Consider the following 142,696-nt stretch of genomic DNA (forward strand, 5'->3'; position numbering starts at 1 on the left):
AGCAGCCTAGCCTCATAAATCATCTGCACGGGGGCTCTGAGACCTTTATACCTCCCTGCTCTGTCCAACCTCACAGTAGGATCATAGCTGATGCTGACCATGGGAGCAGTCCCTCACTGCCATTGCTTTAGATCTGATTTTTGCCTCTTAGGTAAGCTAAAAGAAAACAAACAAAAAACAAGCAAACAAACAAACAAAAAAAGAACCCCAGTCTACAAATTCAAATTATTGGGCATTTATGTGAGTGGTTGGTCAGCGGTACATCGGAGCCAGCCTCATGTATGAGCATGTAGAGCTCTTAGAGGACCTTAGACATGAGTCTATGGCATCCTGTAACAGCTCACCCTGCTGACCAGGGGTTTGTTCTGGAGCCATTAAAAAGACTGTCCAGCATGAATAGGGCTGATCCCTGTTCAAGACCCAACTGAACACTTTCTTGTGTGACCTACTGTAGGGAACCTGTTTTAGCAGGGGGGTTGAACTTGATTTCCAGAGGTCCCTTCCAACCCCTCCAATTCTGTGATTCCGTATTTCTCCTGCACAGTGATCAGTACTAATAATGGTAGCTACCTTGCTCCAAACTTGTAGCGTATTTTATGAAGCAAAAGAAAGCTGGGAACCATTGAACAGCGTGGTGCGTGATGTCCCTCGGAACCTCGTGGGACAAGTGCTGGGAGTGGGCAGGATCAGCAAAGACAGAGACCTTCAGCAGAGGGAAAAGCAGTGGAGAGGCTGCACAGAGGGAGGCGTGACTTCACGGCTGTCACAAGAGCAGTGATGCAAAAGGCAGTTATATTTTCGCGGGTTGGGCAGTCAGCACCCAGGATACTTTCTGTTTATGTCCATCACAGACCTCAGAAAAATCACTGTGCTGTCATTTTCTGAGTAGGTAGGAGTGGTATCTAGGGCTGTAATGCCCCTTTCTTTAAATGGAAGCTATTAAGGTTTCCATTTAAGGCAGCAAGGTTCTCTTTATTATCACAGAGCTCTACTTGATGTACTTTAGCGGTCTTTTTTTTTGAAGAAGTTACCATTTATACTGCTTGGCATCAATGTTTTAGGTAGCAAAGCACCTTCATTTGCATTTTTTACTGTTTTGAGTTGGTGTGCTTTCAAATCATTTCTAAATAATACTTTTGCCTGACTGATCATAAGAAATGTTTCTGTCGTACTCAAGCAATGACATTTTGAGTAAAAAATTAATTACATGATAAGAAGTGAAATGTTCTCTGGTTTCAACGATGTTTCTCCGTTACTGCTGTTTTGTTTCACTGTAAAGTAAAGTTAAATATACATGTGATGGCTCCCAGTGATCGTTTTGTCAGAACTACATCTCTCTGGGCCCTTTTCTTCTCACCTATGGAATCAGGTTTTATAAGGCCTACATTTTGGATTTTTGTGCATGAGTGTATAGGTGTAAAAATTTCCTCAGGACATTGATTTCTGATCCTGGTAAGAATCCTTCTTAGGCTAATCCTTCAGGAGTCTTAGCATTTTCCACCTATAAAGACTTTTCTTTTGTATTAATTCTCATTGATACCAATTCCCAAGAGCAATCAGGAATTCCCCCTCCGCCCTCTCATCAGCTATCAGCCAGCTGAAGGCTGCCCATCAACTTTTCACTGCTTAGTGCAAGGGACCACGCTGCCACTTGGTCAGTTTGGCACTGTACCATACCGTTGTGGCTGAACTGAAGTCCACGTTCATTCATTTCTTGACACTTGCCTGGGGCACACAAGTGCCCTTTGCTCCCAAAAGCCTTGCGTGTGACAGATGACAGTGTCTCTGGGTACCCACACCGTGTGCTCTGTTATCGTGGCAGGGGATGCTCACTGGCAGTGCACGCAGCGGTCAGACATTGCCTGTTGGCACTTCTCCTAAGGAGGGACGCTGATGCTAGATCTCCATCCATATGCAAAAGGCAAGCACACGGTCAGGCTGTTGTCTGTTAGAATGATTTAGCAGTACATGGAGAGACATGGAACAGGGCTTACAGATATGGGCTGGCACGAGGTGCTGGATATGAAAAGGTTGTTTACTGCTTCATAATGCATGAAATAGGAGTATCAAATGATGCTAGCAGGTGCCAGGTTTAAGAGAGTATCTTCTCACGCAGGACTCGAGGCTCGTGGCCACAGGTCCTCCTGGATGCCATATGGCTGTGCGGTTCATGGGAAATTCATGGGAAGACAATCTATCAGGAGCTATTAAACATACAGATAGTATCCCTTGTTCCAGCCTTGTCCCGAGCAGACATAGCTTCCAGCTGCCTGCAGGGTTATAAGGAAACCTCCACCGTGGTCTTACTTGGATCTCCTACTCTGTGTCTGAGGACCCACGTGAAGTTTTTCATCATCACAGTGCGTAGTGTCTTCTGTGGGACTTCAGAAGTGATGTCTATCTCGAAGGTAACAGTATTCCTCTCCCACTGGATCTGATCTGCTCAGCTCTTGAGCGGTCCTGTCTGCCCATCCCCTAGGATCTGCCAAAAGCAAGCAGGAATGGCTCATACATCTATCTGGCTCTCAGACCTCTGCAGATAGACACATAGTTCAGGTGCTTCTGTTGGCAACACTGCCAGGATTGAAGAAGACCTGGGATTTGTTCGGTTAAACTACTAACTCTCCTTGGTGGTTGGAAGGAATCATACCTAGGTAGGAAGAGGATGCACTACAGTCAGTTAAGGTGAGCTGAATTTAACTTCTGCAAGACCCATCTTCACAGGAGCTGAAGCTACAACTCAGTTGACTGAGAAATGTTGTTTGAAAGTTCTGCTGTATGTCTCCAGATTGTTTGTCATTTAGACAGTCTGAGTCACTGCTAGGAGGAAAAAAAGCCACAACAACAAATCAACAACAGCAAAAATCAAACCCAACCTCTATAGTTCCAGTGAAGCAAGGTAGCTGGAAAAAGAGAAAAGGGTGAAGTCTGCTGCTGGTAGCAAAATGTCCAGTGCTACAAAGGTGCACGTAGGAGCAAGGCTCTTTGTAAATCAGTTGAAAAATAGGAGAGCTAAGTTGGTTAGCCCTGGTAGTCAACCGGAGTTATGAATTTCTTCTTCTCCCCTGAAGGTGTTCTGTTGCTCTTCAGGAATAAACACTGCTGAATAACTATGGCTTTACATAAATAATACACTCCTTCCTACAAGCTGCATGAAATGTTAAAACTCCAGAATGGACTGTAAATGGATGCATAAATCTTTATCATCTGTGCCTTTCAATCCTTCTATTTAAAACTGAAGGTAAAAGGACCTCAGCATTTATTCATATTTTCCATGCCCTTTGTGCAATTTTTTCTGACATCAATTTCATCTGTGGAGCAGCACGAAATGCTATTCCAGTACACATTGTGATACTTTGTTCTTTTTCTTGGCGTGTGCCAGAACGCTGAGATAAAAGTAAAGCAGAACACAAGACAGCTTTTTTGGCATAACAGGTCACCAAAGCAGTGGAATGTTTCAGTCAAAAATCAAAGTGTGAGACGCATTGCTGAAAGGCAAGTCATCTTTCAAGGAAAGCTGAGACCTCTCTTCATCTTTATACATGAGGAGTCTTCCTCTGAAGCGGTTAATTACAATGAAAAATACAGCACGCTTTTCTCATAGCTGGCCATGAATTGTTCTTGGATTACACACTAGATCAAGTGAAGTGTGAGAGCCATGTTTCTTTCACAAGTAGGGAGGAAAGCAGTCTTGACAGCATGTAGATGAGTGTAATCTACTTCTTGTTTATAGACCCAAAGGATCCCTCAGAGCATTAAAAATCCATGCGATATCCAAGACTGGTAGACTTCACTTTAAGAGATGGGATTTAGCGGAGAGCTGTGTAAAATCTGTTAGATAGCATATAGGCGTAGAGTACCTTACCGACTGCGTGGCTGAGTGCACCCATGTGCACTTTTCCTGCACACGTGAAAAATAGATGATCAAAAAATCTACTTGAGATTCTGACAGCAACACATGTGAAGGCTAAGTCTGCCAATTTTTGGTCAAGCCAAACCTGAAAATACACAGACCTGAAACAAATGTTCTTCCAAGAGGGGAAAGCTCTCGTTGCATACACGTAAGTCCATATAGGTTGTGCGTCCTTTGTTGTTCCTCTGCTGGAGCAGGTGACATCCGTCACACACCTTTTCTTCTGGGTTGCTTCTTCTGAGAATTGGGCCCCCAAGCCATTTCAGGTGGGATTTCTGCGTAATGGAATCAGGCCTCATCTTTTGCTGAGAAAGACTGCCAATGAAAATAGGTGATGCCTATGTCCCCTTCTTGTTGGTGCTGGCTAGGATGTTGCTTGGTCAGTTCTCTTTCTGACTTAGTAAATTTTTCTCACTGTTTCTAGGTATCTTGCAGTAGTTTGTTCATGCAGAGTACCTTTTATCCTCTCAAGAACCGTGCAGAGGGGATTTTTTTAAGTTCTGTATTTGCATGTTTCACAAACATATGGTAACACAGCGTGAGTGGTGAAGAGGCTAACTTGAATGTCCCTTGGAGGGATTCATTCTTAGCTGCTATGGAACCCAAGTCCTGTACTCTTAGCACCTGAAGAAAATGTTGACGAACATAAGCTGTATTGTAAAAATAAGCCTTTTTTGTTAATATTCTTGATGAAAGTACTGTCCTAGGGCCTTGGGAGACCTCAGACATGCAGTGCTTTAAAGACAAGGGCTCGGCTTTACAGCCTTGGGTAGACAGAGCGTAAGGAGAACAGGTCTCGCACACCCATAGCTTGTACTGCCGAGGAGGTTTTGCTACACTCTTCTGCACCAGTTGGCTGCTCCCAAGTTCTGGGAAACTTCTGGGAGACTGCAGGCTTCCAGGAGCAGCACAGCCAAGATGCAATGCAAGTGTGAATAACTGAGGTTACATAACTCGTCAGTAACACGTCGTCTCCCTGCCAAGCACAGCAACAGAAGGCAGAGCTTGCAGATGTGCGACGTGGGACTGGCAGTGGGCGCAGCCTGGTCCGGGCCCAGACCACGAGGGGCTGGAGGAGCACGCTGCAGGCTGGCACAGATCTCCCTGCCCTTCAGGGCACTTGAAACATCTCAACCAGCTGCTTTCCATCTGGGAGCCATGTCCCGCAAGCACTGTACGTCTGGTGTGACGACGTGTGTTGGATGACGCTGTATCAGTGCTGCCTCTGAGGCCTTTCATCTGCCCATTTTCTGTGGTAAAGGCAACTAAAAGCTGCACAGGTCCCAAAACAGCTCCAAGGGTAATACGTTTAACACTCAGGGTGTCATTTGCCCTTGTTACATACTCACTATCTTGCACTGGAGACACGTGTTTGGAGCTAGAAGGAACCACACCGACGGCTGTTGCTCTGTGGCACTTAGTTCTGAGTTGGAGAACAGGGAGCCAGGGCACAGATGCCATGACCCCGACATATCTTGGAGGCCATGGTAGCTGCAACCTGTCCATCATGCTAGCAGTAAGCTGCCTGCTTGGCAGCAAATGGGCTGCATGGCTTACGAGGAGTAGTTTCTGTGTGGTGGGGAGATGTGATGGGAGCACCAGGCATCAGCTAATCACAGCACTGGGGCACAGCTGGGAATAACACATGACCAAGTGATTGTGTGTGCAGCACCGGATTAGAAGGGTAAAGGGATGCCTGATTTGGGGCTGCGAAAGGTAATTGAGTTGCAGTCTCTTTAATTCAGGAGAAATTGCTGGAGAGGGTGATGGAGAAATGGGGCTCGTGGGTCTGGCAGATGTATTTTTATCATTAAAATGTTTTACGAGTAAAGCCTTTATATCAACAAGGAAAATCTTTTCGAGGAAAATAGCAGTTAGTCACAGCAAAACCCCTAGCACCGTGCCCTAAACAGGCTGCCCTTCAGGCAGGGCCAGGTCTGCAGTTCAAGCTCGGCGCTGTGACAATGACAGGACCTCTGGTGGAGCTCCCATTTTCCAAAGTCAGCAAACAAGCACAAAAATAGAGGGGCTCCTTTGTCTCAGCAGACAGAGCCTGTTGTCTGAGCGGCTGGAAATAAAGCAGGGCAAATGTAAGTCAGAGCTGTGTGCGAGGGAGCCGGGCAGCGCCGTGCTATACGGCACTCTGGGGAGAAGGCGGGCTGCAGCTGGGCTGCTGCTGTGCTTAACGGTGCTCCTTGTGTGGCAGCTGTGGTGGCAGGAGAGGAAGGACCTGATAGTCTCGCTGCCTTCTTAGGCTGGGTAAACTGGTCTATAAACAAGGGCCAGGCAGGGAGACGGCACACACCCGGCTGGGATGGAGGTCTTCATGCACAAGGCAGAGAGAGCTTTGGTGAGCAACAGATGATGGATGTGAGAAAGAATCAGCAAGTTAAATACAAAAGGGGAAGGTGAGAGGGAAATAGAATACGATAGTAAAGGGAATAATGACATGGCAAAAAAAAAAAAAAAAAAAGTGAAATAAAGTGCTGAAGGGAAAGACAAAAAAAAAATCAACTGGCAGATTTCTGTGAAACCGCGGAAGATGAAGGAGCAGATTCCGTCCAGCCGCTAGCAGGCAGTAAAAAGGAGTATTCCGTGCGTGCGAGGTGCTTCTTAAGGCTTGGTCAGTTGGTAGGAAACGGGAGGCTCAGGGGCGTGCGTGCATCTTCAGCAGCACTGCAGCACATGCAGGAGCACGCAGACCGATGTGCGCTTCAGTGTAGCAAAGGCTTTTGGAGTACGGACACGCAGAGGGGCCGATGCAGGCAGCTGCAGGTGGCCTAACGGGGAGCAGGTGTGGCTGTACAGGACGGGACGGGGATGCAGGAATTCTGCGGCGCCTTTGGAATAGATGGGAATTCTGCCAAGCCGGAACGCTCCCTGTCACAGCGTGCGGAGCTGCTGTTGGGATGCCGAGCAGCAGCACTGCTGTACGCACCGACAGCACTGCCGTGTGCACACACACAGCGGTTCTGCACACACGTATAGCAGCACCGTGCGCACACCTTTAGCACCGCTGTACGCACACCTAGAGCAGCGCTGGACGCACAGCTGCAGCCCCGTCCCAGCCGCAGCACTTCGGTCGGGGCGGAGGTGCGGTGCGCTGCGGGCTCCGCTGCCGTCTGCGCAGAGTGGTCCGATGGGGATTCGTTCCCCGTAAGGTCTAACGAGTGCTTCCTCGCGAGCCGCCGGCACCGCGGGGCGCGGGACGGCCGACGGGACGTTGAGACGCCCCGCTCGCCGCCCGCCGCGCCCCGAGGTGTGCCCGCCGCCGTGATGGTGCAGTTTTCCAGCGGGGCGTGCCGCCGCGGCCCGGCCGAGCACCCCCCGCGCTCCCCATCGCTCCGCTTCCGTCCCCGCTCTGCGCGGCCGTCCCGCATCCCGCGCCCCGCGGCCGCCCCCGGCGACGGCAAGACCGGCGGGCGGGCGCGCGCGCGCACGCGGGCGCGCGAGGCGCGCTCCCGCTCCCCCCCCGACCCTGCCCCGGGCGCCGCCTCGGGGCTCCGCCGCCCCGCCCGCCGCTCCCCGCTCGCCGCTCGGCCAATGGGGGCGCGGCGGCGGCGGCACGTGACGCGGCGGGCCGGGACCCGCTGCTTCCCCCGCGCAGAGGGATGCGGGCGGCAGAGCGGGGCAGGCGGCGGCGGCGGCGGCTGCGCGGCGGCGGCCCCTCCGCGCCCAACCCCCGCTCCCCGCCGCCCGGCCCCTATGGCAGCCGCTCCCCGCCCCGCCGCCGCCCCCCGCAGCCCCGCGCCGCCCCGCCGGGCTCCGCCGCTCGCCGCTCGCTGAGCCGCGCCGCCGCCGGCCGGGGCCCCGGGATGCCCAGCGGTCCCCGGCGCCCCGGGGGCTCGGCGGAGAGTTGAGGGAGGGAGTCATGGTGCCCTGGGAGCCCTCCGCGCCCCGGCAGTGCGGCGGCTGGACGCTGTGCGACTGCTGCTGCTGGCTGCTGCTGCCCGCCGCGCTGCTGCTGCTCGCCCGCCCCGACAAGCTGGCGGCCTTCCCTACCTCCCTGAGCGACTGCCAGACGCCCACCGGCTGGAACTGCTCCGGTGAGAGCGCCGGGGAGCCAGCGGGGCCGGGCGCGGGCGGCCGCGGCGTCGGACAGAGCCGCGGGCTGCCCCGAGTCGGGCGGGAGCTCCGAGCTGCGCCCGACGTGTCCCGGCCGCTGCGCGGGGGTCGGGGGTCCGAGAGCCGCGGGGCTCCTCCCGGGAACGGCGCGGGGCTGCGGAGCTGCGGAGCGCGGCTCGCTCGGTCGCGGCTGCAGGAATCGGGACTCGTGTTCGCGGCGGTGCGAGAAAAGGGAGATAGGGGAAAAAGTGCGCGGGAAACGAGGGCTGACGGGGGGACCGAGGGGGAAACGGGCGAAGGAGTGGGGTACCGAAGGCGGAGAGGGACGCCAGGAAATCATCCGTCGCTCCCCGATGCTGACATGTTCCTCCGCTTTGCATTCGAGGTTACGATGACAGAGAAAACGATCTCTTTCTCTGCGACACCAACACCTGTAAATTCGATGGGGAGTGTTTGAGGATCGGAGACAGCGTGACTTGCGTCTGTCAGTTCAAGGTAAGGAGATTGATATTTCCTCCCCTAATTCGTTAATGAGAGCACGAGGCGCGGCGCTCCCGCTGTCACCTGTCACTCGGCAGTGCGGGGAAGTTGGAGGCGCAGCCTGGCAGCGTGCGGCGGGCAGCCGGGGAGCCAACTGGTGGCACGGGGACACGAGCTCTGCTGGGGAAGGCAGATGCTGCGGCTTTACGCGTCCCCTCGGTCCGCAGCTCCCGCCGTGCGTTTCTGACCGTTCTTCTGTCCTGTGAAGGAGGGATTGAAAATGAATTTAGGGAGGGCTCTGATACAGATCGCGGCTTATTGTATTCGGAGTTCTGATCTCGTTAAAGAAATGGATCCGTAATGTGCTTATGCAATGTTTTGAGGAAGGGCTGCGCGGTGACAGGCGCTTCTGACCGTGTGTCTGCCCAGCTGATCAGATTAGGGAGAAATCCCTGTTCCAAACCGGGAGCTCCCTTTGGGTTAATGGAGCTGGAGCGGACGCTGGTAGCTGCCCCCGCTCCTTCTCCTCCCCGCAGCATCCCAGGCATCCTCAGGGTCGGGCGGCTTCCTTAGGAAGGATTCGTGCGGTGCTGGGCCGACCCGCAAGCAGCTGTGCTTTCCGCACTGACCTGAATAGAGCCCGGGCGTTCGAGGGGCTGTGCGTGTCTGTGCCTGTGTGTCTCTGGCTGTATTTCCTGTCGTCTGTGGTGTTCTAACGTCGACTTGTGCAACTTGTGGTGCTGCCGGGAGCGCTTGCAGCCGGGCAGGCCAGTGACACAGCTCGGGATGGTGTGTGCCCGCAGTGACTGATGCACTACTGGGCTCTGATAGGCTGTTCGCTTGGAAGCCCCGTGAGTACCGTGCTGTTCCTAGAGCTAAATCTGTCTCTGGAGAAAAATCCCAGGCGATCAACTCCTGCCTTAACAGCAAAGGAATTCTCAGCAATGACAGCAAGGCAGGTGTTTGCTAAGGTGCTGTGGTTCCTTGCTCGCCGTGTGGCTTTTAAATCCAGCTCTGGTTTGCCTGCATCACAAACCCCGCGCTGGAGCCCCGCTGTGAGCGGCGTGCCGAGGGGCGTTGTGCTGCGGCTCGGCGTGTGCGGGGATTTCGGGGCTCTCTTTCGAAGAATGAGCTGTAACGCGGCGTGGCGCTGCCCGGTCCCGTTGCGGGGGCTGGCATGCTGCTGCCCTCGGTCCTGCAGGGGACATAGGAACACATGGAAGGGAACTGGGTAATGGCTGTAGGGCCGTGTCTGTGAGATGGGCTCTGCGAGAGGGATGTGCCTCCCCACGCAGCGGCAGGTGATGGGCAGGGAGCTGCGTGCTGGTGCGAGATGAGTCCCCAGGGAGGTGCCTGCGGCTGGGTGAGGCGGGCAGAGCCGTAGGGTTGGGTGTCCGGGGCGAGGGGTCCTTCATCAGAACTCAGTGCCCCATTTCGGTGACAGCTCGCTGGGTGATAGTGAGCAAATCAATAGCAGACGCCTCATCACTATAATTACTTGTTATGTTTTCTCCAGAATTTGCCAGGGGCTTTCACTGCAGCTTGAGAAAACAGGGACTGAAAGCTAATTCTGCCTCCTCGCTGTCTGAAAGGCCTGGACTGGCCAGCGTGGGGCTTGGGGGGCTGTAGAGGCAAATTGGGACTGCTGCAAAGGCTAACTGCTGCAGCTTTGGTTTGGTTTGTTTCTTTGGTGTGGTTTTTTTTTTTTGTTTTGTTTTTTTGGGTTTTTTTTTTTTTTGCTTTTTTTTGTTTTGTGTGTGTTTGTGTTTCTTTTTTGTTTTAGTTAATCAAATCAGAATTGCAGATACTAGCTCCGTTTGGGTGGACACGATTGATAAAATTCATCTCATATTGTTTCAGAGGGCATACCCAGTCAGACTGATGTAGAAGGTGTGAGTGGGGCTCTCTCTCCATAGAGCAGCAGGCACGCGCTGAGACAGGGGTTCCTGTTTCTTGGCTCCCTCTTGCTCCTTCACAAAGCCATGCCCTGTTCCCTGTCTCCCCCTGGTGAGCTGCTCTGTGGGGCACAGTACCACATCTCGCTCTGTCCAGGGGATGTGCTGTCCAGCTGTGGGTCTGAGTGTGGCAGCCACCTCCCTCTTACCTTGCACAGCAAGCCCTGCAGGGTCCTCCAAAGCCGTCAGCAGCCCGGCATCTCTTCTTCTTCAGATCTTGTCTGAACGTGTCCAAAAGGCGTTTCCACCAAGGTTGCACCTCATGACCAAGAGGGCAAATGTTAACTGCTTTGTGTGTGGGGAGCCCTCCTACTGCGTCTTGAGTCCCTTGCATCCTTCAGTACTGGTGGAGCTGTAGCTCACCTGCCAGCTTGCTGCCTGCTATTTCACTTCTGGAATATAGTGTCATGCTGCATGGCTCCTAACATAGTCAGTATTTGGGGAGTGAAGCCTGAGAGTAGGAGGAGGTCAAACATGCAACAGCGCATGGGTTCACCAGTCTCTTCAGAAAACAAACCTTATTCTTCCAGCACTGATCCCAGCACTTGCAGGATTGCCTTGTCTCCAGCTGTGGTTGTGACTGCACAAGGCTGCTCATGCTGAGAATGTAGGTGACTTGGATGCACTTACTTCCCTTCTTTACAGGTATATTTTAAGAACCCACATATGAGAGAATCTGACAGTATGCTCCTGGGTTTATTGAAATTTGACATGGATTTCACTGTGCGTTCCAACAAGCCTTTAGGGATGGAGAATTGTGATCGTGTCCAGAGCCTGATCTATCGAGTCTTAAACCAATACCAAAAACATGTTGTTAGACTGAGGAAGCCATGCCAAGAAAGCCAAGTCAAGGTCTGGTATCCTCTATTGTGAGGAAGAAGCTCGCCAGCTACCTGAGCACTGATGCTGTGACCTTCCCTTCAGCGGTCTTGTTTTTTTTCTACTGGGTGACTTCCAGAATGGTTTCATCATGGCCTTTAGAGTCAGCCCAGCTCAGAGCAAGGCAGCACTTACCTGGAAGCTCTCACCTGTTGCACTCCCACCAGCAGCTCCCCACTTCTGCCTTCTCCATCCAAGCAGCAGCTGTATGGAATGAGAGATGGGCAGTGATGAAGAAATGCATGAGGGACCATTCCAGCTTGAGAAGAGAAAGGGTGGATCACCTGTCGTCACTGTGATGGGCCAGTTACCTCTGCTCTCCACAGAGCCAAACTTGGGTGAGTCAGGAGCTACAGGAGAGATGGAAGAACCTCTGTGAAAAGAATGGCACCTTCCCAGGGCCCTGCCTGATGTCTCTCAGATACATTCTAAAGCTGCTGAGCTGTGGAAGAAGTTGTGGCCCAGCTGCCAGAAGCAACCAGGACCCGTGGCTCAGGATTTCATTTCTGACATCTCACATTGCTAACGTACGGCTGCTTGGCCTTTCAGATTTGAAGCTAAGTCAGTGTAAAAGATCATCTTAGTCTCTGGGCAAAACCAGCAGAGTTCCCACTGTGTTTCTTGGGAATGGGGTCCAGCATTGTTTCTGTGTGTATCAAAACCTTAGAGATGCTTTGGGTTGGATTCTGCACCGATTGCTCTGCCAAGAAGTCCCATGGGCGTCAAGGAGAGAGGGTGTGTAAAAGAAGACTGACTTCATGCTTCATGCTTTAGAAAATTTGCATGATTGTGTTAATTGTCCTGGTTAAGTATTCCAGATGACCCTCCAGCATTTGTTGTCGAGCTGCTGGATGAGGTTGGTGGTTTTTGCTTGCAACATTCCTCGAGTTCAGAGCACAGCTGTGACGATAGCAGAAACACGTTTTAATGCGCTGTTGAAAATTTCTGCGTGGGGAAACACCTCATCAGGAGAGGAAGGGAAAGATTTTCACTACTGCTATGCTGTCCCACTCTGAAGGAAGAGGATGCTGGAGGTGGGACGCAGCTCTGGAAGATCTGAGAAAATACAACACGTGGGGAAAATGTCATTTGATTTAGCCCAATCAAAATGTCACTCTGACCAACTATGAATAATTCGTTGGCAGCTGCTGTGTGTGGAGGCCTGCAATGAATGCAATCTATGCAACTGTTTGTGATGCTGGTTTCTGTAGTCGCTCACCTCGAGGCCTATTTGGTCTGTGTGGCTCAGTTCTGTGCGTTAGGCTGTGAGCACACCTCAGCTGCTTTGTGGCACGAGGTAGCCAAATAGGTGGTATGGCTTCTTTAATTTTCGTTTGGATTTAGGCAGAGGTGAGCATTTGTAAATAATAATTGTGATCATTCCATTTGTTATAATTAAACAATGAGGCATACCAGGAGTACGGTAATCATGAGATAATCATATCCCTGGCGTAATTACCACGTACAGGGCACATCCAAGAATCTTTAAGCCTCGGAGTGTGATTGTCTGATGATAACTGCACCCCGTAGGTTGCCCAATTTTCTCTACTAAATGGAATTATTTTTATTAAAACGAGCAGAAGAGGGCAAAGCTGCCCTGCAGTGTTGGAGGGGGAAGGCAGACGGTGTGGACAGCAGGGCAGGGCTCGTGGCTGGTGGGAGCACAGCCGTGGTGTGGGGACCGGGTGCTCCCAGCATCCTGGGTGCAGCATCCGGCCCACAGCAAAAGGGATGGATGCCTTTTTGTCCAAGATCTCTCGGAAATGATTGCCCTCTGTCCCATCAGTTCTCATTATGGCTAAGTGCGTAAATAGAGAGTTATGTGCGCGTAGACAGACGCCTCTCCGCATGCAAAGGACCGGTGCTGTAGTGGGGAGGAGGATGGGAAGAGTCTGCTGGCTGCAATTTGCCTGTTGCCATCCAATAGAAACGCATGAGCTGCTGCTGGGAAGCTGCTTTCCTTGCCGGGTGTTCCCTGCCTGGAAGTGCTCATCTTCATGGGGAGGCAGTTCTGTGGGTACTTGCCCGGGGTTGTCTCACAATTCTCTCTCTTCATTGTTTTGCACATCCCTGATCTCTAGCAAAGGGCAGAGCCACTGCCTCCTTCCCGCTGTTCTCCTGGTGGTTTCATGCTGGGGGGTGGGAGCACGCAAACCTCGGGCTGCCCCGTCCCTCTGCACGGCTAACGCTGCCCCTCTGTGTCCTTCCAGTGCAACAATGACTACGTGCCCGTCTGCGGCTCCAACGGTGACACCTACCAGAACGAGTGCTACCTGAAGCAGGCTGCCTGCAAGCAACAGAGCGAGATACTGCTCGTCTCCGAAGGATCGTGCGCGACCGGTGCGTAGCAGAGAGCTGCCTCTGCTCAGGGCTGGAGCCCTGTGAATCCTTCCTTCGAGTTCATTGGGGGTTAATTCATTGCAGTCTTGATTGTGAGAAGATGCTGCTGCTTCCAAATAGACTTAGGTTGACGGAGTGCAACGCAGAAGTTGGTGACTCTTGTTTGTTTGTTTGTTTGTTTGTTTAAATTCTGTATCTTGTGTTGCTGGCCAGTCAGTCTATGCTTAGGGGGCAGGAGGACGAGTCACTGGGAGCAGATAACCATAGCAAGCAGGTGCCAGATAAATGGATGGGCGTCTGGCTCATAGCAACCGCCTCTGCAGTCTGCAGAGAGTGGGGCTGGAGCAGCGCTGCCCCTAAGGCAGCCTTTTCAGTTGTTCCTTGCAGGGCCAGGTTCCCAGCTGATATAGCTCAGCAGAGCTCTGCTGTTAGTGAGCCACACCAGCTCCCACCAGCTGAGGATTTAACCCCACCACACTTAATGAACAGGTCTGTGCAATCACTTATTTCCCAGGATTTGTTGGAAGTGCTCATTCAAGAGCACATGTGACAACTGACCGGTGTTTGAAACTCCCTTGCTGAACTCTGAGCATCAAGAGCTATTTGTGTCTCTGCTTTCATGGAGCAGCAAGGAAAGCAAATGAGCAAAATCCATTAGAAAAACAGAGTTGGATAGGTGCAAGAGTTCTTGATGTTTTTCTTCTGTGCTCAGTGTCTGTTAGAGCTGGGCAGTGAAGTTCACTTGAAAAGAATAGAAGGAGTAAGGCTTTGTTCTTGAGAGAGCCTTTTAAACTTAAGGCAGTTTTTTTTTTTCTCAGGTGAGGACAGAGGAGTCGATAAAAAGTACATCAGACAAACTTTGTGCAGTGCCATGATTTTTGTGTTTAGTGCATCAGAGAGAAAAAGCTTTTTCCTGGAAATTTTCTTTTTCTCTGAAGCTGTTACCTGGCAATTTTCAATAGGGGTGGAAAAAAAAAAAAAAAAAACAACACACAGAGCTCAATTTTTTTTTCTCCCTCTATAAAGTGATACTAAGTTGGGCTCAGACTGACAAAGCCTATTGTGGCAAAGGATTCCTTTCACCCAGTAAATTTTTTCAGCACAGCAACTCTTTCTTTTCTTATTTGTTTGAAAACAAACAAACAAACAAAAACTGGCCTAACTTTTTGATTCAAGGGATTTGATCAAGTTTGAGTGCATTGCTTCATCTTTTCCTAATCTGGCTCGCTACTGGCAGTGGGATGGTGCAGAGTGACACACAGGGCTGCCAGCCTCCACAGAGACCTGTGCTGCTGGGGGGCTTGGTGGAGATGTGGGCTTCATAATGTAGGGGCAGGAGGAAAACATGAGATCCCTCCCTGCGAAGAGAGAGAGAATACAGGGAAATACTATCATTATCTGTTTGCTTTTCCAAAGCCCTTTGGCTTTTTTCCCCACTGAGAATCATCAGTTTGCACTGCAAGACTGAGCCACTTTTATGACAGATTTATTGAAACGGAGCTGGCACGTGCAAGCCAGTTCAGATCCACCAGGCCCTACTGCCAGTGAACTTGACATAACAGTTCATGGGGTGACTGGATCCCCAAGCAGCCATCCCAAACTCTTTCTTTTCCTCTTGATGTTGATGAATGGATTAGCATCTGCTAAGGAGGGCATCCTTTCTCTTCGGGAGCATTTTGTAGCCCTTTCCAAGTGTGGACGTTACTGTACTTGGCCTTGGTTAGAAAGCATGATAACGAAGTCTGGGCTTGGAGATTTCGAGGCATGGCACTTGGGTGTGCACTTGGGTTTGTGAATCTGGTTGTTCCATCCTAACAAACAGTGAGCAGGAGTAAAATAAAGCACTTGGCTTTGAAACTGAGCAACCACCTGGAGAGAAATGGCGCTTTAATTGTTGATCTGAAGAGCTTTGGATGAGAGTTTCAGTGGTTGATTCTAACTGGTTATGATCTGCTGAGGCGTTCTGTGCAGACGATGGCACGCATTTCCAGTCAGTCTGGGCTCAGATAGATGTGTTTAAAAGGCCTGTTTGATGCTGGCTGTTTCCTAGTGGCCATGTGAAGCGACTCTGCACAACTGTTGGGAACAAAGCTCCTGGAGCTGCTTTATCAGTCTCAGTACAACAAAATGAGGCAGAGGCTTCTGAGAACATCACAGCACTCAAGGGCTTAAGTTATTTTAGTCTTATATAGAGACTATAAAGTAAGGGAGTTCAGACATGAGTAAGGCAGCTTGAGTGAACTGTGTTCAGATTAGATCTCTGTAATTTACCCAGGGATGACATCAAACATAAGATACGATGTAATGCATTTAACTGAACAGTCTTGCCTTACATGCTTACAGGACATACAGCAGCACATGAATATAAATTTCATTCTGTTCTCTTCTCAGATGCTGGCTCAGGATCTGGGGACGGAGGTAAGAGCCCTCTTCGAATATTGCTCTGCTTATATCTACACCAGTTGTCTTTTGCAATTTCAGCTTCTAAGTGGATGTGCTTTGCAGTTTAGTTGTTACACTACATATTGTCTGTTGTTTGGCTTTTTTTCTGAAAAAGTGACATTTTGCATTTTAGTCAAGCTGCAACCCAGTAATGACATGCTGTTTTCTAGGGTAATTCAGAAAGCTGTGTTCCTTCTAATAGGACTTGGAATTATTCATAGGTTGTGGTAGGAGCTCTATCTCCATCTACTGTTACTGTTGCACTTGTTTGTTCTGTTCTTAGAGAGCTATTTCTTCTCGTTTTTAACACGTGAGCCAAACCCTTCGTTTCTCCTTGCTGGAGGATTCAAAGCAAATATTTTGTGGCAGTGGAGAGCATTCTTTTGAAGTTACGAAGCAATGTCATGGGAGAAGAATGGTGTGTTTTTGTAAGAACAACAACAGCAAAAGCAAACAGAGAAATAGAAATAGTCCGAACCCTTTGATGCATTTGGAGCCTATTGTAAAACAGCAGCAAACTTGCATTTAAACTGGAGGGTAAATTTGTGGGTTTCCTTGTTTTTATTTCTTAGATGGAGTGATTTATGGATTTGCTGGTTTGCCACGTGTGACTAGTGCTTCTTGCGAGTATACGTGGTGGCTTTGGGTAGAGCCCTACCTCAGGGTAGGCAATGTGCCCTCTGGGAGCTGCTGCTTCCTGGAGGCTGTGAAGCATGAGGGCTAGTTGGGGCAGCCAGTCCTGTAGTTTTGCTCACCAGTGCACTAGAGTGTGCAGCGTGCAAGTAGGATTTTCACCTGTGAAGTGGTATTTGCAGGAGATCTAATTGTCACATACTGGACTTCAAGTGTCACAATTGAAAGTATTACCTCTCGTATTCAGAAACTTGGGCTGACTATTCCTGTCTTACTCTCGTGTCCTTCTACATTGTCCTTCTGACTGGACCAGTTCATAGACATTCAAAGACTAAAAGAAATCTACACTTCATTTTATACTTAAGATGGGGCCTTCAAGCACATGGTTAATAAACCTATTTTCAAATGACAAATTTTGTATGGCTTTTCTCAGGTATGTACCAAGGAGCATGAGTAAGACTTCCAGTTTGTTTTGTAACTGGTGGGTGGCGCAGAGTGGGGAAACAAACTTGGCCACTATGGAATCCATACTTAGAAAGCATAGGATTTTAAAAGCTTAGGATTTCCAAGCAATTTCATTTTAAGAGCTGAGGTTGGCAGAAGACAAGTAGAAAAGGGCTGTGGGACTGACGAGGCAGATAGTTAAGGAAGCCAATTTGTGAAGTAGACAGAGTCAAGTTGGTGTGTGTTTAAAGGTCTACAAAGCTGCCTTGTGTTATACAAGATTTAGTAGGCAGCCACTGCTGTTCTCGAAGTACAAAAGTATATTTATGTGCCCTAAGAAGCTAAATCCAGCCAAGTAAATATTGTCACTACATCATTCTTTACTACACACAGTCTTGTTGTAAAAGCTGTAATAAATTTTGGATGTCACTACAATAAGTCTTTTAAAATCCACTCTAACAGTCATGAGTGGAAAGTTGTTCTATGAGAAGTCTGAGGACTTAGGTTATCTTGTTTATTTGCTGTTGTTGGTTTTTTTTTTTAACCGAAAATTGCCCTTTCTGATGCATCTCCAAGCAGTCTTGGTTAACAGCCCTAGGGACTGTGGTGGGCATGGGAGGGCAGCGCGTTCTCCTTGGCGCAGTGGATTAGGAGGCTCTCATTGAGTGCCTTTTCCAAAAAAATCCAGGCAAGTGACATTGGGGCTGGGATATCAAAGAGATCTCTTCCTTGGTGCAGGTTTTGGGACAAGAGGATCTGTACTTGGTGTACAAGAAGAGCATCTGGGTAGGGCTCACTCTCCCTGGGCCAAGGGTAGATGGACTTCAAGCTGAAGGCACCTGCAAGAAGTGATCCTTCAGTGTGAATTGTTGAGGACTTTCCTGCACACTTCGGTGTGTCACTCACAAGCTGTGAGATGAACAGCCCAGCTTTCCGGTGGACTTGTATCTTGTGATTGGAATGACGTAGTCTGATAACGTACACACCTAACAGGGAATTAACTCAAATTTGCCAGCTAGCGTAGGTCGTAGTGTTTTCCAGTTCTTGGAGCGTAGCAAGCTTTTTGCTTTGAGGTGGTTTTCTCCGTAGCTGAAAACAGTTGAGCTCTCAATACTACCTCACCCTCTGTGAGTCTCTGTCCTGTGAAATTATAATCAGTTGATTCAGAAATGACTGGGAAAGGGGTTGGTGCAATGGACAGATATACAACTACACAGTGTGGTCACAAAAACCTCATGTTCTCAGGAACCAGGCTAGAGCAGGGATGGTATAACCAGGGGAAGTGTTCTGCTAGCCACATATCCTTCTGCTCATTCCCACCTGAGTTTGCAGTGAGTTTGTCCCGATATGATATTTGGAATTTGGAGTTTTTTGTTTTTACTTCCAGGCTTGCTGGCGGGGGGGGGGTCCAGCTTCCTGTGTTTTAACATCCTGGGGGCTTTCCAGAGGTGATTGAATACTCCGTTAGGCAGCAATAGCATATTCAGTACAGCAACACAAAAGTCCCCTTATTTGCGGAGCGGTGGGAGGATTTTAAGGTCATTAGCTTCCTGAGCTATCAGCATGCACTCACTTTTGGGATATCCAGGAAATGTGTAAGAACAGTAGGTGTTCAAGTTTTGCACTGCAGAAGATGCTTTTTCCTGTAAATGGAGACTAAAAATGAAGAAGCAAGAGTTGCTTCTTTGTTTTGATTGCAGAAGCTGGGAGCGTGGTGTGGAATAACTTAAAAACCCGTATCATAGAAGGAGGCTAATCAGTGGCAGAAAGAATGAATGTGAAGGAGTTGATACAGAGAGTAATTTAAAGAGATTCCATTCATTTTCATCCATGCTGTTCTCTAGACAGCATAGGATTTTTTTAGAACCCAATGATTCATGGTTTAGTCTTGAGCAGCTTCATAATGAATTCTTGCTTGTTTCCTAGCTTCCTTCAAACAGCGACCAACTTGAGATGCAGTATTTTATTACTATTCTCAGCGGGCTAAGAGCATCTCTCCTTGGTTTCTTGGTGTTTTGTTTTTGTTTTTTTTTTTTTTTTTTGGCGCTGAATTCCTTTCCCCTTCCCCACATGATGCGTTTCCAGTTCTGTCGATGGCCTTGCATTCAGTCTGATGGACGTGCAGTGGGTGGTGGTGGTGCTCGCTGCCGCTGTGGTCCCAGTGCTGCAGTGTGCAGGTGCTTCCATTGAGTTAGTTCCAGAGCCTGATTCCATTTCCACTGAAGTCTTACTTTAATGGGAAACGTACGGGGCCCGTGGGTACGTGCATCTTAGCCAAGATTGATTTTTATGTTAATTCTTTATGATCGAGACTAAAGCAGAATGGAAAAAATATCGTAATTCATCAATATCATCGTCACTATTTAATTCACAGCAGCAGCTAGAGGCACTAATTGTAAGATGAGGGCTCCAGGGTGGTACACACTGGTATTGTAAGGCACTTCCTCACCTTGAGGCAGAGGAAGAAATCCTTCAAGCAGAACCTGAATGTGTGTGAGTTAAGCAGAGGCTGAGAGGGGCAGGCCTGGGGATAACAACCGCTGCTCACAGCCAAACCAGCACCGTGTCCTTTGAACCATGCACAATCCAAAAACAATGGCAGACTGCACTGTTCTTACAGTTGTTCCTAATTTGCCGCTCTTAGGCACACCTGAGAATCAGCAGCCTTTTGGGCCATGCTTTTTTTCTGTTGTTTTCTATGCGTGTTTTATGGGTGAGAGCGGCTTCTTTGTTTGTTCTCTTCTGTTTAGCCCTTAAATCTTAGCCAGAAAATTGAAGTCCTGCGGCTCTTTGTAGGTACCAACATGTTGATCTAATGATACATTTGGAATTCTGATCTGCCTTTCCACTCAGCTTGGAGGTATGTGAGTAAACACATGCACCTCATGAATCTGTGTGGAACAAGTCATCTTGAAACCCAGTCAAAAGAGAGAAGAAAAGCTTAACACTTAAAAGTCTGAGTTTTTTCTTTTGAGGCAAGCTCTAATGCCACGCATACGTGTTCCTGTACAATCAACAACCCAACAGCTGCTTTGACCCAGTCGTATTTGCACTTGTCTCCATGCTGGTTTTGCTTGACTAGCTTGGATTCAGCAGCTCTGCTGCTTTTCCCCAGACTTCCCTTTGTGCTTTATTACAATGCTGATTGATAGGCAGGGCTTTGCAGAACACAATGGATATTGCTGTAAACACCATCCTAGCAATAGTATTGGAGCCAAAATACTCCATAAAACCTGAAGTATATATTGGTTTGAATGAGACACTGTATTAAATGCAATACTGACATCACGTATGCAGACACGCACAGTTTATGGGAAGATAGAGGGACTGCTCTAGTTTAACCTCCAAAAGAAAGGAAATTTGTGTTTTGAGCTATACAGACTATTGGTTTGTTGTTGCTGTGGGTTGACTGCACGTAACAGATAATGCTCTTGTCTCTCTTGTGAGTTTGGAGTATTTGCTGACCCCACATGCTATTACCATCTGCAATAAGGCTGTAGGAAAGCTTCTACTCTAATTTCATTCGGGAGATATGATTTAAAGCATCATCGGAAGGTACAGAAGCAACCATAAGCAGCATGCACTGACTGGGTAAATACCTCTGAAGGGAATGTTTAAATCTTAAATGATTGACCTGACTGTGGATGCTCAGATATATATCTCCTTTGTTAAACAGGTTTTTACCTTGTTAACCTCGACATGGCACCGAGCCCAAACCAATAAGCTCTTTGAAAGGCTGGGTTTATTAGCTCAAGCTATTTGTTGTCCTAATGTGATTACATGACTTTTAGTTCAGGGCTGGCACACATCTGACCTGTGTAAGTGTTTAGCTTGGGAAAAGGCCATAATGTCTCTTCAGGGCCTCTAAAAAATTGGGAAAGCATGGAGTTCCTCTGCTTTTCTTGCTACGTGAGAAGCATTTGGGCTTTCCCAGGTGATGAACTTTCAGGTCCTTGCGGCTGGCATTTTGTGCTGAGCAGGATGCAGTCAATGTTTTAGAAGTCCTAGGAAGGTATGAAAACGATAGGAATATCCAGCTTTTGGATTCCTGTCAAGCTCTCATTTGAGCTGAGCACTGAGCTTATCGACCCTGCCTGCCTGAGATGCTCAGCAAATCCCTGGAGCTCCTCTGGGCTTGAAGCTGTCCAGGCTTATGTATAAGTACCAGTTTGGAAGATGTGTGTCTTGGATTTAGTTGCCTGAGTTCAGCCCACGTTTTGCTTACTGCGTCTTCTACTTCTGAAATTACAGTGCAGAAATTCCATGCAGTGTGATGCTCCCCCGCCTCCCCTCCCCATTCTTAGTTGGGCCCATCAGTAACCAAGTCTCGGCTATGTTGTGGCACAAATGCCACTGTGTAGACAGACAACACTGAGAAACAGTGAGGAAAAGAATTGACTGTAGAATGATTTGTGGCTCATTCTCGGTTGTTACTTCAAAACCATGAGAAAGAATGGAAGATGCAGTGAAGATCCGCAGATTTTTTTTTTAAGGCAAAAGGCAGGTATGACTTTAATTCATAGCCTCTTTCTTAAATGACCTTATTCCTTAGATATATATATATTTTAGCACTCCTGTTAAGTGGTTCAGAGCTACAGAAGGAGGCTGTGAGCGGAGGGTGTTCACCTACAACAAGACATGCTGAAGACACTCCAGTGTTGCTTTGAAAATCCCAACTCCCCTTCCACACCAAAACTGAGCAAAAAAATAATAATAATCCAAAATATCCTAACTGATTATGTGCACTCTGTAAATCCACAAAGAACTCAGTCTTCCAACCAGCAAACAAATCCTATGATACTTTAGCAAACAGATTACAAAGAGGGCATTCTATCACAAGCACTCCTGTGTTGGTCCATTACTGCAGATGTATCGAGAGAGAAATGTAGTGGTCTAGATTTGTCTGCTACATCTCTGTAAACCTGGATTAATTTTTTTTGTGACGAGCATGGAGTCACTGAAGATTAAGTGTGATGACAGTGAGAGGTGAATGTAGCACATCATTTTGCTTTCCTATGCAGGAAATCCTTCCACTAGAAGAAGGATGCGTATTAAGCTTTCCACAGATTCTCGCACGCTTGCTGAGAATACTTCATTTCTTTATGGGATCAGAGTGTGTGTTTAATTTTTAGCCAGTCCTTAAATGCTGTTGACTTTTTTCTTCTCAGTGTGTATGACTTCGGCAGGTGGGGCCTGAGATGCTCTTGGAGTGACCAGAAGTTCTTCAGGTCCTGATTTGTTTCTTAGTTACGTGCTCTGTGCCCTGGTGGCTGAAGAAGCTGATTCACTAGGCGCTTGCTTTGAACTGCCGCTGGCGTGACACAGGATTTATTAGATGCTCTCATGAGATGTAGCAGAGTACAAATGGGGTGAGAGCTGCCAAGTCTCTCTCAAGCAAACAAAAATCAAATGTACTTGATTTTTGTTAACTCTTACGTGTCAGGCCTCAGCTGCAGGTGGCAAATTGAATATATTCTGCGTTGGATGCTTAAATTCCTTTTGTCTAAGATTTCTTGCCTTTTAGAGATGGGTAAATAAGAGCAAAAGTTTTGCCAGCTCTCCTTGAAGTCAGTGAGAGTTTTTTCTCTCGCTGAGACGACTGCTTGCTAGACACTTGGTAAGCTAGAGATTGCTGGCTACTTCGTGTAAATGCACGTACAGAGCAAATTTAATGGAAGTATTGCAAGCTCAGGAGTCCACAACTCATAATAGTGTTCAGACAAGGTAAAATGTTATGGTACAGCGCTACCGGTTCTTAAGGTGTGGGCACAAGTCTTCCAGCCCAGGGTTTTGAATAGTTAGAGAAGATGCTTAGATTACCAGTCATAGAATCATAGAATGGCTTGGATTGGAAGGGACCACAAGTATCATCAACCTCCAACCCTCCTGCCACGTTCAGGGGCGCCAGCCTCTCTGGGCAGCTTGTTATCTAGTCCTCTTTGGTCAGGAGAGTATTTGAATGCAAGATAATAGGAAGAACTCCAGACGGTATTTTGAAAACATTATGATCTGGGGAAGATGTCAGAACTCTTCTATGCTGTTTCATGTTTTTTTAATGCTTCGGGCTTCTTGATCTCATTTGTTCTGGCTACATGCAAACTGGATAATGATGGTGCTTATTTAGACCCATTAAAAAGTGAGCTGCCGAAGCAGGACCCTTTCTAATTTAGCAGCTCCAAATACCTTTACAGACAGGAATTTAAAAGAAGGTAGTTAAGGACATTAATTTGGGTTTTGGTGCATTTGAGAACATGGAGAAGTTGGAAAGGTCTGATAGCAAATAGGTATGTAAGGATTCAGAAGGGTAGGGAAAACATCCAGTTATTTATAGGCCTGTCAATCTGACATTGATCGAGGTAGAGCAGTATGTGGCAGACCCAGACCTGCTTAATAAAGAAATAAATGAGAAGTAATGCCGAGCAATATGGGCTGATGTAATGGATTTTGTCAACTAATTGAAATGTTATTTATGAAGCTACAAATTTGCTTGATAAAGATGGGAATATTGATGTAGCGTACATGGATGTCAGTGAAGTATTTGGCATGCCAGTACACGACACTATGATTAAAGAATAGGAATCATGCAAAATTAACAGCGTAGACGATTGGTAGAGTAAAAACTGCCTTTCACAACTTGATTGTTAGTGGTTTTATCCCTTTTCTATGGATGGCACGGGTCAGCCTTACGCTGTGTGTTGTTTTAATGGTTATTTGGGTCGGAACATGCATTGCTCGTTGGCCAATGTACAGCTAATGTGGCTAGAGTAGTAAGAAGTGAACAGATGACTGAAACAGCCCGGTCTGAGTCTAGCAGGCACCTTGGCGTAAGAAGGAGCATGCCTTCTGATGTGGCCAAATGTAATGTCACAGCCATAGAACAGAAATGGAAAAGCAGAGGCTCGAGGTTGGTACAGTTCCTGGAAGAGAATCATAGTGTCCTTAAGAGTTGGAAGGCGCCTTTAAAGGTCATCTGCGATGAACAGGGGCATGCACAGCTAGATCAGGTTGCTCAGGGCCTGATCAAGCCTCACTTTGGAAGTCTTCAGAGATGGAGCATGCACCACATCTCTGAACAACCTGTTCCAGTGCCTCACCACCCTCATTGTAAAAGATGTTTTCCTTGTATCCAACCTAAATCGACTCTCTTACAGCTTGAAACCAGTTCCCCTTGTTCTGTGACAACAGACCCTGCTAAACAGTCTGTCTCCTGTAGCTCCCCTTCTGATATCAGAAAGGAGGATGGATAGACAAGAAGCCAGAGCCTTAGCAGTTAATGGGCTGGTTGGGAGATTCCCAGCAAGAAAGCTTTACTAGGAAAGCCTTGACGCTCTTAGCTTTGTCAGGGGAAAGAAAAAGTGTGTGCAGGGGCACTGTCTGTGAGTATCTCTGTGGGAAACAGAAGTGAGCAGAAGAAGAGTTCTTCATTCTGACAGATAAAGGTCTAATGAGATGTCAGGCTGGAAGTATGAGTTAGACATTTGTAAATTTGTCCAAGAAGCAGATAGAAGCAAGCAATTAAAAGTTATGTTGGACTCTCTGTCACTTGACTTTTTCACAGTTGTACATCTAGCTCACTCTGTTCAATCATGGAAGTGTTTGAAAGTTGCAGGACCTTTGTCGTGAGGGAGGCCACAGCAGATGCACGTTGGTCCCTTAATTCTTGGTGCTGTACATTGGGTGGCACGCAAAGCGGGCTGAGGTTGCATTCAGTAAGATTCCTACGTTAAGAAACGTGGAAGGAAATTGATTGCTTATTTACTTAGAAGTCCACAGCAGTTTTTCATCTCTGCCCTTTCACATGCAATTGTGTGCATTTACTGTGCAGGTAGTAGAAGAAATGTGGGCGAAGAGAAAACCTCACACATCATGCGCGGCTAATTGTTGTCTATTTAAAAATAGGTCTCACTGCAATGCATTTCGCTCCAACACTTCTTTCTGTTGTCTGGCACTGGATATTATGTGTGGCTGTTGGTCTTTTCCCGTTCACAAACAGGCAATGTCCTGGAGGCTCTGAGGAACCGCCTGGGATTCTTCTCCTTTCTCTTTCTTATGATATAATGAGGCAGAGCAGAGAGGAGGATTGCACCCGCAGAGCTCTGAAGTTGGAATGTGTATTGATTGTGATTAAATAACATTTGATTTTATCTGTTATTGCAATCAGCCTCTCCAGCTTTGATGTTTTAGGATATGTGAGGGGTTTGGGAGGTGGGAGAGAAAGTACCCGAGTAGACTGTGATTAATTGCTTTGGCTCATCATGTCTTCCACTAGACTTAGAGGCATCTTCATGTTTGTTATAACAGCCTTGATAAACAAATAGTCTTTTCTTTTGTACTGCGCCTCAGATTTTCATCAAAAGAGGAGGGAGCCTGTTATGTGAATCACAAGGCCAGTGCAGGACAAGCCAATGCTGTAATTCATTTAGACAAATGTTGAAGTAAATTGATGGACTCAGGTTTGTTTAGATTAGTGGCCTTTTGAAAAATGAGTTGTCCCGTGTGTACAATTTTTCAATCTGTTTACATCTAATTAGCTGTTCAGATTGGCTAAAATTAAGCGATGTCGCTTGTAATGCATTCAGAGGTGAAGATATGATAAAATAGGCTCTTTTATAATATCTTTGGTGAGTGGCTCCGAGCACTGGCATAGCGTGAACTCAGGGCATGTGGGAGATCAATCTGCAGTGAGGATCAAATATAATCAAGCTGCAATCTCACAAATAGAGAGGATGGTGCATAGCATCTCTCTTAGACCAATTCAAAGAGGGAGCAAGTTTCTCTCTTTCATCCTCTCGAATCTCAGCAGTAGGTTTACCAGGCTGGCTGGGGCATTTTGCTGGGTGGCTGCCCCTGGACTTTGGCATCTTTACCTGTATTGCTATTGATTCCAGCACTCTATATTCTTCCCTGGAGACAAGTCATTTGAACAGCTTGAAATCTAAAAACTGACTGCTGCAATGTCAGGTTTCTAATTCTGCAGCTCAGCTGACAGCTCTGGAAAGTCCCTATCAAAGGCAGAAATGCATCGCTCATCAGCAGACTTTGTTCAGCCACCGTCTGGCCCCAGTTCTGTCTTACTGCTGCAAAGCCCTACAGGCTTTCACATGCTTCTGACCACAAATTCTGCTATTGACACGTGAGCTTCTCAACAATTAAGCTGTGCTTATTGTTGTATCGGTGCTTTCAGATCGTGACCAGAAAGCAGCACCTTCTTTACAGCAGGAGCTGTTTAGCTGAAATGCTTAGTCATAGATAAACGCTGAAGGAGATTTTGGCACAGGTTTCCACAAATATTTTTTTCAAATGTTTTTGTTAGTTTTAACTTCTTCCCTTGGCTCTCGAAAAGCCTCTTCTTGGTGTCTCATCTCTCCTGTGTCCTGATGTTCCAGCATCAGTGGTTATGCATCAGACTGTTGGTGCTGGGAGTGAAAACTTAGCTCAGTGGGACCAGGCCTCGTTTGGTGGCTCAGGAGTTTGTGGGCACGCTTTTGCTGCCCACCCGAAGCAGCAGAAGGGGATATGTGAAGGATAACCCTCTACAGGCAGCATGGAGGTGCTCAGCGGGTCTGTGTTGAGGATAGTCTTGCTGGGAGCTGGGCTGGGAGCTCCTCACTCCACGCATGGTGGTCAGAGTGCCAGCTGCTGCCATGCAAAGCATGGAGGCTCAGCCAGCTACGAGGTCCGGCTACGAGGCTGAGGCCCACGCTGCTCCATCCATGCTGTTGGAGCTCCATCTGGTTCTCCTGGGTCTCTGCCCTCATGCTCTGGTGGTGACGGTCACCCTGCTGTGGCCGTGGGGGCACAGAGTGCTGGCAGTGCCAGGCAGGGCTCCCTCGTGTCAGCAGGGGGAGCTCACAACTTACCTGTGCTGTGGGTCTGGAAAAACGCTTTGGGTTGTTCTCCTTGGGTTTTCGTTGCTGTTGACTTGCTGTGCTCCACGAGGCTGTAGCATGTGAGGTAGTGCAAATTTGAGCCCTTCCATCTCAGTGCTTCAGTGCTCTGCTGAAGGAGAGGGCACCAAAGGGCTAAGCATCATTTATAGGCAGCAGCAAAAATGTTACTGGCTAAAAGAATATTCGACACAGGCAGACGTTTCCAACCGGTGCAAGTAGTTCTGTAGCTGAGCCATTAGTGTTCCATATGGATAAGGGCTGGAAATTGGCAGCTTGTCTGCTGCAAGGTACACTTTCCTGGATGTCTTTATCTGGGTTACAGATAGGTGCTTTGAGGTTGAATTTTCTCATATGTGGTTCAGAAGGATTTTCTCTTCTTTTTTTTTTTTTTCTATTTGAGAGCAATACCATGAGCACTTTTGGAGTTCACAGTAGCATATAAGAAAGGAGAGGTTTTATAGTTAAGATGCTTATTTTTGCTCCTTGTAAGCAGCAGTTTTAGCAGGCAATGTCTAGTTCTGGGCCGTCTTCAGCAGGATCTTTCTGCATTTTCTTTGTGCTAACCCCCTGCTTACGGTTTAAATATCTCCTTTCTTGTCTGCTGCACTACAGCATTTGTTTGTTAGAAGAGATGCTTTTGATTTCTCCGGGCGGTCAGGCAGTCCTGTTCAGCTAAGTGTCTTTTATAGAGGTCAACTAGATTGAAAATAATCTACATTTTGGCTCAAGCTACTGTCAGGGCAGGCAAAAAATAAATACCCTTAATGTGGAAGTAATGCTGAGAAAATTTATCAGTAATTTAAGCATTAGTAAGAACATATTAAGTCATTTTCCAGAACAGTCTTGTTATTTAAAAGCAATTGCAAACACAGAGCACCAGAGGGTTCAGAGTTGAGAAACAAATGGGAGGAACCCCGAACATTTAGTAGCATGGAAATTCACAAAAAATCTTCTCGTCGTGTTTAATGAGACTTTTCAGTAATCTCTTCTTTCTAGAAGAAGAGATGGCTTGTGCAATTCATATAATTAGGAGTATGCACCCTCATTTGTCTTGTACACGGTGATGAGGCGTATGAGCTGATTTCTTTCTTCCCTTTAAAGTGCTGTGACTTCAAATTAGGGCCACAGAAAGTCATCTTTGGTGTTTCTGTGTTTAATGGCATCGTAGTACTAACTGATCATACGCTGTTAATTTGAAGGGATGTGGAGGAAACGCAGCATGGTGTGCTGTCAGATTGCACAACTTGCTAAGGTCAGGTTAAATTAGAGCCCAGCAACTTGTACAGGGGTAGAAGCTGCTAACACACACGATACAAGTATCGCTGCATAAATCCTTGCAAATTCCATCCTGAAATTAAGGGCACAGAGAAGTCGTTTTGTCATGTCGCTTCTCAAATGTCAGTGTCTCAGAGAGGAGCAGGTGATGAAAATTCTCCTTGTTTTTTAGGATTTAGTGTCATTTTTTTTGCGCCCTTTGCAAGGGTTTGGACAGGTTACGCTTGATGTCTCGAGCTGAACTTAAAAACATACTAAAAGTCCCAGGAACCCTCATTTCAGTTATCTTCATGGCAAGAGAAACTTCTGAAGAAGGTTCTGTTATTTCATGGAGGCAGAGGTGAGCATATTCATGGCGATGTATAGACATAAAGAAAGGAGCCACCTTGGCCCTTTCCAGCCACCTTGGCCTGATGAGCAGCCTTTGGAAAGACCGCTTGGGGATGTGCATTGGGTACGTTCTCAAGGTGCAGTGAAGCGACAAAGAAAAGCACAGAAGGAAGAATCAGCAGTGAGAGGGAAAGCTCTTCAGTCAGCTCATCACCTTTTCTGTGCTTGCGCCGTCTGAAAAATTCAGTGCCAGGGGGCTTCATAAAGGACAGCAGTCCTGAATGCTGTGCTGGAGAAGGTTGTGCTAAGAACTTCTTCTCCGTTAAGGCAACCTACAGCAGCCTTGTGCAACCACTTGTGCCATAAATAAAGTTGAGACAAATGCAATGTTCTACCAGAGGCAGCCAGCAGATGCTTTTTGTAAACCTTTGTCTGCTGCTGACTGGAATAATTTCTGCTTATTTTACGTTCCATCATCATTAAACAAATATATTTGTAACAATAATCCTCTGGTAGCTCGAGTTTCCTCGAAGTGAGCAACAACGATTCCTCGCTGCAGCAAGAGCAAAATTTGTGCTTTTCAGAAGCTCCTGTTGTAATTGCCACTTTACCATATAGTTTACAGGCATTGCAGCAGATTAACTACAGAGCGCTCCAGAGGTGCTCTTCAGTTATCATCCTACAAGTGACAATGTCAATTGAAGAGAGGAGCGTAGGTAAGAAATGCAAATAAGCTGAAGAGAGTGAAAACGCAGCTTTCTCCTTTGGCTTGTCTTTCATAAGTGCAAAGTGTAATTTCTGATCTTTGAAACCTATTCATGAATGAAGACATGTCAGGGTTTGCTCCAAAATATTTGGCTGCTAGTGTCTGCTACGCAGAGCCTGTTCTGTGTCTGAAAAGCTGCGCCTCTGCTTTCACGCTCAGAATAGCAATATTCTAAAAAATTCAAGCTTTCAAGCCAGCCACAATATCCTTGTAACGAAAAGAAGAGAAAGGTCAGTGAAGCTTGTCCTTGATGAGAAACAATCCCAGCTGATACTCAGAAAACTCAAATGGTAAACCAGGCTGTGCTCACATGTGGCAAACAGAGTGAAGTTTTTTCACTCTTTTCAGCTGGTCTGGACAATGCTTTTCAACTGGATGTGGTCATTAGCTTAGCTTGATTGTGGAGCTGGCCTTGCTAATGAATTTGTATGGGTTTTCTGGCCCTCGCAATTTTTACTTTAATGCACGCAGTATATTGTATTAAAAATGTATATCACAACTGAAGCAGTTTTGTAAAACAAGCTTTAATGCAGCATCTGCTTATTTGTGCCTTGGGGATGTGAGACAACGGCAAACTGCTTACTGCTTGAGAAATTGACACACCACCACATGCCTTGCTCCGGTGTGAGAAGTCAGGGCAATGCCTTAATCTGGATGCAGATCAAATTGTTGTGTTGATAATTAGAAGACAGTAAGCCTGCATGCAATTGAAGCGAGATGTATTAAAATCAGGTAGTAATTCTCCTTAATGCTGACTGGAAGAAAGCCATGTCAGAAGGTAACCAGAATGCATTATTGTTTGTCATTATGAAAAGGTCCATTTAAATAGCGTTCTGTCACCTAGGGCTATTTAACCTTTTGTAGGTGTGAGCATTACAAGAGAGCCTAATGCATATTCTGTGTGTGCTGCTGTGCATAAATGCATACGCGCAGTTTTTATGTTGCTCTGTGAATATTCATAATGAATCAGAGCAGGGTCACTGTATTTCCAATCGTGTCGCTGGTGATAGCCAGAAGCAGCTGTTTCCTAAGAAGGTGAAAGAAGCATCATCCTTGAGCCATCCTAGTGGGAGATGGCTTGCAAAAACCTGCCAGCGAATGCTTGGCTCGTGCATTGAGGTGGGAGTCTGCGTTTGGCCGTGCACAGTCATGTATGAGGGAAGAAAATGTGTTTGTACGTGTGAGTTGGCCGTGGATAGACATAAATTCTGGAGTCCGGCAACATGATCATCAGTTTATTAGTTATCACTTCGCCAAAATGAAACGTCTTTCCTTGGCTGTTGTTCTTTCATGGGATCCTGAAGGTTGAATGCCAGCTGTCGGATTCTCTGTGCATGGTCTTCCTTCTGTTTGACTCTGTCTGCCCCTTTCAGATTCCTTTTGGGTTCAGTTCTCTTGTAGAAGAGACGTGGCCTTTTATGGAAGCACTTCCACACTTGAGAACATTTCCCTTCCCCGCATTTCAACTTGCCCATTTCCCCCATGTGCTTTTTGTAGACTATTTTATATGCTAATGGGCCGTTATTAATTTTATTTATAAGGAGTAGCGTGACTAGTTGTTAGGTGATTGACTGCAGTGCTTTCCCATAACTTGATGTAACTGGCTGCAGTTGCAGTACGCTGTATTTTTTTTTACAATGCTTCTTTCAGAACAGATGAACTCATATGCTCTCATTGTTCGTAACTAAAAGGAAGAAACTCGGGCAGCATTTACAAGCTTACAGATATCGTAAGCCTGTGAGCTCTCCCGTGGTCTGATCGGAAGCCTTATGGTGGGTTTAATTTGGAAGTCATGATGTGGGTAAAACTGGGGCAGAGCTGAATCTCCGCCAATGCTGGATGACTCCAGCAGTGTCAGCCTCTTGGTGCCTGCGCAGCTCTGATAGCAGATGCTCTGCTTGTTTACAGGGAGACAGAATTGGCAGCTCTGATCTGCACCTAATTTTGTGCCGCCTCAAAGAACGGTTTGGAAAAACGGTTGCTTTTACAAGTTGTGGTCAGACCAAAGAAGGAGAAGCAAACGGGTGCTCCCTGTTTGGAGGCAGCAGCATGCCAGGCTCCGAATTGCTGCTGTTGAGACGTGGGCTGCATTACTGCCACTTGGGTATTTGTGTTCAGAGTCTAGTTGTCACACCCTGCAGCAGCATTTTGGCCATCCGACCCTGCCACTGCAGGCCGTGGTTCCTGCAGGCACCTTAGCATCACAAGGGCAGTGGGATGGGATGTGTCCTGCGGGGCTGGGCCTCCTGTGGCTTGTGTTATACCAAAATAATGGCAAGGAAGAAAAAGCTTCCCGTTGCCCTCGTTCCATCCTCTTGTGCTCAGCTCCAAGTGGTGGTAGTGACGTGGGAAGATGACTTAGGGAAAACGTTTCTTCAGTTTGCATTTATAGTGTTTGTCATGCCATCAGAAATTAGTAGAAACCCTTGCTAACAGGGAAGCGTCACTTTGCTTTAACGCAAGCAGAAGAATGGTTCAGATTTCTGATACTCTTCACTCTTTCCCAACCACAGTGCTCTGGGTGTAGGCTAATAGACAGCACTTGTGACGTTGGCTGCAGGTTTAGAACTTCCACTGCTTCACTCCTGAGAGAGAGCCTAGTCCTGTAGCTCTGCATGAAATCTGACATCCAGTCAGCTTGTCCTCACTTAAATTAGTCCATTCGCCTCACCACTGGGGTATTTCAGCATTTCATTCTTATCCTAATCGTGTAATAGTGAAAAAGGGAGTACAAGCAGATCTGAAACTGATATCCCTTAAGTCTGATGCCTCAGGAAATGCCTTTGTTTCTAAATTGTATGCCTCCGAGAGTTTATTCAAGTGCTTAGAGAACACGTAGTTGAGTGTTTACACAACAACTGAATTCCTGAAAACACACAAAATGTTTTTCCTGGTAATGTTTTGGAAAAAGTTGCCAGGTAGCTGTGTCAGATACAATGGCTTGTACCATTCCCTAGCAGGTTACAAATTCAAGGAGCAGCACTCAGTGTTGTCTGCAAAGCCATTTAAAGAAAGCCAGATTGTTTTTTTTTTTTTTTTACTTAAGTCTTACAATAAGCACAGCCTATGAAAACCTGAATTATTAAAATTGACAATTGCAGTGATGCTTTAAAATAAAAAGGAAAAGGCTGTGATGATTGAAAAGCCAAGAAAAATCATCAGTAGTCAAGGACAGACAAGGATGGATCCTAAAGGGATTCCAGCTTACAGAGAAGAAATGATACACCAAGAAGTAACAAATGGAATTAATTGGTTCTTCCAGTAGAACAGTTACGGAAGGAAGGGGGATTATACGTATGCATTATTATTTAAATAATGTGATTGAATAGAGGACTGTGCGAGCAACCCACAGACAGTACCAGGAGAGACCCTGAGCTGCTGAAATGAATCTCCATTACAAGTGGGCAAGGAAGGAGGAAAATAGAGTACAACAGCTCCACTTGAACTTCATTTCATCTGCTGATGACTCTAAGACATTAGACCTTTCGGTTATAAAATCACATTTTCTCAACGCCAAAAAGTTCCATTTGTTTTTCATTTGTTTGTTTGTTTGAGGGCTGCTGCTTGCTCTGAAATACGAGCAGATTCAGGGGTGGAATTCTGCAAGTTTGACATTTAAATGGCAGTTTGGGTTATATGCAATTTTCTTCTTCCATTCTTTTGGGAATATTTTAGAGACTTATTATGCAGTGACTGTGCAATAGAGTGAAGTCTGTGTGGTGTGGACCACATGCCTTCTTGTGCCTCATCCCTGCCTCCGTGCTGGAGTTCTGTGTGGGCAGTTTGTACAATCTGGGAGATATTTGCCAGTAATTTGGCTGTGGGCTCTTTAAGCATGAAAGTATCAGATAAACATACTGTTCTCATTGTGAGTTGGCAAGTCTTCCAACAAATTTTAAGGCAGAAACTCCTCACAGCATCTATATTATTTCCATTAGAGGAAATCTCCGAAGCGTCTTCCATGCAGACTCCGACTCCCTCTTTCTCCTTCAAGTAGGACCCAACAGTTCCCATCTTGCTTTTCCCAGCTCTCGTATTTAGCAGAGTTAAAAATTTGCAGAATTTCACCTAGTCTTTCTGTTGGAATGCAGATGTGCTTCTCAGTGACTCAGACGTTCCCCAGAACTTAGTTAAACTCCGTGTAATTATTGCAAAGAATTAGCCTTCCAAAATTAGAAGAAAAAAGCCATGTAATTACAACTGCAATATTAACGTACTTAATAAGTCTGAGCATCAAGTCTGAGGTTCTTTCCGCACACATGCGCACTGTAAGCAGAATGAATTGGGGCACCCAATTTCTTAAACAAAGATCCTAAATAGGAGTTCCATGGGTATTTGTGTCATGATTGGCCAATGGAACTTGAAGAGAAACTAAGGAAGAGAAACTAAGGAAAGCAGTGCTTTTTTTTCCCCCTAATTACTCTTTCTCTGCCCTCTTTCTCCTTTACATATTGATCCGCCTGTTCTGGCAAGCGCAGCAATCTCGGCACATCTCTCTGTGGGTGGCCGAGGTCCTGCCCTGTGTTCTGCTGGCTTTGCTGTTTTTCCAGCCTCGGTTCACCACACCAGCAGAAAAGTGCTGGCGTGTCCACTGTTCTGTCCTCTGCTGGCTCTCGCAGCGACACGGCTCAGCACGGAGCTCGCCCTGGCCGGCACACCTTGGGAAGGGGCTGAGTGAGGCCAGCAGCGCATGTGTGAGCAAGGTGGCTGTAGGGGCACCTCTGTGCTGGCTCCTGCCTCTCCGGAGATGTTTTGAGCCCTGATTTTGTGATGTTTTGCTGGGTGTGGTTCAGCTGGCTGCCTCACCTGGGGCCTTAAGACAGAGAGAGATGTGGGGTTAAGGTTCCCTCTCCAGAGGCAGCCACCCCATGCCTCGCTAGCCTCCAGGGCCCAGCTTCTTCAGGCATGCGGCACAGGGCTGGGTAGGATGGGCAGACTTGTGCCTGATGCTACAGCTGCTGTATCGTTAAACAGTAATGCTCAAGCCCACTTCTCTCTTTCTCACAGAAGAATCTGCTTTTGAGCGAGGCAGGTGTAGCACCCCAACCCTGAACCTTTGTAGGATATGGAGAGCAGGAGAGGGATTGGGTTGTTGTATGGCCATTAGCAGCAGTGAAGGAAGGAAAGATGGTGTTGAAAGCCCTAGAGAAATGTTTTGTTTTAAGGGATTAGTTAAGAAGGAGCACTAGAGCCTTCAACAAAGTCAGATTGCTTAAAATGTGCATAATTTATGAGTATTTTTTAAAATTCAGCACCTGGTTTAACTCCTTTTTTTCCAGAGAACTTTTTGTGCTTTATACTTCATAGTAGCTCATCTGTCTTTGCTTATTTCAAAATGCACTGGCGATTGCTCAGTCTGGTTAACTCTTGCCATACTTCTCATGAGGAGCTGCACAAGCTGGAGCATGCAGAAGAGAGGTCAGCGTGTTCGTATACACGGTAGAAATGTCACTTGCGGCACGGTGTTACATTTATGTGAGGTGACATGCTCATGCGAATCAAATGTGTTATTTTTATGGCATGTATTAAATGTGAAACTGTGACTGCTATTAGAGCAGAGTCAGAGCTCCTGCCAAAGCGCCGTGCAATTTTATTTTAAGAATGAAAGGTCTTGAATGAGAACTCTGCATTTCCAGCAGATTTATTCCATTTGTCTAGGGTCAGCCGTGCCCGTAGGTCATTGCCCTGTTTTGTTTGATTCCTTCCTTACACGGCGTTTGATTCCATCTCTGAATATGAGCAGAGAAACCTGTATGGCTTCTGAGGCCGTGAAGCCCTGTGCAGCACGACGGAACGTGCCTCAGGCGCACACTGTGCTCAGGTGCTGCTGCCTCGTGCCTCACCTGACATGGCGCCTTTAGGTATGACACAGCGGTGCATCCTAAAGACAGAGGGCTTTTGATGAGGTTGATTTTTTTGACCTGAGTTGAAATTCAGGCTGTTTAGATAGTTTGTGGGTGCCTGACTTGGGAGGAATCGCGCAGAAAAAAAATGAGATTTTGGATGAATCAGCTCCCTAAAGCCCCAACATGGCATACTGAGGAGAACATGAGTTTGGGACACACAGGCCTGGTGCTGGTGCCCTACCATGAGGGGGGGTCATAGAAGCCCTCAAGCTGCCAGGCCCTTGGGGTTGCTGCAGTGTGACCAGGCCATAGAGCAGCATGAAGTCACCATTTGGGCTACCTGGGGTCTGTGGGGGCACACAGCAGGGTGACCGGGGGTGGGTGCAGGCTATGCACAAGCATGCTCAGCAAAAAAGAGAGCTAGGAGGGTTTGATAGTCACCTTTGAGGTGTTTCTTGTCTATTTTATGTTCACCTCACATTCCTGCCTCTGTTTAAAAAAAAAAAAAAAACACAACAACAACAACTTACGAATACAACTTCTTATGATTTTAGATAATTATTTTATTGTAATTATAACTAATCCAATTAAAGGTGATTTGCAGCAACTGCAGAATTAATTCCAGAAACGCTGGATTTAATGAGTGGATTACTGTTTGTTTTGATAAAAGAGGAAGTGCGAATACCAAGTACAGTATTGAGTTCCCTTAGATCATGCTGCGCTCAGTGCTGCTGGATTTACAGAGCCATTTGTTTCTTAAATGCGGGAGGGCACGTCCCTGCTGAACACACTGAGACAAATAGCAAACTCTCTGCCTTTCAGGGAGCGCATCTGTGCAATAGGGTCAGGCTTTCTTCATTTTTCTTACGTGGAAATCAGCTGTGATGTCTCGGTGTCTGAGGTCAGAGCTTGGTGCGGTGCACCGGGAGGTGGGGAAGTATCTCTTTATTTTGGTTCCCTCTTCTGGTTCTTACCCAGTTTTCAGTGTAAGCTTGCTGACTTATTTATGCATAGGGTGCAGCTTGACAAGAATTTTCCTTATGTGCCTCATACGTTTTCTCCCCTTCAGTAATGAGCTGAATCATTGCATGTTTGACTGATGCACGCAGCGATGGCCTGTTCAGCAGCTGATGGGATATGTGCAGAAATGAAATACATGTATGTGATCAGGCCAGCCAGCTCACAGCGTAGCATAAATGAAATTCAAGACAGTTGTCACTGAGGTGCAATGGGTATAGTGGAAAATAGCCATAGTAGAAGTCTGCTGCTGCCATGGCAAGGTGGTATAATACAGACTGCGTCTGTCAGTCCATCCCTGAAGCAAGGGCAGGTCCAGGTCCCTCAAGACTGAGCTGCTGGGGGTTTTGCTTGGGGCTTTGTGTGTTTTGTGTAGAAGTGTTGGCTGGGACAGAGCCCGAACATGGCTCAGTTTCTGTGCCTACATGCTCCAGAAGTAGCACTGGGTCATCCCACTTCACATGGGATGAAAGTGTGAGAGAGCAGAAGGTGAACACTGAGGTCCGCGTGGGTGTGTGGTGAAGGCAGAAGGTTCATTGATAAGGTTTGTATCTTGGGAAGTCAGGAGTTTTAGTAAACTAAGAGGAGCACCCACTTCAGAAAATGCAAGTGTTTAGATCTAGAATCTTGTTCTGGAGATGGTATAGACATTGACCAAGTGGCTTCCTCAGCAGGCATGCCATCTTCATCGCTTTACGTAACTCTTTCCCTTTCTTTATTTCATCATCAAACCTGTCTCTTCATTTTGATTGCCCATCTGCTTCTCATGGCAACGCTATCACCTCCCTGTCCTGTGCTCCCCTGCACGTGGCTGAGCCTTGCTTTGTCCTCCAAGCCTTCACAGCTCTAAATCTCAGAATGCCACCTATTTGGTGCTGCTGTAAGCAAACCACATGGGTGCGCGTATAAAACTGCCTGTGTATTGTCACCCCTATCATTAGCCTATCAGCTTATTTTTTTTTTTTTGACTGCTTATATCCTGGCATCCATAGTTTCTCCTTCAAGCCGTAGGAATGTGAGTTGAATAGTACACCAAATTAATACCTGGTGGCAATTGCCATGGTGAAGCACCATAGAAAAAAACAGCAACCGTAAAGCAGATTTTCTTCAAGCAGCACACAGTCCCTTGTTTATGTTGTCAGAGGTGATTGACTAAGTAAATGGAGATGAGCCTCCTTCCCAGCAGATCTTGCAGCAAATGAGGTATGGAAAAAAACTCTGGTTCCAAGGGAAGTCAAAAACTACTGAGCAACCTGTAATCAAGGTTCTCCTAATGTTGTGTTTTAAGTAGACCCATTATCATAGCAGTGTCTTCCTGAAAGCATTTAGACTTCATTACCCCATTAGAGAAATTAACATATTTTAGCTGATAAGCTGCTGGCACATTCAAAAACTTGCAATAATGCTGGGTGTTGAAGCTGTTCCAAAACGTGCTTTCATTAAAGGGGTCTTGTGCCACATAGGAAATACAGAAATAGAAAAGCCATAATTAAAATGCCATGTTATCTTATTCTAAAGTTAGTGTGTGTTGAAATTTAAATATACAGTGGTATCATTAGAACTTTCCAGCAGAAGTTTTCTAATTTTATGAGCATAGCAGAAAAGGAGGGTTTTTTTTTTTTTTGTTTTTTTTCTTTTTAAGTGCTTTTCAAATGTGAATGTAATACGTGCCTTTTTAATTAAAGTTGGGATAAATCTTTTAAAACCGGTCGCTGACTGTGAGAATGAGCAGAGCATCGTTGCTGTGTTCAGAGCAGCCAGGAAGATATGACAGAGAGGATCAGCAGGGCGAGCACCTAGCCAGCGTAAGCCTTGTGTGCACTTGCAGAATCAACAGAGAAGGGACAGTTTGTGCCAGACCTTGATCTCAAAGCAAAATAACAATGTCTGTAAATTGTGTTGTGAGGAGGTTTCCTTTTTTGCTTGTTGACGGAAGTGTTGTTAATGAAAGTTTTGGCCTTTTGTGCTTGTCTGTAGCATGTGTTGTGCAGGGCCCGCAGCTCTGTCCCAAATTAAATTCAGCGCCTTGCCGTAATGGAGCTGTGAAGGCTCAAGCCAACCTCTGCACTGAGAGCACAGCACACAGACCCTGCGGTGAAAGGGAAGGCATCCAAGGAGAGTGATCAATACAGCCACTTGATTAGCAACGGGGTGATTCAGAATATAAAGCTGCATCCTCATTGTAATTACTGCCATCTCTTCCAGCTCTTTTCATGCAAACGGAGACGTTTTACAAGTCTTGCCTTTTGAAACATTCTCCCAGCATTTCAAGATTTTTCCTTTTAAGTCATCTTTTCTGTTTCATGCACAGGAATCTTTGACACATTATTCTGTGCTTGCCTCCCTGAGTTAAAGATCGTTCTGCTTTACGGGAGGAGCCGTAGTGCCCACGGAGGCATGCACACGTGCTCCTGTCTGCATGCAGCACTGAGAAATCTTACAGATACAAGCGGAGATTTGAGTGCTCGCATCACTTAATGGACCTTGGATTATTGGGTGCCTTATTAGTCAATAAATGACTTTCTATATGCTTCCAGAAAATTATGGCTTGATTGATCGCGGGCACATTATGTATTTTTGTTTGTTTGTGGTGGCTGATGGGGGAACAACCTAGGAGTGTGGTCAGAGGCAATCTAGATGCCATTACCTGGACATAGCTTTCTGATATACTGGCCAAGCTGAATGCAGAAGTAGCAAATTTCCATTCATCAGGCTGAGCTTCGAAAGCATGGCAGGGAGAGAGACTTGTCTCTGTGCTAATGATCTAATACACGCTGTTTGTATCAAAACTGTCACAGCAAGGACACTGGTGGGAGTAAGAATGCAGTCAACTCAAAGCTGTGCTTCTGGCATTATCGCCACGTTTGCAAAATACATCCTCAAAATTGTAGTTAAACCAAATTTACAGAGGTCTTATGAAAAATATATCGAGTTGGATGTTTATTCTGATGGTAGGCCAGCTCTGACATTCCTCTTTATGTTGAAATGTGTTCGTGTGTGGGTGTGTAATGATAAGTATGCATACACACATGAGTATCTCCGCGTATTATATATAGACAGAATGTGTATGTTAGCGTCTGGGTACGTATTTATATATTTGCACTCACATTCATGCAGCCAAGTGGTGATTTGATGCCAGGGATTGTAAATTTTTGCAATCGCTTCATCAGGGCAATCTATAATGATCTGATACGGTGCATGATATAGAAGTTAAGAGATTGCCTGTAGAGCTTCATAGGAGGATTGTTATCTCAAGGGTGGAGTGGGAACCTTCAGCCAATAGACGGCTCTCTGTCCTGCACGTGCTGTACAGCGGGGTGGGCTCTGGTGGCCAGAGTGGATGTTACACATCATTTCCCATGGTGACCAGGCAGGTGGGCCCCCAGCTCTGTGCTGGGATGTGTCATAGGCTGGAGGAATGCTCCTGTCTCTGGACCTCAAGTGAAGAGGCAGGGTAGAACTAGTACACCTGTGTGTACACGAGGGAGTGCTTCCCAACGCTGACTCAGGCAGCTTGTGGTGACCTCTCTGTGCTTAACGTTTAGCACAGTGTTTGACCCAGGCTCCTGCTGAATTTATCCATGTGGTTATGCCAGCAAACTGCTCAAAAAAATGCTTGCGGTCTCCATAGAGAAAACAGGCGAGTGGGCAAGTAAGAAGTAGCAGCTCTCCTCCATTATTGCTGCTGAAGAACTGAGATGCAAGAGATTAATGGGTGTGCCCAAGGTCACGTTGAAAATCTGTGGCAGAGCCAGGCACCTCAGGCATCCCAGCTCAGTGCTGGAGCCATATTTTTTTTCTGCTCGCGTCTAAAAGAAATACTGTTCCTGGAGACTGAAACAAATCAGAAAAGTAAGCTGGTAGTGTGTGAATGAGAAAAGGTCATTTGTCCTGTTTCATCACTTTGTTGTCCAGAGATCTAATTACTTCTGGAATTACCTCAATGGCTTTCAATCAGTGCCTGTCTGTCTTAGGTCATTCTGCACACCTCACCTTGTCAGTTTAAGATGCTTTCTAAAGATTTTTTTTTTTTCCTCTCTTAATTGAAAAATAATGCTGCTGGCCAAATCTTCTGCACGTGTTTTGCAACCTATGCATGAGGCTGAATACCAGCAGAACCAGGCACTTGCGCTTCTGGCATTTGATGATTGCTCTGTAAGAAGCGAGGCACTTTCCCCTGTAATATACCTGAGCTTTCCACAGATTTGAGATGACTTATAAATTACACCGTGGAACTTCTTCACCTGCAGTTGAAATGTAATCAGTGTGGTGCTGCTGGAAGGTGTGGGCTATTTGAGAACACACTCTCTGCACCTCTCTTTCTGTCACGGCGCGTTTCAATGTAGGAATGACTTTCGTATCAGTTTATTTTTTAAAATAATGTGTTTTAGCTCCATTACTCCCTTTTGATTTCAGGATCTTTGAGAGTGCAGTTATATTTTCAAGTTTTCACTCTGCAGTCGTAGACTCCGGCGGGATTCCTCCGCACTCCTTCCCCAGCTCCACCAACACCTTTGTGCATCCCCTTGGTTACAGCAGCGGACACCTGCACGAAAGCAGCAGGTTTCATACGTATCACACCGCAATCATGGCAGTAAGTGCTTCTCAGCATATGGCGGGTCCCACAGGCAGCTGACTTGGAAGGAATAGAAAATGAAAAAGAATGTGCTCGTTCTTAGTGAATAGCACTTTAGCCTGGGAGGTGGTGGTTGGGATTGTACCCCAACAGGGCTTTTCCCTCACGGATGTGTAACTCTTCCAGATTTTTTTTTTTTTTTTTTTTTTACACTGACCCAGATTCTGGGCGACGAGTTTTGGGTGGGACTACATGTATACCCAGGAGCTCTCAGCAGAATGCTTTCATGGCCTGGAGAGCTTGGTTATCTGTTCTAGTGCCAATGGTGTTGGGATTTCATTATTCTGGGAAAGTGCTAGGAAGAACCAGTAGTTAAACTAACAGGTTCAGACCTTCCCACCTCACAACCCTCACACCAAGCTCTGCCTTCAGCTATCAGGGCTACGTGAGAGGCTGTCCCACAGAGGCCCAGCTGCAGGCACATGGCTAGAGCAGCTTTGTGCTAAGCTGTGTTAACGCACAGGAGTGCTGGTCAGGGGCAGGGCTGCATTCCACAAGACGTTCAAATACAGAAAAGAGCAAGTCTTTGCCCCTAGAAGTTCTTAATGTAAGTAGGCCAAATCTCAGTTAATGGCTCGAAAATAATTTTTACAAAACTGTAATTAGGTTAGATTGTACCTTACTCTCCTTTCTTTCCCCCTGTTATGAATGGAGTCGGTGACCTAAAAGCTCTGCTAGACTCCATCCCTTTGTTTCTATTATTAACACTGTTTACTTAGTGTTTTCCTTACGGCTGGGAAGGACAAAAGACTTTTTTGTTCTTCTTAGATGCAATTTGTATGATACTGTATTTGTTTGAAATTAAAAGGACAACAAGAATGTCCAAGCAAAGCCCTTTTGCAATTAATCAATCTCCCCCTGTTCCATGGGCAGTAATGAGCTCGCTTGGGCAGTAAATAAAAGAGCAAAACCGCCTCATTTTCTCTCCACCGCTTCCTCTTCTGTGTGTCTTCTCCAGCTTGCAGCTTCCCTTGGTCTTTGTTGTGCCTTCTGCTGCAACTGGTTGTTGCATTGCAACCTGATTGTTACCTAAAAGCGTAATTGTAGATTTAGCTAAAAGAAGCTTCAAGTGGTTTCTGAAACAAAGAGAGCATTATACTTCTTCAGCTACACCTTGTGGCATTTGTACAGTCAGGGACATAAGATAAACTCTTCAGAGGAAAATGTTTGGCTGTTTTCTCAGTCTTCTTGCTTATTATTAAGACATTACCTGCTACTGAAGACGTCAGAAGGGATGGACAAGCCAGTTCAGCAAAAAGGAGCAGGAGGTAGAGTCAAACAGCCATGCACTTCTGGTGTGGGACTGCAGGTTTTTATTGCTCATAATGCAGTGGGAAGCACTGTTGGGTGTGATCTGTAAGACAGCACTCCCCCCCCAGCTCACCTTAGTGAAGGAAACACCAAAAAAAAATTCAGCAAGACATCAGGAATTAGCAGTAGTGATCTGCTGAGGTGCTCTTACTTCTGAGCAGACCTATATCAGATTTGCATCAACTCCGGAATTAGCAAGTCCCAGCTGAATGGAACTGTGTAACTGCATCTCTTTTTTCAGGCCAGCAGCTAATTCAAATTACTGTTGACCAAAGGTCCTTTTACTGTCACCTAGCAACTTCTACTCTATCATTAATGATCCTCAGAAAGATGTGCAGAGGTGGAAGAGCCTTTTTTTGTTTGTTTGTTTGTTTGTTTCAGCTTGCAAATGTATTTTGAAAGAATAAATGGTATGATTTTGTGGCATTTAAAATAATGCAGTGCTGCGCTTCAGCCTTCACATCCTTGGGTGAGCTTAGAGCTGTCCTTGCATTAAGCACCGTTAATGGATTTTTTTAGTGAGTCTATCGTATTCTGGTACAGGACATACAAAGGATCACTTGTTTTTTTGCCTGATGGGACAAGAGCAGCAATATCAGTTTTTTGAAACTCTTGGCTTGGTCCATCAGCTTAGTTTTTTATTCAGCATTACCGTTGTCATCCCATATCTCATCTTGAAGGTCTTTTCCAACCTTGGTAATTCTGTGATTCATTAGAGACAGAGGTGTGTGATTTGTCTTTTGAAAGATCAAAGGCGTCATTTTCAGATGTGTTTTCTGTATTTGTATTTTTATATCATTCTCTTTACCTGGCATTTCAGTGTGTGGCTTGAAGCACTGAAGCTCCAACAATACTGAGACGGAAGGAGCCAAAACACTAAGAAAATGTCAGCATTACTGAGCCTTAAAGAATTTCACAGCATTTTCCTCTATGAGAAGAATGCCATTATTTTGAACGGGCTGCCCAGGGAAGTGGTAGAGTCCCTGGAGGTGTTCAAGAACTGTGCAGATTTGGCACTGGGAGACATGGTCTAGTGGGGCACGGTGATGATGGGCTGACAGTTGGACTTGATGACCTAAGAGGTCTTTTCCAACTTGAATGATTCCTTTATGATTTATGATTCATGTAGTCGCTGTGGCAGAATTATATTCTGCCTTCTGAAGGGGAGGTGTGTCATTCACCAAAACCCAAAAAGCACACAGCTCCTTGCCTCCTCCTCCCTTGGCAATGTGTGATTTCTACTATAATTACTCATGCGAGGGAGTGCATGCAGATGAAGAGAGGCGGCTGCGTTGTCCACGTGTCCACGGCTGTAGGTGCCTGCATGGATAGCTCAGCTCTGAGCATCCCCATGTGGGTAATACAAGTGGGACAGGTAGGGCCGTGGGATATTCAGAGTGCTCAGATGAGTTAATTCTTTGCTTTATGAGTCACAAGTCCTCCAAAGTCTTTATCTCCGCTTGTTGGCGTGTGTGTGAACCCTAGAGATAACAGACACAGGTGCCTGAAGGAGAAAAGCATTTGTGAGCATTTGGCCCCCGTCCGTAGCTCTGCATCAACCTGTCCTCGCTCCTCACGCTAGAACTGGCAGTAGGGGCAGTTTGTCCTGTACTGGTCTCCCATCTGATGCTATGGTGAGCGTTTTGACTTCCTTGGTCCTGCCATAAGGATGATCACATGGAATAAATTAGGCTGTTTTTTTTTTTTTTTTTTCTATTCAAGGTCTTTGTGATTCAGATGGCGTTATCCATGGGATATGATGGACAGGGAAATATGCTCAAAATACGAGCTGAAGTCAATTTACCATATCCTGTAAGAATTACTGTGTGTCTGTTGCACCCTGAAAAAATCGAATATCGCTGCAATAGCTAGAACGTACCCATTTATGTGGGTTATGTGTCATGTGCCTGACGCAGCCGAGCCACAGACTGTCCTTAGATCACAGCAAGAACATCCCAAATCAGCAGAGCAGTGCCTCTCCTGCTCCCAGGGAGGGCATGTGCCAGCCTTCTTTGGTGGCAGAGCACCAGCCCGTAAATCACACTGACCTCTGTTGGATAGTATGCTTAGCAATTCTCTTTCCTTGCAATTGAGCATAACCAACATTGAACAGAAATTACTGCAGTTCATACGTGGTGTGACATCTTATGAGTGTTCGATACTGTAATTCTCATTGTATAGAGTGAGGCCAAGAGTTAAAACTGAAGACCTTTTATCTTACAGAAATTATGTGGGTTTTTTTAAACGAGGACCAAACTTTGTTGAGCAAAACGCTTGAAAGTTTATCAAGCAAAATAAACAAGGGAAAATCCAAAGAACTACAGAAGAAAAAATATAAAACAGCTTGGCAAATTGCATGTAAAGTGCATAGTGTGCTGTATAAATAGGATATCAACATTTTTATAGCAATACTGTGTAAAGCCACAAACTAGATAGATGTAAGTATTGCAAAGTATGGAGCTGTTTGATTACGAGAAGGTAAATAGAGCAAACTGAAGTCCCATACTAGGCAATCACCTAATAATTATTTGTACACATCCTGTTAATCTTAGCGCTCTTCATTCGATGTTTTAATACTGCGTTCGGTGATGATACATTACTTGTAAGGCTGCATTCAAATAGTCATTAGTCTGGAAGTTTCCATTGCTAGCAGGATACCAAGAAGATAAATGATTAATTGAGGTTTCCTGATTCCTTTTTCTTTTTACTCCCCTTAGGCTCAGTTCTTTCTCCTCTTGATTTATGCCCAGATCGCGTCTGGCATTCTTTATTTCAGTGTGGTTGCGTGCTCGATCCTAGGCCCATGTTAGGAGCCCAAGTCTCTGGGAGCTGCTGCTCATCCTCCTCCTTCTGAGGAAACGTCTATCTCAGCACCATGTTGTCTTTGTCTGTCACTGGATGTCTTTGGGGGCCTTATTAAAGTCACTGGGAATGCTAATGCTGGCTTAAAGGGTCCGGCTGTAGGTATATATTGGCAGAGGAGCGGTAAATGCTTTGTGAGCTCTGAGAAGATGGCTTGTTCCAGTTGTGTGTAGCAAGGAGTGCCACTTTTTGCCACATTTTGTGGTTGTATTGTGGGCTCCACTGTGCTCAGAATTCACATGCAAGCTCGAGGTCACCTACGTGAGGTTTAGTGAAATTCCTGAACTTAAAGAGATTCTCTTGTCCCTTTGTGGTAGGAACCAAGCTGACAATGCAGTCTGCAAAACCAGGGCAAAAAAAAAACTTTTTAACTTGACTTTTTTTCCTGATTAAAACATTTTCATGGCAGTCTCAAGGCTCCTGGTGCTCCCTTGACATCTTGACTCCTTGTCCGCTCTTGCTAAAGTTTTGCCTTCTCACTCATCACAGCAGTGCTGTGTATTAACTTTTTGTCTTGCTCTTGCCTGGTTTATGGGCATCCACAGTAACTGTAGAGAATTGAAACACCTGAAGGTCCCTTAATGAAGCCTATATTTGAAGCAGAGACAAGTGAGCTGTGGAAATGCAGATTTATGGATCGAGTCCAAGCATCCCACTCAACAGAAATCTGTTTTTGTGTGTTGAGCCCTGCGCACAGATGTCCTGTTCTCTTTAAGGCTGAACCTCAGTGAAATACTGTGACACGAATTTTGGGAGATAAAGAGTAGAACGAGGCTGATTTTCCTCCACTGCAGGAGGAGTGGAGAATCTGCTTATCGCCATCTCTGCCAGCGCCTGCCCCGAGCAGCACAGAAGAGAAGAGCCAGAGGAGGTTGAGGCTGAAGGGCAGCTTGCCCCAGTTAGCAGGAGGCATCTCATCAGGCTGAGCTACACACAAAGGCTCAGCTCCAGTCTCGCCTTTCCCATCACACAGTTACGTAAGAAATACTTGGAAAAATAACTTCGCTTGGCAGTACACAGTGTATGGAAAATTAACTCATTTCTCAGGATGATAAAGATGCCACAGAGATTACGATGTTAAGGCTCTTCTTTTAAAGGGTTGCGGACTTTTAACAGAGATCACAAGGAACATCTTGCTTCAGGATTTAACATTTATTCATTTGGTTCATCAAGTACTGATACGCACGCAGTACTTTGTTGCAGGCTTCATAGTGCTGATAGTAGCCCGAGGTTATGAACAGCGGGTCTCTAGACGGTATGGAGAAGGTTGGCCTTGCGTAATTCCAACCCAGTCATCAAGTAATATTTCCTTACATCTGACTTGCACAGTTTGTACTTTGAACAAATGCATGTAGCTCTTCTCCTCACTCCTCCCCCCCTCCCCCCCACACCCCTGTGTTCTGTTTATGAAAGGCTTTACCAATTGATTCTAGAAGCGGTTGTGAAATGGGTGATTTTTCTTTCCAGTGAGTCTCAGCTATACTGGGGCTGTGATAAAACCACCGGAACCCATCTGTTCTGAGCCATCAAAATGAACGTACTGTGAGTTTTAGCAGCAGTCTTTGAGTTAGAATTATTAAACACCTTTGTTCCTTTGAAAACGTTAATCCAGCCTACATCTCATTACGGCTGAAGCCATTCAGTAACCAGAGCAAGCTTCAGCTGAGCTCATGATGTCCAAATTTTAGCATGGGGGAGACAAGGGAGCATGAGAAATACCATGCAAATGTTATCAAAAATGGTATCTGCTCATTTTAGCAAGGAATAATATATCCGTATGCATTTTCTTCTGTCTCTCTCTCCCCTTCTACTTTGTGAGACTCGGTAGCAGATTTTAAAACCTTATAGAAATGCTGTAAATTCTCTGAGAGAAGTGAAGAGTTTAATTTTTAAGTTCAAATGGAGAAGTTGAATTTCACGGGAGTTGCTGGTGTGGATCAGGAATTATCGAAAAAAGCTGGCCAAAGCAACCACACAGACCTCCAGTGATGGGAGACAGCTAAGAGCCACGTTCAGCCCCAGCACAGACCCAGGGGCTTGTTGACCCCATCTCTTTAATCTCACGACGTATTTCCCCACTCTCCACTCCTGCAATATCCCGTAATAGCCGTCACAGCTCTTGTCAGCCTCTGCCTTAGGTCCAACAGGCCACAATCTCCTCTGTTGATTTTTTCATTTCCATTTCCTTAGCCATTCTTTTCAACAAGTCCTGTTGGATTCAGAAGTTCCTATAGCATAGCCAACCAGAGTGAGCTGAGCATTCAGGTACTGGTACCAGCACTTACCTAGTTGTCGAGATGTGGCATCTGACAAATCCCAGCATTTAGTTGCCTTTCTCACAGTCACACTATTGCCAGACTGATTTGTGCGCTTTCCATCACGGCCTCGTTACCCCAGCAGTGTTGCAGAACCAATACGTTTCCCATGGCTAAAGGAGCCGTGTCTTTGCTGCCAGTATCTGTGTTTGAGTCCAAAGTCTAGATGGTTGGAGATTGCTGGAAGCTATGTGGTGCTAGAAAGGGTCCTATTGACTTTAAGGTGAGGATTTAGCAAAATAGTGCTTCCAGTACTTGGCAGAATGGCTAGAGTCCATTCACTTTGGCTGGTGGCAAGATGCTGTCCTGTGTCAGCCACCCCCGAGGAGGGAAGGAGTGCAGGTCAGGTGCGGGATTACACGTGGGATGCCTTAATATTGTCGCAGATAGCTCCCAATGGGTAAACAGGACAGTGAGCTCTGCTTTGATATGCGAGGGGCTGCTGCTCACGGGAGCATCTTCAGGGTTGTGCTTTGCCTGGAGCAAAGAGGTAAGGAGTTACAGTTTTCCTCATCAACAGAATGATGATAGTTGATGAGCTGGATGGCATCAGGCTTGCTCTCCATTAACGATGTTTGTAACCGTATTACACAGCGCTGCTGTCTTCTGTACACAATGTGTTTCTACTTGTGCTAGGCGTTTTCTGTTTTTTTCTCAGAACTGAGCTCTCTGTGCATTCGCAGCAACTATTATCCTAAAAATCTCCATGAGAGGTTATTGCAGTTGTAAGTTAATTTGATGAAACGGCACTTTTAATGCAATTATTCATGATAACAATGATCACTGAAATGAAGAAAATACATGTTGAAAAATTTATTACAAAACTGGTAAAAGCAATATTGCTTGTATTGTTGCTTAACAACATTCAATTGCTTTGCATTGCTCGTTACGTTGAAATCAATGGCCTTGTTCACTGTTGTCTTTTTTCTATTTGTGTAAATACAATCTATGTTAATGAGCATGATGTTTGAGGACGTACAAACTGGTTTGTCTTGGAGACCACGAGTAGCAGTTTATTTATAGCCTCATCAGAAGCAGATCAGCATTAAGGCCAAGCGTTGTCTCTTCTCCCTTTATTAAGAGAAGAGAATAACTTTCATACTGTAGTATTTACGTTGATGGAATAGAAATCATGTGGCGCTGGAAGCTCATAGTGCAGGATTATTTGCCGTGTCACTAATGTTTTCAGCAGTGCTGCAAGCTAGCCCTTTAGAAATCAGTCAATGCTTTTACTAAATGGTAACATTTAATTTTTGAGTGCTTTTACAAAATCCACACAGTTGATGAAAGCAGATTAAAGGAGCATGAAATTAGTGGGGCTTAGATCTCTTTATGGTTTGTGAGCTAAACTATTATTGGTCTCCAGACCTGATTCTGAATCCCAATAAATGAAGGCCAAAGTTTCTTATATTTACATTATCTAGATAAAAGAGCTTTTAAATTACCTTCTTCACACCAGCTGAACACCAAATCTCTTGCACATTTGTGTATGAAATTACCCTCTGTCCTTTTCTTTAAGCTGTAACAAAAAGGAGCAAATTGTTGAACGAACTAACACTTTGGCGTGAAATTTAAGGGCCAGTGGTGGTGATTAGGGCCTATGGGGAAGCATCCCCTGAGGCCACCTTATTGCCTTGATGTTTAATGATGGTCTGACGCTAACTACATTTGGAAATCAAATAATGCATCAGGCTGTTAAACACCCATTAAAATCATGGTTCCTAATACATCCGTGGATCAGAGCTGACGCTCCTGTGTAAATCCCAGTTCTGAGCTGGAGAAGAGACGCTCTACAGGAACACCTAAAGAGATTCATGCTTGTCTACTGATGAAGATGGATATAAGAGTGTTTTATTATTTATCGTTATAATACCCATACTGTGTTAATCTCCTTCTGGCTGAAAAAGGAGACCCAGTTCATATAAGTAGAAATGTGAGTGAGTGGAGACTATAATTGCACAAAGACTGCAGGATCCGTCCAAAGCTGTAAATAGGGATTGTGGTCACACCACACCAAAGATCAGATCCCTCTGGTTTTGTTTCTCTTTTGGAATACAGTTGATGTCAGAAGGTCATGTTGAGGATAATCGTGATGAAGGGTTACCTACTTGCAGGTCTCGTAGAAAAGGCTACAGTGTGGGCTAATGACACTGGTAAGAGCCAGAGAGGTGTGAAGGTAATGGGAACGATGCTAAAGGTTGGGGAAAGTCCCAGGACTTCAAATATGTAGACAACAAGGAAAAAGACCAAGCCTGATGGAGAAGGGGAGGGCTGGGCAGAGCAGTGGCTTGGGAATGTTTTTGCTGGCCAAGAACCTTGTTGGTGTTGGAAAGCAAGACTGTGTAGAAAGGGTCGAAATCTCCGATTGAGTAGATTTCTTTCAGAAGGAAGAATGGAGGGTGGTGGAAGATCTTATGTGAAGCAGAAGAGCATAAACTAGAAAAAGCTCTGATTTGTAGAGGATTTGAGCAGGTTTCTTTTGTCCATACCATTTTCTGAAATGGTATGTGTATAATATAGTAGCTGTGTTGATGTTTTGGCAAGTTTTTTCTTGCTTTATACAAGAGAATAGATGGCACACGTGTCATGCTGCACCTTCTTCAAATGTCTGTTTGGAGATGTGAATTGCAGCAAAAAGTCTGAGAGGAGTCACTGGGACAAAAATACTTTGTTTGCTAGGAGGTTTAAAGGCCAAAACTACTTCAGAGTTTAGATCATCTCCTTTCATGCCAAAATAAAAAATAGTAACTCTTCAGATGCAGTCAGAACCGGAACCATCTGCGATTCCTAGAAAGCTCAGCTCGGCAAAGGTTTCCAGAAACCCAATAGGCTGTAGCTTGGGGGTGGGAACAAAAAAAAAAAAAAATCAGGAAAAAAGAACAACGTTTTCCAGATACGGTTACACATACGGTGATTTCTGTTAATGTTTTCGTTTTTTAAAAAAAAATATATATATTCCAAGGGCTTGATCAGAAAAAAATTTGGTTTTAAGTATGAGGTATAACTATATGGGTTCTCAGTCACATTCAAATAGTTTTAGTCTGTGAACATAACAACCTTTATTCTTGTGCCTTTCTCCAGGTAGAGTTGTGTAGTTATTATCTTTTAAGAAAGTAAACACTTCTTCATCTTCATTGTCTGGAGAGAGAAGTGGGTACAAGTCCTGTTGGCATCACAATGCTAAGAAGCTAAGAAAATACATCACACAGATTTGGATCCCAGTCGTTTCTTATATCAGAAAAATGCCAACTGAATTGTTGCTTATGCCTGTTCACTTACTCTTAACACAGCAGTAGAATAAGTATGTTGTAACAGCTGGGGATGGCAGAGAAATACCAGCTTATGTGGAGAGCCAGACGCGATTGTAAAATGGATGGATAGGATCAAGTAAGTAACAAGTTGAAATTATTTCATACAAAAAAAAAGAAAAAAAAGGGAAAGGAACTTGGGCACATAAAACTCCATTTTATTTTAAAAGGATATTTTTGTTGAATGTTCAGTTAAGTTTAGTTTTGTAATGACTTGCAACACGTTAGCTGTGTCTGTGGTGCCTTTGGTTGCTGCACTCAAGTGCAAAGAACTGAGTACCTGAAGACAGCTGTCTCTGTTGCTTTTAGTGGGCAAAGCCTGAGGGTCATCCACTCCCTCTACCAGCCCTAGAATTGCCGTTGTGGAGGGCTGAGAGGTGAACCAACAAAGCAAACAAGCTATCTGCACAGCAGAGAGTTTCACCTGGAGCCATTCGTGTGCTCCTTTTTTATGTGCTGGGTTATTGTTGAGTTATTGCACTCATACCAAGGTACATAAATGTTGTTATTTTTTTTTTCTTTCTCCAAAAACACAGCTGTAAAACCCTCCTTGCTGGGAGGAAAGGCAGTCCTAACAGCTACACTAGCTTCAATCTCTTTTCATTTCTGTTTGGGCACATCTAGCTGCAAAGTGTCTCCGTCATCAAAGGCCTAATCCCAAGTAAGAGAATATGCACATCCCTCTGTTTTCAGCAGGAGCTCACATTCCTGAGCCGTTGTTGTTTAATATTAACGTCAGGTTTTAGAGTCTCAGTTTGAATAGAGCTCAGCTACCCTGCGTGCATGCTTAAACATCTTCACGTACGTCAGGGCCGCGAAGGAGATGGGGCGCGTGGCCACAGCGGCACTTTGGGCTGGAGGATGTTTGGGAAGGCCAAGAAGTGACCTCCAAGGAGAACTCACAGAACAGCCAGGGCACCGTGGTGTTATGCAATATCACAGGGAAATGAATCTGAATGAGTCTTTTTAATCAAATAAAGATCAGAGTACTAAGACCAGATGATAGCTTTCTCATCTGCAGGAAATGAATTCGCAGATGAAAAATTCTTGACAGATATTCAGAAAGGGATGCTCACTCCCAGCTAATGTAAGAGCAAAGATCAGATTTACCATTTCACCTCCAAACAATTAAACAAGCGAGAACTCAACCATCTATTAATAACTTCTAAAAGTAAGAAGCCCTGAAATTTCTGGCAAACTTGATGTGAATGTCAATTCCTTTAAGTTCTCATTACTACTGTGAGTTTGACGTTGGCACCAAGAAAAAATAACTGTTGGCAACAGAGAATAGAATGTGCTAAGTGTTCAAAGCAGTGAGGCTATTGTGTGGTTTGCTCCGTATTTAATGAATTGCCACAAGACGGATCCTATGGGCGAGATGCTGGGATCACTGATGGCAGCTGATATCCTGGTGGCTGGTGGAGGTGCTCTGATGTATTCCACGTGTGAAGTTGCCCTGGCTTATCCAAGACGGATTTATTTTGGATTGGTTTGTTTTCGAGTACTAGATTTTCTGAGGCCAGGCTACCACGGGCTACTATGATTCCTTTATCTAATATCCTGCATCAGAGAAGCATAATAAATAACTTTCTAAAAGGTCAGGCATAATAATTCATTTACCTAATCAGATCGGCGCTCAGCAGAGCTGTACGGACAGTGAGCCTGCCGCTCTCTGAGGGTGAGCTGTCCTAATGTTGGGTCAGTAGGTCGGGGACATGGCTCCCAAGGCTGACTGACGCATGCGGTTTTTATAGCAGGTAGCGATGAGTGTAATGGATTGGCCAAGATAAACAAAGGCGTGCGTGACAAACGAAATGAAAACGGTCCGTTATGAGTTCGTCTTTGTATTTTTTTTTCAGCTGAAGATCTCTACCCCGTGTCTAGGCTAGGAAAATTGGTGCAAAGAAGACAGAGATCATTGTGCTGAGGATTGTGTTAAACTCCACGAGCCTCTTGGAATTTTGTAGAAGTCCTGTTTGATTTACAGGTGATTTTTTCATTGTGTCGACAGGGATACGTTCTTACTGTGTAGTTAATTGTAACTCTTTTTGGATGGATTAATGAAGAATAGGTTGGTAGCGCCCCTCTGTTACTAAAGTAATCCATGTATCAATTCCTGCTAGTGTCCATAGCAATCCAATGCAACAATTGTGTATTTCATCTTAGATCCTTCAATTTCTCAGCCCAAGGATACATATTTGGTAAGCTACCATAAAGTGCACAACACATATTACGCTTTAAAGTACTGAGGGATGCTACTAATTTGACTTTATCACATACCTATGAAGCTCCGTTGGTAAAAAGCACTAAGTTTTTGGTGTTCCTAGTTTTGAATCCAGACTGGAAGAAGGTGTACTGAACTTTCTAGGCTCCAGGTCAGTGATGTGACCTTGGGTTTGATCTTCATTGTGATTCTGGAGAGCTGGCCCTAATAACTCCCTTACAGCTTTCCAGTCCCATTTTTCTAAGAAGAACTTCATTTCTTCTGCAGTGAGAGTGGTGATTTCGGATTCTCTCTTTGGGTCCAGTACCAGACTGCTGCTATTAAATGATTGTAAAGGCCACTGTAAGGGGAGAGGTGCTGACTTTCAGACACAACATCATTAACTTGTGGTCATTAGAAAAATCCCATGATACTTTTTGAAAAAGTAGAGTAGTTAACCTTGGTGGCTTGGCCAGCCTCCAACTTTTGTAATTGCATCCTGCCTGGCTAAAATTGCAGCGCACACGCTCAGTTGGATGGGGTATTCTTCACCTTTTACCCTGAGCTGCTGAGTAGCTCTGCTCAATATTTTCTATATTTCAACCCAGAAATGTCTAGATTCAGCGTTATTATTTTTTTGAATGATAGTTTGTAAAGTGCTTTGAAATCCTCCTGGCTGAAAGTTGCTGTCTACTATAAATGTAAATTTCTTTGTTGCCAGCTGTAAAATCATACAGGATTTGACATCAAAAGATCTATGCCTTGCGCCATTACAGTTTGGCTTGAAGGGCTCCTGAAGATGCAGACAGAGCGTGCATTAAATACGGCCGTTTTCTGCAAGGCTGCGTATCTCCCAGTGCCCAGCAGCTAACGCAGTCTGCTGTGGATCAATAGGACAGCCTGCAGGGACACCGATACTCTGCCGCAGCCAGAGAGTCAGCTGCATGGTGTGCAGACATCGTGCTGAGAATGGTGGTGGCCATCCATAGAACACTCTGGGAGACCGAAATATCCCTGTGTTGTTATTTAACCCAGCAGGCAGCTCTGCACCACAGTTGTTTGCCAAAGCATAGCATCCTACCGGGTGCTGTAAAGAAAAGAAAACCTCTGTCCCAGCTGAAACCTGGTGGTAGAGCGCTGGTTTGTCTGAGATGTACCTCTGGTGGGCAACCATGGGGAGCTTTTGCTTGTTGTCACAGAAGTCTGTCGGGCATTTCGAGTGGTCTGTGGTCTAGGTACAGCCCTGATTTATTTTCTAAGCAAATCTTACATTTTTTGACAGAAGTCTTCCTTCCATGCATCAAGGGAAGTGTGCTTCAAGGGGCCTTATCTGTATAGATGAGGCTATGTGATACAGGAATTAGGAAAGGAATAAAGCTGGAATTAGTGCTAAATCCGCTGTAATATTCTGCTGTGAGATGCTTCAACTTGTAGCCCTTTCAAGTTGCTCTGTGTGCTGTGCAGGCTGGCTGGATGCCTTATAGTGCTACCTAAGGAAACCTTCAGGCCCCGGGGAAGATCACCTATTTATTGTCCCCTGGTTAATATCTGCTGTGGCAGCTGAGACCTGCCCACATCCGCAGAAAGTAAACCAAGATTTCAGGGGTGAATGTGAAAAAGGGATATTTGCTTCGGGAGAGGAGTAATAAAAGCAAAGCCCTGTGTTTTGCCCAAGCAAAGCAGTGTGCGCGGGATTATTTTCCCTTTGGATATTTCCCTGTGTTTTTCCTTGACGTTATCCTTGTGGGCACAGGCAGGCTGCACCAGCACAGGCGATGTACTTGGGGCAGCTTTGCTGGCATCCAGAGCTGGACCCATGCTGACCTGAGCCTGTGCAGTGCCCCATGTACTGCAGGAGTCTGAGCACGAAGCTTGGACCACGGTACCGTCCATGAGTTTTCCTCTGGCCTTCAGCAGCTGTGGGAGCAGCTGACCTGAAAAGCAGAGCATGGTGGCTGACTTTGGACAGACATCCTGGCAGAATGAGCATTCTAGAAACAATAGTTTCAGCACTTAAAATCCCAAATGAAGGGGGTGGGTGCCGCAGTATGTAAACAGAAGGAAAACGCGTTAGCAATAGTCTGAAAACATTATCGTCACCCTCTGCACAGACAGTGTACCAAATTGCTGTAATTTACAAGTGTGCTTAAGAAGTCTGACGAAAATGTATCTGAGCGAGTACTTTGCTCTCAGGAGTTGGTGAAGGCTGTGCTTCGCTCCTTCCCATCTAACTCCAAAGTAAGAGGCAGTAGCCATGCTTAGTATTTGTGGAAGCAATTAGGCAAGGAGCCGTGGTGTCCCGAGACCCATTCAGGATGTTTTATAGAGTACGCAGGGCAGGGCTGGCCTCTCCCACACGGTGTACCAGCCAGCGGTGTTCCAACGCCTTACATAGGGGGTGAGGAAGAGGAAGGGTGGGCATAAAGGCTTTTGTATAAGCTGCAGGAAATGAGAAGTCTCCTGGAAGGACCTGTGTAACTTAGTCCATTTGTTAATGACACCTTTGATGTGATCTTGAGCTCAGCGGGTACAACCATTTAGCTCCATCCGTTTGGGTATTGGTGGCAAGAGAGAAGAACGGCTCACAGAGCCCTGCTGTTTACAGCCTGGCAAGGATGTGTGCTGTTGATTATAACATTTTTAACTGCTTAATACCCTGGCTGTTATTGAAAGCCAATAATAGAAAAGCAGTCAAAGAGCAGGTGCACTCTCTTACCTTGACAGCGTTGAAAGAGCAGAAGCACTTTGGGCTGGCATTTACACATATGCTTAGGTTTGTCACTGTTTTAGAAGGATCAGAAATAACGTGAATTGAAGCTGAAGTAATAGTAGTACTGGAAAAACAGGAGTATATTTCCTCCTCAGGTTCTGTGTTTCAAGAGATCAGCTCAGAGCAAGAGCAGTCTGTTCTGGTTGTGTTGGTAGAGACAGTGTAGTGCTGTTGGTGCTGGGCCAGGGGGAAAGGACCGCACCTCCTGCAGGAACACCTGCTGGAAGTGGAGGGGAAGCTTTCTGAATCCAGCAACTGCTGGTTTTCCTTTGATCAGTTGCAAATCCAAGAAGAAAGACAGATGCACTTAAATAGGATATGCATACATGCCTTCGAGGTCATGTGCTGCAGGGGGCATTTTAGTAACCTGACCACAAGACCCTAGGCACTGTTTCTGATAGCAGGGAGTGTCTGATGCACACTGCTCTGGAGGGTAATTACCAGGAAATGTAGAGGGATCAATCGTGCTTGATGCACCAAGCAATTATGCTTTATCCTCTGAAAAGTCTTTTATTGTTCAGGGGATGCAGAGTGTGTGAATTTTGTTTTACCGCAGAAACGCTGTTAGGAAAACAGCTGCATTAACAAAGCAGCGATGTACAGTGTAGGACCGTGGAGCTGCTCAGATGCTAGGGAGCTGCTCCCTGTAAAATAATGATTTCTCAGGAACAGGAGCAAAGAAATTGCAGGTAATTGTATGGAACCGAAGGTAATGAGCTGGGCTCCAGGCAGGACTGTCCCCTGAGGCGGCCAGGCTCACCCCACAGAGAGGGGCTGAAGCAGTCCCCAGCTCTCAGAACAAAGTCTAAACAAACCAGATCTGTTCCACGTTAACCCCCCATCATTTATTGACTATCCACGCTTCCAGTGATATTATTCAACCAACGCTGCTTCCTGCTTTTCCCCCATGCCCCCCTCCCCAACATTTTTTCCTCTTTGAAGCGTGCTTTTCTAAGGCTTGTGAACCTAAAGGTTCATCCTCCCCCCCCCCCCAGGGTGTAGCTCTGCCTGATGCGGGGTGATAACAGAGGATACCAAATTCCCATTAAAAGAATTCATTGCACATATATCTGCAAAGCAGGCAGGTGCTATTAAGCAAACAGCCATGCCTATGGGGATTTCTGCAAACCAGAGCACGTGTGCTGCACAAAATCAGAGGCTGTGTTTATTCTTCACCCCCCTCGGTCCGTTACTGCGATTCCGCTCCGAATGGAAAAGCAGTATTAAAAATGTTTGGAAAATAAAGCAGGCGAGTAATCATGCTAGAGAGAAGATGTGTCTATTTTTTAAAGTGCATCCACAAGTTAATTCAGGTAGGGAATTATTCTGACAGGTAGAGAGTAAAGTTTGCTCCCGTGGGATATTTGTGCTTTATTTAGGGCTTAAATGAAGCGCAAACGCTCATGAAAGACAGAAAATCCTTCAACATGAGAGGCAGCCCTGTGGACTCAAACTGCAGCTACGCCCGTGCCACCTTCCAGAGCAGCCACAGTTGTCACACCAAAGCAGCAGCTCCCTGCTGTGCCTCCTAGCCTGGGCAGAAGCATGCCTGGGGATCATCTTCCCCACTGTGCCTCCATCACTGACAGCATCAGCGCTCCTTTCTCTCACCTGTGTGTAAATGGCCTTTTCAACCCTTGCCTCCTGGGTGTGCTGGGCTCCCAGGAGGACAGGCGCCTTTTAGAAACACCAGCTGCTGGTTTTGTAACCCAGCATTGCTGGTGGCAGAGCTCTGAATGAAGGCAGTACGTGGCCTCTGTGGTGGCAGCCCTGGAGCTCTGGTAGCTGGCTTTGCAGTGTGTGTTGTTCCCATCAGATGAGCTTTCTGCTGCTCTTCCTGTGATTAACACATGGACACGAGCTGTGCACCTTGTTCGTACATTTTAATGTGGAAATATTATTGCAGAACCTGAGCTAATTACCCAGTTGTTCCTTTTACTGCGTGTAATTACGACAAAATACTACAGGGATAGTTTACAGCAACTCCGTGTAAAATAAGGTACATGAAAGCAGTGGTTAAATTGAGTGATGTTTACGTTTCTTCTATTCTGGAAAGGCTTTTGCAAAGAAACATACCCACATCTACCATATGAATCATAGAATCACTAAGGTTGCAAAGATCACTCAGTCCAACCTCAACCCATCTCCACCTTGCCCACTAAGCCATGTCACTCAGCGCCACAGACGTGCTCATTAACTTCTCCTTAGGAACTTTCCTGGTTAGCACCCAGGGCTGGCTCCCCAGCTGCTGGTAGCCAGCTCTGCTCTGCTGACGTCGAGCACAAGCCTGGTGTGAGCCCTCCAGAAGCCAGGGAGCCTTCCCTGCTCCCCACGGGGCTCTGCATCCCACACTACGACACTGTGTGTGTTCAGGCTGCTGTGTGCAGGAGGACAGCTACCCAAAGAAGCCGCATGTGCACAGCACACTTTGAGCAGGAAGAACATTGCATCGCCTGTTGCAGATATTCAGTATGTGATAATGTTATTTCAATATGTGTTAATGACAAAATCAGGCCACGTTTTCCAATGTGCGTGTCTTTCATGGATGGGGCTATATTGCTTCGTTACGTCTGTGCTGTTTAGTTATACTTAAAGGACTCAACTACCTTCCCTGTCTTCATTTTTGTCTAGATCCCTCATCTAGGGGGAAAAATAAGGATTTTGCCCTCCGCTGAAGTAGCATCCAAGTCTGTTTGTACCTGCGTGCGTTCTGTCTGCATTCATACGTGTACATTTACAGCATCACAGTGAGTTCAGGTGGCTCACCTGATGCCTAGCTGCCATTTGGATCATGGGGCTTCCTTGCTTCTCGTCTGCTTGCTGTCTCTATTCAGCCAAACACAGAGGGTTGAATGTGATTTTTAGCAGAGGTAATTGAGAGAGTCCCGTAGAACAGAACTTGAATCAGACCCTTCATTTTTCCCAGCAGTCACATGGGACACGTTTGTTATTCTGGTCTGTATGTCTCTTTTTTTTCTCATCAGAATTCACTGCAGACTATTTTTCCATCATTATCTAAGAGTTTTTGGAAGGAAAAGCTGCATTTTAAAAACATGGATGCCTTACTGAGATTTATTTGCTTCCCACTTTCCCCCTCCTCCTGTGCTCTCTTGCACTTACCAGGGTGAAGGAGGTCAAGTTCCTCCAAAGCTAAGTGAAGAGACAATTTCAAGGTATCTGGAAGTTTGCACGTCACATTCATAATTGTTTTGTGCATCAAAATGCATTTCATGCAATTCTGCTCAAGAATCGCCCGTTCAGCTTTACCAGCTAATTACTGGAGTGACCAGGCACTCACATAGCGCACGCGTGCTTATTGGATGTGACAGATGGCTGTGTCTGGCCCTCTGATTCATCATTTTACATCTCCTTTCTGAAGGGCTGTGCTATCGCTGTGCAAATAAACCATAACTCTGCCCTGGGCCTGAAAAAGGAAGAAGGAGAGGAGAAATCAAGTGAGAAGGCTGGAAACGCATCACCACCACCCGCTCTGGGAATTGCACTGCGTCACCTGTATTGCTCTGCTACCACAGATTTTGCAACCCAATTAACAATTAAAAAAAAAAAAAAAAAAAAAGTTTTTTAAGTGGGGCAAAAAAGTTGGTCATTTGGAACAGGTATTTCCAAACCACTACATCTTAAAAAAGCAAATTTGCTTTTAGGAGAGGAGGAAGAGGCAGTCAGTTCTCTGCTTCCTGAGGTCAGAAGAGCTTGGGTCCTGCGCCCCATCCTCTGGCTTTGCAGGAGTCTGCACCTTATGGAGACGGTGTAAAAATACTTACCGGCCTCATATCTGGGTGGACGTCACTAACCCAGGAAGATGTTTTAGTTATATTACCAAAAAAACACCCCTCCTTAGTTTAAATGGGAATTTGGACGAGACTGAGACGTGCAGTATGGAGCCCAACTATTGCCTAACGTGCAGAAAATGGATCGTAAAGCTGTGGCTGTGCAGTTAAATAGATAGATAGCTCTGGAAGTGGCTTCAGCTGACCACCCAATCCATCCTCAGGTCTGCTGGGCTCAGCTGCAGTTTAGGCTGTCCCTTGCTTTGTGCAGACCCATCTCAAAAGTGCAGCATCCATCTGCTTCATTGCTGCACATCCCTGCCCAGTACATCATCATTCTTAGAAGTTGGAAAGACTTCTTCCCTAATATCTACCTTAAATCTCCTTTGCCATAAATTAAGTCAATTATTTCTTGTCTCCGAAATAGTGGATGTGGAGAACAATTGATTATCCTTCTTTTTATAGCAGTCTTTTTTAACACTCATTTTTATATCAGACGACTAGTCTTTTTTCAATCTTTTTTTTTTCTCCCCAAAGTAAAATTTTCCATTCTCTGGAGCTCACTGTGTGTTCTGTGTGTCGTGTCACCCTTGTGGCTCTGCTTTGCTAACCTGGCTGCCCATTCTTCAGTGCTCTGCTGGGGCATTTCCCTGCACGCAGCCACGCCAGCATCCAGCAGAGCAGGATGAGGACATTCTATAAACATGTCAAAGTGGGAGAGAGTCAATAGGCATCAGAGTAGCCAAAATGTTGATCTGGTTTGAGGAGCTCAGAATAGAACGAGGAGGAAAGTTCCTTCTGCATCGCTCATGTTTTTCTAGCAGTTGTCCTGTTTTGACCTCTCCTGTCCCCAGGAGGTTGGTGCTGACAGCTTCCACGGCGTGGAACCAGCTGGGTCCCAGTTCATCAGGGAGCCGGGCTCAGCTTCTGCCTGGCTGAATTCCCTCCTGTGAGTGTCCTCTGTGTTTTCTGCTATGATGTCCAGCCACTCCATTAGGAAAATGACAGAGATAATTGTTTACCCTCTCTGTCAAAGGGTAGCATCTCACACGTCCCAGTATCTCGTTAGGTCTGAGTTTCCACTAAATAATTGTTCTTGCTCTGCCTTGGGTTTCAATTTAAGAAAGCATTAACCTGATACTCTCTCAGCACTGACGGCAGTACACCGTTCACGGGATCTGGGTGAATACCTTGTTCCTTCACTGCTCATTAAAGCAAATACAGCTTGCACCCTTTGTCTCTTCGCTCTTAAAAAAAACCCACACTCTACTGCTTGCCAGTGAGGATTCCATTATTTATTAATTGCATAAAAGATGTAAAATTGGCTGTGAATACCAGGGGGCTGAGTATTAGTGGCGAGCAAGATGCAGCTCCCCGTGCAGCGAGGAACCAGTGTTGCCCCCAACAAGGGCTTGCGTTGGGAAAATAGAAGAGCGTATTATAATTACTGTTTTGCTTCTGATTGGTTTGCTTTGGCTTTTCTGTTGGTGTTTATCTGCGCTTCCAAAGTTCAGAGAAATCCCTCGGTAATTGCCTCTCCTGTAAGATCTTCTCAGTGGAGCAGTTGTCACACACACTTGAGACTTTTCCGTTTTAATATTCTGGTCTATTAGCTGCTAAGAGCATAGATAAGATAACGAGAAACGAAAGTCCCCGTTTTAAGCATTTTTTTGTTTTAGAATGACGACTTTAAATGTATTACTCTATTTAGAAAGAGAAATCCGAGCGGAAGGCATTATGGGTAATGATATGTAAATGACCATTCATGCATGAAAATCAGGGCCACAGTTGAATGTATTAAGCAATGACTGATATAATCATTATTTTGGATTTTGCATCTGAAGAGGGGGGATTGCAGATATCAAGTCAATTGCATATTTAAAGAAAACATCCGTGTGTGCGTGGAATAAAGAGTGCTCTCGACATTTTTGTGTTAAATATCCTAGTGTTAAACTGTTTGGGCTTAAATAAGGTCAATGTGTTGGGTTTATGCTTTTGGCATTATCTCTGGCTTTTACTCCGGCAGATCCTCCCTCTCGCTGTTTGTGCAGCGTGACATCAGAGTGCCAGGTTTGTAATGTCAACTCTTTGCAGCTCCCTTTAATGCTGTTATCTACTGAGAGCTGCCTACCACTTACGTGGGGGGGGGAGCTCAGGAAAGCCAGCTGCTGGAATGTGAAAAAAAAAATGGGAGAATTCATCAACACTGCCTTTGTTGATCCCGTGCTTACACGAGCTCGCTGTGCCAGCAGAGCGAGAGAAACGTAGAGTGGTCTGGGTTGGAAGGGACCGAGCTTCTGTTGTACGATACCTACATTGATGCATTCCTTCTGCTAAAGGTGGGGAATAGCTGTGTTGCTAAATGTAATGAATGCATCTGGAGTTCAGAGAACATTACGCTAAATGTCCACGATACATTCTCTGTCCCCTTTGGCAGCAGCAGATGATCAATTTTGCTACTCTGGCCTTACCTAATTATTGCTGTCGCTAATGAAGGGAAGTAGAGAAAAACATGTCTTAGTAGGTTAATAAGCCATCCAGAAAATTATATTAGCATGATCAATCCTTAATGATTATGGTTTCTCATAATATTAGATCACCTGAAAGATATTTTTCAGAGGAGATGGGAGGGAAGGGAGGTATCATCTTGTGGCCATTCTTCCATATGTGCTTCATTGGTTTTTGGAGAGGAAAGCAGTCCGGCTGCTGCTTGGAAGCTTTGACGACTTGCTCATGTATTTTATCACGTAAGCATCCAGAATGGCAGCAAGTGCAGAGGCTCTTCCCTTCCCTCCCCCGCGGATACCTGTGGCATTTGCTCGCTCCGGGGTTGGTTGTGCACAGTCTGTGTCACTTCTAAGTGCTGGCCAACAGGCTGGTGCTCTCCAGCTGTTTGCAGTCCAAACAGCTTCCAACTGGTGTCTCCCCGTTCCTCTCGCAGTGGTGATACGCATCCATTTGCAGTCTAGCATCTGGTGTTGCGTGGAGGACTTATTTTATTTGTTTGGTTTTTTCCTGATTCATTCTGCAGTATTGCAGCATATCAGGAAGTTTCTTTTTTATGAGAGCGTTGCTCTTAAAGCATATCCCAGGCATTGAAATAAATAGCAAAGGGGAATGATCCTCAAACATCAGGCTCATTTTTTTAAAGTAAAAATTTTCCCCATGTTAATCTGAATCATAGTCCTCCCTTTTAATTTGTTAATTACACTTCTGCAATGGTAATGCAATCAGCAAATATAGCTAAAGTGTTTGTGTGGGTGAATCAATATTAATGAGAAGGAGCATGTTTGCAAAGCATGCTACCACCAGCCTCTTGCGTGGAGGCTGAGAGAGAAGATGGGGATGGGAAGTGTCCCCATGCTGTGGTCCCCTCTGTGCTGGCCATGCCTGGGGTAAGGTGGGGAGCAGTGTGTGATTATGGGGCTGGTTTTGGGTTAACACCACCCCGCAGCCTTTGGAGAGCTCACGCTCAGCGGCTGCTGAGCCTAAATGACAGGGTATCCTTCCCAGCCTGGAGGACTTACCAGTTGACAAAAGTCTGTGTGAGCTCACAAAGGTTAATCGCAACTAAGTGACAATGGAATCTTGTGTTTTCCTGCTGGGCTTCTGATTTTCTATATATGAAGTGTATTGAAATCAAGTGAGACTAAGTGTTTAAACCTTCCGTACCGTATGGCTCTCCTTCCATCATAAACATACCTGTGAAATTGTACTCGGGAGGCAACATCACTCTGATGCAAATGGATCTCCACTCTGCTTGTGTGAAGGCAGAGATTGGCATGCTGCACTCATCCTGTGTGTCCTGTTAGTTGGATCTCGGTTGTTTTCCTGTACATAGCCGTGTAAAATCCCACCTAGGCAGAGCAGGGAGTGCAATGGCCAGTGATAGTGCTGTTCACTCCAGCTCGGAAAGCAAATGGTATGCTGGGCTCCATCAGAAGAGGGGTGGCCAGCAGAGACAGGGAGGTGATTGTCCCTCTCTACTCTGCTCTTGTGAGGCCCCATCTGGAGTGCTCTGTCCAGGTCTGGAGCCCCCAGTACTAGACAGACAGGGAGCTGTTGGAGAGGGTCCAGAGGAGAGCCACGAAGATGATCAGGGGACTGGAGCACCTCCCCTACGAAGACAGGCTGAGGGAGCTGGGCTCGTTCAGCATGGAGAAAGGAAGGCTGTGGGGTGACCTCATTGCAGCCTTTCAGTACCTAAAGGGAGCCTATAAACAGGAGGGGAATCAACTCTTTGAAAGGGTAGATAACAGCAGGACGAGGGGAAATGGTTTTAAGTTGAGGGAGGGAAGATTTAGGTTGGATGTCAGGGGCAAGTTCTTTTCAGAGAGAGTGGTGAAACAGGCTGCCCAGAGAGGCTGTGGATGCCCTGTCCATCCCTGGAGGTGTTCAAGGCCAGATTGGATGGGGCCCTGGGCAGCCTGGTCTAGTATTAAGTGGGGAGGTTGGCATCCCTGCATGTGTCAGGGGGGTTGGAGATTCACGATCCTTGAGGTCCCTTCCAACTCTGGCCATTCTGTGATTTTGTGATTCCGTGACTCTATTCACACAGTGCCTCAGCTTGCTCACTAATAATGGGTACAAAGAGAAAAAACAGACTTATACTGACTTTTTCCATCTTAACACCAGACAGTTTCACATAGTTATATGCTGCAATGTGCATATGTATTTGTTATATAAAAGACTGGAGCTATGTTGCATAACTCTTGCACCTCCTGCAGGACTCAGAGCTTTGCAGTCCACTTCATACTTGCTTCACCTGCAGAGAAACAGGCGAACAAAGGACTGAGCCCTGGCTGTGCAAGCCTATAGGTTCGGCTCTGAGGTGAAAGTCAAGGCCTAGGGATACTGCAGAAACATGAAATTATTCCTGGGCAGGAATTATTCCTGGGGGTTGTTCTCTGCATACAGGCTGGTGACAGAGCTGCTGGGGGAAGAAGCCAACAAAAGTCCACCTGCGGTTCCCTTTCAGGAGGGCACAGCCTTGCTGAACGTGGTGTAGGCACCTGAGGCACCTTCCTCTGAGGCCTCATCCCAGGGTATAAGGTTGTCACAGGTATGAGTATCTTCTCCACTCTGAGCCCCAGACTGCACAATTCTGTGTGTGTATACCTTGCATTAGCACCACAGAGATAAACAGAAATTAATGTAAAGTGAAAGAAAAGTGGAGTGGGAGAAGAATGCCGCACTTCCCTTATTGAGTTCAGTGAAAGGTAGACCCTACTCATTTTTACCGTGAGCCACTTCACACCGCCCTGATTATGTAAATGGGACATAAAGTAAATTGGACTTGCCTCGCTGTGACATCGCCTTCCATTGCCAGAGTGATTTACAGAAGCCTCAGAGTAAATTAGAGCCGGGCCCAGCTCCTGTGCCCATGTGTTCAGATTTAAAACCAGTCATTTCCCAAGGTAATTTTGGTGCAGTCAAGACTAGGAGCAGCTTCCTAAAATTGGTTAATACCCAGATTTGAGTTTCTTCAGTGGCTTAAATGGAGTGGCATATTATCTCCTCTATAGTCTGCCTAAAAGATAGATTTGATGTCTGCGAGCAAAGACATGAAATTGCTATAGGCTTCCGCTCTTATAGCCTGCCACCTATTTGATTTATGTGATAAGTGATCTCAGATGACCCTCCAAGGCACTGAACCATTAGAGAGTTATGTTGCACAGTGATAAGAAATCTTCAGAGATACCTAAATCTTCTTTTACCACTGGGAGTTTCATCTGTTCTAGAATAAAGAACGTTTTTATGTATGATGTTGCTATCTTGCTAGCCATACTAATATTCAAAAGGGTACACAGACTTAAATCAATAGCAAAATGACAAAGACCTTAAAACTGAAGTAGTCACCGAGTGGATGCTGTGCAGCTCTTTGAGGTTTTATCTTTGTTCCTTTCGTTTTGTTTCTTGAAAGATGAGAAGCTGTATAGGTTCAAATTCAAGTCTTCTGTTAATCTCTCCGCAATGCAGGAAGCTGGCAACGCATCCTTTCAGTGCGCAAAGCCCTGGAAAGTCACATCACCCATTTTGAGCTTCCTTTCTGTAGAGTTCATAAAACCACGGATGGAATTGTTCCCTATTGGACCTGTACCTGGACTGCAGCTTCCCATCTCCCTTGGCACAGTGTGGGGGTTTAATGATCTGTGAAGCTAGGCTAGCCTACCTGAGGGAGGAATCAGATATTATCTTCTTCTCTTTCAATCCCAGTGGGTCATCCAGTACTTGCAATTAGGAGTGTATTAGTCTCCTCCCACACCCTTTAATAGCAGCCATGGTTGGTGACCCGTCCTATTGCATCCATCCAGCTGTGCTCATGGCCGCTTGGTTGTTTTGTTCATGCTGTCGGGCATGTTGAAATACACAAGAGCAGGGCCGGGTGCCACCAAAGCTTTGGCAGCAATGCAGGCATGTTTATAACCAGCTGTATCTATTCCTTGAAAATTCTCCTGCAAGGAAGTGATTTCTCTTTAAATTAATGCAAGGCAAAGATAAATAGTCCCCACATGCTATTTGGCTTTTCGCTCAAAGCTGTTTATGAGAAGAAGCTCTTGGCAAAATTAAATGAACCTCCTCTTCCTCGAGCTGGCAAACAGTGTCGGTGCTGGTCATCGTACACCTTCATAAATCTGAGATGCTGGCATCCCACATGCACCAGGCAAACATCAAGTTTTGTAGGGGGACCGCACAAGGGTGCAGTAAACACAGCTGTTTCATGTCAGCATTCAGCAAGCCTACAATAGGATTTTATTCAATGAGCCATTCCTTTTGAAATGCCATTAGAGATACTTGCTAGGAGAAACTGGCCTCGACTAATCATATTTAATTTTTTATCAAACGCACCGTGGGAGCAGCGGGGATATGCGTGAGACAAAAACAAGCAAATACTGTTGATTCAGAATAAATAATCTTTGAGTGAGAACTGAATGCGTTCCCTCCTGGCTACAGCTGTGCAAATACAGGCAAGTTCCTGCACAGATCCGTAGGGAGAGAGTCATGTCCTGACTTCAGACCCAGGCGCTCTTGGAAACCTCCAGTTGCACCTGCTGAAAGGAGCAAATTGCAATCAGATAGATGCAGAGGCGCAATCCTGCTCCTTTTTAAACCGTGTATGTGTGTTGTTAAGCCAGTGTCTTGTTATTCACTAAAGAGGAGGCGAAGTGGAATTTGTAAATCATAACTCTCACATTATTTAATCAGACTCCTCTCCCGTCGCTAGGCACAGACATACACATGTAAATAAAAGAAAAATACAGCGATGAGTTTAATCAGGATCATCCGAAATTGGGTTTTGGTCAAAGCAATCTCTCAGGTGAGTGCCACAAGGCTGATAATAAACACGACTCATCCTGCGGGAGATGGGAGCCAGCTAAAGGCTGCCAAAAGCCCTTCCTGTGTTTGCTGAAAGGTGCTTCGTCTTGAGCTCAGGAGGTGGTTGATGCTGAGGGGCTCTTTGCTCTTCCCTGAATGCTTTCTGTAAGCATTTATCGAAAATCCACCAGATTACATCTTAGTTTCCTTGTCAGCAATGAAAAACTGGGACTGTGGGGGAACGGAGGGAAGCTGAAAGATGGTTGGAAGGAAGGCTTGAGAGAAAGCAAGACGGGAGGTAAAAAAAAAAAAGATGAAACTAGAAAGAGCAGCAGTGCTCGGTGATCATGTGAAGCATTCCTGGTAGTAGTCACTGGCTGAACTCAAGGCACATCTCAGGGTCTGTTTTCTGCGCTATTTATTCTGTATCCATGGCAGAAGCAGAGCCTTTAGCACGAGGTGCAGGTGAGCTCAGCACAGCGCGAGCTCTGTTTGAGAAATGCTTTTCTCCTGTTCAACATAAACGCAGCAGTACACACGACTGAAGAACTGTGAATCAGCCCTATCAAAATAATTAGTTTTTAAAATGGTAAACCTGATCGTTCCTGGTATTTATTATACTCACAAGGTTTTTCTCCACAGCCCTAAAACTTAGTCCTACCTTTCTAAACAAATACAAATAGGAACTGAGGTCTTTATACATCGAGATAATCCACCGGCTATGAGTATGAGAAAGTGTATAACCTGAGAGTCACAGGAGATGTATGAGATCTGGAAAACACTGCAAATTGAATCTGATTGGCGTCAAAGCAGTGCCTGGCTGTATCTGCATGCTCTTTAGCAAGGAGATAAGAGCGTGGTTTATCAGTGATCTGAGCTGGCTGGATCCCTCTAGTTCCACCCTGCAAACCTTGCCTGGGTATGTGCGTGAGCTGAGCTCAGCCCAGCCTTCCCCAGCACTTGGCTGAGAAAGGCAGCGTGGAGGCATCCGAGGTAAGCCCTGGAGCACTAAAACCCTCTGAAACACTGCCTGCTCTCCTGGCAGCCTGCTCAGCCACGGCACAGCCATGACTTAACGAGTCTGCCCTTCACTAATGGAGAGGTGATTTCCAGGGCTGAGCCTTGGTGGCTGGAAGAACCCAACCAGGTGCCCTCTAGTGTGAAGATAAACATGGCGGGTCTCCTTGAGAAGTTCTGTGTCAGGGCCCCTGCTGGTTGGCGGCCCGGCTTCATCGTGCCGTGTGTAATTGCCCCAGCATGTCTGTGTGTGCAAGAGAGAGTAAGTGTGTATTTATTGAGGTGGAGCCAGACAGCGGGAGGAAAGCAGAACGCGACGTGTCAGAGCTGGGATTTATTACCGACACAGCAGAGCATTTTCTTTTCATTTTGACCATAATGTTGTTCTGAGCCTCTGCCAGGCTTTGAGAGCAGAGTCCACCCCCTGCTTCGCACCCTTCATTTTTCTCACTTTGCAGGTTTTGACTGAGCTAATGCTTTCAGGAAAAAGGGCTTATTGATTAGAAGGAAGTCACTCGCAGCATCTGAGCTTTTATTGGTCTCGTTTGTGAGGTGGTTTGGCTGTTTGGAAGAGATGCAGGTAGTGTTTGTTCTGACACATTTAGTAAATTCTGCTGGTTCCCTGCCCTCGTTTCTCAGAGCCTTCTCGCTTTGCCTGCTCTCCTTGTCACTTGTCCAGAGCAATCCTGTTAATACTGAAGCGTGTGACAGGATCACCTCAGCTGCTCTGGATATTATTGTTCTTTTCCTCCTCCAGTTTAATTTGCACGTTATCTTTCATTCCAAAATGGCCATCGACCCTAATCTTCATGTGATTTTTGTTGTTGCCTAGATTTTACAGCTAAAAACGAGCTGGGTTTCCTGTTAGAATGATCTAGAGCAATTTTGTTTGATGTTCTTTCCGCGCTAGCAAAGACATCCCACTGTGACAAGTCAAGTATTCAAGTAGTAATTATGTCATATTTTCTTCACGTGACCAGAATGCTGACATTTGTCACTTATAATTGTCATAGTTCAAAGTTAGCTCGGTCATCTGTAAAAACCAGCCCTAGTAGGAGACGTGTTTAGTCACAGGTAGAGAAGACTGGGCTATCCCTGCAGCTTGCTGGTTGGGCTGTGTAAGGAAATGTGCAGCACATCTGGGACTGCAGAGGGTGTAAAAACCAGACTTTGGGTATGTTTATGCAGTGAGTTCCCCCAGGCACTGTGTCTTGCAGTCGTGTTGGCTAAGAGGCCCAAGATCCATTGGCTTGGGCTCAACACTCTGCTAGGGTGATCCCAAAGTTTTTGGTCAGGATCGAGCATGGTGGATGACAGCATGAAGATCATGCCTGCTTCGAGACTGTGATGAGCTTTTATCTGATCACGCCAATCAAAGCAATATAAATAGAATATAGAATCATCAAATCGTTTGAGTTGGAAGAGGTCGTTTAGTCCAAATCCCCTGCAATGAACATAGACACTTACAGTTTGATCAGCCTGCTCGTATCTTTGTATATTCAAGTGTGTGATGGTGGTGTTTCATATTTTTTTACCCGCTGTGTTCTCCAGTACAGTTAAAATATATTGACTGAAGATTATTATACTACTATTAGTGGTCCCACAGAGATCAGTGAAAACTGACCAGAGAGTCACCTTAGTTTCCCCTGTTGCCTTCAGAGGAAAGGATGTCGAAGAGTTTTAGCCAAGGTTAGCGTTTAGCTGGCCACTCTCCCTCGTGGCTCCACTGCTCCCCTTTGCACATCCATTGACTCGTCACAGCACGATCTGTCAGCAAGGTACCACACGTCCCTTGTATCATCTCAACAGTTGCTAATTTGAGAACTTTGTAACTTGCATGGAAAAAAAAAAAAAAGAAAGAAAAAGAATCACGCTTCTTACATTTTTAGCAAGAGGAATTCACAAACTGCAATATTCCCACTAACGTTTTTTTTCAGTTGAGTTATGAAAGGGAGCGCAGATCAGCGATGCAGCAAGGAACAGAAAGGAAAAGAGTCCCCTTAGAAAAAAGACACCCGCTAGTCCTCGGGCTGAAAAGCAGCAGGAAAATAACTCTAAGATGTCCACATTTATCAAGGCGCTTACCTGCACAGCATGCAGAAAGCAAAGCTCTGCGTCTGGCAGACTGTGGGCACGGGTGCTCGTGGGGGTGTGAGTGTTTGTGTAGGGAGGGAAAACACACCTTGAGGAAAGGTAAATAATAATGTTACCTGCAGGTGCTGGGAAGAGGGGAGAGGGAGAAGCAGCTGTCTTCTGTCATCAAGACTGCTGCATGCTCGGGCATTTAATGACAGTGTGCGCACTGGAATGCTGCGTGCAGAGCTTCTTCAAAGAACATGAAGGAGTTACCTGTTACTTTTCAGCAGAAATTCAGAACCGCATTGCATCTCAGGGTGCATGTTCCCCCTCCAAATCACTTATTAAATCTTTGCATTACTTACTTTATTGACTTAAGCTATTTTGCTAAGTTTGTGATGTGGGCCTGTGTGTGGGCCTGCGTGAAATTCCTGGTCAGCCCACACCTGCTATTCTTATTAGCAGAAACATTAGAGGGAGGAAAAAATAGGGTGCATGCTTTTAACTCAAAGGAAATGTAAGGGAAGTGATTTGCAGAAACGATAGCTCTTTGCCTTAAAGAATTTATTCACGCTCCTGGGCTGGAGCAGATCTCATATTCCTGGTGGGTGAGGAGTGCGTTGCTGTCACAAGTCTCCTGACCATAGGTCTCTGTGTACTTCCCGTGCAGTCACTCATTACTGCTCCTTTTGTGTCTGCCAGGGATTCCATTCCCCTTGTGCAGAAAGAGGAACTGTGGCACGGTGCAGCAGCAGGACTTGGTCAAGCCAAATCATGTATCCTGACCAACATCTTAACCACTGGAAATTCTCAGCCAGGCTGTCCAAGTTGTCTCTTCAGAAAAAGAGATTTCTATATATAGAAAAAAAGAAAGAAAAAGGAAAGAAAAAAAAAAAATCAGTGAAAAACCCAAGCTTGGAAATGGCTGCAGAGAAATGGGGAGAGCCGTACAGCTGCATGAGCTCCCGGTGCCGTAGGTTCAGGATGACACACGTGGCCATGGAGATGCTAATGGTGTGAGGCACATGGACACCCTGTCTGCTCTTTCACGTTAGCTCTTATGAGATGGGAACATAATGAGTTCCTGAGACATTTAAGGAAGCAGAAATTACATATCCCAGACCCTGACAGTGCAGAACAAAAAGCCAGAGTATGATTTCTGAGGTTCCTCTTTTTTTTTCTTCAGTACACGAGCACTGTGCGTATAAAGATGAGAGACAAATAAGGCAAAACTTTTTTTCCCCTCTTACTGTCATCAGAAAGCATCGTTTTCCCCATTTTACAAATAGGGATTGGGGCAGAGGTTAAATAACTTGTCCAGTGTGTGCAGTAACCCTGCACCAAATAGAAGAAAGGAACGAAGGGATGAGCACAGAGAGCGCTTCTGCACATAGCAGTGTCCACTGGGGCTGACTGCTACCTGCCCTCCGGGCTGGTGTAATCATTCTGCAGCTATCTGATGGGTATCACTGGGTGCTGAGGCCTGCTGGAAAGCAGCAGTCTTTGAAAGACAGCAAAAGGTGCTTGCATGCTTGTGTACAAACATAGGTATGTTTTTGTTGGATCTTCTAGCAGACCCTCCTTTTGGTGCCCTTAGTTGCAGAATCTATGGGGACTTGTGGGATGCTGCGGTGGGGGCAGGTGGGGATGCTCCAAGGCTGCAGGGTTGGGAGGGTAAAGGAAGAGGAGCAGTTTTCTCTCTTTTTCCTTTTCGCTCCGTAACCCAGGCAATTTTCCCACAGAGCGACAAGGAGATCTCTGTGTTGGGCTCAATCAGAAATGCTGCCTGTTGGCCAACGTGGGCTTTGTGAGCATCGCATTCAGCTGACACGGTGAACAGATTTTTCTAGAGGGAAGCGCTTTGTTGCTGCAGTCTTTACTAATGTATATTCTTCTGCTTTTCATCCAACAGTCAATGAAGGCTCAGGTGAAACCAATCAAAAAGAGACATCGACCTGTGACATTTGCCAGTTTGGGGCAGAGTGTGACGAAGATGCAGAGGACGTCTGGTACAGTAATTTGGTCTACTCTTCTATTTTAATCAATGTTGTGTTATTTAAAGATACTGTGGTTTAGAAAGCATTAAAAATATTAGACATTTCATTTTTTGCACCCACAGATTCATTAGATAATGTTGATGGCTTAGACGGTGACCGAAGTGGCTGTTAGGCTGAAAAAATGTTTGTAATTTTGGAACATGCACAATTTAGAAGAAGTCCAGAAACGCAGTTGTCCATTTTGTTGCTATTATAACTTATGTTACTCCATCTGGGATTTTATGGCTTTATTTTTCGATAAAAACAGAATTGGGAAAACTAATTGACCTACAGCGTTTGCAGTTAAAAAGTATCATTAATATTATCATTGTGTTAAGTCATGTGTGGCATTAGCAATGTTGGGAAATCTGTCTCGCTTTTTCCTGGTTGCTGGAGTCAAACACCTAACCCTCAAATGTTAGAAGTTATAAATAGAGTATGCATTCAGACATCTTCTCTGTGGAAATTTATATTTTATTTTTGGAAAGAGGTTGTAAAAATACTCTTTTTTGGTTGTTGTTTTAAACCTTAGTCGCGTAAGCTGAGGGGAAATAATTCTTTCTACTTGGAATATTTTGTTGGATTTGTCAGTTTGCCTAGGTACTGTGCAAACACCTTGTAGTAAGTCAACCTTAAGCTAATCATTTCACTGTAATTTTGGAGCAGCCAGCTGATCCAAAAAGCAGCTATCCACACATTTGTATTTCTAACACCACCTTAATGTCAAGCCTCGTATTTTCTTAGTTCTAAGTAATTGGTACAAATTTAGAAAGACATCAGAATAATCATGCAAATGTTAGAGTCGATGATCTAAGCGATGCTCCTGAAGCTGAAGGCTGCTGGTATTTAAAGGATGGATACAGAAACTGGGCAGTGAGATATTAATAAAGTGGTATTGCCTGAACTCTGACACGTACAGCAGGAGCAGAGCAGAGGGGAATGAATGAACGAACGAATGAACGGTGAACGTGATAAGTGGGGCCAGCGTTGGGCAGCTGGCCCCATCCAGGCAGGACGTCCTTGACCACACATGAGATGATAAACATTTCTGTTATTCAGTGAAGACACTTAGGGGTATGGCGATCAACTCATGCTCATTTTGCTTTGGTCTTGCCAAACCTCTAATGACTTCTGGACCCAGTGTTTATAAAGTACCAAGCAACGAGCCACAGAAGTCTAGCTCTGGCTCCAGGCATCAAAAGAAATTCAGGCGTTGAAAAACCGGAGCAAGATGCATCTTGGTTTGCAAGAATGCATTGAAATTTGTGTGGAAGATACTTCTTAACGTTGACTTTGTTTAAGGAAATGACTTCTGGTGTCGGAATCTCAGTGTCTCTTTGACCAGTTATCCTTGAGGGATTTGGTGGTGCAGTGCTGAAAAAAAGCAGCGGTAAAATTAATACATCAAAATCCACAGTCTAGTGCTCATGTTTTCATAATTAAGTGCACTTGCAAGTTGGAAGGCAGCAGAAGAGAGGGGTAAGGAATAAAATTAGCTACCAAATAACATTATTAATCACAAGCACTGAGGAGCGCTGTTTATTTTTTTCTGGAAATAGCTTGATAAAGGAGCCAGCTCCAACTTAGCCCAGCAACGTTCCCACTGCAGCTTCTGCAACTAATTCCTCCCCTTCCAAACAGCTCGGCTTACGCAGAGCGGTGCAGTAGCTGCGGGAGCTGAAGTTCTCAATCTTTATTGACAGGCGGCCGTTCTGCAGGGGAAGGTGCTTCTCAGGGCGGGGAGCAGGGGAAGGGCATTTGCTGGGAGGATGCTAAAAGGCAGCAAAGCAGATTTCTAAGCAGAAGTAAAAAGACCGTGCAAAGCCTGTTAAAGGGCTGCTTTGAAGTAAACAACTTCATATGCCGTAACAGAGCCCTGCTTTCCTGTCTCTGCCCCATGATTAGTCGTGGATAAGTGTCTTTCTAAAAAATGAGCCTTCTGGGTGTTAGTTCTTTGTTATTCTTATTTCTGGAATAAAAGCAGGCCATGTATGGGGAACCTAGATCCCTCTTTCAAAATGTACATTAATTGAATTTCTGTGTTTGGCAGCAGATAGTCGTATTCTGATGCACTTTCCCCTGTCCCTGCGAAGATTTAGTGCGTGGAAAAATTCCCCTGGATTAAATGGGCAGCAAAATTCCAGTTTAATATTCGGTCTGTGTTTTTCTAACGTCTAATTTCAGAAGTAAGCAGGATTCCCAACCGCTGGGGTTCCTGAAAGTCCAAACGATGTCGGGAGCTCCCGGCAGCCCAGGGAGCTGCAGTTATGGGGTGAGGAGCCCTGCAGCAGCAGTGTCCCCATCCATCAAAGCTTATAGGATCTGTGCCCGGTCTGCTGTAGGTGAGGGGGATGCGAGCTGGCAGCAGAGCCAGAGCTGAGAGCTGGAGTTGCGGGGCTGGCTGGCTGCCTGCTATGGCTCGGTGTCAGGGTAGATCAGAAGGGAGAGCACAGGTGTGATAGCAGATGTGGTTGGGCTGCTGATGATTTAAAGCGACAATTAACATTATTCTGCATTGCCACAGTCTGTTCTTTCACAGTCCCTTGTCTCTGGTTTAACTCTTTTCTTTTTTTTTTTTCCTTCTTTTTTTTTTTCTTTTTTTTTTCTTTTTTCGTTGCCAATTGTCACTCGGCTGAATTGTGCTATTGTAGCGTGTCACCATTATTTTTAAATTGTTTCATTTCCTTAAAACCAATCTGTTAATGGCTAGACTCCTGGGATTTTGATAGGGTTTTTGCCACATAAAAGACAACTCAAAGGGGTAAGATGTGCGTGTGAACATTTTCTGGAAGGTACAAAGAAAAGGCAGAAAAGAGCCAACTGTAATAACAGGTTTTCTGAGGCATGTTAAAGCACACATATATTATTATCCTATTCCACAGCCTAATATCACATGTGCGAATGCAATTTGGCATTCCATTAGTGAATCTCTTTCTCTGGGTTAAAAACAAAGACTGTTCAGTTGAAAGTCTTTAACATCTTGCTACTTTAATATGTGAAAGCTTCTTGTCACTAAGAGGATCGTGCATTACTGGCATTATTCCCACCTTTAATGCATTTTGCACCAGTGAGCTTCATGAATATTTAAAGCAGGGCCAGGGCTGTGCTCTTGAGCGCAGGATTGCAATCTATTGGTAAATCAGACATTTGGTGTTGCTTACTTTGGGTTTTATTTCTGAGCTGGCTAAGGAATAATTGATTTTGTAAGACAGGGCTACTCAACATAACACCCCGAGAGATACACTTAAAAGGAAATGAAGAACGAAGCGTAACGTGCTGAACAGTGGTGTGTTTCTGAGATCCTCCAAAAAGCATCCATGAAATACTCGCTGTATATAAATAGTACTCACCAAATGGAGTGCCTGCTCATCTGCTAAAGTGGCTTAGTGTCAGTACATAACCACGTCAAGAACCCAGATCCCGGTATCCATCTCCTCATTATGGGCCACTGAGGAAATAAGAGCACTCTGTACATCGGGCAGGCCATGGCTGGGATGGATGCTGGGCAGCTATTTCGGAGGTCCGTGAGATGTCCCAGCAAGTGGAAGGGGATATAGATAATGGCAAAACCCCTTCTGTTGAATTTCCTCTTGGAAGATACGGAGTAGAGAGGACAGGAGTGTTTTCGTAAAGCGAGATTAAACCTCTGACTTGTGGAGTTAATCAAAATCAGAATGATGAATTGGGGTTAAGTATGCTTGCTTTTGCTTAGGATTTCAATATCGGCAGGTCAGCAAGCAGCGGAGACTCAAAGTGGAGGACTGCCCGGAACGAGCCACGGTTTGGTAGCTGTAGGAAGGATGCAGAAATATCTGATGTGAGAGTGCTTTTCCTTCTCTGCGGCCTGACAGCAAGGAGGCCATCTGCAGCTTGCTGCCAGCCTTCCCCGGAGGCTGCAGGTGAAGGAGATGCTGCAGTACCCCTGATAGGAGGGGCCTGGCTCCAGCAGGCCACTTAGGGCTTTGCACTGCAGTGTGGACAGGGTCATAGAATAACAGCATGTCTTGGGTTGGAAGGGACCTTAAAGATCATCTAGTTTCAGCCCCCTGCTATGGGCAGAATTGCCACTCATCAAATGGGGCTGCCCACGGCCCCATGCAGCCTGGCCCTGAACGCCTCCAGGGATGGGGCATTAACAGCTTCTCTGGGCAGCTTGTGCAAGCACAGCACTACCATCACAGCAAAGAATTTGTTCCTAGCCTATAACTGAATTTCCTCCTCTTTTACTTAAAGCCATTCCTTCTTGTCCTGTCACTATCAGACTGTGTAAAAAGTCAGATCCCGTCCTGCATATAAGCGTTGAGTACTGGAAGGCTGCAGTGGGGTGTCTCTGGAGCCTTCTTTTCTCCAAGATGATCAAGCCCAACTCTCCCAGCCTTTCTTCACAGGAGAAGCGCTCCAGCTCTCTGATCATTTCATGGCCATCCTCTGGTCCCATTCCAACAGCTCCACATCCCTCCGGGGGGCCCCAGACTTGGACACAGTACTCAGATGAGGCCTCACAGGAGCAGAGTAGAGAAAAGCAATCCTCTCCTCCCTGCTCATCCCTCAGATACCACCTCCTCTCTGCTCAGATCAGGGCAGGCAGAAGTTGCCCAGAAGGGAAAAAATGACGTCAGCTTCCCTAGGGAGCCAAGTGTGATGGAGGAAAGGATGTGGATCTCATGCATGACATGGAGCTGGGTGGTGCTCCCAGAGGAAGTGGGGAAGTTGCGGTGAGTCCCTTGCATCCTGCATTTCTTTCTGCATGGCTGAAACAACAAACTCTACTTAGCTTGAGCATACAGACACCCAAGATGGATTAAGAATATGAACTGTTCCAAGCTTTTGTTTCATATTTTATCGCTAATCACTGATATATATATATTGAGTGAATACTCCTATACAGCAAGCAAGCAATCCACAATGCGTGAGGATGGTGAAATTGCATTCTCATGCAAATAAACTGCACTGTACATGGAAGATATTTGTGCAAATCATGCAGCTGCCGTCAGCCACTACCCCTGCAATCAATATTGCTCCAGCAATCGATATTTATCTTTATTATAGTATAGAAGGAAAACATATTAAAAAAAATGAACAATTTTGCCAGCTTCTCAATCCAGCCAGCAATTAGGTCAGTCAGCTTCGGGTCCCTTCCCCCTTCTGTCAGTTGCTCTCAATGAAAGCATCCGCAAACAAGATGCTGTAGTACTCTGAAGTACTAAAAGGTAGTTTGAAAGCTCACATACATTACACGGGTATTGGCTGCTTCGTGTTCAGCAGGGTGTATAATAACTGTGTGTGACCTACTTGTTCCAGATGCAGAAACAACAAGCTACTTTAACATCTGCATCGTCCCGTGCATTACACAGTAGCTATATGGCAGTTTCTTGCTGCTTGCCTTTCTCTTCTAGAGGAAAAGTAGATCTTCAGACATGCTTGCTGGGCTCATGGTTGAAATAAGCACCGAAATGGAATTAAATAATTAAAAACTGCAGTCCTGCAAAGGCTAACATTTCTGCTTCGCTTCAGATCATACCTAGGGCGCAAAAATGCGGCTGCTGCTGTGTAGATCTTCACGGGGAGCACGGTGCTCATATCTAATCACAGAGGGAAGCAAAGGGCCTGCAGCGTGCAGTCTCTGTGTCTCACAGCAGGAGACGACCAGGCAGTGTACGTCCTCTCATGATCTTAGCCCTGGCCTAATAGAGCCACCTCAACTGCCAACCACAACTCCTGTTGTGTTCCCTACTGGCAGGATGCTGAGGTGTCAGAGGTATCTTTCAGCAGGCAGTTTAGACATAAAACCAGCCCCGGTTAGTGCTCAACCATATCCGATGAGTCCACAGAAAGAGCAGGGCACAAGAAGTTATATTTCTCTGCAGAGAGCATCTCTGAGAGCATATGGTCCAGTCATTTTTGAGAAGCAGGAAGGACCAAGCACATTCTATTTCTAACTCAAATGCACTACTGGGTTTGCCAGAAAGAGGTATTGCTTGGAAAATGATGGCTTGTTTGGTCATCTGCTGAAACTGTTTTACTCTGCATGCATTTTATTTGTTTCTAGTCAAAAACAGCTATTTTTCCTTGTCTGGTAAGTTTCAGAAAATCGGCTTACCATCCTTTCATCCTTCATCCTGTGCCAAAGTATCCCATTTAATTTGTAAGTGAGAGACTGTGGATTTTCTAACTTTGGATGGACCTTTCCATCCACTGAGAGGCCACAGTCCTTCCGAATCTCATGCTCATTTGGCCAACTCCTGCCTTTCCAGATTCTCAGGATTTATCTTCTTACTAACGTTCCTTAAAAAAAAAAAAAAAAGCACCCTGGTTTTAACGTAAGCCAAGATTGTCTAGAGTTACTTATACTTCATAGTGTTTTATTACCAATACACTTTGGAACGCTCTGGTAAATAATTCAGCCTACCCGAAGAAATTGACTGTATTTTCTCCATGCATCAAGGAAGTCTGTCATATAGACTATATATCATGGCTCTAAATGTTCTCAGATAAATGCAGAACCGCATTGTGTTCCATCTGTACTGTTCTCCCAAGAAGGTCTTTTAGGAACCCTATATGATACATACATTTTTTATCTTTTGCAATTACACCAAAACTCATCACGTGGCCAAGGGAGAATACCCTCCACTCTAAGTCACAGACCTGACGGATTTTTATCTTCATACTCCTCCTGTCAGGAGCTGGGCCAGACTTGGTTTTCAGCTTCAGAGGGAGAAATTCTGGCTTATGAAAGCAATAAATGTTACTCCACCAGCTCAGGGAGAAAACCTCTGCTGATATCATAACCATGCAGTAACTTCTCAGTAGCCAGTAGAGCCTTTTGCAGGCAGAAGGGAGAACAGACTCAATCAGAGTGTAAATGTACAGTTGCTCACAGAGTGCAAACTTGGAAATTGTGATGATAAAAGCAGAATTTGGCTTACTGACTGTCTCAGTTGTTTTGGAGGAAATACTGATTTGTGAAAAGCTAAAAGTAGATTCTGAGATGTTTTAGTTTTGTTTCCTTGTCTTACCATCGTACCATGTTCCTATAGTAGCAAGACAAATTCTCCTGAAACTTAAGAGGGGAACGGCTTATCAGCCATGTAAGGCTGTCACTTGTCTTTACAATGATTAGTCTTTTCAGTTAAAAAAGAAAAAGCTGCAATAATATTAGGAGTCTTGCTCAAGATAACCAAGTTTGTCTGTCAGGTTCACGTGGCTGTGGACAGGAGATACGGAGGCAGCGAAGACTTAGATGGTCCTGGCAGGGAGGGATGAGGAGGGACTGGGATAGGGCTGAGAATCGAAGGCTGGTTCCCACTTGGTCTGCTTTGCTGTGTGCTGGAGGGCACAGAGGAGTCACCTCGAGCTTGGGAGGCAGCGTGGATGTCCTCCAACATGCAGAAAGCAGCCGTTTATATGCTTCGGTTAACAGGAGTTCTAATGAACCTGGGGTTTTTTCTTCCCACAAGCTGTGACTGCATCTTTCTGTGACTGCATCCTTCAGTCCTTCCTAGGAGAACTAACAAACTTCCGAGGACACACCTTTATTTGCATTTGAAGGAAGGGTTTTGGCAGCCAGTTTTGTGCTCTCAGAGTAGCACAGGGCATTGTGCAAACTGTGCCCAGCTCTGCACTTTGCGCAAGGTGCACCACAGGGTCAGCTTCAGCTTTGAAGAGCTGTGCTTGGGTGCTCCCAGCTGAAGGCACCACTCCGTTGTGTAACTCCGTGTCCAGGAGACCCTGGGCTCACCAGATTGCAAGAGTGCTTGTAGGGGATAGTATGATAATGCACATCAAATATTAATGTGCATTGACACATAACCGCCTGTGTATGTCAGAGCATTACTGCGTGAAAGAACAGGCGCAGAGGCATGGGACAGCCATGTGTGTTTGCACCTTTCTTTTCCATCCTGCTTACTTATTATTTAAAAACAAGCATTCTTCGCTCCCCAGCCCCACATTTCGCCAGAGCCAAAGCCTGGTAGTAAGCTTGTGATGTCTTCGTGACGGCCTATTTAGTCGCAGTAAAAGGCTGATTGGCCTAATGCGCAATCAAGGAAGGAGTGACATTTATTGCTTCAGTTTTATGATGCTGTGCACTGAGTGAGATTTGGAGCCCTACAGTGCCTTCAGGGGGCAGGAGATCACCAGCAATGAATCGTATTTATACCTTTTTCAATTTCCTCCTAGCGTTTTAGCAATAAATAGGCCGCGTTGTTATTGGGTTTTATGTGAGTATGTTTATGAAAGCAGGGATACAACTTTGTAGTTCAGAATTACACGTGTCGCCTAAATAGATCAGCGGAGAGCATAACTATGTAAAGCAGTGGGAAAGCACTTTCCGATTTATTATCAAATGTCTTAATATAACGCTTCATCTCCTCCGTCCCACTTTATGTTAACTATCAAATTAAAGCTACATCCATCACAGAAGGTCGGCGGCTCCTTCACACACCCATTGTGGAACATCAAGGCCACGATGTGTTCACACATCCGAGCCACTAAAAATACATCCCATGCATTAAATATGAGCTTGACGAAAGCTCGATCTGAGCTGAAGTGCAGGGCTGACCCCGGGGGCAGGTGTCCCTTTCCCATGGCAGCCATCCTCAGGGACGCCTGTCTTTTCCCGCATGTGCTCACAAGATGCAGACGATTCTCTAGAAGGCAAATCGCTGCTAAAAGCCTGTGTGGGATGTGCCCAGACATAAAGACTTAATTGCTGTCTGTCGGCCTGCCTGTTGTGTAATGAAGCCTGCCCACGCTGAAGTGCTCCTGGGACGCACATCCCTTGGGGAGCCGCAGGTGGGTGTCACTGGTCTGTGTCCCACACCTGATGAGGGTTCCTCTGCAGTAGCTTTCAGCTACAGGAAAAAGAGAGTTCTTAGAAAATAGTGAAGCCATTTGCTCAGGGTTACACAGGTCCCAGTTTCACACCTGTGGGGCTGCTCCACGATCTCATTTCACCGCTGTGCAGGATGACAGGAGGGGATCTTGTGTTATTTCCATCTGCACAGGCAGTGGATGGAAAAGCCTGGAGGAAAAGCCTGGAGTAACCTCCTGAAATTTCATTAGGTAGCTAGTCTGGATTTTGTTGTGTCATTTGAGTCAGCCCCTGGAGCAGAGCAGCCTGGAGAAGGCAGCTGGCTCGGATGGCTCTGCCTCAGGCAGGCACACGTCTTCGAGGACGTGGAGCAGTGTATGGTGAGGGTTAGGCTGATTCTGCACATGTGAAGCAAGTATTTATAAGCAGGAACTGTTTTACCGTGGTTTTCATCTGCTACTGCTGCTACGAAGATCATCCTGGCTTTGTCTTCCCCACTGGCAGTGGACGTCTCACGCGCTGCATGGCTTATAGCATGCAGGCCTCCATCCATCCCTTCAGTGTCTCTGGTAATCAGGGTCACTTCCAGTAGTAACCGGTTGACAAAGCTGTTACGTGGCGGTAGGGATCTGAAATCTGTCATGGGTTCCCTTCCAGGTGATACCATGCTTTGGTGAGCAGGGCTTCCCATGGCAAGCCTCACAGCCCGGGCTGAAGCACAGGGATGCTTTTGCAACAACTCTTGTTTTTCTGTGGGCTGCAAGATTGAAGCAAACAAACGGTATCAGCAGTTGGAACACACAGCGATAAAACACTGGTGAAGGACAGCCTCAGATGTTTGCAGAGGGGGAGAAACGCTCAGCAAAGCTTTGTTTTAACACGGGTTGCAGGGACGTGAAGGACACCAAGTGCTGGCAAGCCACAGGAAAGCATTTATTTTATTCTTTGTGCTTTAAATAAACTTCACGTATTAGATATCCGCAGACCCTTGAATTGGCATATGAAAAGAATTAGACATTTCTTCTCTAGACACACAGCTAGGGTGAGCATTTTCCATTGGTCTTCAGACCCAGCCGTCGAGCTTGTGATTTTCTGTCTGGGACTAAAGCACAGAGGCTAGTAGAAGGCTGTCCTGCTCAGCTTAGTTCCTTGTAAAGAGAAACAATATTTAGCAAAATGAAGGGAAACATTTGTTTTGCCCTAAAGGTGTTAGCACACGATTCATTGCATTGTTAAGGGCAGCAGAGACATCGGGGAGCCAGAGGAAGGTCATATTATAATTGGTGCTTTGAATGGTAAGAGGGAAGCAAAGGTGAAGCTTGTGATGTTTTCGCAGAAAACTTAACAAAGAAAGTTACAGGAAAAAAAAACGAAAGGAGAATTAGGCACCTGCTGGCAGTCGCACATAGCAGGTTAAGGCAGGCGTTGCTGAGCTGAAGCCTAGAGGAAGGTGGAGCTGGGGCCAGCTCCTGGCTGGGGCACGCAGGGCAGCTCGCTGGAGGAGCCTGTGCCTGGATGGCACTCACAAAACCACTTTGAAACAACCTTCGTGGGCAGATGTGCTCAGAAAAATGCCTACCTCTGTGTAAGCATTGCCGGCCACTCCCTGCTCTCCAGCAGCAGCGTGGCAGCTGTACAGCGGTTACTCAGGCTCTCTGCTCCAGCTAGGCTCACAGATTATGTTGCGTTTGGTATGCAAGGAAGGGCAGCCATAAATATATTCACCACTTTAGTGCATTTTAGCTTGACATATGTCCAGTAAACAACGTTTTGGTCTCTCACAGTCCAGCAACAACAAAAAAAAATCACTTGATTATTCAGCGCTTCCTTCTGTTATGATGCTTTGGGGTCCTTCAAATCATTTTCATTATGCACTACATAATAATAAAACTCTCCATGCAGTATGCCGATAATTCCGTGCATGGTCTCTGTGATTTCTAATTGTTTGAATAACAGCGTGCTGCTGAAATGCCATGCAGAAACATTGCATCGCCCCGAGGGAATCAAGCTTTTCTCCTTGTACTCACGGTGAAGATAAACAGTTGAACAGTTGAAATAAGTAAAATATCCAGGGAAGCCGCTGTGAGCAGTAGACATGCTCGGAGCAGAAGCCAAGCTGCAAAAGACCAGAATGGAAAATAAAAAAATATATAGTACTGAATGGGAGGCACTCAAAATAAGCCATGCTTTTTCTTCTCTTGTGATCTTAAAGCAGAGCAAAAGCATGATCAGATCCCAGAAAGTAATATCGCATGCTATTTTTGTGCTGCCATTATAAAATATGTATTGTTTATTGTTCTGCACTGCAGTTGAAGTTTGCATCCACCTCAAATATAAAACAAAGTTTATTTTGAAGAAGGTGTGCAGTACCTTTATACTTTAAGCCTTTCAGTGATGCTTTCAAGTATGTGGTGATAGGATTTCAATCTCCCAGCTAATCTAATGGTATGATTCATAGGATGTGTTAAAAATTGTGTGTGTGTGTGCATTCTAAATATATTCTGTATGTACTGTTTCATGCGGATACAGTACGAATCGTGCGTTTACAGTGTTCAGTCTGCATCACTTCTGCCTCCTGGCAGGAACGTAGTTTCGGTGCCATCCTCTTGGGCTGTGCTCCATATGCTGCAGAGCCCACCTGAGCTTGGCCAAGCTACTAGATACGGACTCAGTATTGATGTTTCTGGGACATTGCAGCACGGAGATGGCCTGAGGAGCGGAGGCGGTAGGTGTGAGTACAGACCTTCCTGACCTGGCTAACCTGGGCAGCCTCTGCTCAGAGCTGGTGTGAGCGTCTCCACGCGGGGATGTGTTGAGATGTATTAAACATACCCAAATCTGATTGGGTAAAGGGGCCTCCTGCCTGCCTGCTGACACCCAGATGAACCACTGCAAAGCTTGTTTGAGTGTCGAGTCGTAATGTTAAGCCTGGCTTCGTTTCAGCTTGCCTGCTGGTTATGTCAACAAAAGTGCCCCATCTACCAAAAACCTTGCAGGAATCCAAGTGATGGAGAAGGCGATTGGGAGTGATAGCAAGGCTCTCAATGCTGGCATGTGCTGCCAGGTTAGCTTTAATGGCCATTTAATGTCCTAGATGGAGAGCCAGGAGCTCAGAGAGGACCAGAAATTTGAGTTTCTGATCGCTGCTTTCTAGTCAGAGCAGAGGAAGGTAAGAAATCTCACTGGTGGAAATGCCATAAATGTTCAACAGCCGTGTTTTTATTTATACGCTGCTTTATGGCAAAGGGAGGGCTTTGGGCTTTTTTTATGCTGCAAAGTGTTGTTGGTTTTTCCTTGCTTTTTTATTTTTGCCTGAAGAAAATATACGACATATTTAAATGACTGCAGAATGGAACATCGCTTTCCCTGTAAAACAGTGTGCGCTGAGACATGGCTGGATCTCACACTTGACCAAATTAGCATATGCACTCAAATATCAGAGCTCTGACTAGTAAAAATAACACTAGATTTGCATTTTCACATTTTTAGCTCCAGCTTCCTTGTCTGGTTGGTTTTATGCCTTTTTTCTTGACTGACAATTCTCTTTGTGGCAGATTTATTGCTGTTCTGCTGTTTGGACCCTGTAATCAACGAGACACTTGGCTGAAGACGTTAGTCATTTCATTAAGTACTTTTTGCAGATATCTCAGACACAATTTTCTCTTGCTCTGCTTCCAAAAAGCAAATGACCCATGGCCAGTGAAGTCTGAATATGAATCTTTAATAAACAGCGGTAGTACCAACAATGCTCTCTGGTTTCCAAACTACAGAGGGCTAATTAAAATATGTCGAATAGAGAAGAACTGCCGTTCTGTAAACGCTTCTGCATCTGTTCCCAGTAAAACTGCTCTTTTAGAGGCACTGTCACATTTATCCGCTTCCTTACCGTCAGGCTACATATGAAACCTTCCTCGGGCTACGTGCTGATACTGCGTGGTAATTTTTTTAAATTGTTTTTCAGTAATACACTGCTGAGAACAAAGACAGGATGGTTGTCTTAGGAGTGGAGATAAGACGTGGAATGGGGGTTCTTTTTATCGTCACTGTGTCACTAATGATCACGCTGTATTCATGAACTAAGGAAATATAATTGCAGCATTTTCCTCCACTTTATGGGTGAGGAACCATCCTCTCTTCCTATTGAGACACCTTAAAATGCTGTTCCTGCCTCCAGGGACAGCCCTTCAGAGCCATGAATCTGCTCTTCAGTGGTATTCCCTCTGCAGGCAAAGACTCTGCTCAGAGAACAGTACCATCTGTCATACGCAGAGGAGGGGAGAGTGAGGAGTGCAGGCGCTCACCAGTGTGCTCAGGTTTATTGCCAGTAAACCAGTAGTTTTTACCAGGTCAGTGCCCAAAATCATTGAATGGGTTGGAAGGGACCTGTACGATCATTTAGTTCCAACCCCCTGCTATCGGCAGGGACATCTCCCACTAGACCAGGTTGCTCAGAATCCCTTGAGAAGGTGCCCTGGTTTGCCGGCTGGAGGTTTTCTGGGTTTATTTTGGTTTTGTGCTTCAGTGATCAGCAAAATGACCAAGTGGGGCGTTCAGCTCCTCCAAGATTTTAATCGTACCAAACAGAATAGAATAGAATGTATAAAAGACACTGAATTCATCAGAGATGACCGCGACGACTGGAAGAATAAATGTAAGAAAGTGAGCCTTGTGTAGTGGCTGTTTACAGTGACAGCCCAGATTTTAATCAATTGATGTGTGTGAACCCCATTACCTGAAGGAAGCAGCAGGCCTGTGGGACAGCACTCAGTGTTCCTTCGCTTCTCAGGGGAGCTGCAGAGTGTCGGCTGACTTCTTAGAAGCACTTATTCCTCACAGATGCTTTTAAGCTGCTTTTCTTTCTGCCGAAAGCAAGGCTAACCCTTACATGTGTATTCTGTGTATGCTCATGGGTAAAATTTCATCCTGTGACCCTTAGGAGACCTCATTAACCTTCTCGCAGCTTCTTGAGCCTGAAGAAAAGAACAGTCAGCCTTTCTGTTGCCAAGCTTTCCTCAGCGCTACACTTAGGAATACAGCAAGCAGATAGATTTATTGATATAACGATAATCGGAAGTCACGGCCAGGATGATAAAATGGTCAGATGACCAAATTACTTACAGTCAGGGATGTAGTGAAGATCCCTAGAGGTGGGAAGCTGCCATGCTGCCAGCTTGGAGGAGCACCGAGCAGCCCCAGCACCGATGTGCCGCAGGACCCAAAGGACAGAGCGTGGCCTTGCAGGGACTGCCACCTCCCCGGGACCTCATCAGGGACATCGCAGCGTGGTCTGCTTGTTCAGCAGGAGACGGCCCCGCTTCTGCATGTCATCGTGCTTCAAAAAGTGAGGGCGTCTTTACTGACTGCTCTAGGATTTCATTAAATGGCACGTGTTAAGTGCCACTCATTCTGTATTCATTCCGGCAGGATGGATCCCGCTCAAGGTTGCTGTGTGCTGTGTATGTGCCTGGGTGCAGACGTTTGCAGAAAACTCCCCACCTTTTTCTCTTCGATTTACACTTCTCAACCTCGGGGGCACGGTTGAAATGGCAGCTTGCTTGTTCCTCTGGTTTGAGAAGAATGTGCCTGAATGTACTCTCGTCTTCCCTGATGAGATGAGCACTATAAATTAAGCAGAGCCAGCACCCCAGTGCATTACTTTCACTGATGAAACCTTACCTTTAGCTTTTCCTGACACAGACTTCATGTTGACTTAGTTGTGCAGCCTTAAAGTAGGATTGGTGGACGGCACGCAGCCCATCGCAGCAAGGAGATCCTGCTGACGAGTATATTATGGTGCTCTTCTCCACCTATGTAGTCTTCCCTGAAAATTAGCTTTACCCACAAGACCTGAGCATGTGGTGCCCTGCTGAGGCTGCCCCTTTCTGCTGTCCCTCACGCACGAGCATCGTGCTATGAGTGGAAGTAGTGCGTGCTTCATCCTGTTCATAGCTTGCAGCTAGAGGGCTCCTTCACGGGAGGGGAAAAGCTTGGCCTCACAGTTAACATCTGAGCCTTGGAAAATCTTTGTTTTCTTCTCACGTTTGCTGAGAGAGGTCGGAAAAGTCATTTTGGAACTTTTGTTTCGGGAAGGTATCAAAAGATGCAAGCAAATGCCTAATGGGCGCTGAAATGCTCTTTGAAATCAGTGAGAGGTCTCTCAGAAATCCCATACAAAATGTTTGCATGCGTCTTTAAGCATCTAAACACCTTTGAAAATGTGTCTCTTGTGTGCCTAACTCTAAACATAGGTTCGTACATCCCTTGGCATTTTTTAAATTGCATCCCAAGGTGCCCAGATTTCCCCTAAAGAGTACCCTTTTGTTCTAATTTTCTCGTTGACTGAATTGTCTCTTGACTTGAGACATAATAGATATTAGCCTGCACTCATTTTTTGTAGCAAGGTGTTGAGAACGGAAGCCGTTCCGGAGTTGTTTTATTACAAGAAAGGAGCATATGGCTGAATGTGTCCCATCTGAAATGCAAATGGTGGAGCTACGTGGAAAAAATTCCGATTACTCGAGCGGTAAACGGTTCCTAATGAAAAGAGTGTGAGTGAGGTGGGAAGCTGGCAGTGACTGCGGGAGGAAATGAGGGCAGTTAATATTTTGGTAGAGCAGAACATCCTTATTCTGCTGATAAGGAGGTTCTTAGGAAATGGACTGGATTTTTTCTTATATACGGCATATTCATCAGCGTGGTGAAAGCGTTACATAGGGAGCCAGGCTCCTGTCTTCTGCTAGTTATGGAATCATTTAATTTAATTTACAGCCGTGCTTCTCACCTTTGGCCTCCTTCTGAGCTGAAGTTTTCTGGTAGTGATCTACCTGATGTAAAGTAAGTCTGAGCGCAGGCGAGTCACAGCTCCCCTGATTTTTGTGACACTGGGCACATTTGTGGAGGGCAGAGGCTGAGGGGTGATGGAGGAGTCTGGTCGACACCGCTTCATTTCCTGCACATCCTCTTCCCAAGCCCGTTCCACCAAAGTTCTTCTTCTGTGTACATCCCTCTCCACTCCCTGCACCCAAAGGCGTCCAGGTGCCTGATGTGAATGGAAGAGGTGCTGACTTTTAAGCTAGCAGCCTGGCCTTCCCGTTGCTTAACTTCCAAAAGGCAGAGCCGTGAGCACGTGTGGTGAGGCCGAGGTGGAGCTGGAGATGGAGCTGCACCAGCGCTGCTCTGCTTTTAATGTCAAAAGGAGCCAGGACAAATCGAGATAGCAGCACTTGTGCAATTACGTGCTCAGAGCAGTCGAAGCAGCTGCTAGGTGAAACCTCTGGCTTTGTCCCTGAGCAGGATCACATCGGTGTTAATGTGACCTCGCTGAGGCTGAGCTGTCTGTTATGAGGCACCGGGGATGGAAAATGAGCATGCGTTGCCTTCAGCGATGCCCAGGGGTGTCTGACATCACTGATGATGATGAAATAGGAGAAACCTAAAAGAAAAAGACTGCAGCCTGCTGTTGGTGGATATGGCCATGTTAACATGTTATTTCAGATCCAGACCCTGCTTTTGGAGCAAATCGTAGAACCTTAGAATCACAGAATGGTTCGGGTCAGAAGGGACCTTTAAGATCATCTAATTCCAACCCTCTGCTATAGGCAGGGACACCTCCCTCTAGACCCTCTAGACTCACAGCCCCATCCAGCCTGGCCTTGAACGCCTCCAAGGAAGGGGTGTCCAGAACTTCACTGGGCAACCTGTTCCAGTGTCTCACCGCCCTCACAGTAAAGAATTTCCTCTTAATATCTAATTGACTCGATTGTCTTTACTTGGCTTTTGGTTCAGGTCGTGGGGCAGCCAGGAGCTCGCGAGCGGGACACGGTGCCTCGCTGATGTCACTCTGGGCTTTGGCAGGTGGTTTCACCCAGCCGGTTGGGGTGTGGTTGCAACATTTCTTCCTTTATTATGATCAGAGTGCATATGGCTGCCGTCATTATCATCCAAATCGTAAATCAGTACAAAGCCCCACAGATGCTGAGTTACATGCAATGCGCAGCAGCTCAACAGGGGTAAATTTAGTGGCTTCTTTAATTGCAAGAGGGCGTAGCAGCATAAATTACTGACATATCTGTTTGGATGTTCTTTGGTTTACAAGAATTGCAGCTGGTAATGCTGTCATTTAGTTTTCCAAGTATAACTCTCTTTTTAATCTGTCCTTTTTCTTGCTTTTCTCTCTCCTCTTCTCCCGCATTCTTTTCCATCCAGAAATACAAATGACCTTTTAACAGAATTTTCCACTTTCATTCTGTTGATTCACATTATTCACTCAGGAAAATACAAACGCTCTCTTTTCTGAGATGCATTGATGATGTCGGGAAAAAACTTACTCATATTAGCCTCTTCTTTTTTCTCTCTTCTGTCTTTTCAGGTGTGTGTGCAACATCGACTGTTCTCAAACCAACTTCAATCCTCTTTGTGCTTCCGATGGGAAATCTTATGATAATGCATGTCAAATCAAAGAGGCATCATGCCAGAAACAGGAGAAAATTGAAGTCATGTCTTTGGGTCGATGTCAAGGTAACGCTCGTAGCAAAACTCATTTCAAAGAATGTTTTCAATTTTTGCTCAGGGAAGAAAAAAAGAAAAAGAGAACTGGGGCTGCCTTCTCGTTTGGCACTTCTTGCGTTTCCATTAGGCTGCTGTAATGCGTGTGGTGCGTGGTGCTGGTGCTTGTTTCTCATCTGCTGGGCTCGTGGGATGCCAGCGGTGCCTGGAAGGAAGTTCTGTTAATGCTAGCTGCAGACTGGCCGTGTTTGCCGTGACTGCCATGCTGCTTCTTGCCCGGCTCTTACGGTGCTCTGTCACAGGGCCCTGAGCTGGCTTTAAAAACTCCAGTGTATTCTAAAATAAAAATGATGCAAATTTGCCTTTAAATAGCTATTGTAAATAAAGTGCCTGCTGGGACTCGGACACTAAATAGCTTTTTTCCCCCTTAGCTTCTGACCCATAAATCCTGGGTACATCTACTTACAAGGCCACACTCTACCTGTCTATTAAACACATTCTCATTTATTCCCATTTCTTTCAAGTTAACCACCTTATGTGGAGGTTCATTTCAGGGTACGTATTAAGGCTCCACAATTACTTCAAATAGAGCAGAAATGACAAGTCCGGCTTTGCACTGATATATTTATCCCAGCTGCAATCTGTTGTCACATATCGTTAGAAAAATGTGTTTTCTTAATGGAAGATGCTTGGTGTTTCGTTCCAGAAAGCCCGCTCCTGCTGTTTTCACCTGGCAAGCCCAGGGGAGCCCTGCAGCCGGCAGCGATGCTGTGCACAGAAGGGATGCTGGGTTTGCGTGGGTACTGGGGTGGATTCAGGAGCGAGCAGGAACTCCCCAAGCAATCCAGTGTATTTCTTTTCCCACAGATAATACTACAACAACTACAAAATCTGAAGATGGGCATTACGCACGGACAGATTATGCAGGTATGGTTCCTATTATGTGAGAACCACCATTGGCGAGAGCTGTGCCGAGTCGCTTTTCTCCTCTCTTTGCAGAGGTGGCCTGTTTTCTGCTATGGTTTTGTTTGTTTGCTTTAAAAGAAACCACTGTGTTCTCATTACTTTCTATTGCTAGAAACTATCTTTCTTCTTAATAAGTGGTCTTCTTACGGCTTTATCACTCGACAGACATGAAACACCCATTCTGACCGTGAAAATAATAAATGCAGTGACTTGTTTGCCAGAACGAGCGGACGCTGATGAAAAGTACAGAATTACCCTGCGTAGAATATACGTATTTTTTCATAATATGCAGGCTTAGGAAGGAGAAAATCCAGACCGTAGCAAAGCTCTGGTACCATGAAACATTGCCACAGTAGATATTATTACCTGTAAAGTTAACAAGGTTCTTTAAATGCTTTTTAAAGTGATAAATGGTTTTAATTTATTTAGAAGCTACGGTAAAACATAATGGCTGAATAACCTTATACGGCATTTGAAATTAAAAACATGCAAATGCCAGTGAGGTTTGGGAGGTATTTGTTTTACACCTTTTGCCCAGGACGACTGATTTAGAAAATTGAATGTGTATATATATGTGGGTTTGGGTATGTGTATGCACGCAGGCTAGTGTTCACAGCTCGTGCTGAGAATTCAAGCATCTGAGAAGGCAAGGTGAAAACGTGTCAAGCCATGTATTTGTGGCTTAGGTTTTTCAGGTTGTTGTAATTTGAAAGTAGCTATTTAGAGAGTAGATGCCAGCTGCTGACTTTACCTGAGCAGCTTGCTGCGTTGCTTAGGTGAAGTCCAGCTGGTGGTTTCACAGCTCTTAAAATCTCTTACCGGGAGAGTCGTGCAGCATGATGACTCAGTTTGGTCATTGCTGTCAGGGTGCTGCGTGCACCATGTCCTTTGGTTAATAGGACGCCCAGCCGTTACAGGGGGATTGTTCTGTTCCTAGTTAACAATGATGCATGATTAAAACATAGAGCTATGAATAAATGGTGGGTTGGTGAGCCAGAGGTGCTTGGGGTATTGGGGTGACTGCAGGACAAATTAGCAAGGGAGGAAATTTCTATGGAAAATGGATGCCAGGATTACTTTCCAAAAGATCAAAGAGGTGCCGTAGTCCAGATATTTCCGACTGCCAAGGAGCCCTTCCGTGGTGAAGTCATGCAAGGAAATAAGTCTGCATCAGTTTTCTTAAAAAGCTGAAAGGCCTGAGGTTGTATCCCGTGGTGGGCAGGGTGCACGGCAAAGTAGGACAAAATGATTTATTTTGAGATAGAAACAACAGCAAGAAGCACAGCTGTGTTAGATCCTTTCTCTTCTTTGCTGGAGAGCTGGGGAGATGACTGGAGTCTCCAAATTAAAATGGAAGCCTGCAGGCCCTTTCTGAATGCTGTATAACCCATCCTATTCTGCTCCAGCCTGGTAACTTAACACATTTGGGCGTGAAGCAAGTGAGTTGTAACAAAATGGGAGGAAAGGCAGCTTGAGGATTAGGGTGGAGGAGGAAATAGCAGCAATGAGATGAGAAAGAAAAGTCGTGGGGTCATGGAGGAAGAGGAGCACAGAAGGCACCTTCAGCTCGGGAGTGGGCAGGAGGAGGAGAGCAGCTTCACTTTAGCGGAGATGATATTTCAGCCCACACTCAAAAGGGAGAGGTGTGGGTAGCAGACCTGAGGGGAAAACTGACTGCAGGAAAATGATATGAGGTTGGCAGCCAAGAAGGGAACGCAAGAAGAAACTGGGTTATTGGGCAAGGAGAAGGGCAGAGCAACAGCACCGAGGAATGAGTCTACAGCAGAGATGCGTTGAGACATCAGGAGTGTGCCCACGGGTCCAGCCAGAAGTGATGGGACTGTGCAGGGGACACGGTGCTTCTCAGTCCCCTGAACGGGTGGAGACATCCCAAACCGTCAGTGATGTCCGTTGGGTATGTATGTGTCACAGAAAGGTGCCATCATTTCACCACAGCTAGCAGATCTTCAGGCCTTCTGCTATGGCTCAGGCTCCAGTGGGTTTCTTAAGGGCAGTGATGTTGTACCATGGGCCGGTGTCATTGTGTGTTATCCATTGGTATAACGAACTACGGCAGGTTACTGCAGCTGATTATACATCTTTCTGTGCACCTAACTATTATTCCCACCTAATTTTTCACTTTGACATACAGTAACAGCACGTAGGTTGAAAGCTGCAAGTTCACGTGGGATAAGCCACGACTGCAGTTTTCCTAAATGTTTGTGGCATAATACTGTAAGAAAATCCTGGGAGAAAGGGACCACTGGAACAAGAAGTTGTTACTGCAGCACTTAATAAGTAGGTAAATGGAAGGGGGATAGCGGTATAAAACCGAGACGAGGTTCTAGGTTCCGGCTTCAAAGTTTATCCAGCAGGAAGCTTCATGCCATCTTCGCATTCTATAAAGGATATGAAAGTTTTATTATGTTTAGTACAAGAATAATAAGTGAGGATATTTGTTGTAGAAATGGGCTGTAGAATGGACTGGGTAAATTCATGTGACAGTTGAACTTGATGCTCTTGGAGGTCTTTTCCAACCTGAATGATTCTCTGATGGTATGTTGTCACTTGTGCTAATGTACTGGTAATGCTCTCTGTAAAGATGGTAGTGACCAAACGGTGCATATCTTTTCACCAAAACCCTTGCATTCTCATCTGGAGGTCCCGGGGAGGCAGCTCCTTTGCAAACACCCAACAACCAGCAGATTTTTTTTATTATTAGCTATTCATTCTGTCTGTTCAATCAATGTTTTTGCTCCTTACTGTTCTTCTTTGAAGCCTATTGATCGTTGCTAATGAACGCATGAAACCCTCAGTCTGCAGAGCTGAGAGCACTCGTTCCTTTGGAACAGAAATCTTTACTCTAAGTTTGCATAGCCTTGTTTATTTTGAGTGGTCATACTTGATAGAGGTAAGATTTGTTTTTAAAGTTGGAAATGTATCAGCACAGTGTGTGTCTGTGCCTCTACTTGCGCATTCTGGCCCCTCTCATTTTTCTGGCATGCCAAATGATGCATCAGACTTTGGGCAGTTTTCACTCTTTTCAACAAATACCAGCTCGTTAATGTTGATCATGCTTATGAGATGGCATTTCGTTTTAGCCAATAAATGAGTTGGTGGGGCTTTTCTCTCAAATCCAGTAGAAACACGCTTGATCTCACAGTTTCCATGGAAGAACATTTTTAACCATTCTAAATGCAATATATGTTTTAGAAAGTAGCATCCGAAAGTCCTGCGAAGGATGTTTTCTTGATATTTTTCCATTAGATGTATAAAGAAGATGGCTGTTTCGGTGGCATTTTCGCTTTTGGACTCTGGGCAGTCAAGGAGTTTTCATCTTGTTTATTCATTTGCCAGTTTATTTTTACTCTTCTATGCTTACACTCCCTCCTTAAGATCTGGATATTAGCAATTATACCCCTTACTGTTTTTATCCTTTTTCATTATCAACTTACAGAGATTTTTTTCCCAAGCACTTCAAAGAATAAGTGGATATGGATGAGCCACATTTCTGTGTTATATATTCATGAAAATTGTCAGTGGCGACACTGACAGATCTCATAGACCTACTCGATAACACAGTCTTCCAGACCAGACAGAATTCCCTCTATGAGCATTGATTAGATCAAGTCTCTGCAGTGAAGTTGGTGAAAAAAGGCGTTTTCAGCCATGATGGTCTCCTTGGGTGAAAATGCACACGCGCAGACAGTCATTTTGAGCTATATTCTTGGGTTGCTTGCTAACAGATGGCGGTGTTGTCAAAGCAAACTGAACTCTCCACCAAAAAGGGCAACATCCATCTGTGTCAACACATCGCCTGCCCTTGGCTGGGCCAAGCCTGTGGGATGGAGGCCACAAAACGACCGCAGATTCTTTGCTCCAAGGATGAAGAAGGGTCTTGGACCATGCCTTTTCCAAAACAAATACCACGTAATATTTATATTTGAAGAAAGAAAAATATCCTAAAACGTGACTGAACTCCAACATTCTGTACCATTATCTTCTGATTCCTTAGAAAGGGGGAAGTGATGTTTATCAAAGAAACCGTAGGAAGCACCTCTGGGTTGATGCATGTCTTCCTTCACAGGCCCCCTGACTTCAGTACTGTCTTCATCATCTGTAACAGTGCCTGAGTTAGGTCCAAGAATTAGAGCAGCAGCATCAAATTTCTCTACAAAGCGTGACTATTTTTTTCTGGTCCCAGGAATTAAATAGGGAATGCAGAGCGGATTCTTTCTCCAGATTATAAAATTTTGCAAGTAGGTTAAGTTTGGAGTGTAAACCACTTGACATTGTCCCTTTAAATTATATTTTCTGTCTACTACCATGTCAGCCAGATGTAAAACCGGTGAAGAATAATAATAAAGCCCCAGAGCTTAGCTATGGCGTATAAACTATTGTGCAGGCATCTGCTTTGCCTTTGTGAACTAGGCTTTGCTTTCTCTTTAATGGAATCAGCAAGTGAGACATAGAGCTGAGCACCGTGCATCCATCACAGATAGAGAAAAACCGTTTCTCATCTGCAGCTTCATAAAAGCACTAGGAAAATTGCATCCTTGCCTATGCAGATTTTCTTGGCTTTCAGTGTAGCAGACTCTAAGTCAGAGGTTGTCTCTAAACAAATAGATTAGTTAGGAAATGTTCTTGCTTTTACAGCAAATCACTTAAAAATTTAAAAAAAAAAAAAAAAAAGAATATATTTTACTATTTTGACAGCTGTGTGGTAGCAGGAATGCTAGCTGGCTGTGGCTGCCGCGCATACTCCCACACATTCCTGGCATTTGTGAGTACAAGAATAATACAAATGATGCATTTCTTAAAAATGTAAAGCATTTAAATGTTGCTAGGACTGCTCGCTGCATTTACAAGTGCAATTAAAATGCACATAAGGTTTACTCCTAGTGCAAATGCACAGAGGACACGCAAGTTCTTGACAGCAATGAAAGAGCCCAATATAGGCATTATTTCAGGCTGTTCAATTCAGGTATTCTTGGCCTTTGACTTGAGGAAAGCAATGAGGGCATCTCCCGCTGGGAGGTGTGACCATATCGTGCCCCACATGCCTGGATGTCCTTCAGCACGTTGGATCGTGCAAAAATGCAGAGGTCTACAAATAACTGAAGCCTGGGACATGTCTGTGCACAATGATGTAAGAGCAGAGCTGGTCTCAACTTAGAGAATGATTTCAGGTGGAGAGGCTGTTTTGGTCCTGCTTTGCATTCCCAGTCTGGGTAATCCTGATAGAAAGGCTTCCCACAAAAGCCAACCAGGAGGAGTTCTCCATTCTTTGCCTGGGATCTGGAGGCTTCCAAAATCAAGCTTACGGAGAGTAATATAGCGTTTACCCAGAAATAATGACCGCGTGTAGCTCAGCTTCATAGCAGGACTGTAAAACACATATAAGAAAATTATGAACTCGGGATTCTTCTGAATGATTTTCAAAGGCCAAAGAGAGATTACTGTGTCTGATAGCACCCCGGTCTCTAGCTCCTCTGCTGCCTTTCAGCTCCTCCATCGCTGGCGATATCCAGAAGGAAATGAAAAAGTGAAGATAGAGGCCAGCTGGTAGGTTAATAAATCTCACTGTCAGCTACATTTGAGCTAAAGTCTGAGTGGCCAGCAATGTCAGCTTGGTCCCTGAACCTTCACTTGTCCTGGGAGCTCTTTTAAATGAAAAATTGCAGCTGCTACTTTTTGTCATTTAACTCCTAGTTTTCAAATGGTGCGGTGCAGAAAGTCCCACTCTGGCATTTTTCTGTGTCATCACGAGGACCAGATGATTTCTTTCTAAAATAGGAAAATCTGGAGCATTAATGTAATTGTCTTGGTAGTGGCACTAGTACCATGTAGCGTTCTTCTTCTTATACAGAGCAGTTCATCTTTAGTTCCTGAGAGTTCTCCTTTAACTTTGAATTGCATATGATAAACTGGATAAAATGTGCCTCATTTGTTTGGAATTTTTTTTTTATTATTATTTTTTTTTTTTTTTTTTGTCTGCGTGGTTTTGTAATGAGAAAAATTGCACCTTTTCATTACTTACAATTTCCTGGTGTCGTGCTCATGGAACCTGTAATTGTTAGCATTAAAGCTGAAATTGGGTCTCAGGTGAACTGTTAGACATCTCTTTACTGAAATTTATGTAGCTCAAGAAAAAAAAAAAAGAGCGTTTCCATTTGTGCCTTTAAAGCTTAGCCCTTAATTTAATCACTAATGAATGTGAATCAAAAGTTGCAGAATTGGTTTGTGCTTTTTCCCCCTCGTAAACAAATGCAGTAATGTAGTGAATGAGCATTATAATAAAAGCTATTTCATTTGTGCAGAAGGGCGGTAGCCTGGAAATACAGTATGTCCAGGCTAAGAATTTGATCTGCAGGGAATGAACAGGAAAAACAAGTGCTTGCAGCACCAAGGCAGACGCAAGCAGACTAAGAACCATGCAGTTGGATGAGGCTATTTTGCTGTTCCAGCTCCACTGAAATATTTAAAGTCTTGGACGTGAAGCTTAGTCAGGGGTTGAGGGGCGGGAGTGGAGTTTTTAATGCATGTTTGTTTCAGTTTGTTCAGTTTGCATCTGAACTGTGCAAGATTCAGAAAGCGTGTTCCAAACTCTGTCTCCTTCTACTTTGCAAAGAACCTTGTGTTTCCTTTTTTCCTTTATGCCATCATGTGAACAGTTTATCTGCGTTTCGTTATTTGGAACGTAGAAACCTTCCTGAGCAATCCAAACCTTTCAGTACCCAGTAATCTTTTTGTCCTCTGCTCCATATCCATGGGTTTTGATCAGAGGAGTGAATAAGGAAAAAGAAGAGAGCTGTCCTGCTTACACACCCGTATGGGATCTGTTGAGTCACAGCCTGAACCACTGATTTATCACCTGAGGCAAGAACTGGGTCAGCCCTGGGAGCACAGGTGAAGGCAATTCAGCTGTGCGATAGGAAGGGATGCAGCCTGGCTGCACCTCTCTTAGACCCCGTTTAAGGACTGACTGCCAGTGGGGAAGGATCTCTTTCTGGGGGTTCCTCTGTTGTGGAGCTTTGCATCATGAGCCTAAATCTTTGGATGTGGGTGAGTGTTCCTTTTCTGGTTGTTCCGTTGGCTTCTCGCTACGATGCTCTTTCTAAGTATACTTTTGTTGATTGTACAACATGAAAATGTGATCCCTAAAACTTATTATAGCTTGAGGCAGACATGATTTCTCAAGTTGTACTTTACCTTATTTCTAAATAGAGACCGTAAAGAGAGAAATCTGTCTGGATTTGGGGGTGGAATTTCTCTCATCCTTGATCTTACACGTGCTCCAGGCACTTTCATCAGCTCCAGCTGTCCTTGAAAGATACTGCTTGAGGTGGTGCCCAGTGGCTGTTTGCCATCCACAACACTCATTTGATTTAGTTGATGGATATGAAGAAGTGTATTTTTATGCCTAGCAGCTCTGTTTTAGGTTTCTGAAAACCTGCCATTGGGAGGAATTCTTCCCAAGGATTTGAGAGCTAAAGTTATAATGAGCTGCTGGAATATCCATTTTCAGGAGACATCAGCATTTAAGTATTCGTGTTTGATCTAGTCTGAAATGTAAAAAAAAAAAAAATATTTTGAAATATTCATAGAACTGAATTTCTTCAGAATTTTATTTCATAGGATATTTTGGCGTTCTTTATGAAATGTTAGATATCAAAAATCACGAGATGAAAGCATGTGACAGTTGTGAAAAATAAGTTGAATGTTAAGGGAAGTTGCTACTTAGAAGTGACTGAAACATCTTTCCCAGAAGGAGTATCATCATGTCAAATTAGGATACAAACACAAGATTATTTGCTCGTTTCAACACGTGAAATGGTAACCTGAGCCTAAAGATAAATAAGGCTTTAACATCGGCACAGGAATTGCAAATGCTTCTGGTAGAAGGAAAAGAGATTTGTTTGGGGAAGAAAAGAAAGAACTGGTGTATTTATTTTTAATAGACCTTCAGGCTGTGGGGAGGAAAGTAGCAGTTTTTGCTTGGTTTCAAGTATATTGGTAAAGAAAGCAAAGACAGGGAAGTATCCCTGCCTATAGCAGGGGGTTGGAACTGGATGATCTTTAACAACGGTTCTATGATTCTGTGGTCCACTTTGCTGAGTGGTTCCACTTCTTCTCGTTGAACACATCCACTAAAACCTGCTTCTGATACCGGTTGTTCAAGCTGTGCAACATGCTTAGGCTTTTCCTATTTCCTCACATTCTGTATATTAGACACTGAAACCATCAGTGGCAAGAACTCATGGCTTAGGAGAAATGGATACTGATGATAGTGAATAGGCAGTGCTGAGAGAAGTGCAGCGCTTTGCATATCAGCTCTCCTTTCTTCACTGCCTCTTTCCAGAGAAGCATTGCTCCGTGTTCAGGTGCTTGGAGGTGCTCATCTGGACCAGCAAGCGGGAGGAAGCGCTGCTCAAAAGTGAGCTTGGAAAAGCAGCATCCACTTGCGTAGCAAGGTGACTTCTCCCCCACCAAGGCTGTCGTGTAGCCTGTACCCATCAGCATTAGGTTGGCGTGAAGCTCCCCTCCTGGAATGCAACAGCTGTAACCAAAATGTGCTGTTATGTAAGCAGTGGCAGCGCGTCTCGTAATTTGATGGGCGCTGAATTGAAATGCGGTTCTTTGCCCACCGCTGTTGTGCATTTTAGACAGCATTACATAATGGCCAAAATATTTTTCGGGAGGGAAGGGGAAAAAAAAATAAAATTAAAACCTTCCCTGTGGTTTTAATCTCCCTCTTTCATCTGTGGTTTTTAAGCTGTGTCAGGTGTACATCAAAAACACCCCCTCCCCGGGGTATTTCACTCAGAATTTCATTTAATAACAGAAGCATGCTTCCATCTAGCTAGGATGGGAAAGGATTAAGTAAAAAATATAGTTCTGAAATCAAGTAGCATATATCTCACCTGTCTGTGTGCTCTGCAAATGAAGTAGCCAGGGAAGGGCTTGCTGTTGGTCTATAATACCGAACCTGATAAACTGTTAGTGTTTTGCCTGGCATAATGTATGCTAAACATCTTCTGCTGCAGCCTGCCTCAACTAGAGCTGCCACTGGGCTCAGACACATCTGGCACCACAGATTTTTTTCCTATCCCATGTTTCAGTGATTTAAAGGGCCTTGGCTGGGCAGGAGGATGTCAGCTGTTTTAAGTGCGGTTAGAAGAGGGAGCGAGATTTAAAGAGGCAGGAGGCAGAATTCTGGCCTCGTTGAGGCTAGTGGGAGAGCAGCCACTGAATTTAAATGGCTTTGTGATTTCTCTGGGCATTTTTAATCCATCTTTATTCTTATTAAATTTTCAATTTCTATAAATTGCTCTTTTTTTTTTTTTTTTTTTTCTTTTTTTAATCCATTCAGCTTCTCCCCCTTTGAATATTAGTGCCAGGGGCATGTGCTGAGATGAAGTACCAATCCTGCTATTTACACAAATGCTGTCCCTGCAGCTCCCTTCTGCTGCAGTTACGTAAGGCACTAATAGTGGTGTGTTTAAAAATAAAAATAAAAAAAAAATAGTGAGTGCAGGTGTTGGTTTATACAAGTGACCCCTCCTGATAGACTTGCGTGGCAGTGCTTCTCTTTGTGACCAGCGATGAACCTCAGAACATGAGAAAGTTCTGCTGGTCTCTATGCAAACGAATAGGCAGCCATGTGAGGTCCTACTCAAGACATGTCTGGTCACACATCACAGAGCATTGATGTGGAGACTGTGGTATTTCCACAGAGATTGGACTGGGAGACGGACTTTGCAGGGACACAATAGCAAACTGGAGGTCAGCTCCCACAGCTTGTTTTCAGCTTGTTTGGGGGGCACTTTGAGCTCCTGCAGCTGGTAGTAGGTACACAGCATGTCTTCTAGCAGTGGGCAGTCTTCTCGCCATATCTTGGTGATAGACCTTCATCATTTGAGTAACAAAAAGTTAACTTGAGTGTTACATGGCCAGATTGGCCCCTTTTATTGCAAAACCAGCAACAAGAAGAGGTTTGGGGCCTGGTCCTATTATTGTCTTCTCTTGTGATTGCATGGTTTAGTTACAGATGGGAAATAAAGCGTATCTTGGATAAATTAGGTAGAAGAATACAGAAGTTATTGCTGCAGTGGCATTTCATGTTGTTTTACTTTTTTCTTTTACACTTAAAATTGAGACTAGTTAGGGATGTCTTTCCAGCTTCAGACATGGGAGAGGAAACATATCAAACTCCTCGTTACCCAGTGGGAATTTCTATCGTATAGTCTGCTAAAAACTGAACAGATGCTCAAGATTGCAGCAGCTGAACGGAGCAGACAGAGAAAGCAAGTTGTTGGCTGCATGGTCCTATTACCATCACCATTTTATGAAGCAAGAGTCGGGGGAGATGAGTGAATGGAGGCCAGCAAACTGAGGAGGATTCATCTCCCCAAAGCGCAATCATCACCATTGTCCAATATGCCAATAATATGTATTTATTTCTCCAGTTAACTTGAACTGAAGCAGTGACAAGCTAGGCTGGAACCGTGCTTTTTAGTCTACACCAGGCTTCTCTCTTGAATCATCTTTAGCCGTTCAGGGTCATATTCTGCTAACTATAAAGTAACTGAGGTTTGCACAAGGGGTTTGCAAGGTACGTGATTCAAGAAGCATTCAAAGTATCATGAAGAGGAGCTGGGTATTTTTTGCTGCAGTCTCCTGTTTTCCTTCACATCCTTGCCCATAATTCTGCAGCTCTTGATTCAGTTTCCTGGATTAATTCTCTTGGGCGGCATGTTCTTGCAAGCACTGATGTTGTGCTGAGAAAGAAGAGAGAGGACGGAAGGAAGCTGGTGGGTGTTACATGCCAGCATGGCACACCTTAGAGATCCAACCCCCTCCAATTAAGAAAAAAAAAAAAAAAAAAAGCAAAAAATTGCCTAGAGTAATCAAAATGGAATACCAAGTTAGTGCAAAATTAGGATTGTGGAACCTTCAGGTTGTCAAAAGTGTGGAGGGAAATGCCCTGCAGCCAAAATGCTGTCCTTGTCCAGTCTGTCACACACCAGGGCTAACCTTTCCATCTGCACGCCACCCATCAAACCTCTCTGACAGGTTTGCCCTTCACACTTGCTCTCAATTGTAATTTTCTGAAAGTTTTGCTCAAAGCGTGCAACCAAACAGTAAATTCTAGCAGCATCATGGTGGCAGGCCTAAAAATACATCAGAGACCTTTTCACATAGCGCTTCGTGCCATCCATTGATCCCAGTAGAAAACACTCCATTCAGAGCTAGAGTTCCTATTGGAAGTTAGGGGACAGCCTGGTAACTGGATTAGGGATATGCTTTTATTTGCAGCAGCGTCTCAGAATGAAGCTCCTGCTTTGTTTCATTGATTGCCTGCCCAATCCTTCTGCCAGTAAAAACCACTCACATCAGTGAAGAGACAGGGTGAGGTTTGATAGAAAAATACAACGTCTTGTTGCATAGTATGTGCATGTTCTCTGAATGTAATCAGGTAAATACAGTGGATACGTACGCCTCTGCACAGATGCAAAAATGTGCTTTGTTAATCTCCTGTAAAATTGCCCAAAAGCAGTTTTCAGCAACGTGGTCCTTAAAAATGGGAAGCATCACCAATTGCATCAATGCAAGCCACCTTCACAGGTGCCAGAGCTGGAATAGCCTGAGGACACTGGGATTCTATTTGTGAATTTGTGGCCTTTGGAGTAGGCATTAGCGGAGGGATTGAAGGGGAGAGGGAAAAAGAGTTTGACATCCAAATTTCCAGAGGTGGGTCAGGAATCTTGAATTGAATTAGGATTGCAATTGTGAAGCACACAGGGTGCTACACAGCCCTTTTTCATTACTCCTCCATAGAAAATCTTCACCGAATTGTTGTTTACAGGTCTTACCCCATGTATCCGTTTGTTCCATCTAAACAAGGGAGCATGCTTTATCCTGTTGTGTTTATGAATTGTGTTTCTAGGCAGCTCAATTCTTAGTCCTTGAGAAGTTCCATACACAAGTCCCAGCTGATAAGAGCTGTGTGGCAGCCCACCAAGCCGAGTCGCCCAGGTACTGAGAGCATTGCCTTTCCCTTCCTTCATCCCATGAAGGAAAAGGTGCATCCTTGATGGACAGAGATAAAACTGCGACAGACCTCTTTATTTCTACACAGGCTCCAAATGCACAGCATCCCAAGCCCCCTCCCCACACACCTCCTGGTTATGGGAATTGTCATTGATCATGCAACCATCCCCTATGGCAGAACTGGTTGAACAATCCAGCTTCTTTGTGCACATCAATATTCTTGACACCCATCTTAAAACTTTGCTCACATAGTAGATGCATATCCATCTACTGTTGGAAAAGCATCAGAAGGGTACAAATATCACTATTTTCAGGGTCGTGTCAAAAGTTTTTATAAGCTTTCTGGCACCTTGTCCCATTTGTTGTGTTGATGCGATCTACCGGGTCAAGGGCGTGAAGTTCCTTTAGAAATACATTGGCAGATGGGTGAAGAACTCTATTAGCCCTGGTGAAGAAGGCTGCAGCCCTAGTTAAAGATGAGTTTTGGGGTTCTTGTGCCTCCCGTTACAGTCAGGAAGCGCCCGTTGTCACCACCTGACAAAAGGCTGCTGACAGGAGGGTGTTCCACCTCATCTCAGTAGGGTGGTATGACTTTGGGGTGGTCTTCTCACTGCGTGGGAGCTGCACTGTGAGCTGGGGACAGCTGATTGCCCGTTATCCCTTTATGTGCTGGAAGTGGCAGCAGCGCTCCCATGCTTTCTGCTGACAGCCCAAAACTGTAGGGGAGAATCTCTGGCTGCACCCTTGGCCGTGCTTTGCAGAGCCTTAAAGGGCTGAGGTATCAAGGGTCTGTTTTCTCCATAAGCACCATGGTGGGTGCTTCTCCTGCTCAGTGATCAGGCAGCGGAGGAGCAGCTCTTTAATGCACAGATAACACATTCATCTGCCTCATGCACTGAAACTGGGATGTCTCCTTGGCACTGCAGGTTTTTAGAAGGCAATGTATTCAGGTTGAAACTTTGCCCACATACCATCTGCTCCAGCCTTATCTTTCTTTGACAGGAAAGCTGCATATGTAACGTCCACTTGGCTTTCATAGCGTAATGTAAGGTTTCAGAGGTCTCAAGCAGCTCTTGCAGCAAGCTCCTGCTCTTGTTCCAAAGTGACAGATCCTCAACAAAAATCATTTCTAGCTTCATGGCTATAATGAGCTTGACCCATTGCTTATTTTTTTTTTTTAAGGTGACCACAAGTTCCATCAGATGTCTGAGGCCTATTTGCAGATAATGATGTATTCTGCAGGTTGTCTCTAGCCATTGTGTAGGAAATCTTAAGATCTTGCTCGTTTGCTCTCCCTGCACTCTGGTACCAAAGTTGGAGCTGCGTATCAAAAGACTGGCCTGTAGACTCCATTGATAGCCAAGGCTGCCAAGTTATGAAAATGAGTTGTTTCAGTTTTTTTTAGTTGCTTAAGGAGGATGATGGTTCTCAGAAAGCTCTACTTTCATGAAGCATTGCTTTGGAGTAGCAGCAGATTCTGTTTACTCAAAGGGGGGGAAAAAAAAAGTGGAACCTTCATATGCAAATGATGGCATTTGGAAATGTCATATAGCTGCATCTACATATAAATAAGCTGCTCTCTGAGCGCTGCATTAGCAAGGCTACTTTGATATAGAAAATGCATGATAGTACACAAAGCAGAAACAGCAGTACACCACTCAGTCAAGTTAGAGTTTTGTTCCTAAATCACCACTTAACGAAGTTAACTACTCTTGCTCTGTCAGCCCTCATAGAACGTACTCAGCATAGCTACTAGGGGAGACGTTTAATGTTTCTAAGTGCTGCATGGGGCTGCACAGTAGGGACGAAGGTTCCGGTCCTGCACTGGGGCGCTTGCCAAGTGCAAAAAGTCCTCCTCCTAGGGCACGCTGGTTTGGACCTGGGAGATAGCATGTTGTGGTTCCCATGTAATTCTGCTCTTGGCCGCCTTTTGCCTCACTCTGCAGAGTTGGCTGCGGAGATGACCCAGTTCAGTCATACAAAGAAGTAACTTCTGCCACTAAAACGTTCGTAAACAGGGATGGTGTTTTCATCTGTGTTTAGCCTGATATTAAAGAGCTAATTACGAATCTCTGGCAGAGTTATTCAGAGGGGAGGATGCATAGAGAGAAGCCATAGTCCATTTTTTTACCATCTCCAGCACAAACAGTACCGAGTACTGGAGGAGAGGTGGATGGCCAGGAAGGCGAGCCATCTGCTGGGCCATCGAGGACCTTCTCACTGAAGCAGTGCAATCTGCTCTGCCCATGCTGTGCCACGTGTGATGGATGCAGCCTTTGCCTTCAGGCATACAGACTAATTGGAGGGAGCCTTACCAATCTCCTCACTGACACCAACTTTTTTTCCCAACAGAATTACAATAATGATAATGTTAACTCATCCTCTTAAGGGCTCTGTCATGAGCTGCCTAAGGAGATCATAGAGGAGGAGAAAAAACACTGTTTTATTCCTTTACAGGCCCAGCTGCTCATCTGGTGAGTGAGCAGGGAGGGAGCAGCTCCCATGGGGCCAGTATTGCCTCTCTTGTGCGGGGGACCTGAGTGACAGGGACATCAATGGCAAGCCAGAGACTGGCTGAGTTAGCACGACGAGGGATTTAATCTATTCTAGGAATGGTGTTAACGCAGATTTATTCAATCCTGGTACAAAAGAATAAAGCACAAACTGTCAGGTCCCTTCTACCCAGGGCTTTGATGCATCTACAATAAGGCCTCACACTATTACATTTCATCCGTAGAAATGATTGCGGGTCCCGAGACCTGCCCTCACAGTGATGGTCTTTAAGAAGTCTAGTTTATCCCCAGAAGCACGGGGAAGTGCTTTGAGGACAGCTCACATAGAGACAATACGGGGAGCTGAAGGCCTCCTCAGTTTAGCTGTGAAAACGTAACGGGCCCCAATGGTGCACAACATGCACCAAGGTGCACCCAACCTGGAACCATGCGGTGATGAACCCAAGTGTGGATGTGTTTTGTTCACCTCTCCTTCAACAAGAGCTTCTGTACAGGAAAAAGATGAACAGGTTGCCTGATGTCAAGCGGCCTTTTCCAACAGGGAAGAACCATCCACAGGTGCTGCAAGTAGAAGTACTCTTGGATTTCAAAAGTTTAGAGTTAGCTCTGATGTATGTAGCTGACTGGCTTAAATTATTATGTTGTCCGTTTGAATTTCTGGGAGCTATTAGTGTCTTAATTCATTCACTACTGTAATAAATTATGGCAGCATTTTGAATAATTACAGTACACTGCTGCAAAAGAGAGGACACTTTTTTTCAAGTATATTAGAACGTCCTACCATCATGTCAAATGTAAGAAGCACTAGATTATTTTTAAAAAGGAAAGTGGATGTTAGCTTATTCCAGGAAAGTCATTTGCATGGGGACTTTTAAAATTAATAAATTACTATGTCAAGTCTATTTTGTGCCTGAGAAAAGAAGTAAATGTAATTTAATTCATAAGGATCCCTTTCTTTTTTCCTCTTGTTGAAGTAGCTAATGTAGAGATGGTATTTTTGTGCACTTCGTGTAGGAAGATTAACCTGAAATGTATACTTGGGTGGCTGCAGGACGCGTTTAGCTGAGGGTTACAGCATACTGGTGCCAGCCATCATCAGCTGACATTTGGTGTCTCTACTCCACGGGCTTCCAAGGGAAGTGGGCTGGTGAATCCCCTTTGGAGTGGCAGTGAGTACTTCCTCCTCAGTTTCCAGTCCACCGCCTACTGAAACAGCAGTTGTCAGGCAGATTCTTTAACTTATTTTCTTCTTTGTGAAGAGACACTCTATTCGCAAGATCTCCAGCAACAAGGTGCTAACAAGGAAGTACTGTGTCAAGATAATTAATAGGTGGGAGCAGCTGCCAGTGAGGAAGTAGGGCTGTGTTGGTGGAGACTGTAGAGCCAGGATTTGTCAGGATGCTTCTTCACTGCCAGTGAAGAGGAATCCTGCTGATGGACCTCTCCCTCAGAGTTGCTGTGGGCCTCAGTTCCTGTTAGGTGCTACCAAGAGGGGGAACGTGCCAAAAACCCTGCTAAAGCAGTTCTGAACTTTTGTATGTGACACCGTTTCTACTTCATTCCTCCCAACTTCGCAGTAGCATATTGAAATTTCTGCATGTAGTGCAAGTGTTGCTGGGTTGAGGAAAGTCACTTTTCACTAAAAAGAGGGACAGGTGAGGTCCGTGTCCTGTCCCTTGGTTTATCCACAGGATTAGGTCTCCCGTTCCCAGCCAGTCACTCTCACAAACCTTAGGGCATCCTTCTCTGGACCTTTATTTAGATTGCAGGTAAGTACAGTCTCACCAAGACGATCATGCAGATCAGAAGAGCTTTGTTAACTAAGTTCCCAGTACTGTGCTTTGCAGCATCCTTGTGGGAGGGCTGCCAAGGCTGTAGAAAGGGGGAACAGATTTCCAAAAAGAATTGGGGAGGTTAAGGATGTGTTTTTGACACAAAATTCCTTCCCACCCTATACAAATGCCCTGAAAATGTGATATGATAAGAGTCAGTATCTCGGTATCATTGAGAGCTTTTGGCCGCCAGTATGACTGACCTCAGTATTATTAAAAGATTTAAATTATTAAGTCAGTTCTCCGTAACGGCTGTCTTCAATGAGATAGGTGTCAAAATTGTTTCCACTGCACATCATTCACCATCTTCTCTTTCATTTGATAAAATGTATGTATTTGCAGGACCTTTCTCACCACAGCATTGACTGTGCGCAAGGCATTAGCACCACACTTGAGCCAGTATTTTAACATATGGATGTAACCTGTGCATTATTATATCTGTAGGCAGTGTAAATACTAAAATGAGGATTGACAGACTGTGGCTCTGCACTTTGCTTGTTTGAAGTCACCTGGAAGTCGCTGTTTCAGCCAGGCTCAATGAACAACATAGCAGTAGTATTAATAGTCCTGCGGAGCTGATTAAGTGCCTGGCAGTCAGCTGTTGGAAATAAGAATCCTAGTTTTGACTAGATTTTTATTTCTTTTTTTCCTAGTGGATTGTAGGAATTTAGGCCTGGAAGGAATTTTTGGTGCACTTCAGGCAGTATTTCATGTGATCCTTATCAAGGGCATTAATGGGTTTATTCTCCTTTGCCAGAGGTGCTACTCGAGAAGCTCCGTGCCTCTGCTTTGCTGAAGAATTGAAAACTTGTTTTTGTTGCTTGCAGAGTTGGGTCACAACTGGACAGACTGCTTCATGGTTTGAGTTTTAGCCTTCACTGAGACCCTAGCTGAGAATCCTCTTGGAGCTCTTTCAGTTTCCAAGAACCTTGAAGAAAAGACGTATAGCTAAGCCAGAAGTTGAAGGAATATCTGAAATAATTTTTCCAACTTTTTTTATTAAAGGGAGAACAGGAACAGGCAGATATATTAAGGAATTTAGACAAGATAGCTTTAAATAATTAGTTTAACTTCTCAAAGGATAATCCATCAGGAGAATGTAGATTGGTCACAGTGGGAAACTTGAGGCCCCAGCTTCCTACCCCAGCAAAAGAGCTTAGCATGTCCCTGCCATCCACAGAAAGGCTGGAGAGCGACGTGCAACCAGAAGGAGACTTCTAGCAAGAAGATGATAAGCGGCTTCAGAATATACAAAGCAGCATCTGGCCTCAATGTGTTTAAAAATAATCTGTTTTGACTAGTGAATCTTACATGATAGGCTATCATGTCATGTTCTGGCAGTAACAAAAGATGTGCACAATATGAGATGTCATGTTAGGCTAAAGATGCGGGGGGGGGAAGCGGCAGAAATGCAAAAGATGTTGGTTTCATCAAGCTGGCATTTTCTGTCAGAGAAACGCTCCGAGAGACAAGTTCCTGAATACTGTTCATCTGAAGGGTGAGGATGTATTTGTTTTTAAAACAAAAAGAAGCAGCGTTTTGAGGACAGTGGCAGGAATTACATTTGTCTGCAGATAGGAAAGTGATGGAGTCAGTCCAGGTTTTTCATTAGGCTTTACATCTTTCTGTCCCAGTCTCTTGTCTGGCTGAGCTAAACTACGCTTTTATTGTGGTCTGCCTAGTGAGTGACTGAAATGGCAGAGCAAATGAATTCTTGTGTTTCTGTCTCCTCTCTGCCTTTAAGTTTTATTTCTATCTGTTTTAGAAGGGGCAGCAGTCAAAATGAGGGACTGCAGACAATTCGTGGCTGAATTTGGTCTATGTTTTCCGTGCACTTGAGGTATAATTACAAGTTCTTCAAGATCCTAGATTTGTGTAAAAGTGTGCTGGGGGACCTTCTAAAGTAAACTGTTCCTACCCATTCGGTTGCTGGAGAAGGAAAAATCATTTCTCTCTTTCGCAGCCTACGTGCAGTGGAAGCATCTGCATTCCCATCAGTTGGTAGCACATTAGTCTGGCCTGAAAGTGACAGTTTCCCTCACCAGCTTGAAGTGTGCCTTAAGAAACCAAACGGCACCTTACTGTTGTCGTAATACTGCTGGCTGACCTGAGAGAGGAGGGATCCTCGTGATGGATCCCAAGCACATTGGGCTCTCCTGTGTGCACCAGGCGGGTCCATTGGTGGCTGGCACGCGTTGCACTTGGTGGTAGCAACCTCATGGAAACCCAGCTGTATGGCCTGTTCTCCTGTAGGCCAGTGGGAGGACACGAATTGAATTCCCTCTAGAAATTAAGTGCTGTTCATTCCGTTTAAGACTCTGTGGGCCGTGCTTTTGTGTTTGCTGCAGGTTTCTTCTTCAAGTTAAGAGAAAACAACTAGGGCTGTGAGATAAGGCTGGCGTTGCTTCCTCCTTTCTCTTCTTCTCTCATCTCTTCATCTCTCCCAAAGAGGAGGATTTAGTGCTTGATCCTGAAATGTCCTAAAAGTCCTAGAGATGAAAGAGCCGGCAGTGCTCTAAAGGGATGTGAAGGCTGCCCTGTCATTCACGTTTTCTGGGAGCTTGTTCCTGTCTGTCTTAACACAAGGGCAGCACAGCCTCCTTTATTAGTGCAAGTTGTAAGAAATTTTTGAAACTCTCCTTGGACAGCAGCGAAAGGAAGACAATCTTTCTGAAGCTCTGAACTCTGTCCTTTCTGTGTTGATTTCTTCCCCTTTCCCATGCAGCCAGGTTAACGCTGCCTCCACCTGTGTTCACAGAGAATGCCAACAAACTCGAAGAGAGCGCACGAGGGATCTACATCCCCTGTCCAGAGCACTACAACGGCTTCTGCATGCACGGCAAGTGCGAGCACTCCACCAACATGCTGGAGCCGTCCTGCAGGTAACGCTTTGCCTACCGAGGAGGGAAGGCTCCCCGCACAAAGATCTTGACTTAGAGAATACACTGACTCTAGATAAGCTATGGGAAGCGGTGGTAACCAGGCCCTTCGTGCCACAAAACCCATTAGGCTTAAATTATTCAACAACGTCCGTGTCATCTGTGGCAAAATGGTATTGAGGCATGCACAGTTGCTGGTGAAAACACTCGGTAACCTTCAGTTGTATTTCAGTATTTTTGTAAAAGCACTTAATAAAGTGCACGGGCGACCGCTAGGTAGCCCTCGCAGTCCAGAGGAACGGATTGCTGGGGATTTGAGTGGGAACAGGGTGTGAGATAATGGGAAGGGCACTGCCCGTTCCCCACAGTCAGAGGGAGGTGTCGGGCGGCCCGGGGCGGACGGTTGCAGCACCAACAGAGGGCTTTTTATAGCATCCAGACAAAATGTAAATGCTGTATCGGCTTGCAGGAACATCTAATCACATTTTGTATGGAGCTCGAATGATTGCTTATCACCTCCTTAGGGGTAATCTGCATAAGGAGCCATGACTAGATGGCTTTCAGCCCTCCCCCACCTCCCCAAAGAGGGAGAGAAGTCTAAAATACCATGTGCAAGTACAAAATGGTTTCTCATCCTGATGTGTAAGTGCTGGATCAGTCCTGGTCCTCTGGGCACCACCCAGCACTGCTTCTGTTGTCGGCTCGCACAAATCTCAGTGATGCTGAGGTTTGGAAGCTTTCCCTTAGAGAGGTCAGGGGAGGCATCAGTGCTGTTGCTGGGACCTCATCCTTTATAAAAATCCATATAAGCTTGTGCTCAAGCCACCGATATGTATTTTTTTCAGATATGCTTTGTTTCCAAGTGCTTCAAAATTAACAACAGGTATAACTGGGGAAAGTGTTTTTTTGTTTCAGATGTGATGCCGGCTATACTGGACAACACTGTGAAAAAAAGGACTACAGCGTTTTATATGTGGTTCCAGGTCCGGTACGATTTCAGTATGTCTTAATAGCAGCTGTGATTGGAACTATCCAGATTGCTATCATCTGTGTTGTAGTCCTCTGTATTACAAGGTCAGTATCTCAGGTATTTGTAGAACAAGAAAGAACTTTTCATTTTCCTGCTTTATACTTTGATTATACAGACCTCTGCTGTGACACTTGTGATAACAAATGGTATTTATTTCACCAGCAAACAGGTGATCTCTTCAGGTCCCACCAGCCAGTGCTCTGTTATTGTTACTGTTGTTTTTACTTCCAGCTTAATCGAACTTAGGTAGCGACGGTGCCTGCAGCAAATGAAGTTTCCTACTTCGTATTCAGATGATTGGACAACTATTGTTCACGTAAATAAGGGGAATATAAATACAGCAGGTGGATCAACACTTAATATAACTAATCATATCCCCATCTGGCTTCCTCAAAGGCCCATTCCCTTAGACCTAATCAGGCGACACAAACTAACTTCTTAGCCTGTTTGCAATCCCATTGATTAAATGATTTCATTAGGCTTGTATACATGTTCACAGGTATTGCATGTGCTTACGGTCTTCACTAGACGGTGGCACGCTCAGCCGTGTATGAATCTGTTCATTTTTTAATGAGGAAGAAGAGTGTGTTTGAATGTGAACGACAGCCCCAAGGTGGTTCAAAGGGGTGGGATGAATTCAGTCTCTCTGCACGAACCGCTCTTCCCCACTGAACCACTTCATTGTCTCAGGGTGTCTTGAACTTCAGGCTTCTCTCCGGAATTACAAGGTTAAATTCACTTAGCTGGCAACCCTGATACGGGACTCTTTCAGAAATAAATTTCTCCTCAAAAGACAAGAAAGTGAAAGCCAGGTGTCATAACTCCGTAGAAAATAACATTTCTAATGTATTTCGCTCCTTGTGTTGCGTTACCTGGCTCGAAAAAAAGCATCGTGTTTCCTCAAGGAAGAGACAAAAAAAAAAAAAAAAAAAAAGGTTCATAATTCCTTCTGTGGCCTAAAGGCATAAAACAAAACCGTCTGATAAAACCTAGCTGGTTTTTGGCCCTCGCCTCAGTGCTAGATGCCAGAAGGGGCAATAGATAATATTGTGGTGGCATCCACAGAAGTTATTTGAAAAACCAGAAAGGCGTTGTGCAAGGAAAAAAAAGAAGGTGGTGTGCTGACTGATAATGGAGAAAATGCTCCGTGTCCTTTTTTTTGAGTGAGTCTGGTTTCGTCACCTTCATGCACTAAAGCAAATTACTTCATACTGAAGGATGAAGACGGTGCACTCTGAGTGACCCGGCACTGCGATGCAAATTGCCCATCACCCTGATTTCCTACATAGATGTTACCTTTTCCCACAGACTTTGTAACCGAGTTAATTTATGATCTTTTGACTTTTCTCTGTAATGCGTGTAATTACTGCGGAGTATCCTCCATCCCGGGATAATGATTTGAGATACATTTGCAAAAGTATAGCCGTAAGTGGCTTAAGAGAAATCGGTGTGACAGGAGGATGGTGTGGCAGCATATGCATAAGTAATTGAGTTTTTGAAGTCCTCTGCTTCGGAGAACCTGGCTGGGCTGGTTTGAACTCCCTGCCCTGAAAAACACCAAAGCCAGCTTCACAGGTTGCTGGGAGAAAGCAGGGAGGACCATCGTCCTCACGCGGGGGGACTTCCAGGTTTAGAAGTACAGCAAAAGACAGCCAGTGGTAGAAGTGAAGGATGATAGAAAATAACATAGGTACGGCTGAGTGTCATAATGATTCTCAGCAGTTTTCTTCATGGCTTTGCGTTTTTTAGTGCTTTAGTAATGTTTAGTCACAACAGCTTATTTATGGGAGGAAATAACTTAATTAAAAATGAATGTGTAATGCGTCTTTTACCTGCTATGCATCGCATTAGGAGTGAGCCGTGCTTGTGAGCGGGCTTCCAGGGAGGGAGGCTCCACTATGCTCTACTGCCTCAGTACCTCAATGTGCTCATAATTGAGTGTATCCCCACCACCACACAATGCAGAGAAATTAGGTTAGCGAGCTAAGGGCCAAGGTAAAGCTATCGCTTTGTTTTCAGCAGATTATTGGGTCTGAAAGGCGGGTTAAATGCCAGCATCCCACTTAAGAACCCAGACACAGCACACCTGTAAGTCCAATAGCACTACGTTTAAGCAGTTGGGGTATCCAACTGGTGTCTTTTTCAGAGCACATCTTTGCTTCCAACGATTGGTACCGTAGTGTATTTTGAATTGAAAGGGCTAGTTTTGTTGAAGTGGTGGTTTCTCATGACCTTAATTTGAGTAATCTCTATATGTGATTTGATTTCTCTCTACCTTGGATTACCATGTGGGTACTGTCAGATTTTGGAGAAGCACCTCCTGAGTCTTTTTTTCCCTTGCTTCCAGCTGGGGTACTCCATATCCTCTCATTTCCCAGAGCACACAGCCTCATGCCCTAGGGCTGCTGATTTTCCCCAGCCACCGTGCTTCTGATGAAAGTCCCATCTAAAGTTTTTCCCCCATCGTGTCTGATGTGGAGGAGCTGCTGGCAGCCTGCTATACCCCACAGGGTTCTGCTGTGCCACCGGAGCTGGGTGCTGCAGAACAGAACTGCTCCATGTTTGCTAGCAGTGGCTTCATCACAAGTGCCTTATGCTGAAAAGTTCAGTGAGATTTTTGGGAGCAGGCAGCAAGTAGCAAGATCAAGGGGAAATCAGAAGGTAGCTCAAGTCTGCATTAGTTCCTAATGAGAGCTCTGCCATAACCTCCGAGAGCACTGGGAAGGCAAGCTCATTTTTCCCCTAGTAATGATAGCAGCTGGCTTCCGAGAAAGGAAAAAGGCAAAATACAGCGCACGGCCATACAGCTTCTCATGAGGGGGTAGTCTTGTTGGCTTAGAAATGAGACAAGTCGGGACAATCTGACCCGTATTATGTTAGATGCTTATACAATTCAGTTTCAACACTGTGAAATATTCCGTGAGTCCTCATGCTCATCTAGCCCTTTGCATGGAGTCACAGAACTGTAGCATCATTCCCATTCAATGTTGAAAAGAAGCCCTAGCCCTTCTGATGGGAAGGGGTCACTAAAATTTAATTTCTCTGCATTTTGCTGCTACTCCATCAGTTAGAACCATGCCCAAGCAAACCCCGCAGCCGATGCTGCTTCAGGTGCAAGGTTGAAGCGCGCCCGTGCTGAGGAGCACCGGAGAGCTTGGTCCTGCTGTTTATAAAAATAGCCCAACTACAGCTGAGGACCACGGTGCTGTAGCAAGAAGCGGCGCTCTTGAAGTTCCCCTGCTGTATTTTTGTCTAAGGTTTGCTATTTTTTCCCCTGGCAATACGGGGTGAGACAGAAGTTCCACATTAGCGCTCGCATGCGCTGCTGTCACAGCGTGTCCCCAGCAGGGAGGCTTGTTCCAAACCGCGTGCTCTCACCGCTCTCTTTTCCAGGAAATGTCCCAGGAGCAACAGAATCCACAGACAGAAGCAGAACACGGGGCACTACAGTTCAGACAACACGACGAGAGCATCGACAAGGTTAATTTAAAGAGCGCATGTTTCCACAATGGCAAAACTAACTGCAGAGAGCTTGGACTACAAAATACAGTATTATAGACAAAAGATTAAGACAAGATCTACACATGTTGCCTTGCATTTGTGGTAATCTACACCAATGAGAACATGTACTACAGCTATATTTGATTATGTATGGATATATTTGAAATAGTATACATTGTCTTGATGTTTTTCTGTAATGTAAATAAACTATTTATATCACACAATATAGTTTTTTCTTTTTCATGTATTTGTTATATATAATAAATACTCAGTGATGAGAAAAAAAGAATTGGCTTTCTTAAATTTGCTGTATCTCATAGCTGTGTATAGTCTTGGGATGTTGTACGTGGACACTAACGCATCTCTTTTTTTTTTTTCTTTTTCCAGTTCTAGTGGCAATTTTGAGTCTACTGAACTCAGTAGTAGGGTTTTGAGTTGGTCCAAGATCAGCGACAATTATGGATGTGGGAAAGGTGAAGAATAATTTAACCTACATTGAGGAGGGATAAAATATTTCAGATCCGGACTCAACTACATTTCATCAGCTGCCTTCTCCCATAGCATCTATCTTTACTCTCCCATAGCTTAGAAAGTCCTCGCCTTCTAAATTAAGTCCCAGCTGAAGGGGAAATGGAAGTTGTTGGTGACTGCTTATGGGAGTGACGGGGGTAATTGTCTCCATCTGGGAGGGAGTAGTCTGCCGAGGTGAACCCTGAGAGCATGCATTGCGGCATCTCCAACTGGTCACTGGAGTGAGTGAAAATTGCTTCCTACTGTTGATTGAAAATTATCAGGTTAAATAAGTTAATAACATAATAACATCTGAAGTGCCAGCACAGTTGGTGCCTCACAAACATGCTGATATAATTTATTTTTTCAAAGAGAAGGTGAAAACCACTCAGAAAACACCTTATGAATAACTCTATGGGTGACCCTACTCTATTAACTGTAATGAACTCAAATGTTCCCCATACCTTGGGGAAACAAGGGCGTGAGTTTTGTCACATCCACATCGTGGACAAGACGCAGTTATTTCTATGGTAGTTCAGACTCTCCAAAACTCTTTTGAGAAGCCAACATTGTTCTAGGTTGTGCTCTGGATGTTGAAGGCAGAGTGACACTAAAGGGCACCGAGCGGTCACTTCGCTCGTGCTGGATAGCATCCGCTCTGCTGATGGACTGCTGGATTAATAGCATAATTGAACTGAACAACAACTTGTAGTTCATCGTGCCTCTCCTCCCAAAGAGGCTTTGCCTGAACAAAAGCTGCCCGTGCCAAAAGTTAGGGGTCCCTATTTTTTGATATCACCACTCATGAGAAATTGCATTTGGGTCTCTGTTGGGCCTGGGGTTACTCGGGATGGTGGTTCCTGAGTGAGTTTCCATCTCCTGCTTTCAGCGTTAGCCGGCTCGCTCACAACAGTCGCCACCAGTCCCACTGGTGACAGCCCACCCCATCCGGCACCCAGACATGGGAGAAGCGCTATTTCTACTCTAACATGGCTTTTGGTTCCCCCACCCCACCCCAATCTGCTTAAAAGTGAATCCATTGCATGATGTTCACACGCTCTCAGTTTTTGTCTTGTTCCGGGTTTCTTGAATTTTTAAAGGTAATAAAAGGCGATTGGCAAGAGCTGCTTCCCGGCACCTGGTCTGTGCTGATTGATGGGAGTGGGAGTGCGGTGCCCGGGCAGGCAGCAAAGTCACTGGCCCTGCCTTTTCTGTGTAGTGCCACAAGGAATTCCCAAGCAGCCCCAGCTGGAGAGCTGTTAGTGGCTGCATCCCCAGCGGCAGCACCTCTGAAAACTGGGCTGGTTTTGAGTACTCGCTGCAGACCTAAGGACAGGAAGAGCAGTGATGCTGGCAAAGCCCAGGGGAGCGCTCCCTCCAGCAACAGAGGCCTCCTTGTTTGTGCCTCTGAAACCCAACCTCAGCATGCCAGCGTGGGTGTGCAGGCCAACAATAACGGCGTCTTGGGGGTTTGTGGAAAGCAGTGGAGATTTCTGCATCAAACGCATCCAGAACTTGAATCAAAGCTGGGCGTGAATTTGGAGAACTGGGCTTTAAATTGCTTTTCTCCTTCCCTGAAGGGACAAGAGCATTCTGAGCTGGCACGCTTTCCCGTGCTGCTGTACTGAGAGCCAAGGCAGCCACAGTAGCAGGGTTTAGGGCGGGGGGCAGGATTTGGTACGTCACCAGAAAAAAGGACACTGCAGTTTGTGGAGGAAAAAAATCACAATTAGATTGCTTGGAGATCCACGGGTCAAAGCTGGAAGTGATACTGGCTGCTTGAGGCTGCTACTGAAGCTGAAAGATGCTGGGAGCAAGGGAGCAAGCATTTCATAGGTACGGTGGTTAAGAATTAAACAAGAGGCAAAGCCCAAATGCTCACCCCTTGGGCTGCTTCTCCAAGCGCTGTGCGGTCTCCTGTAAACACCCCAGCCACATTTTCAGGTACCACAGAATCTTCGAATGACTTGGGCAGGAAGGGACCTTACAGCTCATCTAGTTCCAGCTCCAACTCCCTCCCCAGCCTCCTCTCCACCATGATGCTTTCCTAGCGAGTGCTTACACTTCTTCATCCAACGCTAGTGAGACACTGTGCGTAACATTATTGAAGTAATAGAGGGAGGCTGGGCATCCTGTTGTAGCCGTCATCCCCTTTAGCTTGCCTTCCGTACCAGGGAGAACTGTGGTTACCTCAAATAACAATATGAAAATTAAACATGAGATGATTAATATTAGATAACACAGAATAGATAATAATTGGGGCCGCACTTCCTTGCCGCAGCAGACATCAGACAGAATGAGATGGGGTGAACTTTGGACGAGCTTCCTGGTGCCAGGCCCGGCAGCAGCGTGCCAGGGCCACGTACACATCTGTACATACTTATCTATAGGTGCGTGTCTGGGTGCCCCACACAGGTGAAGCGTGGAGCCGGCGGTGGTACGCACTGCGTAGTGCTGCCTCCTGTTTTGCAGAAGTTGCTCTTGAGAAAGCCTCCTCTTCAAAGAGTTCTCTCAAGCGTCTTTGAAAACAAAATGATTAAAGGCTCTCGCTCCTCTCATCTGACATCAGACGCATCTCGCTCCTCAGCCGTGCTCTCACCCTGATTATGCACGCCTCGCCATGCTCCGAGCTCCGCGTGCGAGTGGAAGTTAGACAGCAATTAGGGGCAGGCTCGTTACTGCACATAAAGGCCACGCACCTCGCTTTTACTCATGGCTTTGTGGCTGTTTGCAAGGTATCTACAGGCACCCATCGGTGTGGAGGCAAGGTGGGGCCGGGATTAACCATGGGTTGGGTTGGGTTGGGTTGGACTTTTCCTCCAATAACTTCAGTTATTGGCCAGCTGAGCCCATTAGATCCTCCTGTTTGACATGGAAGCCAAAATCTGTGTTCTTCACCCCGCGTGCACGTGGCCACTGGCGTGGTGTTAGACGGGGCTGGGCAGCACGACAGGTGTACAGAGACCTCTCCAGTGGCACTGCGCCCTCCATCTGACATAGGGTTGTCTGTGTTAGGTGGGTTTAATTTATTTCAGTTGCTGTTTGATTAATAGTTTCATCCCAGCAGGAAGGCTGCTGAAAACAAAGATGCAGTTTTTCTAAAAAAAAAAACAACGCTTTTCTGTTAACTTTTGCCCCTTTATTTATTTATTTATTTTGAATGAGAGCCACAAAGCAGTACAATATTTTGCAGTCTCACACAGAAGCAGCCAAGGCAGCACAAGAAAAATAAATCTGAAAAAATAGCACGCAGGGAGTCTGCCCTATAGTCTGTCCTGTGTGCCAGCCCTATGGCAGCTTCTCACCCTCGGGCTTGCTCAGGGCCCTGTAAGGCACCCGGGGATGACTTCGCATCGGGCACACATAGGCAAGGTCCTCCAGGTGCATCCAGCCCTGCTCGTGGTCAGTTTTTGGGTAGCTCCCAGCGGCGTAGATTATTGTGAGCTGGGATAAAGGCCATTGATAGCACTCCCTGCATGGTTTACATTTTCAAATAAAAAGGAGCTTCTTGTTTAATGGTTAATAAAAATGATGACTGCTCCCAGGGCACTGATTCTGACAGATGCAGAATGGTCTAGAAGGACCAGCTACAAGGCACACGGGAAGATGAAACCCATCTCTCCTTCTATTTTTTTTTTATTATTATTATTATTATTTATTTTTTTTGTCTTTTGGACTGTTGAGTACATCTGACCATCATTTGCGAATTAACTGGTAATGTAATTCCACGATGCTACTCCTGTCACAGAAGCCACGCACACGTGATGGCCCAGGGCCCAGCAGCAACAGCACAGTGATGGATATTGCACAGCAGTTTCCTTTGCAGTAGCTGCTGCTCTAAACTCAAGGGGCTGCTCGGTTCCCTGGAGCCGTGCCTGGCATCTATACCTTCCCAGCAAACAGCCCTGCAGTGCCGTCCTCCTAGCAGCCCGATGTCCTGCTCTGAAAGTTCTCAGCAATCCAGCAGTTGCATCAGTAGGGGATTTGCTGGGCCTGCAAGAGAGGCCACTTAGGTAACTGAGCACTGTACAAGGTGCCCCAAGGCCAGCGTACGCGTGGGGCCATCCAGCAGCAATCGTTGTTGCCACAGTCGCGGTCAGCCGCCATCATTCTCCCAGCAAGAAGTCTGGATGTCTTCCCACCAGCCCTTCTCATCGCAGTGCCAATGCAGCGCTGTCACGAGGACCGGTCCATGCCTTGCTCCACGTGTGGAACAACGCAGTCACGCAGAAGTACATCCTTTAAAAACCGAAAGACGAAGGAAAGGAAGGGTCATGTGGTTGGACAAAAGTGACCAGAGCAGTGCATAAAAGAGACAGGAGATGAGGAAAGAGAACGTTTTAGTTTAAGTGTTCCATCATTACTAATTCATTTGGTGCTTTTTATGATAATACCGATCATATGAAATTCATTTGGTGTTTATGTGGATGTCATCTCAACTTCTGCAGAAACTCCAAAGTAATTCAGCATTAATGTGCTATTAAACATTGTTACCAGCCGGTACCTTCATTACTTCACCCGCACAGAATAGCCTTTTTTTCCTGCCCTTCTCTAAATTCAAACTCCAGCATTTATTTTGCTTTTATTAGGGTTTTAAAACATAATGCTCCTGTTTAAAAATTCTCCTTATGCTACATGAGTGTCATCTGTTTTGACGGCGTCAAAACCATGCAAATAAAGGAGGGATTAATGGCAATGGCTCGTTTTGCCATCAGCGTCCAGCTGAACAACAGCCAACGGAGCACAGACCCCGGTCAGTGCTGGGGTACGGGGAGTTGAGGTGGAGGTGAGATGGGGATGACACTTCCCCGTCCTCCATCACACATTGCCATAAAGAATATGGCTACGTGGAGGTTAGAAGAACCTGACAGCGCTCACTTGTCTGTCACGTCTGTAAGGATTGCCATTAAGTCATAAACGTGACAAAGATTAAAGAGTTTATTAATGTTATTAGAGACTTGAGATAAAACGCTGTGCCTCACAGGGTCTCTCTCCCTCTCTCACTATTTAATGAAAACATTTTCATCACTTTCAGAATCTATTATACCAAGTATTCATTTCAGGAATCCTAAGATGATTTTATTTTAATTAGAAAAGATGTGGCAACCACCTGACAGCAGCACAGCGGAGCACCTTTCCCTGCCCCACAGCTCCCCGAGCAGCCCCTGGGAGCTGCATGGATCCACAACTCATCAGCCCAGGGACATGCTTCTCTTTGAACTTTTCAACCAGACCGACTTAATTTACTCATTTATTCTGCAGCCTGATTTACTGTTAATTTATTTTGGTGAGGAAGGTATCCTGGCTTTAAACTCCAATTAATTAAAGGGGAGGACTTTGAGTTTTGGCTGCGCAGTGCCTTTGTGACGTGCTCTGTCCCATTTTAATGCCACACCAAAGCACTTCAAAACTCTATTACTTTTACCTAATATAACGGCGCATAACTGCAAATTAATTTCACGCACACAAAAGATTGCTCTTTGCAAACGTACCTTTAAGAGCCAAATTTTGGCTAGAGCAAGCATCACCTGTCGCTTAGCAACAGCCACGGCATTGCTGAGTAGAGATGCAGAGCTCAGGGTGTCCTTCTGTACTCCAGGTCCTGTAGTCCTGCAGGTACTGCTGGCCTCTGGTTCAGAGATGGAGATTTGGTTATTTCCCTCTTTTTTTTTCTTTTTTTTTTTTTTTTTTGAGGAGTGCCCAGTTTTAGGGATCCTTAAGGTGCAGTAATAACCCTGAGCTGTTGATGTGAAGGCAATGGGAACTGCTGCCTGCTGTGACCATGATGACAGCCTCAGAGTACTGCCCAGTGCTGCTGCCTCAGCATTTTGCACTGAAGTCTTCTGAAAAATTTACATCCATGCTGTTGCACTACACCCAAGGCTAGGAGGGGAGGAGATGATGACAGTAAGGCTGTCCTGAGGGTGCCCCGAGGCTGCTCCACAACTCCTGAAGCCATGGGAAGCCCCATCCCAGCCCCAGGCTGCCACTCCCCTTGCTGTCCTCACCTCCACCATGCCCTGCAGTGAGCAGCCATGTACTGCTGCTCCATGCCCGGCTTCCCTGGCCAGGCACACAGCCAAAGGCATCCTTCGGCAGTCCGCAGAGAGGGGAACATGGGCCAGATCCTGAGCATTAAGGCCATTACACGGCGTGTCCGTAGGCACAGCTAATTGACAACAATGTATGCCGGGTCTGCAATCAAGGACAGATTAGCAGTGAGGGCAAGCACGTGAGGCAGGAGGTGCTGCCAACAGCCTGGGCTCGACTCTGGCAAGGCCAGCGAGTTTGGCAAGCTCCACGGTACAAAGACAAACTGCAACAGCAGGCAAGGGGCTGCACCTTGGACCAGCGTGACCAGAAGTGTGAGGAAAAGGCGCTCAGAGCTCTGGGGTGGGTGCAGAGGGGCTCCTTCCAGGCTGCCAAGGTTGGTTACAAATGGGGGGGTAGCACGTCTGAGCCAAACACATCGTGCGGAACAGGAAAACAAATGTACAGAGCTCCATAGAAGTTGTAACGGGTTCTTTCAGTTGTGGAGTGACATTCTAATGGGATGTTTTAAATGGTTTTCCTCCTTCCTCCGTGGCTTTCATACGGACTACAAATCTGAGCCTCTGAGCCATTGCCCACCACAGCCAGGATCCTAGCAAGGTGCAGCAAGCCGGGCAGGCTGGCATGGCAGATGGCACGGAGTGGCATGCACACACCTCTTCCCATTGCTTAGAGGTGCCAGAGAATGTGTGCGCGCCAAGCAGGCTGCTGCTCTTTCCACAGAGAACCTTCCAGAAGTCTATGGAAAATGTGTCGAGAGAAGCACAAGCAGTGGTGGCTTTCGTTTGTGTGCATCAGTCAGTATGTGGCTGCATTAGATTCTTTCCTCCTAGAAATCTTCCTGGCAGTAGGGATGCTGGTCAGCCAGGAATAGCCATGTCTGGTAGGGAAACATTACTTAATAAGGGCAAATAGTTTCAAAAGCAGCAGCAGAGGGCATGCAAAAAGTATTGATTTTGACGCCTCCAGAGACTCTGTACTGATTAAAAGGAAATTAAAAGGAAAAGAAAAATTAACAAAGGAAGCAATTTTATCTAGCGGACTGCAATATTACTTTCATCTGCATCGGGTTTGCTTTCTCAAGAAGGGGCCTGGGAAACCAGCGCAGGAGAAAATGTACCCACAGCACTCACTCATTAGAGGCGCGGCAACAAACTCATTAGCGGCAGCGACGGCTGCGTCTGCTGCTTGGAGCCCTGCCGCAGCCCTGACGTGCTGATGGGGATTGGCCTGGCCAAGGTGACAGACCCGCCTGGTGAGGAGCAGGGCCACGGGCTGCTCTCTGCCACCAGCGCCGTGGGGCCCTACAAGGCTTGAGGGGTCATTGCAGAGGATCGTCGTGCCAGGGTTGGAGCTGAAGGCAGGTGCTGGAGGCTGGAGGACATGCAGGATGTGCTGCTTGGGCATCACGCCTGCAAGGGAGATAGGTCTGCTGGTGGTCCTTGGGGGAAGAGGACCCAGTCCCACCTGACCTGGCTGGCTGGCCAAGTCACGCTGAGCTTGGTACATATTTGTGACGAGAAAACAAAACCAGAAATAAGTAAATGCTTTTTGAAAACAGTTTCCATTAACTCTTTAAAAGCTGACACAATTCACTTACTGAAATCTTGCCTCTGAGAAGCCGTCCTAGGTGGGCATTATTCACCTCTAAGCAGAACAAAGGTGTCAAGGGACATCAGCCGGCTCTTCTCAACATCCATCACTGCTGAGTGCCAAACCGCTCCTCAGGCACTATTCCAAAATCCCCACTTCGCCCGGTACGATGGAGAAGAGTGCAGAGATGTGCTATTTCCCCTTTAAAAGCAAAATCCTTTCAAACCTAAGAAAAAAAAAAATAATAATGACACGAGTTTCGCATAAAGTGGCTCTCGTCGAGCTTTTAAAAAAGAGACGTACAAGGCAACAGGCAAAAATACAGAGATCAGAAGCCGACTTATCTTAAAAGGCCATTTTTACATGAGACAGAGGAAGGAGGACAGCAGGGAGAGGTAACCAGAGCCTGAATAATATCGGAGAGAAGACCAAGGCGCAAAACTAACCGCTTCCTAATTAGAAGTTTTACGGCAAAGAAACCAAGCAATAGGCAGCAGTTTGCTGGCATGCTCCAAGGTTTGTGTTAGGCACGACAAGCTGGCTGTCCTTTGGGGAACGGCATGGGACGGGACGTGCCTGGGCTTGGAAACGGGATGGAGATGGGCAGCAGGCAACAGCCAGGCCAGAGAGCACAGAGCAGTGCAAGATGTAAGGTGGCACGATAACCGCCATCGAAGGCAGTCAAACCAGGCTGTCCTGAAGGCGGTCAGATTTGTCGTGAGAGCGGAAAACTATTAAACTGAAATTATTAAAATAAATTATTACGATGATTAAATCAGAAGACTTTAAGCTCCTACAACCTGGCATTTCATGTGCTCCAATTGTCTAAATATTACCGTATTTAGTAAGTGGAGAAGACGTGGAAGTATTTGCTGAAATATTCCACGGAGAAAATTCAATTATTTTCTTTTTAGCCTGGATCTGCTCTTCTCAAAGCAGCCAGCGACTCACTGCGAGCCTCCTGCACCATCCGTCTGGCAAATATCTTGAGTGCAACTCGGCCAGAGGCTTTATTTTTAATCACTTCATTTTTATTAACACCCACGCTCCTATATCTCAGGATGGAGAGCTCTCAGATGCCGGATGCTCACGAGTGTGGCTATGGGAAAAGACACAGAGATGACGCTGGTCCTGCCGGCCTGGTCCTCTTGAATCTCATTAAAGCTGCAGAAGGTAGCTACCGGCAGGCTGACCCAATGACATTGAATGCGTATGGGGAAAATGCATCTTTAAAATCATGCTGCCCCTTTAGGTTGTGCTCTCTTGAAGTATGTGCTTCTGCACCGCACGAAACAGCGGATGGGGTTTAGGTAGTTTACAACAGCCAGTTTTTGATGGTTGTTTTTTTTTTCCTGTCTGTGCATGAGAGTATAAAGCTAAACAGCATCTAGAATGACAGTGCTGCACCTCACTTGCCTTAACGCACCAGGGTATCTTCCAGTGCCTGGAAATCATGCAGAAAGAAGCAAGCTAAGCAATACTCCATAGCATAGTACAATGCCACGGAGCAGCTCTAACGCTGAGTGCATAGCAGAGCGAGTAGCGATGTTGAACAGACACGTTTAGCAATTACGAAACAGGCTTTTATCTACTTATTTATTTGCTTTTCATTCATTAACTGTTTTTAGGAACACCTTACAAAATAAGAAGTCCCGAGGCTCTGTTTCTTCAGCCCACTTTTTAGCCCTGTCCGAGTTACAAAGCAAGATCTCCCTGCCCAAGGCTTGGCTTCACACTTGGGTTCGCCTGCAACCCAGGGTATGGCAGCTCATAAAAGAACGTTGAGAAAAACCTCGCTGCTTATTGAGTAAACAAGCTAATTTGCAGCTTGACATTTTCGCCGTGTCCTATGCAGATGACTTTCTGCTTATTCAATATTTCTGAATAAACACCCGTAATGGCTGCGCAGTAATAAATACGATATTAATACTAGGAGCCAGGAGCTGATTTAACCTTTTTTATCTTCTAACCTCAACAGGGACTCTGAAAAATATGCAGCTTTTTATATAACGAAATTAGCAGGTTTTCAATAGCTGAAAATTATGCCCGTTAAGAACCGAAGCCAGCCAGTCTATAGCAGATCCCGTTCACCTCTCTCTTACAGGGTTACCGTGAGCAGCCCCAGGATCCTTGCCTTGATCACATGAGACAGCTCTGGGACGTGCACCCAAAGCCCGATGCTCTTCATCCTTTTCATGCCTTCTTGCCCCGTCGTCACCGCTCATCAGGAGTAACTCAGGCCGACATCACTCCTACCAGAGACGGGAGCTACTGAATTATCTAAGCACAAACCTAAATACTCCCTTTTAAAGGATAACTGATCTACTAAAAGCAAGTATTGTTTTGGACATGCCATGTCGGATTTATAACGCTTCGCTTTGCATTGCGCTGTTATCTCCCGCGATGTCGTTTGAGCAACGCGATGCACCGTGACACAACATGACAGCTGCCGTGGCAATGAGGGAGAGATGCTGGCTGTTTTCCAGCTCCGTGGTGGCTCACCCCAAGCACAAGATTCGAGGGACAGGGACGGCAGTATCTCTGCAGATGGAAAGTTACGCGAGTCTCCCCAACTGTCCGCAGAAAACAGATCGCCTAAATTCAGCTGCTTTTCACATAATTAATGTTCCGTTTGCTTCCATTACAGGTGATTTCATTATCTTCTTCTTCCAAACAGCTTGATTACGAGGGAGGAAAGGCTCCACCATCAGCCTTTTACCAATAATGAAGTATGTGCCGGATAAAGGATGATTCTTTATCAGTGTAGTCCTGACCATAATTCCCAATTTCCAAAAACTCCCCTCTGTTGGAGAGAAGCATCATCCTGAGCAAAGCCCCGCACAGCAACATGGAAACACGCTGCCTCTCCAAGAAGGTTGCTTTGGCCAATGTCCCATGAGAAATTCCTCAAGATGATAAATCACAGAAAAGATTGTAATAAAGAGTGTCCTGGCGTAAAAAGTAACCACATGTATTCAGCAGCAAACTCTAAAAGCATTCTGATTTTCAGTCTCTTCTAGAGGAGAGAGAGCAGACAGGGTAGCTCTGCTTTTCACTAAAAGCTATCTCCATTTTTACAGAATCGTCTAGGAAAAAAAGGTGAAGACAGCTCAGTCATATACATATGACATATGTATACATATACATACACATTTCATATACATTCTCAAATTGGGAGGGGGAAAAAAAAAAAAGTAAAGAAAAAAGAGGACATTCTTCAACAGAAGCTGACGTCTTTGGAAGAAATAAAAGCCAATCTTCCAATTGGAAAGGGCTTTGGCTCCACAAAACGCACACCACCACAAGAAATACACCAAGCTCAAGTTCCCTAGTGCCACCGTTCACACCCACCACAAAAGCCTGGACGTGGGATGACGCTTAAAGGGTCACGCTGGTTCCTTGCTCCAAAATCAAAGCCATCTCCAAGCAGGTAGCAATGCTCCGTTCTGCAGATCCTACTATTTTCCACGTCCTTTTAATATCAGCTAGGTCCTCTTATAACTTTATTATTCTGATCTAAGTGGACTCGCTTATCCTGCACTGTGCCCCACATATTCTCTCAATGAAAACAAGAAATTGGCAAGTCCAGCCTGCCCATATGCCATTCAATTTGTGTCTGCTGATGTCCTGACCTCACTTTTGTCTGAGCTGCTTAACGTCCAACCGAGCAGCTGAGGAATCCTCCTGTACTTGAAGCTAAAGAAGCTATTCTTTTCCCCCATCGCATAAACTTAATTTGCTTTTCAAAGAAAAATCATAGTTTATTACTGGGCTCCTCAAGCACCTGAAGAAATACACAGAAAATTCTTGGCACATATGGTATTTTTATGTGGCTTATTTTTTCACTTGTCTACAAGTCTGAGCAGAATTACTGCTGTTTGGCGCACAGCAAAAGGAAGTCTCCTGTGCATAACATGATTTAGTCTGGCCGATAAAGTGGAAGTGGATTTCTTGGTGGCATATTAAGTTCCGCTGGATGCCATTTGCACAAGAAGCAAAATTGCAGTGTCATGTTCCTTTATGATGATACATTTCCTGTCAGGCATCCTCATCTTTTTCTCTTTCCCCAAATATTAAAATCTCTCCCAGCGGTGATTCTCCAAATTTCCCATTCCCATATATTTGTTCTCCTGCAACAACCCCAATTTGTACAAGGCTGGAGCAACAGCCCTTTTCTACATGCAGTGATGAGCAGCCAGCAGATCGAGTGAGACCAACAAGGCCGCACAGAGCCAGTTAAGGATCCCCAGGGCCGAGTTCTGTGTACTGGGCCAGAGAATCATAGAATCATAGAATCAGCACGGTTGGAAAAGACCTCCAAGAGCATCCAGACCAGCCATCCACCTATCACTAGTACTTCCCCCCGGCCGTGTCCCTCAGTACAACATCTATGCGTTCCTTGAACACCTCCGGGGATGGTGACTCCACCACATCCCTAGGCAGCCAGTTCCAACACTTAACCACTCTTAGTGCCAAATGCAGTGGAATAAATGAATCTCGCTGTGATTTTTATAGCACACCACAAAATGGATGCTATCAGTTTTCCCATCTAGATGGCCGCACCCGATACCGTTACAGACAGTGGGAGCTTTGATCTGAAATCCGAGGATGATGTCTACAGCCCCTGCAGTCCTTCTCTCCCCTATTATCTCCCCTCTCCTTCCCTCCTGCCATACCTCTTATTCCATGGCTAATAAATTAGTATTAATGCTCCAGCATAAAATATTTATTATCCTGAGCATCACGTGACTTATGAGTGAGTTAACCTCAAATTTCTGTCCGTACAATTCACACACATTGATTTTACGTGCAAATCGCTCTTGGCTTGCAGGAGATGACCCTGATAAATCTGATCTCTTTAATGCTTCTTCGTTCTAAATAAACGTAAAATGTTTTTCTCTCTGAAGTTTCTCACCAGTAAAACCTGCAACACAACTTGGCAAAAAGCTCCTCTGCCACCCTTCCAAGTTAATCAGTAAAGCTTAAAAAATATAAAATCAGCATCAGCGTACAGGCCGGTGAGCCTGACATCTGTGCCTGGAAGATTATGAAGCAGATCTTCGTGCAAGAGACGTCAAGGCACGTGTGAGATGAGGAGGTGATCCGAGACAGCCAGCACAGCTTCACCAAGGGCAGATCATGCCTGACCTAACTGGTGGCCTTCTGTGATGGAGTGACGGCATCAGTAGACAAAGAACAACTCATGTCACCTCCCTGGATTTCTGCAAGGCCTTTGACACGGTCCTACGCAACGTTCTTATCTCTAGATTGGAGAGATACAGATTTGAAGGATTCAGCGTACAGTTGCCTGAACGGGTGTAGCCAGTGGACTGTTGTCAATGGCTCTGCGTCCATCTCTGGGTGGATGCTGGTCACAAACGGTGTCCCACAGAGGTCTGTCTTGGGACCGAACAGCAGTATCCTGGGCTGCATCAGAAGACGGGCGGCCAGCAGGACGAGGGAGGTGATGGTCCTGTTGTCCTCCTGTACTGTGCCCTCTTGAGGTCCCATCTGAGTACTGCGTCCTCACCTGCGGCCCCCAGTACAGCACAGACGTGGAGCCCTTGGAGCGGGTGCAGAGGAGGCCCGTGAAGATGATTAGAGGTCTGGAGCACCTCATCTACGAGGAAATGTTGAGGCCACTGGGTTTGTTCAGCTTGGAGAAGAGAAGGATCCGGGGAGACCTTCTAGTACTTGAAAGGGGCTCACAAGCAGGAAGTAAACCGACTTTTTACACGGTCTGATGATGATAGGACAAGGGGCAGTGGTCTGAAAGAAAGTAGATTTAAGCCAAATGTTAGAAAGAAATTTTTTACTCAGGGGACGGTGAGGTGCTGGCACAGGCTGCCCAGAGAAGCTGTGGATGCCCCACCCCTGTAGGTGTTCAGGGTCAGGTTGGATGGGGTGCTGGGCAGCCTGAGCTGGCGGGTGGCAACACATCAACCCAAGCTATTCTGTGATTCCACAGTTCTGTGATCAAAATGCTGATTCCTCAAAGACCAAACGGCTCAGCCGACTTGACAGCTCTGTTAAAAAATGAGCCATGTAATCGGATCTGACAGCTGCTGTCAAAGCCACCAGCTGGAATGCCGTGGCTGGCTAGAAGAGGCACCATTTTGGGGCCATCTGATCGCTTCTGACACAGCACCGTCTCTCCCACGGTGCATCCCCAGGGTGGGTGGCACCAAGCAGAACCTCTTGAACCGTGGGTCCCCCAAAGAATAGTCCATGGTGCGGGCCGAGAGGCCTTGCAGCTAAGACAGAGATGTTACCCATGAATTTGCTTTGCTAGGGAGTGGGACAAGTTTCGTATCTTTTTTATGCGCATTTCGTGCTGGCTACGTTACTGCAGTTTCTCCCGATGGCGCGCAGAGTACGGGTGCAGGACGAACCTCGAGCACTTTCAGCAGGCTCGGAAGAGCCGCGGGAATCAGGAAAGCGGTATGCATTCCTCGGTGTCTCTCGCCACCTACCGACGACGAGCGATGGGATTCGAGCCCGGCGCCGGGACCGGCCCGCCCCGGGAAGCCCTCCACCGCCCAGGGCGGGCCGACACCGGGGCCGGGCTCCTCCCGCAGCCCTTAAGAGCGGCGGCCGCGGGCGGCGGCTCGTGCCGGGGCAGCCATGGGGGAGGCGGCGGGGGGCAACGCGGTGCCGCCGCCGGCGGAGGCTGCGGGCGGAGGGCAGGTGAACGCCCTGACCGTGCTGGCCCTGCTGGAAAAGCTGGTGTCCATGCTGGAGTCGGTGGAAGGGCAGCAGCGGCAGATGGAGCAGAGGCAGCGGGGGCTGGAAGGGGCGGTGAAGGGCATCCAGGGGGATCTGGGCAAGCTGTGCCGCAGCCACGGGGCTACGGGCGCGGCGGTGGAGAAGCTGCTGGAGAAGTCGCAGAAGGTGTGCGCGCACACCCGCGCCGTGCGGGAGCGGCTCGAGCGGCAGTGCGCGCAGGTGCGGCGCTTGGAACAGCACCACGCGCAGCTCCTGCGCAGGGACCGCTTCAAAGTGCTCATCTTCCAGGTGAGGAGCGGGGCGGGACGGGGCCCGCTTTGATGCCGCTGGCGGACGTGGGGAGGGAGGGAGCCCTGCCGCTGCTGCTGCTGCTGCTGCCGCTGCTGCTGGCGCCTCGCCAGCTTGCGGGAAGGGCCCGTTGTAACTCCGGGCAAGCTCGGGGAAAGGTCCCTTTCTTTGCAAACTTCGGGAAAGAGCCCTGCCCGGTTAACTTGTAGCAAAAGTCCCCTTTTGCCAACTCTTAGCAAACCCAGGGGGCGGGAGCTGTTTCCCCAGCCCTTAGTGAAGTTTGAGAAAGGCACCATGACCCCTCTTACCAAACTTTCCGAAAGAGCCTTCTCGGAGTTTTGCTAACAGCTGTTAGCAAACTCAGAGAAGGAGCCCATTTTGCAGACTCGGAGCACAGTCCCGTATTGCTAACTCACGGCTAAGTTGGCGCACAGATCCCTTGTTTTCCTAACTTTTAGCAAACTTGGGCACAGAGCCGCTTCGGTTAACTCTTAGCAAACTTTGGGAAAGATCCCGGTTTGCTCATGTTTGGCCAGCTTGGGGAAAGAGCCCCTGGACACCACCCTTCATCTGCCCACAAGAGCAGGGCAGAAGTGCAGCCCCTGCCCCACTCCCACCTCATCAGAGAGGAGCTAAAAATGCAGCGAAACCTCCCGGGAGCCCGTCCAGTGATAGCAGCAGTTTGCATATTTTCCCCTTTTTAAGCAATGGGCTGGACAGAACGCAGCATGAGCTTTAACTAAACACAGGACGTGAGTTTTTCATCTGGAAAAAAAAAAAAAAAAAAAAAAGAGAGAGAAAAGGAAAAAAAAAAAAAGAAAAGAAAAAGGAAAGGAGAGGGGTAAAAAAAAAAAAAGGAGAGAGACATACAGAACGTACAGCTCGGGTGTGTCACAGCTCAGTACACTGAGTTTGTCGGCTGCGTATTATGGCGTCAGTTGCTCGCTCTGCTTCTTGGACAGTTGATTCCTGTTTAAAAAAGAAAAAAAAAACAAAGCAACCAAACAAACCCTTAATTTCGACCAAGTTGGCAGGTCTGGCCAGCGTCCAGCCACGTCCTCACGGAGAGGAAGCCCCCTCCGCTCTGCTTATTGTTCTCCCAAATGACAGTGTGTGTGGCGTGGCCCGGAGAGGAGGGGCCCTTGTAGTTTCCACCCCAGAAGGAATGTGAAAATTATTCCTGGAAGAGCTAAATGGAAAGACGCACGTTGCTGGCCTCCTCTGAGAGCTTTGGGAGCTGCCTCTGTGAGTCAGAGCATGGCCACCTCCTGTTAGCTGAGAATGGGCACCTCCAGGCCCACATCTTTACTGCACCCCACGGGGAGGCTGTGCTTAACTCGAGCAGGGGCGCGGAAATTTCATGACACGTATTACAAGGTATACAGCGTTTTCCTTTAGGAAACCCAACTTTTAGCATTTTTAGAAGGCAGAGCACGTAGAGTGAAGTGCTGTGCATGTGGGACCCCGCTGCTACCACAACAACTGCGGGCTGTGAGTGAAAGAAACCACATAGGAGATGTTTGGAGGACGAAGCAGCATCCTGACAGCTTGCTTCCTGCTACTAACCAGCTCTGCAAAGTTAGGAACTGCTTACATCCATTAAAGTCAGAGCCCTTCCTTAATGCTGGGTCCTAAAACACAGCCTCTGTCACAAGGTTGTCACTGACCATGTTCTGGTGGGGAGGGACCTATACACAATATATAATACACAAGCATTAAGCAAGGCAGGCTGCCATTCAGCTGATGAAGGCAATGGCTGGGGTGCTCCGGGGCGCGCCCAGGGCTCGCTCCAGGCAGGAGATGAGATTTTCCACTGGGAGGATGCAGCCAGCAGGAAAGTGAAAACTTGCCAGGAGCACAAGCAGGCTCCCCACGGGAGGGGCAGGGGTTAGAGGAGCGCTAGCCAACGTGGGGTAATTGGAGGGAGGGAAAAGAGAGCAGAAGGCTGGCTGGGATTTCTGCTTTTCCAGAGAAAAACAATACCAGGAAAGAGAAGTCAGCGAGGCCATACTGATGCCAGATTTCTTTAAAAACAAAGGTGAAACTGATGGCGTGCGACTTCGGTCTGGGGAGACTTCTTTTCAACTCGAAATGAAAACGGACTTCACACAGCACCTTTCTTACGAGGACCCACTTTTCCAGCTCGGAGAGGAGCTCAGAGTGAAAATCAAAACAGCAGTTTTCTCTCCCTAGACTGTCTGCATTGCTCCTTCGTATAATAGTTGGAGTATATTTGTGGTAATTGGTGGCATATTTTAATGTCACCGTATCCAAGTGTCCGGGGATGCTGAAGTTATTACAAATGACACAGCAATTTAGCAAAACACTGAAATGACTGTTTCAAAAATCCTTGTTAAGCTTTGGCATTGTTATTTTGTGCTTGCCACATGACTGGGTTTTTGGTGGTGGTTTGGTGGGCCGTTTTACTTTTAGCTGTAGAAGCAGAATTCAAGAGGAGAAAGGCCCGTGTTGAACTTTTCAGTAACGTGTCATGTTTGCTAGTGAAAGTAGGCCAGATGCAGTATGACAAGGTTACAGCCTGGGGTTGAGCACCCTGATACTCAAACCCATGTCAGATGCTGCTCTTGGTGAACGCTTCATCCCCAGACGAGTGCTCTCGTTTGGGAGGTTCAAGCTGGATATTAGGGAAAGCTTCTCCTTTGAAAGAGTTGTCAGGCACTGGAACAGGCTGCCCAGGAATGTGGTGGAGTCACTGTCCCCAGAGGTCCTCAGGAAACGCGTAGGTACGGTACTAAGGGACAATTTAATGGACAATATTGGTGGTAGATGGTCGGCTGGACTAGATGATCTTGGAGGTCTTTTCTAACTGTAACGGTTCTCTGATTCCATATTGGTTATTCTTAGATAGTTTAATGACAGGAACGTCTCGCGTGGCCCCCGGGACGCGATCCAGCTAGGGCAAGGGGATGGGGCGGCCAAGCCACAGACACCGCAGCCCGTACAGGACGTGCAGATGGGCAGCCAGACACATCCTCCTCCTCCTGCAGCTCCAGCCCCATTGGGACATGCTGATCTGAAGAACACGGGCGGGAAGGAGGTGAAGGCGGAGCTCCGGCTGCTTTTAGGAGCATTAGTCATGTTCTGACAGAAATACCTATTTGCGGAGCAAAACAAGCTTGAGGCTAGTAATCGTTTGGGCATTGTAACAGCACCTAGCACAAGGACTGCTGTAGGCACAGAAAAATGCCGCCTCCCCTTCTCGAGGGCCTCTTTCTACATGCAGTATGGCAAATCCAACAAAAATCCAAACCAAAGCGCTTCCCTGTGCAGCATCAGGCACACATCCACCTGCTGCCTCGGGCTTCAGAGTCACGTGCTACTAAGCGTGGCCATGCTCCTTCTCAGCATATGCTGTGGATGGGATGAGGACCTACGGGAGGTACTCAGGAAGAGCTGATCACGGCCAGAGGAAGGCACTGCTTTTTTCTTTGCTGATACTCCTGGCATTAGCAACAGCTCGCGTGCAGAGATCCTGCACCCTTCTTTTCAGCTCTACAAGGAAAAATAGAATTCAGGCTCGCAAGCTACATACAAACTGACATCAGAAAATGCAAGTGCCGTTTTTTAACTCAAATCTAGATAATGACAAGAGGTATTGCTCCTTTCCTAGCTTTTTAGATTAGATCTAGAGGAAGAAGTAAAAAGTTCCTCCTCTGTTTTTTTTCCTCTCCTCTCATGGAAAATATGCAGTTTGTAACCGTCGGCATTTTTAACTGTATTGTTCTCATCTTTCTAAATGAAATACCAGGCAGCTCAGATGTTTATCAGAAGAGAATACGGATGTCATGTGGACACGTTAGGCCTAAAAGTTAACAACAGCTCACTTATAATGCCGAACCAGTAACTGAAATAGGAGAGGCTGTTGCAGCACAGAGCGCTCCTACTGCCCCACCTCTGCATTTCCAAAGCCTTCTAAATCATTTATTTTTATTTGCATTTTAATGGTTCCCATAATCCTAAGGTCTTCTACAGTTGTGAGATAGGAAAGCATGCTACTCCCATTTTTCAAGCAGAGCAGGAGGTGCCCGGAGGCTGGTGTTTGCGAGGCCATACGGGAAGCTTAGACACACGTGATTTCTTAACTGCCAGTACTGTCTGATTGTCAAAGACGCCCTATTATCACTTTTTAATTGAATCATTGGCTCGTTAGCACACAGAGGGTGTTTGGTTTCGGTTTTATTAATTAATTTAAAAAAAAAAACAAAAGAAACCAAAAACAAGGATAATCTGACTGTTTCCCTTCTACTGAGTCGCAAATTTGACAGAAGGTGAAATGAAATCCATACTTGTATTTTCAGCAGTCTTTCAGCCTGACATGGCCACAGTCTGTCCCTGAAGAGAGCCATGCTGGTCACCTCTGGGTCTAACCGCTCCGTGTTCAGCTTGTGTGACGCCCTCTACTAGAGTCACAAGTCAAAAGCCTACCCATACTTACTGAAATCGGTTTTCTGTGCCATTCAGGAGCTTGCAGCTGAGTTGTTTAAAACCATAAGCAATTACCTAGGTTTGCAAAGAATGCACAGGACGAGTAAATTATGTTTTCTACTGAGTTCTCATGCTCTCGGGAGTCATTTAAAACTGCACCCACTCACATAATCCACATTTCACTATCTGCAGCAGGAAGAAAATACAAATGTTTGTACTGCAGTAAGAGTTAGGCTCACTTACAGCTGGCGCAGGTGCTTTCTGTAGTCGCGGTCGCTGCGAGATCTGCAGCGGCAGATGGAGAAGGGTGCTGGCTTTGTCAGGGCTCCCACCAGAGAGAGAGCGCCGTCTGTGCAACTGCACCCAAACCGTGGGAGCATCCAGACCGCGTCCAGCCGTCCCTTTGGTGATGCTTTTCTTTATCCTGCAGCGTAACTCGTCAGCACGCCCAAGTCCCTCTTGTACGCAGGTATTCACCAGCGTATTGCTGGGCTGCAGAAGAGCCACACAGTAGCCTTTACTGTTTTATTTTTAAAGAAAGAAACAGAACTGCACAAAGTAGCGCGGCATCTTCTGCCATCCTTGCCAGCAAATCTATCTCAGAACACTGCTCTCAGTACTCACAATTGTATGTCCAGCCCTGAAATAATGAGCATGAACTTGGCAGCGTATGTGGCCTTTTTTCCGCTTTTAACTGTAAGCTCAGGCCCACTGGGGAGAGAGCTGAGGCTATTACAACCATTTCACTCAGCGCTTGCTGCTCTCATATCTAACAATAATTTTTTGGTTAAAAAACAAAACAAAACAAACAAACACAAAAAAAGACCGATAAATCCTTCCAAATCACAACGCTTTTTTTTTCGTTTCTCCGTTGCCATTTTCTAGCTATTCCCAGTACGCTAAGAAGATTTCCCTTTATTTTTTTTCTGTGATCTAAATAGCTGTAGAATAGCATGCATTCTAAATATCCTGGGCCACATTGCTTACTCTACAGAAAGAGCCTCGGGAGAGGAAAGGTCTACAGATTTTCCCCAGACTCCCTGGTTGTCTCTCCACGAAGACAAAGAAGCATTCTCAGCGCCTGAGCAGTCATTCGTGTAGCACAGAGGCCTTTGAGGTGTGTTTAAGGCACATCGACACTAGCATCGGTGTTTTCGGCCAACCCCTCCCAAACAACTCTTCCCCTCGAGTCTTCCCAAAGACCTGAGGCCATCCAAAGGAAGTAGGGTTAGGCAGGGAATAATAAATCTTATTATGCATCCAGTGGGCAAAACTTCACGCCCTTAACTCCCAAAAGTAATATCCAGATCACTGTGATCGTAGAAAGGAGAAGAATAAATGGTGGGTCGTGTTTTATGCGCCATACTAAGTCCAGTGTTAGCCAAGAAGCTTCACTGTCTTTTCTTCTAGTTGAGAACGAGGCCGGCACAGGTGATCTGTCTGCACCAAGGCATCTGCAGCCACGATATCACCCTTCTTCTCGGGGATAGGTGTACAACCTTTGAAGTGTTTAAAAAGAGAAGCTCATTCAAATGACAAATAATGGAATTTCTATTCTGCATACATTCCAAGTCACTCTGAAAGAGAAATCTTACAGTTGACAGCTCATTAGTCTTAAACTGTTACCAGATAATGGTTCAGCGGGCTTCGAGTGGCTTGTTACTGGTTAAATACGCTGAAACAACAAGAGATGTTCAGCATCCTTCCTCTCGCTGTTGGAATTTATAAAAAAAAAGAAGTAATTGTTCAGGGTCGTGGTTTATTTATTAAATCTGTGAACTATGAAACTCAAATATTGTCATTTCTTTCAGGAGGAAAATGAGATCCCTGCCAGTGTTTTTGCAAAGGAGCCTATTCCCAGCATTACCGAAGGAAAAGAAGAGCCCGTGGATGAGAACAAAACGCTGGAAGAAACCTTGCACACAGTGGAATTATCTTCAGAGGATGACATACATCAAGAAGATGACGCGGGCGACAGCGCAGACGAGAAAGCGGAAGAGTCGAGAGCTGAGAAAATTAAAAGGACCAGCCTGAAGAAGGTTGACAGCCTCAAGAAAGCGTTCTCCCGCCAAAACATCGAGAAGAAGATGAACAAGATCAGCACGAAGATCGTCTCGCCCGAACGGAGAGAGAAGATTAAGAAATCCCTTACGGTGCACCATCAGAAATCCTCCTCTTCCAAGAGTTCACCTTTCAAAGTTCCGCTCACGTTCAACGTGAAGAAATCCCGTGAAGGAGAAAGCCCCGCTGAAGGCGAAGACAGACCGGCAGATACAGCGAGCACTGAGATACAGGCCGAGAACGAGGAGGAGATGTCCTTCGCCGACATGCACTCAGATATGACCCCCACCACTTCTTTGGCCGAGGAGAGCAAAGCCGTCATTGATTCTTTGGAGAAAGAAGCCAAGATGGAAAGCAGCGCCGTGACGAACAACAACATTGAGCTGTCCATTGTGGAGGATGATGAAGAGTACGGGATGCCTCTCGAAGAATCCAGCCAGAAACTGTACGATGAAAGGAGCAAACCGGTCAGCGGAGAAATGGAAGAATCCGATGAAGAAACAACCCAAGCAGCTGTTCTGCAGATAGACCAAACAGCCTAAGACGTCAGAGCCGTCCTTCAGCTTTCAGATGCTCACGGTTTTGCCTAAGTGAATGACTGGTTTCCGCTACACGTGTGGTAGCGGTGTTCGGGTTTCTTCCAGCTTTCTCTCTGCAATGATAATTTACTGCTTCGTATCGGAATGCCCAAATACTTCAGTTTTCCTCTCTCCGAGTATTTAGTACTGCGAGTAATTTTGTATGTGAGCGTAGAAATACCAGCGAGAACACTTGAGCGTGGTTTCTTCGCTATGCTCTGTGAACGCTGACAGCCTCTGCAGCTGCAAACCTGCGCAGACGGTGTGGAGCTTTGCTCCCTGATGTCGCAAGGCCAAAAGAGCAGAGTACATAGCAAAACTGAAACGTTGACTCCATCGGTCTCTGAGGGCACAGGATTTTTGTCAGTAGTCTCTCGCTTAGAAGAAATGACCGTGTTTATACGGAAATGAAAAGATGTACTTCAAACTACCAGAGTTACAGAAATACGTTAGCGACAGGCATGAATGTGTAATCGGCTGCTGTACCATTAGTGGATTGGAAATAGTTAAGAAAAAGAGAGAGAGGAGTTTGATAGAAACATTAGAAACACAGAGATAGTCTGAAGGAAGTATGAAACGCTACAAAACGTTAAGGAAAAAGGGGGATGGGAGCAAAAATAAAAGCCCGCTATATTAAATCTATACTTCCAGCTTAAATAATATATACTCAGATAACACTAATTAATTAATTCTTAATCCTCGTAACAAAATGCTATCAAACTTTGCACCTGCACAACTTTGTATCTCAGAGTATTTTGGAAACAGTATAATTTATCTTTTTACAAATTATTTCATATATAGAGTTATATCTACACAAAAGAGTTAGATAACAACAGGGATGTAAGGGCAATGCTTCAAAAAGGTGAAAATGCTTTTTTAGGCAAATTGAATATGATGACAGGCGTGCGTTTACGTAGGAACGAGTCTGCAAAGGCACGAGATTTGATTCTCTGTCAATAACTTAGCTCGGGATCACCTCCGTGCTCTCAAAACGGGATGCCTAATTTTGCAAAATTTGTGGAAAATGAGAGGTTCCAGAGGAGCCCGTTCGCTACGAATGTTCATTCCTGTCACTTCACAAAGGTGAGGGTGCGGCGAAAAAAGGGAACCACAACACCCGCAACGGTCGCCTTACATCCTTGTTTGTTTATGCATTGGGTTATTTTTTTATATACATACAAATATAATTCTACCGATGCTTAACATTGCACTAAAAGGTTGCTTCCTTCAACTTGTAGTTAGCATCACCAGTTATAGGGGAAATAAAAACTACGACAAAAACCACCATTGTGACATGTTTAGCAGATACTGCTCCACGAGGGTGGTTTCGGTGACCAGTAAATCACACTGGAAATTAGTTGCTAAGAGCCTACTGTAGGCAAGTACTGTTAGAAGTTAAGCTCTGAAGTATACAGCGTCATGTAGGAGATACTGTTTGCAAGGAAAAAATAAGGCATAACTCATGTGGCTTTATTTGTATTTTGTATTAACTACAGTGGATTTCCAATGTTTTTACTTGTAACTAACGACAAACATGACAAATAAAAGCATAACGTGAAACGCAGCTCTTTCAGTCTTTGGGAGAAGCGGTGCGAGAAGCCGGCAGATTAAATTTAAAGGTCAGGCATTTCTGAGTGCACTGACGTCCCCTGCTTTTCTTCCTCAGCGTCTGCTGTCATTCGATGATGCGAACACCAAAAGTGCTCAGGTTGTGCTTCCAGACACCATCAGACCTTAAACACAGCAGAGCACGGCCAGACAGTTCCCCAAACCTGCTAGCTCCACACGCACTCTTCATGATACCACTTTAAATAGCCCTGAAAACATATCTGTGTTGAACTGGGTAAACTGCTGCCAGACCCGCCTGGCCTGTCTGCGCTTTTGAGCTGTGCAGCAGAAATGCTCAGCCACGGCCTGAAGCAGTGATTGAGTACCTGGTGGGAAGGCAGGGGCAACCCAGGGGAACTCAGGTGTAAGCAATGAGAGCGGAGGAGCTGGAGCCAGGATCCACCCCTTCCCAGACCTCTTTTAAGGTCTGGCAGAGGAGGCAAAGGCATCTCACTTGAGTTCCTTGTTTTTCTGAAGGCTTTTGAAGGTAATTAGATTTTTTTTGTGTGTGTGTGTTGCTGTATTCGCTGTTCGTACATTCAGTCTAGTTTTCATTGGTTGTAGTCTAGGATTGTGCTACCCTGAGATGGTTGCTGTTATTTCCATCACATTGTAGCATTATAGCATTACACTTGGTTAGCCAACCAGATACTTAATTAAAATGGTTTTTTGTTTTGTTTTTTATTTATTTCTATTAATTTTTTTTTTTTTAAGTACTGGGTGGTTACTAGGACCCCAAATATACTGACAGAGTAACACTAAAGGAAAATCCAAGGGTTTCTGGGTTCTTCATTGTTCACATTAGTATCAGTTATTAAAGAACAGGGGCCTATAAGGTATAATGGTCCCATTATTAAATTCTTTTTAGAAATAGCTGACGTAAAAATAGAAGTGGGATAAAATTTTTTGTTGAGCAAAGAAAGAGTAGCAGCAGCATTTGTTGTAGTATGGCTGCTGTTACTCAGTCTTAAGAAATATCAATCCTCTGAGGAAGAACTAAATGATGAAAATGAACTTTCAGAAGCTCAAGTTTCGCAACTGGGAAATACAGTTACATCTTTGCGTTGAAGGCAATGCTTTCAAATGTAACTTTTTTAAAAATCTAACCGTACTGTTAGAAGGGGGAAAGGGTAACTTAAGATCTAGGGTCACTACTGATCTAATTGAGTCTATGAATTTAAGAAGGCCAAGCAAACTACAATCCACGTAGAGGATCTGGGAGTCTCAGCTGTTAAGCATAGTGCTGTGTGGGCAGAGGGGGTCGATGGGGATGATGGGATGAGGGGGCTCAAAGAGAGGTAATTAGTGGGCCCAAGATTTCCCGACTTGGGTCTGTTACCACAAGTCTGGCTCTCAGACCATATGTGATGGTAATATGTAGTGACAAAAACCATTCTTTAATTCCGTAAGTTACGACAGTGTGTAGAATCACGTGGCCTCATGGGATTTAAGTGCCAATAAATACCAGTTTGCGGACCTAAATGGAAGTATGCCAAAAAAGTATTAGAGAGATAGGGATGAAGGAGGCGGTTTATGATGGCACATTCAATATTCCAAATCTCCTTAAGGTTTTGGCAGGAATGAGGGACCTCATGCTACAATAAGCCCCTTTCTACTAGTGACATAAAAGTAAAAAGAAGTCAGGCATCTCAGGTCCCTAACAGGCCAAGTAGGTAGCAACAGTTTGGGCATATTATGTTGTGTTACTGGCATTGCTTTATAGCCCACCTAGCACAGCTGTTGAAGCCTTTGTATTGACTCACAAAGTAAGGCCAAAAATGAGACTGGGGGAGAAGGAACAAGAGGCGTTCCAGCAAGCAGAGCTAGCTGTTAAACAGGCCCAGGCCTGCCTGATATCATCCTGGGATGCTGAGACTGCGATGCTCGTCTCCAAGATGAAGCCAAGAATATTGCCTGAAAGAGCAGCCCAAGGGAAGACGCAGTCCTCTCCAGTGATGGCAGGTTAATTACACCGGGCCCTCCCCCAGTCTGAGGGGGGCGAGATAAGCCATGACCTGGGTCGACAGAGCAAGTGGACCAATGCAGGCCTATCCAGCGCCAAGAGCGAGCCAGGCATACACCGTCAAGGTGATCCCCAGGTTGATGGCTGCATACAAGCGGCACACCTCAAGTCCCAGAAACTGGTTTTACTGGTGTAATAGTACAGTGTTGGGCAGAAGAAAAAAAAAATAATAAAATACTCGGTGTCAATTCCTTTTGCCGTATAATCCTACAGGGGCAAGCCTTATTGAATACTGTAACGGCCTTCTGAAGGCTGCCCTGAAGACGTGTGAGAGTTCGATTATGTTTTTGCAGTGGAGGTTTCCAGTATTTCTGTACGTACCATGGGTGAACTTGGCTTTCACAAAGAAAGCTTCCAAACAGAATCAAGTGAAGACTGGGGCATTCAGACATAGGTTTAATTGGCGCAGGCACTAGGTAAGGTAATTATGTAGGGTAGGGGAGAGTCTGGTGCAGGGCAGAATGCGTGTGCTAATTTTCGAGAATATTGTCCTCCTGTTGCCATAAAAAGTACAGAACATCCTCATAAACAATGCGTTGGAAACAGACGCTGTATGGAAATGTAAGGTAGCAACAGTGAGGAAAGACGGTGAGTCTGAGACATGGAAGCAACGAGCTCCAGGAAAGGCTTTACCTGCTTTGGGCCCAGGGTATATAACGGCATAGTTTACATCAACTAGCTGCGCAATTTTTCCCTTGTTGTTAAGGGGCGTGCACCCATCATTGCAGTAATGAATAAACTGCTCTTCTCAAAAATCTTTGCTTTATTAGAAACCACTATTGTGAGCGTGTGTATGGGAACTGCTGAATCACTGCCTGAACCTCTGATGGATCACCTGAGGTGAGCAATGAGTCATCCACTGGAGCACAGGTGAAGGCCATTCCCCTGTGCTGTAGGAAGGGGTGCAGCCTGGCTCCACCTCTCCTAGACCTATTTAAGAGCTGACTACCAGGGGGAATGAACTCTTCTGGAGATCCACTTTGCTGGAGTATCACAAGCGAGCCCAGGATACAGGTAAGAGTCCTATCTTTTCTGCTTCGGTGTAATAACTACGTAGACAAGCTGTGTGGCATACCTCCTAACTATAAGGTGTGCACATTCATTGATTGTATAGTGTGTTTCTCAGAATTCAGTGCTGAAATCCAGGAAACCAAGTCAATTGCGGCGAGCCTCTACTGCACCCAGCTCTTGATTCTGTGGCCCCGTGGGTTGGTAGTGGTTGTTCAGTGTGAAGCCAGCTGCGGACCCGAGGGCATTTTCAATAGACAAGATATGTGAACAGCTGAGAGTTAGGGAAAGACAGCAGGTATCGCAGCGTCTGCTGTGCTTAAACTAGGGTAAGAACAATTAAATGGGAATAAGTACTGCCTTGGAGGTCGAGGTCTGGGACTCGTACGCTGTATGTGAACATCCTGCAGGAAGGGTTGCTTGATGGTAGACCTCATGGTATAGAACTGAGAATCACGGTGTGTGATGCTGCGGAAGAGCATGACGGCAGGTTGCTGAGAGACAAGGGAAACTCAAATGTGGGGGACAGAGAGAGGACCCCCAGGACAGTGACTGCTTTAAGTCCTTACGATGTATGATGAAAAATTGTAAGAGAAATTGAGAACCAGGAATAAGGATAAATGGAAAATGATTAGATGTTGTATTCATCTAGTAAGACCTGAATAACCAATTGTAGGGGAATGAGTGTTTTGGCTAAAATATGTGTCTGGCTAGGATTGTATCTGTCAGGTTACAAACATGCACATAAGCAGTAAACTGTTTTTTTTTTTTTTTTTTGGTTGTTCGTTTCTTTGCTTTGGAGGAGGAGTCAACATAGGCTGCTTTTTGGATTTAAGGAGTACAGCAGTTAATTATGGCTACAGAGAACTCTGTAGTTAAGCAAGAACAGAGAAACCCCAGATGGGATCCTTTAAGCTGTTCACTCCCTGTACCTTTCCTTAGCGTTATACTCCATCTCTTTCCTCTACGGAATGGCATTACCCTCTTAATATCCTGGCCTCTAGTCAAGTTGTGTAACTACAGGAGTGAGGCTGGAGACAGCAGACAGAGGGGAGGGCATCAGCCCCTTAACAGTCTACCTAAGCGGAGCTCTGCGACTAGTGCTGGTGCTGAAAAGAGCAAGTTCTGCCAGTTTGAGAGACAATTAGAACAAAGCAGAGGGGGTATTATAAATTCTTGCATAGTTAAATCTAACACTATGAACTACGGTAACTCGCGTGCATGTGCTCTTCGCTAAGTTGCAATGTTATTAGAGATGCAGGATAAGTAAACTCCCCACTTAATTGTGGAGAGGTGAGAAACTTCAAAAGCGAATTGCAGTGGTTAAAGATTCTATTGGTTTAGCAGAACAGATTGATCAATTCCCGATTATCTTTAGCTAATAAAAGAGGAGGACTGAATTTAACTGGGGACACCTTGAGAATAACTGGGGCAGAGGGATCTGGAATGACAGTTGGATTTACTGAGGCTACTGAATTAAAATGGGTAGGTAAAATAGTCAAAGGGCGATTGTTATATGTGCCAGAAGCAGGGACCCATTCACTGGGGAGACATATCATAGTTAAATTAGGATTGCGGTTGAGTACTAGTGAAACAGATAGAAAGGCGTCAAAGAATTTAATAGCCAATGATTAAAAAATATATACATATCCAAAGGTGTGAACAGGGGAAGGAAACAGGGGTGGACTCACAACTGATAGATTCGAAATCCCTGTCCGAGGAGGGAGTGACGCTGCGAAACATGGACAACATCCCGTACCTTCAGAAAGTATAACGGGTCTCAAGCCTGTAATAGAAG

General features: G+C 45.7%; 2 protein-coding genes and 1 long non-coding RNA gene across 9 annotated transcripts; 2 read left to right on the plus strand and 1 right to left on the minus strand.

Moving 5' to 3' along the window:
* The first annotated feature begins 7,516 nt into the window (after positions 1 to 7,516).
* TMEFF2 (transmembrane protein with EGF like and two follistatin like domains 2) lies at positions 7,517 to 115,639 on the plus strand. Of its 2 annotated transcripts, none has more exons than XM_085228840.1 (11): positions 7,517 to 7,959; positions 8,364 to 8,473; positions 13,503 to 13,632; positions 16,024 to 16,050; positions 71,791 to 71,887; positions 89,095 to 89,243; positions 90,099 to 90,158; positions 109,322 to 109,478; positions 110,391 to 110,549; positions 113,899 to 113,985; positions 114,394 to 115,639. In XM_085228840.1, exons 1-11 carry the CDS (start codon positions 7,785 to 7,787, stop codon positions 114,488 to 114,490), a joined length of 1,248 nt encoding a protein of 415 aa, XP_085084966.1. In that variant the 5' UTR covers positions 7,517 to 7,784; the 3' UTR covers positions 114,491 to 115,639. The 2 variants fall into 2 exon arrangements, with proteins under 2 accessions (XP_085084966.1, XP_085084967.1); XM_085228841.1 differs by having other exon boundaries at positions 7,520 to 7,959; positions 109,355 to 109,478.
* Positions 115,640 to 117,553: 1,914 nt separating this feature from the next.
* Positions 117,554 to 130,812, minus strand: LOC146543921 (uncharacterized). 6 transcript variants are annotated; one of them, XR_014884562.1, is made up of 7 exons: positions 130,054 to 130,812; positions 128,553 to 129,939; positions 124,295 to 127,929; positions 122,168 to 122,386; positions 121,701 to 121,979; positions 120,009 to 120,145; positions 117,554 to 118,755 (listed from the first exon to the last, which is right to left on the minus strand). It is a non-coding gene; the product is annotated as an uncharacterized LOC146543921 (long non-coding RNA). The 6 variants fall into 6 exon arrangements; XR_014884564.1 differs by lacking the exon at positions 121,701 to 121,979 and having other exon boundaries at positions 117,556 to 118,755; positions 124,263 to 127,929; positions 130,054 to 130,811; XR_014884559.1 differs by lacking the exon at positions 121,701 to 121,979 and having other exon boundaries at positions 117,557 to 118,755; positions 130,054 to 130,811.
* Positions 128,773 to 137,819, plus strand: CAVIN2 (caveolae associated protein 2). Its single transcript, XM_010713381.2, has 2 exons — positions 128,773 to 129,174; positions 135,432 to 137,819. Exons 1-2 carry the CDS (start codon positions 128,785 to 128,787, stop codon positions 136,221 to 136,223), a joined length of 1,182 nt encoding a protein of 393 aa, XP_010711683.2. The 5' UTR covers positions 128,773 to 128,784; the 3' UTR covers positions 136,224 to 137,819.
* The last annotated feature ends 4,877 nt before the right edge of the window (positions 137,820 to 142,696 follow it).

This window comes from Meleagris gallopavo, chromosome 7 (genome assembly GCF_905368555.1).
Source record: "Meleagris gallopavo chromosome 7, MGAL_WU_HG_1.1, whole genome shotgun sequence".
In the NCBI taxonomy this organism is placed as follows: Eukaryota; Metazoa; Chordata; class Aves; order Galliformes; family Phasianidae; genus Meleagris; species Meleagris gallopavo.

Excerpts from the sequence above, each read along its gene's own strand:
- CAVIN2 (XM_010713381.2), top strand. The coding sequence starts at position 128,785 with ATGGGGGAGGCGGCGGGGGGCAACGCGGTGCCGCCGCCGGCGGAGGCT. Across the intron at positions 129,175-135,431 it reads TCAAAGTGCTCATCTTCCAG|GAGGAAAATGAGATCCCTGC; the intron begins GTGAGGAGCGGG and ends CATTTCTTTCAG.
- TMEFF2 (XM_085228840.1), top strand. The coding sequence starts at position 7,785 with ATGGTGCCCTGGGAGCCCTCCGCGCCCCGGCAGTGCGGCGGCTGGACG. Across the intron at positions 8,474-13,502 it reads CTTGCGTCTGTCAGTTCAAG|TGCAACAATGACTACGTGCC; the intron begins GTAAGGAGATTG and ends GTGTCCTTCCAG. Across the intron at positions 71,888-89,094 it reads GAAGATGCAGAGGACGTCTG|GTGTGTGTGCAACATCGACT; the intron begins GTACAGTAATTT and ends CTGTCTTTTCAG.